General features: G+C 41.3%; 2 protein-coding genes across 2 annotated transcripts; both read left to right on the plus strand.

The window, feature by feature from the left end:
* The first annotated feature begins 30,696 nt into the window (after window positions 1-30,696).
* RRP15 (ribosomal RNA processing 15 homolog) lies at window positions 30,697-51,268 on the plus strand. The gene is made up of 5 exons (XM_079331944.1): window positions 30,697-30,823; window positions 34,036-34,310; window positions 36,130-36,227; window positions 37,069-37,270; window positions 50,595-51,268. Exons 1-5 carry the CDS (start codon window positions 30,757-30,759, stop codon window positions 50,745-50,747), a joined length of 795 nt encoding a protein of 264 aa, XP_079188070.1. The 5' UTR covers window positions 30,697-30,756; the 3' UTR covers window positions 50,748-51,268.
* A 12,258-nt stretch (window positions 51,269-63,526) lies between these two features.
* TGFB2 (transforming growth factor beta 2) lies at window positions 63,527-120,859 on the plus strand. The gene is made up of 7 exons (XM_079331929.1): window positions 63,527-64,540; window positions 99,296-99,459; window positions 114,656-114,788; window positions 114,907-115,017; window positions 116,738-116,912; window positions 117,486-117,639; window positions 119,451-120,859. Exons 1-7 carry the CDS (start codon window positions 64,198-64,200, stop codon window positions 119,607-119,609), a joined length of 1,239 nt encoding a protein of 412 aa, XP_079188055.1. The 5' UTR covers window positions 63,527-64,197; the 3' UTR covers window positions 119,610-120,859.
* Window positions 120,860-144,179: the final 23,320 nt, after the last annotated feature.

Raw genomic sequence — 144,179 nt, forward strand, 5'->3', positions numbered from 1 at the left:
GGAGAAATTGGATGAATAATTACATATGTATTTAGGGATTAGAATGGGGTGAGTTTTCCCATGTGGTCTGATCATTACACCTTTACTTGGCCTTTTTGCACCTCTTTGTAAAAGAAACCACAGGCATCCCCTCACTTTATGGTAGACCTTAGAATCTTGACTAGCCCTGAAGACATTTTTTGATCCTTACTCTTCCACTGATTCATGGTAGAGAATGCAGGAGTGAATCCCTGGATCTGACAAAGCTGTGAGCAAAACTCCAGCTGGCTTCAGATGGACTAAGGTCGAGCTGCTGGCAGTGCTGTGGGCACGTGCACAACAGACACATCAAAACTACTTGGCACCTTAACACTAACACTGAGCTACTGCTTCCAGCTCTTCCACAATCCAGATGTTTTTGCCTCAATCTGGCAAAAAATTTATCCAAGTCTGAGTAGCAGTGGTAATAGCTGCAGTTTTTAACTCACAAAGGGATGAATTCCACCTGTGTTTACATCCTGCAGGCTGGAGAAGCGGCTCTAGATGCCTGTAGGAAATAAGAATATAGTAAACATGTTTTCTAGCCCTTTTCTTAGACAATAAAATTACTCATTCCTGCCTAGTGCAAAGCTTAGATCCACGAGGTAACCTATGCAAGCAATGCAAATTATAGAAGTGGTAAACACATGCTTGGATTTGGACCACAAATCAAACTCTCCCAAACCTCACTGAGATCCCAAATGATTTCCCTGCTTCCAGGAGAGATCCTGCATTTCTTGGCTTTCAGCCTCCCAGCAGCTGCAGCACCATCCCAGCTGTGAAGGCAGCACACAGTGGCCAGCTGTGCTGGCAGGGCTGGGTTTCCCACAGAGCCATCCCTGTGAGCACAGCTCAGAGAGCTCTGGGACAAAGGAGATGAGCATCCCTGGCAGCCACGGCCTCTCCTGCCTGCCATCACTGAGAACACTCAAAAGTGGGGTTTTTTTTTCATTTCAGCTTCATTGAGATGGTCAAGTTCTAAAACCTGGTATGGAATTCCATTTCCTCTTCCACTGCATGAGTTATTTTGTTGGTAGGAGCTGTCACTCTGGAGCAGCCCTCGAGCACAGCAAAGCAGAGAAAACCCAGAACAGTGAAAACCAGATCTGGTCAAAAGCAGGGCAGGGTATCAGGGATGCTTCACAGGGCATGCAGCTGCATGAATCCCTTTGAACTTGAGTCAGGAATGGGTTATGAGACCTGAGGCACCTGCACAGACAGGGTGGGTATCCCTCAGAATTTGAGCCAAGATACCTCAAAGGATGCCATAAATCCAGGTTTGGGTTGCTGGATCAAGCTCCGAGAGCTTACAGTGAGCCCTGGACCATGGTACAGGAAAACATCCTTGTCTTGCCTTCTGCAAAAGGTTGTGCCAAGCCCAAGAGGATGGCTGACATGGTAACGTGAGTGCTGACACTGGAGACTTCAGCACTGCATCTCTCTTTCTACTTTTGTAGCCTGCCAAGAGCATGACTAAAACCTTTCCTCTATTATAATAGCAAAATCAGATCATCCTGACATTTACTGATGAGGAAGCATATGAGGCTACACACAATCAGCACCAGAATAAACAAAAAATAATTCTGCAGCCTTAATGACAGATTCACTTATTTTGGCACATCTTCTCAAATTTTGTCTGTAACCTAAAGACATGTTTAAAAATTCAAAACAAGAAGTGCTGGCTACCCTGGCACAATTCTGCTGATCTTTCAGCAGCATAATCAAGAGAAGAATGTACTCTATGAGGTATTCATATTTTTAGAATTAAATAGTTGTTGCCTTAAAATGCATATGATGCCATTTGATACAATTTATCCAGGGAGTAGAAATATAATAGTACTCCAAATCAAAACACAGGAGCTAAGAATAAAATTTTATAAAACACATTTAAAACATAATGTACTTAGTAAAAATAACAGCTAAATGTCAGCTTATCCTTCTGTATAGAAATATCTTTAACCTGCAAAACACTACAAAAATATTTTTTCTTTAGTAAAGGGAACTATATTAACTCTATTTTGTGAAAGGAGGGGAAAAAAAGATTTTTAATTAACAGCTGGAAATTGCTTATTAACCTCAAAATAAATTAATTTCTTTATCTGTCCCTAGCCCACATCACTGAGATGGCAATAGTAATTAAAAAGCAGATAAACTGTTAAAAAAGTCCATAACTTAATGCACACAGGCAACCTTAAGTGTGCAGCGATAGAGATATTAAAAACCATCACACTGGTAAGATTCTGCTTTAAAAATGAGACCTCATATGCCAACTTTCAACAGAGAGTGATTTCTTAAAGTCAAGCCATAAACCCTAAAACTGGGATTTCATGGCGACACTATAATTTATAATACTTCTGCAGTTTTCAATTATTCAGATGCTCATGGCCCAACAAATTGAATAATGAATGGAGTAATGAATTGAACCCTGACAAGATGATAACAGAAAATATTATGAGTAGTCAATACACAGTGGAAACCACTTACAGAAAGATCCCTCAAAGAAACAACTTGTTTGAAGGACACATTTTCTCTTGAAATCCAAAAGACTTGCTGGAAAATGTGTGCAGGAGTTGCCATTAACAAATAACCACTGAAGGCATAAACCTGCAGAACTGTAGTATATTTCTAGTGACCAAACTGTGAATCATAATCATAAATAGACCAGTTATATTTTCTGTGGATGTAGGTTATGCATTTCATTATTGCTTTTTTTTTTTTTTTTCCTCCCTCTAATGCCACAGAGAGAGAAAAAGAATGGCCATATAAATTCTTAAACACTTTAGCTGCAGGCTTAGCCTTGGAGGTGTGATGATATTCCACAGATGCTAAAGCACACAGGTCTTAACAGCATTTAATACATTTGCATCCACACTGCAAGCCAGAAACATAAATAATAAAAATGATAAATACACTGTTCAGAAATGGTGAAGGTAACGCACGTTTGTATCTCCCAGCTAGTATTTAAAGGAGAAGTGCAGGCAGCCAGCAAATGCCATGTTAAAAAAAAAAACAAAACAAAACTAGCTTTTAAAATATAAAATAAAATCAACACAACAAAAACCCCCAACCTAAAACCAGATTCAAACAAAGCACTATTTTGCATTAGCAGAGAGGTAGCTTATCCCATATATTGAAATTTTATGAGATATTGATGGTTTCAAATGAAGGCAAACAACACTGCCTTCCAAAAAGTGCCCTCAAACTTCATGCCAAAAAATCAAAATAAGCCTTTTATGGAAGACTGGAAAATACTGGGCTAACTATAAGAGAAAAAAATGCTGGCTCCTTTTAGAGTAGGTCTAAACACAAGGCCAGTTATTTGTGGCATGTTTTGCTTGAATCCACGCTTGGTCTTCAGTGCTGGGTCAACACTTTTACTGGGTTCACCCCAAAGACCCAAATAGCTGCAAACAGTGCAAAAGCTGGAAATAAACTTAACAGCTCTAGACCCTTTGTGACTGTGCTTGTGTACTACCTAAGTTGATTCAGCAAAGAAAATGAAGGTTTCAGAGCCCTCTGAGCTTGGCTGATATGGTTAAGGGCAAACAAAAAAAAAACCAAAAAACCCCAAGAAATTCAGAAGTCTGGCACAGCACACCTTTCAGTAACACCTCCAGGTGCTCTGCTCCTGTGTGCACACCTCTAATGTGCAGTGACAGCTCACCAAAAAGCTGCAGATCCATGTTTCAACCTCCAATATGGGCAGGGCTCCCAGCACATGCAGTTGCCAGCTCAAACCCTTTGAGAAGCTTGGCAGTGGGTTATGGCTGGGTTACAGTCTACACTCAGCCCAGACCTCACATGCAAACCCATCCCTGCTTAATGACTTAAAAGGAGGATTTGGTCAGCTCTCAGCACCTAGAAGATCCTGTTCTTAGGTCATGGAGAAATTCAGATCTCTGCTGTAATACTGTAAGATCATAATTAACTACACGGATGGAAGAAATAAGCACATATAAATATGTAAACTGTAGGTATATGATTTTTCTTTATTGTTTTCCTCTCATAATAGAGGAAAAATCCAGTTCTACCTGGAAGCTTGGACTAATGTGAACACTGAAAAGGCAAGCCTGTGTTAAGAATAAATGGGCTTTGAAAATGAGATGCTGTGACAAAATCACTGTAATTATACTTTAAAAATCACATTTTTATTTCAGCATTTTCAGCACCCTGCTGATACTAAGTGACCTCCAATCATATTATAAACATTAAATAGCACCCTTTGCCTTTCCATTTTTCTTCAAAAATTTGTTTTTAACAGGTCTGTCACCGGTCTATTTCCATGAGCATTTTTTTTTCTAGTATTTAACTCATCAGCTGTGGCAGCTTGCATTGCTTATCAAATCCAATATCCCATTATTGAAATCATTATCTAGCCATAAAAAACACATTGATTTGTGTTTACTGTTAATATTTTACAGCTTAAAGCCCATTTTTCTCACCAGAAGCATGATTTGGTGGTCAATTCTGTCATCCTAGCTCATCCTGAATGAAGGAAGCCAATGGAATAGCAAGACTTAGTGCAGCACAGGGGTGTGATTCTTAACCACAGACAGAAACTTTTAAAGAACTTTATTTGAATTATTGCTGTCATTCATAAGCTCAACTGAAGGCAGTGGGAGCTGCTCTAGAGAAAGCCTAGTAACTGGTTTTGTACAGGCTCAAATTGTGCTCAAATTCTTTCATTCCCCTTCCTCACAAAGCAGCTGTGGAGTGCTACAGGGAAAGGCATGCAGAGCTCTTGCAAAAGGTATGAGAAAGCTCTTTACAAAAGTCTGGAAATTGTCTCACTTGAAAATGAGCCTTCTGAACAGAGATTCAGCTGTTCTCAAAGGGATGCTTCAGTAAAGACATCTAAATTTCAGCCTAGTACCACCAGTGTGATTTTGGTTCAGTGGAGCCCTTCCCACACAAGGTGGGGGCTTTAAGGAAAGATTTAAAGTCAGGGACATAACATTTGGAAAATGTCAGCCAGCTACTAACAGAGAAAAATCACCTAAAATATGTATTTCTGAAGCAATTGCATTGCAAGAACTTTTTTACAGTGGCATTTTCTTCAGCTGGGACCTGTGGTATTCTTTAAAATCTTTGGCTTTTTTTTTTTTTTTAATAGATTGCTTTTCTCTCATAAGAAAAGCACCTCTGTATCTTCCTTACTGGTTTGTATTCATATTCCTTTGTCTGGTGTCTTTAAGAAATTAATTTCCTTCATGGAAAAAACATTAGTCCTATGTGGAGGGTGAAGAGCCCTGTTTTTATTTACTCTGAGACAATGCAGCTCATTCTGTGATTCTATTTGTATAGCCTGTGGTGCTTCCACTGAACAGTTTGGGTTAGAAAAGACCCAAAATTTTAATATAAAGGTAATTAGTTTCCATGTCTTAGACCACACATTAGCAGTAATATGAAAGACACTGTAACAGGGGTAATATTTAAATTCTGTTAAGATAAGGGATCCAATATTCCACAAACTTGTTGGGCTTTCCAGACAAGAGACCTCTTGTAATCATAAAATTTCTATTTTATTATAGTTCCAGTCCAATAAATCTGTACAACAAATCTTCATCAGAAAACCTCAGCTCCTCTAGGGTGGGCACAATTTGCTGGTGGTATTTCAGGACACACATCCTGGAGCAACACCAGAGTGGTTCAGTGGGTCTCACTTCTCTACACACCCCAGAGAAATATTCATGTTAGTAGTTTATGCAGATGTTAGTATATGGATTATCAGCATAAAACCACTGTTCAGTATGGGACAAACCTCTAATTCACCTACCAGGTTTCTAAAAGCTCAAAACTGAAATTATTCCTGATATTGCCACCCAATCCAGGAGCTCTGACTTCTCCAGACATAAAACATTAGATGAGCCTAATAAATCAGACAGGGGCAGCACTGCTGCCAAATTCAAGCTATGTGAATTCCATTTTTCCCACTTAAAAGCATTGTCTGAATGCCCAATCCAGCTGGTTTAGGCATACTCTGCACCTCTCTTCTCAGCTGGCCCCAGGATACTGCACCATGGAGCTGGGCAAGGCTGTGCTGACAAAACAAACTCCCTTTTCTTGTTGGATGGGGAAGTGCTGCAAAGCACATAGGTATGATCATGAAATGAAAAGGCTTGTTAAAATCAGATATTATTTAGCACTCCTCTGAACATGTTGATTTTTTAATTTCTGTGAGGAGAGGTAACAGCTGTGCTGACGAAGGAGGGTTTGCTGCAAGTTCTGGAGAAGGAAGGATATGTGTCCTTGCTCAGAGCCAAGCACTGAGGCAACACCCTGGTGACTCTAGAGATGTGCAGGGGGACTCCAAGGAGCTCCCTTTGGCTGAGCTCACCCTTGCTTTCATCACTGTTAAATCATCCATATTAAACATTTTTCTTTTGCTTCAAGAGCTCCTGAAGACAATCTATAGGGTAGATTGTCATGTTGTTACTCAGTGAACACACACACAGATACAAGAGAAACAACAAAATGAGCAACAGCAATGAACTTCTGGTCCAAAACAAATGGAAACACAGGGTGGCAATTTGACATGAGGTAAAGATTCACTCTTTCTTTTACACACCCACTCCCAATCCAAGTATGTTCTTTACCCTATGCCTCTCTCTTCCAATAGTCATCCACACTTACTGTTAATTACATTTCCTGTAGCCTTCAAAACAACAGTGCTTGTATAGCAAGCCAAATTCACTTATGTAAAAGCACTGGGATTTTGGGGGCTGTTTTGGTTTGATTTTGGTTTTGGGAGACAGATACAAAAAGACACATTCAGTAAATGCTGAAAGTGACTCTAAGTATATTGTTTTTAGCTGCCAACAGATATAATATGAACCAGCACATCAAGAGTTCACCTCTTGGCCAGACCAGACCTTGGGGTCCTTGCCCTGCAATATATGCCACTGTCCCAAAAACAGTCTACTCCCCTGGAACTTTCCTAAACTTCATTCAAGCTTAAATGTCCTGGTAATGGTATTTTGCACAACTGTTAATATCATCAGCTTCTAACAACCTGATGTATGTAATTCATCACAAATTTAAACATTTCTGTAGGAACTTCTCCTTTATAGTATTGACATGCTACTGGTAAAACTTGTTGCTTACATGGTAGGGAAAAAAATAAAACCTCCAGAAACAAAAAGGCAATCATTATTTAAAACTGAAAAAATATTATAAATATTGTATTAGTGCCTTTCTAATTGTTAAAGAAAAATGAAGTGCTAAACCATGTTCTATTAAACCATAGCTTCTGCAATATTTTCTTTTCCATAAGATTGTCTCATGTTTCTATTTACTAATTTTGAAAACACTGTTGGAGTTAACTGCAAAATAGGAAGTAATTTGGGTGTTTAAAATCATGCTTCACAGTTAAATTTACTAATCCAGTTAAAACTGTATCTCTTCAAAGTGTAATGTGTAAACCATTTTGTGTCACTCAAAAAATACTTTAAAAATGTCTACATATCAAGTATCTACAATCCTGCTGGACTCAGAGGGATTCAATGTATTCAAACCACTGCACCTGTGGAGCATTTTGCTGGATGAGAGCTGTACAAAAATATCAACACCTGGATTAAAGAATAAACATCCATAAATTTCATATCTAAATCAAAATTTTAGCATGGTTTTAACTGCTTTAAGCACTTAGATAACATCATGTACTTGGACAATCATGTGTGGGGAACACATGTCTGGCACGTAAATGTAAATGTGGTTGGAATTGCCTAACTGGGAGGGGGACATGGAAATGTGATGGATAGCAAACAGTGATAGTTTTGGAGACAGAGATCAAAAGGAAATGTGAGTGCCTTCACTGAGCACCACATGCAGGATCTGAACACCATCACAGAATTCTGTCTCTGCAAGCAGACCATCAAGACAAGGAAAATATCCCTCCTGCAGTCTTAAAAGTCACCTACAGCTGGAAGCTCTCTGTGTGGCAGAGCAAGTATCCTGCCTTTTGCCCTTTCCCTGCCATTTCACACACCTGTGCCCCTCCAAGCCTTCTTTGGACAAAGCCCAGAGAAAGCTGAAGATTCCAGCCTGGAGAGAGAAGACCATTGTGATTTCTGTGGGACTCAGTTCCTCCCTTGCTGCTCTCCAGCAGGTCAGCCTTCAGGAGATATCAACACAACACACAGAAGCATTTGCACATCTGAGAGGTATTTTATTTAATAGTAAAATAAACAAGGAAGGTGGGGGAAAGCAGGGGAAAAGCCTCCTCTCTGATCATTAGTGTAAACCTAGTTCTTGGCACACTATGGGAAATTAGTAGTTTTTAGGAAAGGGCTTTTAATTGCTTAATCTAAGTAATGTGGACAATGGCATACGTGTTTTATTTTAGGGTCTATCTAGCCCACTCAGAAAATGTAATGGACCTAATTTTCATTTAGTATAGGTCTGTGCAGTTCCTAAAACATCTAAATGGCTATTAATTTAATCAGGTAATTTAACTATAGCTCTAGAAAAGGCCACCAGCTAGTTGTCACGCAATGATTATGAGGATGACATTTCTATCCCATGATGCCAGAGGCAGACTTTGATACATCATTTTCTTTTTGAAGGTTAAACTCAGATAACCTGCCTTTGGCATTTAATTAGCTACATATTAAACACTCTTTTAATAATAAAATGATTAAAAATTTTATTGCTTCTCAAATGAGGCCCTTTTAGATAGATTTAATGACTTGGTTAGAGCACTGTAGTTTGTGAACCAAACCTTAGCTAGACCAGTATATAGTATAATGATATGCTTTACAGCTTGCAAAATCTGTATTTTATTCAAATGACAGCCATAATCATTTTGGGTAAAACTTATAATGCATTCTTCTGTATTTTTAAGTCTTACTGTTAAATGTCATTGAAAAGTAACTGAGAACCAACTGATTTCAGGATTTAAAGAAATGATCAAATTCAAGTAGTTACATCAGCTGCAACAGGATTAATGTACTGTATTTTATACAGAAATTGTTTAGCCTTTTAAAAATCTTTTTTTTCACAGTTCAGTATCTGTAGTAAACCCCTCATGTTCACCTAGCAATGATAAAAAGGCGTGAAGTGGCTGACAGTCTCCACTCTTTATTTGGTATAAAAATGTTAGCAATTTAATGAAAACTGACACAAAAAAAAGATAATATTTTTCCCATTCCTGCATGGTAATAACAGTGTCATGACTGCAAAATAGCTGTAAAGATAATAATTCCATGGGCTGTGCCCACAGAGCAAATAGTACTATAAGGTAAAAGCAAGTACATGGCATTTAAGAATATATATATATATGTTTTATGTCTGTGTGCATATAGATTTCTCTCTACACTTAAACCAAAGAAGCACCCTATCTACAGATTAAGGTAATTATTAAAGCTCAGATTTTTGTAGCCAGAAGTTTGGCCTGCCAAAATCTCATCACCTTCACAGCCAGAACTAGGTCATCTCCTCACAGGCAGTTAGTTACTGGCAGAGATGCATAATGTAGGAATCAACCTACCATCCAGTCCCCTTAAAAGTGGTCCCTCAGGGAAGCACTACATTGTCAGGACAGCTGGATAAAGAGGGAAGATCATCTCCAAGTCTGTCAACCTAGCACTTTTCACAGGCATAAAAATGAAGGAGAAAAAAACAACTGAAGAACTGAAAGTGATGTCTTTTAAGCTGTACTGTCTTCTTTCCAAGTATTTGAAAGATTTCTCATGGCTAAGACTGCTGGAAAAAACAGTCTGTCCTCAACATCTACTCAACCCAGTCGTGACAAAGCTGGAGCCTTTTTAAACCTGCCCTTTAGAAGCAGGAAGGACAGATTATTTCCTTCACCAAGATCTATTTGAGACAGGAAAAGTGGTAGGCCATCAAGATTGTGGTTCTGCCCTTTTAATTTTCAAACTGCCTTCGTCCCTGTGCAGATGTAAATTAGGACAATCTGCTTACAGACTCAGCTGAGATGCCACTGGGAGTAGAGATCTGTTTCTCCCTGCTCTTCCCATGTCTCCTGTGCCAGGGCAGCATCACCAGTGTCCTTCTCACCACTGACATCCACACAATTTTGTTTTGACACAAGAGACTGCAAATCTCTAGAGCAGGGCAGGTGTTTGTGCCAGAGCTGTGAGGATGTCCCCAGTGCCCTGGGCAGCCTCTCAAGTCCCTGCCTTTCTCCTTGCTGGCACACTGGCCTGGCATGTCCCTGGAATTTGTAACCACCTGGGCTGTTGGTTGGCCCCGGTTGTTGGACTCCATCTGCTCCTCTTGTTCAGGCACTGTGGGGCTGAGGAATTTCTGCCTCAGCTTTTCTCTCTCTATTACATTTCTCTGGTGTCATCAGCCATCTCCTGCTGCTTCCAGGCATGTTGCTGGTCAGTACAAAATGCTGGGCTTTGGTTTTGTGGTTTGTTGGGGTTTTTGGTAGGTTTTGGTGGTGGGTTTTGTTTTGATTTGTTTTCTTTACGCCTGGCCAGTCAGACTCCTGATGCCCAAGCATATGAAATCTGTAAAAGTGCAAGAGGTGCTCTGCACCTCACTTGATGCTTGCAACACCTAACCCATGAGATGAGATAAAACATTGGAAGTGTTGTCCTGATAAAAGCAGTACCATATAGTGCATTTACATTTTATAACCAAAGTGTTGCCACTAAGGGCCATCACAGAAATGTTTCTAGTAGAAATTGTAGCAGATTTAAAAAGAAACCAAGATCAATCATCTGCTCTTGGGCATCCTTAAAAGGCAAATGGAGAACATGTAGAATACCACCATTTCACTTCACCCACATGTTAGTAAAACACTGTTAAGCCACTGGGAAACAGAGCCATGTACCAAAAAGGTTTTGGAAGCTTCTCATACATAGCAGACATGTTGCATTAAGAGACAGTTTATAACTGAGGAACAACACTCACACTGTTGCCTTTGCACCACCCTTTTGTGAAGGTTGGGATAAAAAAATCTCTCAAAGTTTGTCTTCAAGCAGGTACAGATTCCCACTCCAGAAGAATGATGGTTGGGAAGAAGACAGGCCAAGGATTTTCTGAAATACTAGATCTAGCAGGACCAAAAAACAAAATCCATTTTAAGCATGCCTTCCAACACTGTTACTCTTTCTAAGACTTCAGTTTCCTTCAGTTTTTGTTGTGGAAGTTGAACCTTACTTTTCAAACAGCCTAACTCTGCAATATATAACCACAGCTTGAAAGCAGAGCAATAAAACAAGCAGCAGATCTGCCTCAAAATGCAAATTCCCTCTTCCAGTCATGCATGTGCCTGCTCTGGGATCATGCCCACCTTCTGCAAAAATTCCTAGGCATATCAGCTTCCATATTCTCATTTTTCTTTGTGAATAATGGCTATCCCTTTTCTTGTGTTACACTTCTGTGCTCAGCTATTCAGTTTCTGCTTTTTCACAGGGGAAAAAGATATGATCTTACCATCATGGGATGATAGGCTAGTGTATTATTTTCTATGCATCTATGCTGCAGGTAAAGTAGTGAGTGAAGAATATTCAGGCAACACTCTCTATTTTTACTTCTGTTTTGAAACTATACAGAATTTTTACTCTTGAAATTCTATAAAAGGACTTTCTAATGTGGTGGATTACATGGCCAATGACAAAATCTATGCTGAAACACAAATTTTTAGCCCTTCTGTGCCTCTTGCACTGCCCACCAGGACTAGTCAATGTGAATACAGGTCAGAAGCTGTTCCCCAGCAATGCCACCAAGCAGGTATTTGGGTAAAACCATGAGTGCAGGGAATTGCCCACTTTATTCAAACAAAGCTGTGACTGGGACCAGGATGGTCTCCAACAGCAGTGAGCATTTTGCTGTCATCAAATTTTGTCCTAAATAGGAAATGAAACATAAAGACACCTCTCCAGCACTCCTTCACTGGAAAGATAAAACACAGCTGTAATTTGCTGGCAAAAGGCAGTGATCCAACTTTGTAAAAATCACATAACAAGACTGTAAGCATTTCAGCAGCATCACATGATATCTGATGGCACAAAGAGATTTGGACCTGCACCTTACACTTTAACTCCAAGCTACTTGCAAAATAATAGCAAATACAAGGTGGATCTGAAAACAAAGTATACTGCACTCAGAAACTGCAAGAATTTCAAACATTCAAAATCACATTTCTAATTATTAAAACCACCCACAAAGACAAAATTCTGCATGTGAAGTTTTAAGCTCATCCCATGATTAAGAACTGGCAAACTAACTATTTGTAAGAGAAAGTAATAGCACTGTGCCAGCAATGATCAGAAGAACAATACTTAAGAAAAGGATGATGAGATGTTTCCATACAAAAACTTGATGCAAAATACCATGGGGCAAATTAATCTTTCTTTTGACTTTAATGGCCTTTTTGTGAGAAGTGAAGTGTCTGAATTTAGGAGATAGGATTTTTTGCCAAGATAATACGAAACAGAAAATAAAGCTATTAGGATTCCAAGTTTACTTCCAAAAACTACAGGATTTTTTTTTTAAAAAGTAAAATTTGAAATCCCAGGATTGGCATCCTATCATTTGCAGAAGAGTATCTTGTTTTCTATCTAATTTTCTATGGATAGAAATATACCCTTCCCACTCTTACAACACTTAGCAGATTTATATTTGCTTACTTTTTTTTTTAGGAAGTAGAAAGTATTGGAAGCCACTGTGAGCTTCATATACTTGCTTATGAAGGAGAAGTCTAGTGAAACTATACATATAGTTTTATTCTTCCTTTGGAACCTAAAAAAATACAAAACACATAACTATAAAGAAAATTAGACAATTAAGAAGACTTTTATATTCAGGAAGATGTATGGTTTGACCAATAAAAGTTTGGCATAATTGTTTCAAAAATATTTACTGTTTAAAAAGTTAAACTTATGCTATTAGTTTAGCACCACTTTTTGCAATATGAAATACCAAAGTTAAGAAAAGATAGTAAAAATAGGTAGCATTTTTACATTTCAGTATTCTTTAGCTCTGTAACTAACAGTGAAGTTTAGTGGTTTCCAATCTCTGGGCTTTTTTAGGTACATTTTGGCAAGCTGTTACACAATTTGTATTGCTTTGCTTTAGAGAATGGTTTTGTGGCCAGAGCTAGAAAGCAGCTGACTGAGTTCTGAGCTCAGAAGACAAATACAAATTCTCAGAATACAAAAATCAAATGTGGTTTGGAGTTCTACATGTTTATAGGATGTAATGCTTCTGGCAGAATTAAAACAAACCCAAGAAAGCATAAGGTTGTTAAGTTTTTGTCATGTTTTAACCCCAGCCAGCACTCAAATCCCACACAGCTGCTCACTCACTCCCACACCAGTGGGACCAGGGAGAAAATCAGAAGGGTAAAAGCTGGAAAATCCATGGCTTGAGATAAAGGCAGTTTAAGAGGGAAAGCACACAAGCCAAGAAAAAGCAAGGAATGAATTCACTGCTTCCCACAGGCAGGCAGGGGTTCAGCCACATCCAGGAAAGCAGGGCACACCCCCACCACACTCCAAAGTCACCTGAGAAACAGAGCACCCATTTTATATGAAGTTCTGGTTCAGCCCCTCATGGCCATAAGAGCTTCTATGAGTTAAAGGATCACCATGAAAACAGGAATCAGGATGTGCTTTCTTGGCATGACTCTATTTAACCCCAAAATTACTTTTTCTCTTCAAACTGGGTGGATAGATTCTACCTAATACTAGCTTGAAAACTAGTTTATCCATAAGGATTAATATTTAAATTAATATTATTTTTCCTACCTTTCTGTGTATGAACTCAGAATTATGTGTACAATTTGTTCCTGAACTCAAAGCCTCATGACCAGAGACAATGGAGCAATATACTCTTCCACCATATGCTTTGGCCTGTGCCAGGAAACACCTGATCCTTTTGTTTAATCCCTGGCTTAGTGTTCAATGCAGTAAAGAAATGATCACTTGTGTTTTATATTATTAGACATACCTGGATCAGATATTTGTCTCATACAGAGTGATTAAAGACCAAAGTTGACTGCCTTTGTGGCAATAATGACTCAGGAGCACCAAGGAAGTGATTCACTTTCTGCTGATAACCCCACTGACCAGTCTTGATCTCTCTTCACCTCCACTAGTAACTCCAAAGAGGAAAACTTTCCAGACAGGTTGCACATTCTCAGTAGGAGTCTACTGAGCCCAGCTGCTGCGCTCAGCCACGCACACAAGATGCAACACTGCACTTTCATCACTGAAAATTCTTTGCCTGTAGGAGTCCCTGTTGCAGAAGAAAAGTTTTATGTGCCCAGTGGAAGAGAGCATTTGCTCCACTGAGGAATAAATTGCTGGTGCAGAAGGCAAAAACAGAAATTGCTGCATTTTTATATGGATATATATGTAAACTTCCCACGGACATGCACAGCTCTTCCTGGAAGAATCAAGGATTCTCACTTTTACAAAACCAAATAAAATCCAGCTCTGCCTGACAACTACCTGCAAAGTTCAGGAGCTTTCCTTTCCTTATGTGAAGTACATGAAACTTTATTCCCTGCCCACACAACCCCAAAACCCAAAGCTGTTGTTTCTCTGCACACTTGCTGCCTTGCTGTCTCTCCTCAAGGGCAGAATCTTGGGGGTTTCATGTAATTTGTATGAAAAGGTAATGCTTTCCAGCTCTTTCATTTATGTTATGCAAAGTCAGTATTCTCCTCTCCAGAATTTAAAGCATACCCAGTGAAACTTGACAGGTAAGGGAGGGTAGGTGGAGGAAGGTCTTAGAGGTCTGAGAAAGTGAATATAATTTACAACGCCTAAACCCATAAAACCTCATTAAAAATGTAAAGGCAGGATACCTACCAGGAGAGGGAACTGGGTAGGGCTGGCCCCAAGCACAGAGGACACGCTCTGCAGAGACTCCCTGGTGACCTTCAGTGGGGAGAGCACTGTGTGAAAGCCAGGGAGCATTCCTGCACTGTGGCTCAAATCCTGGGGGATGCTCTCCAGCAAGGCAAGCTGTTGGAAACCTCTCCACTCACTCTCTCCCTGCCTCAGCAGTGTAGGAATGGGGGGTCTGTGTGAGTATCTGTCCACTGTGCCACTCCTCTGCTGGCAGGAACTGCTGGGGTGAATAAGAAATCATTACCCTGTTGCACTGCACTCAAAAAACATTTCTGTGAAACGTCCTTTCTTATTATTTTTTTCAGTTTCTGCTATAGATCTGATTATCTAGTGTTTTGACCATATAGGTAGGGTGTAGGAAATGTAGCTGTCCTGAGAACTTTGATCCACCACAGCCTAGGAAAGGCCACCATTGGGCAGAACTTTGTCTCTCATTAAATTCTTCCCCAAGTCTTCTCAAACCAATCATAAGAAGAGCATTATTAAAATTCTAAGTCTAGTAAATGCTCAATATTAACAATTAAATTTTTCAGACAAATGCTGGTTTGGGACTTTCCCAAGCATGTCACACTCAGTGTGCAGATGGGGCCCATTTCTATGGTCTCAGTAGGAACAGTGTCCTTAAAGACCCCACACAGAAAGGAATCAGATTCTATACTTCATGCATTAAATCATATGTGCATTGGTCAAAAAACAAGAACCATTTCCAAAGATTTTAAAATGCCCAGTGTTCTCCAAAAGGAGGACTCAACACATATCATTTACTATGACACCAACTGAAATTCATCCTTCTTCTTCTAGTTCCTTACCTTCTTCTTACCCCTCTTTCTCCTTTTTGTTCCAGTGGAAAAAAAATAAATATTCCACTTAAGCATGGCACTCAGCCTCTGAGTTTTACTCAGAGGCTCAAAAGAAATGCACCTGGCTCTATGCAGGTCTGTAAAACACAAGATGCAGTGAAAGAGCTGTCACAAATCTTACTGCAAGTATAAAAAAAAACTCTGAGGTTTTTCCTTTGCATGCTTCACATCTAATCAATTTACAGCCTGACAGTATTCCTAGAAAACCTTCTTTCTCACTGTATAAAGGCCTGGTATTCAAGCATTTTTGAGTGATAATTCAATAGGATTAAATTACACTCATGTGACAGCTCAACCTCACTAATGAGGTACATTTCAGTAAACTGTTGACAGAACTGTCTGGAAGGCTTCTTTAATTTACCAACATGTAACAACATGGGAAAAGCATTAGTCAACTAGATGAAGATGAATAAGCACTGGGGTCTGGGGGCATTTTGCATTAACACATGACAACCTAAAAGTGTTTTTGTCATTTGCTCTTTTTAGCCCAAGGCAGTCACTGAATAACTGGTACCTGTTAGTGTGATTGACTTACCAAAGCAACAGAAGGGATTATATTTACAAATGTCTGTATGGAAAACAAGCCAGAGAAATGTCTTTCTTTTTTCTTAAAAGATAACAGTTGTTCTGTGGGAAGATATCTTACAGCTGCAGCCAGGCTGAAAGAACATTTAAATCTCCTCAGCCTGCCAGCGAGCTGCATCCATTATTTCATTTCAGAGGTTCTTTTAAGAATAGAATTTTTTAAAGCTTATTTAAAATATATAATTCCATAGAGCTATTAACTAGCAATAATATATACAACTTTTACTAAGCACAGAATGTAAAAGGAAGAGTAAAGGATGCAGAGACAAACTATGGCTTCAAGTGACACAAAACTCTTGATGTGCATCACATATACTGCTATTGCAGGCTTAAATAATAGCTGGGGGGTACTTAAAGAACTGATGACATCATTAAACTAAGGAGACACTTAGGGACACTAAAATGCATATGAAGGCAAAGACAAAACAATGCCAGTAATTTGAAATGTGCAGCTTCCTGTAGGTGTAAATCAGGGAGGCAATTTTAAAGATGTGATGAAAAGTCTCTTGCCCGATGCATTTAACTAATGTATCAGCTGCATTTTTAAAACTAGGAAGGTTAAATACTTGCAAATAGCATAAGATTTAAACAGAACAGGTTGCACCATGACTCATGAAAAGTGGTCCACTGCAGGAAAAGTCTGCCTTTATATTTAATCAGGTTGCATATTCAGAGTGTGTGTGTGTGTGTGTGTGTGTGTGTGTGTGTGTGTGTGTGTGTGTGTGTATTTTATTCTATTATGTCTTGATATTACCTAGTGCAATGCTCACAGTTCTCTGAGTTTACCTCCTCAGCAGGGACAGTCTCTTTCAGAAGAATTAAAACTTTTCTTGATGGAGAGTGAAAAAAGGACCAGTTTTCCAGTGTACTGAAGACAAGATAAGCATCCTAAAATAGGACTGTGGTAGAGGACAGAGGGGCAGCAGAAGATTTTGTAGGTTTACCAAAAGAGAAAAATTCAAAGGCTGAATTCACTTGGATGGGAATCAGACCCCAAAACCACATAGCTGTCTGATTTTATTGAGTTTGAACAATATGAAAAGAAGAGAAACAAAAGAGGCATAAATTAATCTTGCCATGAGTAAAGTTGATGAGGTTAAGTAATAGATAACCACGGAGCCTTTTAAAAAATCCATCTTTTCCCATTTGGATTTGTGCTAGTCTGCAGCTGAAGACTACAACTGCCTTAATTTTTTCCATCTGTACTGGCTGTACTACCTGAAGTAATCACTTCTTTCATCTGCTTCTTATTAAAACTAGACTTTATCTCACCAAGGTAGCCTATTGTCTGTGACCACAAAATGAAAAATACCAAGTTTTAACACCAGTGGACAGTCCTCCCCAGTTTCTCAGAATTTCAAACTGATAAATATGACTGATAAAAACAAAAAGGGCTATGTAGGTAGCATGTGGGGAGTAGCACAGCTGCTGTGGTCTCATGCTGAGTGTCCCTCACACACCAACACCCCTGGCTCTATACTGCAAAAAACTCAGGCACAATATTAAGGACAAACTTAAAAGTGTACAGCAACCCACATTTTGTCTCCTTCACACAAAGTCACTTCCTACAAGAATAAAAATACTGAAGATCTGGTGCTGGCAGGTGCTTCTCTCCTCCTCTGCCAGCAATCCTCTGCATTCCTTCCCCTGTGCCCCCTCTCTTTCCACTCTGGTGCTGGTGTTTTGGATGGGCTATGCTCTTCTCCACAGCAAGTAGTGGGAGACAAGAGCTTTTGACTGCATTTGCAAAACTGTTTTGAAAATGTATATGTATGACAAATATCCAGAAGAAGGAAGAGCAGAGAGGAAAGGTGATTCTCGTACATATAAGAACTCTCTTAAAATTGTTTCTGAAGAACCTTGCTCCTTGCAATCCCAGTGATGGCTGACTGAAAGCACTGATGCCATAAAAGTAGAGTAGAAAAATAGATTTGTGCTGTGCCTATAATGTATCTTTTTTAACAGTCTGAGTCTCTGGGGCTAAAAAGGGCTGGTGCATGACTTTGTCTCTTCCTCAACTCAGATGCAAGTATATTTATTATGCAGTAAGCTGAAACCTTTTTGTCACAAAAAGTTAACTTTTTTTCCATTGGGTTTTACTATTTCTTGGAAAGGAGAAATGCTTCCACTGTTTTCATGACTGCTGTACCAGAGCAGCTCACAGTCCTGGTGCATTCATCATCACAGAATTACTTGAAGGACACAAGTACCTGCTCTTTGTGTATGGCAGAACTGGAGCTCAGAAACTGGTGCATTCAGACTCAGTGATTTGCTCAACATTACATAAACTCCTCTGCCACAACGAGGCCCTGAATTTGGGCCACCCAAGGATGTCTATATGGAAAAATCAGCAATTCAAAAAGTCTTTTCAGAAAAACCAGCTTCTGAAAATGCCTAATTCCCTTCTTAATTGCTTCTTAGGTCTACCAAATGTCTACAGGTACCACATGACACCTTGAATAAACCTCAGAATGATATGATCAGGCACATTAATAACTCTACTGATGGCTTTAAGTGTTTTTCCGGTTCTTCTATTTTATTATTAACCATTTTAAACTATGGTGTAATCAGTAAGTGAGACTGACAAGCCTGGTGTGTATTGGTGAGCCAGGGAAAGGCTAAGAGCCCTAGCATCCAAAATACCATGAGAAGTAATTGTCTAGCTTGTTGAAAACACAGGGATTCAGGTTTTTTTAAAAGCACAAAGATTTCCTAGCTAGTCACCAGTATCCTTAGGAATAATTTCAATTGGTTTCCAGGGGAAACAGGCAGAAATCTTGTAAATTTGTTCCTGCCCATGAATACCTGACCCTTTACAGAAACAGAACTACAATTACAAGAAGAGGTGCTCTTTCAGACACCAGAGGTCATAGGTTACCTCCCTTTTCCCTTCTAGCAAAACTACTTGGAATTAGTAGGACTTAAGAAACTAGTCTGATCCTCTGTAATGAAAAGCAGCTTTTTTCAAGTCCATCTCATGCATTGTCAAAAATTTGTAAAGAGAAGGGAAAGTTGAAACACTCACTGCAGTCTCATTTACTTTTGGATGACAAGAGGCAGTTTCAGAGCATACATGAACCTAAACCTCTTCTCTTCCTTGATCAGGCAGTATTTAGGGACATCCATGGATTATGAACTATGCTGTGTTCTCTCTAACACTCCCTTTCTCAGGCACAACAGATGTTGCTAGGGAAGTGATTATAGCTGAATGAGCACAAAGATCTAAATCCATGTAGGCTCTGTAATACAGAGAACCACAGAAAATTCTGAGCTGGAAGGGATCCACAAGAATCATTGAGTCCAACTCCTAAGTGAATGGCCTACACTGGGATCAAACAGCATTATTAAATAGCACTATTAGCTGGAAGCAACCACATCACAGATCCAGGAGAGAATTCACCAGTAGCTCAAACTGACACTCCTCTGGCTCAGAATGTTTGTACTTGATACAGGGGGAGAAACCAGTCAGTGCAGAACTTGAAACAGGACATTGGGGTGACAGAAAATCTGTTTTTGAGTGCTTCTTCCCCAGGAGCACCAACAGGGACACAGCTTGCTGGCACTGCTCAGCCTCTCCAGCACCCTCTGCAAACTCCACAGCACTCAGCAGCCTCCCTTGCTCCATTCCATAAGGGAAGGACAGCAAGGCCATCACATCATCCTGTCAGTTTTATTGTGCAGTTCCAGAGCAGGATCTTGGGTCTATTTTGTCTCTGTGTTGAAACATCCACAAGTTATTAATTTGCTGTATGTCCATCACTGTCTGGATTCTTTTCTTCAGCCAAGAGTGCCATAAGTCAGTGTCCTTTTTTCAGGACTGTAACACAAGCACTTTACCAGTGGCAATGCCTTTGGGCAGTGATATCTGCAAATCCTGCACTTTCCAGTCCACAGCAGTGCAGGTGGCAGTCAGAAATGGCAGTCAGCTCCATCCTGTCCTCCTTGGCTCCAGTTCCTGGAACACAAGTCCCATTCCTGCCTCTGCTGACCAAGGGTATCCTCTGGGGCAGAGGTGATGGGCTGGGCTGGAGATGCAGCAGCTGCACATCAGTCAGTGGCCCAGGGTGGCTCCTGCCTGAACAGCAGTGGAGCAATAACCACAGGTAACACCCCCCTGAAATGGAACACCCACCCATCTCACAGCCAACAAACAGCTGAGCAAACAGCCCAGGTCCCACCTTGTCCTTCAAACATGTCCTTATTCATGCCTGTGCAGCACCACCTAATACAAGACAGAGAAGAGGCACCATCCCAAAAAAAACTGTAATTGTTCCAACAAGTACAGCACGTGTCCCAAAAAATCCACATGGCCTGTTTGCAATCCCTGGCCTTGAGTTGCCCCAAGAAAATAGCTGGGTGATCAGAGCATGGATATCCTGCTCCATCTTTCAGCTCAGGAAGAACAGCACACCCTAAGCTGCTACTGCAGCTCAGAGCACTGACAATTCCAGGTCTGCTGCCCTTATCTGCTAGAAGATCTGCCAGCCAAAAGATGACACACACGTCTTGTTATGACAAATTGCTTAATTACAAGTTTGGCAATATGCAATACTTTGTATTTGCTGCTATCGTTAAAGCTGAAGAAAATGAAAAAAACATCCATTACCCTGAGAAAAAAAAGTCTACTCTTACCATAAATTTCTGATAAAGAAATGAAGTAGGTTCCAGTTTAATCACACCAGCAGTAAATCAAATATCAAATTTAAAACAACGAATTACAAAGAGCCTCCTCACAGTCACTTAGCATTGATAAATTAGTAATGTAATATTAAATTATTCATATCTTTTTTTTTTCCTTAGGACTATAATGATATACTGTACACAGCACTGATAATTTACTTAGGCTGAGTCCATTCATTTAATTATGCTGCTAAACTTGGTAGGCCAATTGGTCATCATGAGAGTTTCCAGGCAAGCTAATCACAAATATATAGAACATGTCCCTTATTGTCCCCAGCGGCTAAGTGCTAAAATGCTATTTAGTGCTCAGAAGGTTAATGTCCTGCTTATGTAAATTGTCCAATTTAACATTCAGCAGCAGTATCATAAATTCTGGCTCCAGGATTTCATTAAACGTATGTTCAAACTAGTTGACCTTAAAGGTTAACAAGCACAAGTTAAACAGGACAATTATTTAACTCGCTTCTTATCAAGAGACTGAAGTGCTCCAGCCATTTAATAGTTATGCATACTTCACAATTAGAATTCTTAAAAGGTCTCTGATAAAGCGGCAGGTCATGAATTTTCATAAGGATGTCAGATAATAACTATTTATCTGCACTTGTTTTTCTTTCTTATAAACTTAAACTTTGATCTTAACATTCAATTAGAAATGATTCCACAGAGAAAGACTAGGTGACTCAAGGAGCTTGTCTTCACATTAATTTGAATCTAAATTAAGCTTTAAAAACATTGCATCCATATTGTCTCCTACAGAAATTAATTCAGAAGTTAGCGACCTATTCTTCATGCAAAAACCATTTCAGCCTTTCAGCGTCAGGCGATCGAAAACCACTGAATGCCAAATTATTGCATCAGGTTAACAACTGCATTTTAATGCAAATCATAGGAAGAAAACTCTCCCTATACATCATGGAATAATTTGTATCATACACAATCAACTTGCCTCGTGCTATGCTAACCCAAGATGAAGACAGATTAGCCGAGATCATTCCTTTTTTACGCTGCCCTATTTCTCACACAGCCTCTGGTGAAATATGAACAGCAGCAGCTCCTGGAAGTGGCTGCCAAAGCCACTGCTACCTGTGGCAGTGGTGATGCATTGAGAGCAGCTCCTCTGCTGACATTTCAAATCCCAAACACAACTTCTGAATGCAACAGGATCAAGTCATAGCTTCGGGGATACATTAAAACAGTAAACATACACGAGAAATCTCTGGAGCTGACAGTACCTATATTCCAAGGAAGTCATAAGAAACCTTTTTTATTTTTTTCCAAGCTCAAAGGTACAAGGTTGATCTCACTTTCAGATAAAATAGCAACTACAGTTTTATATTTATAAATCATGCTATTGCCACAGTATTTTAGAAAGAAAGGAAATGCAAGAGAAATTGAATGGTTATTTGAGAGAGAAAAAAGTAATTTCCTTTTTCAATATGATTATACTTTCACCCAGCTCATGAGGCTTTTTTTAGAACAAAAGTTTGTTCCTGAGAGTGTTTGCTGAAAATAGGACCACAGGACATTTTAGAGCTAGGGCCTAATTTTTTCAGTAATACATATTAAAAAATTGCAGGTCAGTTGGAGTAAGTCCATGAAGATGGGAAGTTGGCTACCATTCTCCAGTATTCTATTTTAAAAGTTTTCTCTACTAAAAGAGATCAGAAAGCTACACACTTTTCCAGTCAGGACAAATAGTCAAGAATAAAGTTACGTCATCTAAGGCTTGAGGGGAAGGGACCAAGACTCTGAGAGAGCTGCAGTACCTGCAGTACATTTAAACAGCCCAAGGAAGTGTGATATATTCTAATTTTGTGAAATTAGTAGATTACTTTGGCTTGCTTCACCAGAGTTTTGTTTCCTAAAAGCACTGTAATTTAATGATGGCAAAGCAGTACATGATGAATACTCATTTGTCTTTCTAAAGGTTATTGAAAACCTTGCAGAAAGGAAAGAATTTTCTAGCATCCTGAAAGTGACAGCTTTTTATGACCTCATGTGTGGCTCCTTTTCCAAACTTCATCTTTTGAATTCTGGCTTCAAATTCTTCCTGAGAGAGGACATAAATAAAACTGAATGGCTAATGGACTAAAAACACTTATGATCGGGTTTTCATAACGAACATTATTAATGGCTTCCTTTGCACATGCACTGACATCTAGTGCAATACTCATTTCTAAAGTAAGATTTAGAGCCCTATTTGCAATAAAAAGCTAACAGATGCAAATAAAAAATGAGAGATTCCATTACATAGCTACACACAATGGATTTCTATTAAAGATAAACAGAAACATTTTCTTCTAAAGGCAGAAAGAGCTTCATTAGAAACTCACACATGTATGTAGGATTCACATTAGTCTTCTCAGACATGGGTATGTTTGTTTTATTGCTATCAACAGTACTAAAAACTTGGGTCTGGTTTGGAGTAGCAATGGATATACACATCCTATTTTGGCTCTTCCTACAATTGGGAATCTTCACACCTCAAAAAATCAGGTTGACAGAACCCAGATTATGTCCAAACAATGCAAAAACCTCCACCAAACAAAAAACCCTCAAACCAACCCTCCAAAAAACCTACAAAAACAACCCCAAATAAGTATATATCCTTCTGCTAGACTTCCAGCCTTTCTCCCACATCACAGCACCACCACCTTTTTCTCTTTAAAGGGCACTAACAAGACAGAAATGAAATCCAGAAAGGAAGACAGGCAACTTGAAGAATTACTGTTATATAAAAGTCTGTCCGATTATTGGTTAAGACCACCACAAATCCTCTGCTCACAAATCCAAGATTTAGGTAAAAATTTTTGTCCCTATTTAGAAAGGCAAGTAGTTTGTCCTGCTGCCACCATGGGGCCCCAGGCAGCCCCATTCCTGCAGAACAAATGAAGATCTTACCAGCATGAGGAGGTTCACTCAGGCAAGGATTCTGAACAGCTCCACAAGCCTGATTTACTCCACAGGACTGACTCTCACAACAAACCCATGAACATTTACAGAATTGCTTTTGAATTTAAAAGTAAAGCTTATTTCTCCAACTCCAAGTTCTTTCAATAATTTCCATAGATCCATTCCAAACATCCAACCCATTGCATCAAAAGAAATGCAGGGATTTCACTTGCATTAATTATTTCTGTTGGGACTGTGGTTAAAAAAAAATTCAAAAAAAGCAATTTGAGTTTAGTTAATGTCAGTATTTAGATGAAATCTGAAAGAGTACTTCTATAACAGGTATATTCATCAGCAATTCCATCATTAAGGTACATCACTAGAAGTGTTTAGGCAGGAAAATTAACTTAACAAACAATGACTAGTAATTATGGTTTTGCACAGGCAATAAAAGTATGGTATGTAATTCTATTTTGCCAGACCACAGTGAGGGATTTGCTACTGAATTTGGGGGAACCAGGAATTTATTCACTTGTCTTTTACTAAAGATGAAAGACTCCTAAAACACTTTGAAAAATAGTCCCAATGTCAATAGGGAAGGTGCCTGTTGTTAGAACACAGGAAAACTTGATGATGACAGATTGGATAATGAATCTCTCCAGCAAGTTTCTTAACAGAATGGGCTTCTGGCCTGACAGAGCCACCTCTTCCTTTAATTCAACATGTCTAAACACACATTCACTGAAGAGTTTATGTCCCTCTAAGTATGTCCCAGGCCTGGTAATACTCTTGATAGATCTCACCTCATTTAAATGAGTCTTAACTACTATTGTTGGCCAAGTTCTCTTCCAGCTGAAGGAGTATTAACTGAATTCACTGATTTGTAGATGATTTTCACTGTGAGCAGAAGGGAGAGGAGGAGGTGGGCGAAATTGATTTTTAGGAATAAATTACTTTGCAACAATACATCTGAATGCAAAGTTTAGTTTTGTATGTTTCAAGTATTCTTGTGACCTTACTTCTAGGAAAGTTCAGGCTCCTAAAAGCACACCATCACTTGAAAATCTAAGACTATGACAGGAGACCAGGTGTAAACCAATTCCCAGTATACTTCAGTTGTCAGGAGGAAAAAAAAAAAACAACTTAATAATTTTACAGAATATTTGCTGATATGAGAATTATGGCTTTTCATCAGCAATAGGGTGCAAGTAGCACACCCCAGTAACAGCTCTAGTGCCTACAACCTCATGTATTCATCAAGGTTTCATCAATGTAATTACACACAGGCTTAGCAAGCATGCTTTAGGAACTCATGGAGAGCTTTGATGTGCTGAGAAATCACAGGTATAGAAGTCTTGCTGAAGAGGGGGTTTGAAGCTTTTTGAAGCTGGATTTTATTCGGTTGTTTGGGGTTTTTTTACTAGGGTAGGATAGCTTATGTGTCAGGTGATACTGAAGGGAGGTGTATCAAAATCTGGTATTAAATGAAGTGCAAGAATTCATGCACTTGATGATCTTGTGCAAACAAGCTTGAAGTAAAGGTCAAGTTTAGCTAAAACCCAGAATTTTCTTGTCTTAGGGTTAAAAAAATATATCATGAAAATTTTAAGCTAGTGTAACATGATTTTTCTTTGGCTCTTGCACCATTGCACAAGGGTATTATCTCATCTTCCTCAATTATCCCAGTACAGATTTTGCTTTGTAGTCACAATACTGTTTTTGGCTAACTCTTCTGCATCTCTATTTTATAATGACTTTTATGGCCAATGTGAAATCACTGCAAGTGAGGCTTCAAGTGCTTTTGTGAAGACTGTTATAATAAGGAACAAAGTAGATCTGGAAAATGTTACTATTTGAGGTAATAATTAAGCATAATATAAAGATATTTAGGTGACAAATATATAAAGCTTTCAACTAAAAATACATATAAACTTCCCTGAGATTATTCTGTAGTAGGAAATGACTCATAATTAGTCTCTTGGGCATTAGGCATTTGGATTTCCTTGGATTTTCTTCTGCTACAGACAAGCCACAATCTCTGCGATTCCCAGGGAGCTGGAGACAACTTTCTGAGCTTACCTAAGCTTTTCTGATTTTTCATACATGCAAGTTTGCACTAATGATTACTGAGAAGTCTTGAAAATTATCAGCCATGATGAACATAGCTGACAATAATTTAAATGTAAAATACCCCATCCCTAAAACCTTAAAGATTTTAATAAAATATTCATTGACAATCTTGTTCTCCCACCTGCCCTCCTTGACAAGTCCTTAAACATTTAAAATTACTCAGAACATAAACCCACATTTTTGGGGACAAGTTCTTTTTCTCGGTCCCTCAGTGTAGCTCCAGCCAAATCCTGTGATGCAGGTATTGATAAAATGGAAAAATTCTGACATGAATTCCTACAATTCCAGTTGACTCGTGTTTTGAACTTGATTATGTCAAGCAATACATCACAACCATAATTCATTCCTGTGAAATAGAGGAATAAGAATGATTATGGAGTGTGAATAAATTAATTAATGAAGTTAGGGAAGAAGAAACACAGAAAAATTTTAGATTTCGGTACACATTAGGTTAATAAAGTTCTTTTATCTCTTTTTCATTTTCTCATATTGATGAGGGAGAAAATAATAATTGCTCCTCAACATGACACACCAACTTACATATCACTTAAACCAGGAAGCTGTTTTCCAAATGGCACTATATAAAAATCAACAACTGCATGCAAAATAAATTGTGTCAAATAATAGAGATAGTTTCAAATTCAAGTACTTGAAGTTCAGAAAACACAGATTTAAGATTATCCAGCATCAGTTCACGCACACACAGGGTGCAAATCTGTGGGCATTCAGTGGGCAAGATTTCACAATTTCTTTTCAGAATGATTTTGAGCTTGGGGGTTTTTTTAATGTACACAAGAGATCTTGTCTTTTCTATGTTTTTCATGGCTGAGGTAACTAACAGTTGCACTCAGCTAAGTCCACAAAAATATTTATATTTAAAACTACAGGCATAAAGGTTTGCAAATGTTGTATTTACCACTCTGTGTCTTCCTCCCAAAAACATTAAGATTTACTGCACTGGTGTTTGTGAGGCTCAGGGATCAAATGAATTCACATGGAATAAAGTTTCCACCTGACCTTGCTGGGAGCTGCACTAGAACTCTCATGAGGTAAAACATTTGCAGAGGACCAGGTAGTACTTTATTATGATTTATTAAATGTCAGTGTATATGAGTTTTATTGAATATGAGATTAGAGCAGTAGTTATTATATGACAGCACAATATTCTGTGATTTACTCATGAACTGCTCTTTTTTTCTTCATCTGCAAATACCCTGCAGAGCTGAGGGGGAAACATGGCATCAGCTAAACCAAAGAAATGGAAATGAGAATAAACATGTTTAAATCTTGGGGCACTGGAGAGCTTTATCATGCTCATCTGCTATCTGGTGTTATTGATCTCTCTTAGTGCAGGAATCAGGCTATGAATATGACCTACAAAAGTGGCAAAGATTTTAAACTTTATTATACTGGCTTGGAATTCAGTCTTCATGGGAACAGAAAGGACAATTATTCAGGGGATATGTGCAAGTCAAGGCAATGAGTTCAGAAAGGGAAGAGAGTGAGAGTAGCCATAGGAGAAAGCTGGAAAAGAAAAAGCAGCTGTAAAGATCCAAAACACTTAATTGTTCAGCTGGGATAATATGGGCTCAGATCTTGGGAAGCTGAGGATAATGGCACAAGAACACATCAGGGTTGCTAAATTCTCCATTTTCACAGATGCTAGTATGAATTTCCACACAGAACAAGGGTCTATATTTGTAATTATCATTATTATTTTTTCATTTCTATTCTATTGAAATTTAAGCAGGAAGAACTTGATCCAAAAGCTACTGGAGGCAGCAAGTATCTATATTTCCTCCCACATCCATCCAAGTAAGCCCAAACTGGATCTAAAAGGTTTTTGGTGGCCTGCACCCAGGGTATCAAGAGGCTCCACTCCAGGAGGAAGATCACAGCTGAGAACTACAGCATGACTCAACTTTTTTAGGAAGGGTAATCCTGCCTGCCTAGGCAAGAGTTCCTTTGCACAGAATGAGACAAGCCTGTGGAGACTTTCCCACAGGAAGATAGGGTAGTGCAGAACTTTTACTGCTTGCTTAAACACAAGGTATCTTACTCTGGCCTTGTTTTCCTTCATATAAACCCACTGCATATTTCCCTGTGAGTCTGTGCCTTTGTGTTGAAAAGCATCCTGCAAACTTCTGTCCTAGAGACAAGCTGCCAACAGACTTATGAAGACATTGGTCACTTTGTTGCTGGGATCTACAAATTCATATTAACTGGAGAATGCACCAGGACAGAGGAACTGTACAACTCCAAAGAGAAACCAAAGAAAATTTTGTCTTTATTTGTTCTCTCTTAAAAAGACAGACCAAGACACATCAAGGTTATTCAGTCTGGGAAAGAGAAGGCTCTGGGGAGATCTTATAGGACCTCTCATTACCTAAAACAGCTTAGAAGAATGCTGAGAGGGACTTTTCACAGGGGTATGTGGTGATAGGACAAGGAATAGTGGCTTCAAACTGACACAGGGCAGGTTTAGATGGGATATTAGGAAGACATTTTCTACTGTGAGGGTGGTGAGGCACTGGCACAGGTTGCCCATAGAATCTGTGGTTGCCCCATCCCTGGAAGTGTTCAAAGCCAAGCTGGATATTTAAACTAAAAACCAAAAAAACCTATATTTTAGAAAAAAAAAAAAAAAAACAGGATTGCAAATTTCTGTGCCATCTTTTTTACACTTTTGGGTTGTATTTTTTTCCCTGATGTTGGCCCTGGTGCACCTACAGATCAAAGTTTTGTGCACTGTTTAATTAGCCAAGGTTTAACTACAGACCCACATGCACAGAATGCCAGCTTGTGCCTCTGCTGCTTTCAGTCACAGCCACATAAAGTGATAAACTGGGATGTAACTGCTGCTTTGTCTGGCTTGGAATGATTCTGCAGTCTGGTTATATCTCCAGCATTCCTCAGACCACAATTCCAACACAGAAAACATTCAGACCAGAATGATGGGAGACAATGACAGTCATTTGAAATGAGGTTTGGCAAGAAATTTTCTGACAAATGCTCTGGGATAATGCTCTCAGAGAGAATTGTGCTCTCGGAGATGTGACTTGTTAATTCAGTCTGAGGGAAGAAGATTCAGAGCCGTCATTTATTGGAACCTATTACAGGACTTAATCTGAAGATTCTGACATACTTCCAAGACAAATAGGCTACCACAAGTGAGACATGTTCAATAAGGTGTGTATTGTAGGAAATGAGGGCTGTAATTGCCATGCTGAGAGAGCTTGTTGTCTGTGCAATTTAATGACCTTCTCCTCGCAGAGTCCCTTCTGCCACAATGTGATTCAGAGATGAATCATGCCAAGCACATGGAAAGGGTCTTTATCATCACACAGCAGACTTTACCAAATGCTCACTGCTTATTATTGGCAGGCACCGTAGGATTTGAGCCCCACAGAGTAAAACATCAGGAATTACATCTCCTGTAATGCTTGGGCCTCTTCATTAAACATCATGGGGGTGTTTATAGTTTCCTTGTTACTCTGCAAATCACCGCAGTGCCTTGAGTTTTTCAGCACAAATTTTCTCTTGTGACCCTGAGTTAGACTGAAATTTGTACCAGATAGTTCCACTCAGCAGCACAGACTATGACAGAAACAAGAAATCCAACCCTGTTTGTCCTCAGCACTTAACCAAGATATATTTACTCAGTCTTTTCAATCTTTCCTTGTGAAAGTTTCCCCAGTCATGTCAGAATACCTGTAATAATTTTCTGACCTCTCTCCAACTTCTAATTTTCCCACCTGATGCTAAGGCAGGAAAAGAAATTTGTTATCTTGGCTGCAATCCACACCATTGAGGAAAAAACATGGAATGACAAGTGCAAAGAGAGGTCGCTTATTGAGCAGGGTAGCAACAACAAAAGAAATACTTACAAAAATACAGGGTGTAGAAATTAAACAACCTTTTAAAGATTTTTAAACCTGAAAAATACTGAAGACTACACCACAGGTAACCATTTTCCCCTGCCCTACCTATATGAATATTGTACTTGGGAATGTCTGTGGTTATTTCTACTTTGGAATTTGGAATTCCAAGGAATCCTGGAGCTTCTGCCCCCACCAGCATGTTTTATTGCTACAAGAACAGCAGTTATTGGTAACTAATTTTGGTTCATTTAGTTTAGAGTGCTTTTATGTAAGAAGTTGCCTAAGATTTGCTTCTTTTGAAGCTGTGGTATTCTACATAGGTGGTGCTGTTCCCGGGATGCATCAAATTGAGTAAATGGATGAGTGGCAGGGTGACAATTGGCCTTAAAACCTGAGTGCCTGTTCAGTGGTTGTGAAGTGACAGAAAATTAGTGTTACTAAGATTTCTCTCACCACACATGGTGGATGGTCTGCTCTTCTTGACCAGCCAGCACTAACAACAAATACCACCAGCTAGAGAAAGTGATTTAGCAAGAGAAAGCGATTTCAGTACATCAGCTGGAATTTGACAGTATTTCCAGCCCATCCTTTTGAGCCTTCAAGCAATGTCTGAAAGCGTGGCTAAGTTTTCTCAGGGACACCAGCACCGCGGTGGAGTTTTCAAATTCCTCTTCGCACCCTATATATATCCAGCATTAATTTATTTTTATCGCTGCCATGTTTACCCACGGGCCTACGCCTGCCCGGCCGGACCCTTTATCCCGCCGCACCGCCCCGGAAGCGCCGCCCGCCTGCCCGGAACCTCTGTGAGCCGGAACGCGGGTTGGCGGCGCGGGGGCCAGGCCGGAGCGCCGCTCTGGGCGGACCCCGGGGAAGATGGCGGCGGCCGTGGCGGACCCACGTGGGCGCGGGGCCGCGGACACGGACACAGACACGGATAGCGGTAACGGGAGCGGGAAAGGGTGGGCCCCTCTCTTCTTCTGAAGCATCGCCGGCCGCTGCTGTGGGCCGTCTTTGATCTTGGAAACCTATCTTCTCTGTCCGGTGCGAGCCCGCCGGTGGGTCGGTGGCGGGCGTCGCTCGGCGCCAGGAACGGGAGCTCAGCCCCGGCCCGGGCACCTGCTGGGTGTTCCCAGCGGCGGGCCCGTGGGTGGCATTCCCGCAGTCCCTGGTGCTCTGGGTGCTCCCTTGGGCTTTTCTCTCTCAGCCGGGGGTACCGACAGCACCTCCCTAAATCCCTTCGGCCACCGAAAAGGCTCTCGCTGCCCTTTTTCTTGGGAGAGGGGGGAAGGACAGTGCAGAGCTGCACGAGTTCCGTGTCTGTGCGACACCGGGATCTGCTTCTGTCCGAAGGAAGCGCCCGGGACGCTCTGGTTCCAGATTTCCCCCTAATTCACGGCTCTGCCCTGCTCCTCCCCGCCGGGCGCGTTGTGAGCGTGCACCCAACTAGTTGTGATCGCTCCCTAATTCTGTCCTGTTACTGCATCTCTTTTCTTCTTTATTCTGGGAAGGGTCAGGCAGGTGGAGCTGTGGCTCGCATTGCTTTTCTTTGGGTTGAGCGTCAGAATTGAACCCCAGGGGAAGCGGTGTATGGGAGCTTCTTTCAGAGCTCGCTGCTGAGTGTTTGCTGCGTTTAGGTGTCTGCACCTTGATCATTGAGCGAGTGTTTTTAAAAGAGTGGAGTACAGAGATGAATGTGTGTATTTCACAACACACACACACAATTAGCACTTTTTATATTCAATCTGTGCCAGGCATCAGTCTTTTCAATTCAGAATGTGGCCCCAGGTCCTACTTCTGATCGAGTTAATCTGGTTTAAAGTTCTTTTTAAAATACCTCTTCTTTATGTCATGCTGTTGACTGATACTCTGATGTATTAAAAAATAAATTATGGCTGGTAGTGAAAAACCTTGTTAATTTTTCTGTAGTTGTTGAAAGCAAAGTGTTGTTGGTATTATTCTCCTATTTTATTGGTGGAAGATGTTATGTGAAGGAAATGATACATGCTTTTGCAAATTTCCTTTTTATAAGTCTGATCTGGTTTTTATTCAGGTTTGGACTTGTGTGTGTAAAAAAAGTCACAAGCAGGAGTTGATTCCTTGTTTAAAAGCTAAATAGCAACATCCTAGCATGGACAAGGCCCAGGGGTGAAAATTTGATGTTATTTTTTATTTTATGTGTAGGAATCAGGATGTGGTTCCTACATGTAAATTTTCATGTGGTGATGCAATTAGCTCTTTGCAGGCAATGGTGTGAATTTATTTTTTACTTGAAACTCAGAATATGGATGTGAATACCTAGAAGGATATTAAAGGATGGAAAGGATGCCTTTAAGTAGTTACTGAATTGAGAAAATTTGCCAGTTCTAAATTTCTAATTTATAGTAAAGACTCTTGGAAAACACCCCCATGATTTATTTTGAGTGTAGCATGACATACCACTCTTTGCCTTGGTGGTAATGAAAGTCACACTGATAATGACCAAGTATTCAGTAATTGTTTCTCTTCCATGTTTGTTTTGTAACCATAGACTCTTACTTATTTCCGTCAGGATAACTAAATGCTCCCCAGGCTTCCAAACATGCCTGGGCAGTAGAGGTTTTGTTTTAAATTGGTCTCTGCCACTGTTTTGCTGTTACATTGTTTTGTTAGTTTGTTTTTTGGTTGTTTTTTTTTTTTTTTTCTGATTTAAACAGGCACATGGAGAAGGCAGAATAATGAATTACTGTGGCAACAGAGTGTATGTTTATATTTGCTTAGTAATTAAATAGACAGTTGATTAATGAGGAATATCATTAATAGCTGCCTGCATGGTTTTATGGAAAATGGATCTTGTGAAGCACTCCTGGCTTAATTCTCCTAATGGTTTGGTTGATAAAGGTACTTCTTGGGATGTAGGAGTGCTTGAAAAGTAAAGCACTTGGCTCAGTAGTACTGTGATTTGAAATTTAAATTTTGTATTTCAAGGAGTTTGAGAGTGGTAGATGGATGAAAGTGAATCAGGTGAGGAATTGTTCCCTTGCTGGTGGGACTGGGTGGGATCAGAAACCAGCCTCCTTCTGTTCAACACTTGATTTTGTAGCCTTGAGAGTTGTATATAAGGTCATTAATTTAAAATTTAATCTGGCACAAATACTGGTGGAGTAGTAGTTAATGGTGGCAGAACCTTGTGTATGCTCTGCTCTTGATTACAAAGTGATGTGAAATAACTGAGCATATTTTAGCACACCCTAAACCTGCAGCCCATTTCATTCCAGTTCATCATTTCCACTGTAAAGGCTTCTGTTTTTGCAGTTTGACCCACTGAACAGAGTTATGAGGACTAATTCTTCATGTGTTTGTTGTGCCATCAATTGGGCTGTTTTCAGCCATCTTAATGTTGCTTAATTCCAAACTTTCGTGTTGTAACTTCTGTTCCTTCTTTTATTTTGAAGGGCTTATAGGGTAAGGAAATTTGACTTTGTTTTTTTTTTTATTTTATTTGTGTAACTTGAGCAGTTACTTATCCCAGAAAAGCTCAGTACTTCTGGTTTCTTTTGAGCTGCCTGACTGTCTTGATGCTGTATTTCACAAAGCAGTCTCCCCTGGGTTCATTGTGCTTAGGTAATTTCATTTTTGCTGGCAGTGTTCTCTGTGAGCAGGGTTTGCTGTCACATAAGAAATGCCCCCCAGCTTCACTTTAATTCCTGTGGTTGGTTGCACTCAAACACCAGATGTCACTGTTGCAGTTTCTCTGTGAGTGTGTACATATATCCACACATATTTGTGTGGATAGGCATTTGTAAGTTACACTTTTTGAACTGGAAAATAGGCAGGTTTTGCCCCCACAATTACCAGCCCTAAACATAAAAATATTCAATAATGCAATAATAAATATCCAAGGCTGCCTGTTCCTTTTTGCCTAGCCTCTTTCAATCACTTTAAATCATCACTGAGATAAGCAAGAACTTGCACTGCATTGTTTCTAATAAATTCAGTATAATGATGTGTGCCTGCTTGAGGAATTAATTGTAACAGCACATTTACAGTAATACCTTACTCTAAACTTGGATAACATTTAGGTGTGGAGCAAATGGCATGAGTGAATAATTCTTACTAGAAACAATTCCTGATACTCCTTTTTTTTTTTCTTTTTTTCTTTTTTTTTATCTCTAGGTTCTGAGTTAAGCTCAGAACTTCCAGAAGACAGTTACTCTTCGGGAGGTGAAGCCCTGGATGGTGATGATGAAGATGAAGCAGCAGCCCCTGGCAACGTGGCTGAAGAGGCAGGAAGCTCCAAAGATGGCCCAAGTTCAGGATGGGCAGATGCCATGGCAAAAGTGCTCAACAAAAAGATTCCACAGAATAAATCTACCATCTTGGCCAAGAATAAAAGCCTGGAGAAGGAGAGAGAGAGAAAAAAACAAGAGAAGCAAGAAAAGAAGATGAGGGTGAGAAAAAGATGCAGCATTCCGTGTGTAGTGACTGTCAGATGGGCTACATGCCATATAGTCTCAGAGCACTGTCCCAAAATATCTGCTGAGGCTCTCTCAGTTTTGAAGTCTCTCCTTCACAGTGATCTTGATTAGCTTAATTTTTTTTTACTTTCCAATCATGCTGTGTAAAGTTTTTTCCCATACTGCTTCTTCTGGGTCATCAGGCAGGCTGAACTTTGGCAGCAGGAGTGTTCCAGTCTGTCAGCTTAAGGTGTTTTATTTTTTGAGGGGTGAAAGCAGCTGCTTTAAACTTGGTTTTCTAATTGGTGTTGTTAATTTAGGGTGAAATTCACTTTGTTGGTATTACAAAATGAAATAGTTCTCTACCACAGAAAGTGAGAGGGAGAAAGAAAACTGCTTCCCTTTAAATTGTACTGTGACTTCCAAAATCAAGGAATCATCTCAGTCTAGGTTGAGGTTGCAGTAATGTTGATATGGTTGTGCATTTCTGTTTATTCCCTTCAACCATTTTCCTGATTGGAGTTTTCTATTACCATGTCAGTGCCCTAAATTGCTTCTGGTTCTGAAACTAGTATGAAGAAAACAAAACCATGTTGGCAAGTAAGTCATTTGTTTGTGCCTTCAGTGGAACTTTTAATTCCAGGCTCTGATTGATTTACCTTCAGGCTAGAAATACCTTAATAGTTCTAATGTCTCATCCTACCAGTTCTGTTTCAGTGGGATAACCAGGTTATTCACCTGACAGTTTGGGACATGCTGCAGTTGGGCCATGGCTTGCCTTTTAAATACAGAGAGCTTCAGTACAGCATCTGCACAGTTATGTTGTCCTAAATCCCTGTTCTCATCCAGTGAATATGGGGGAATACTGCAAAACAGAGATGGGCCATGTGTTCTCAAAGTGACTTATTTACTTTAGAAAAACTTGAAAGCAATTTGCCTTTCATTGATTTCTTGCTGATGGAAGGTAGGATAGGGCAGTTCTTTTGATCAAAGGCCAAAACATAGTCATAAACTCAGAAATTCATAGTAGTCTGCCTGGAATTATAAAGATAAGGACTCTGAAATTCCATTAGAGACTTCTTGCATAAAACAAATTTAATGGAACATCACCAGGCCTAAAACACTGTTAAATTGTTCAGAGGGGAAGAAAAAATGTCACTACCTTGCTCCTAAAGCAGAGGTCTCCTATTGCAGCAGAAACAAAGCTGGTGGTGTTGTGTCTGCTGGTAATGGAAAAGTGGATCAATTTGGTTTTGAAACAGAGCTTCCAAAAAAAGACAAAAACCAATATTGTACACATGACTTGTCATCTGGTGGACACTTTGAGTTCTTCCTGTGCCTGTTGCACTCTTTGCTGAGTGTCATTTTAGTCACAAAGCCATACCAGGACCAATTCTGTAGGGGGAAGTCAAGTTCCTAAGGCTCAAAATGTGACATGCCTATCTTTATGACTCAAGATTTTATTATGCATAAATTTTTCTGTGAAAAAGAAGAATCCCAGCTTGTGAAGTCTGGGATTTGAAGGCTATCTTTGGATGGTTTCCTTGCTCAGGGCAGTTGGTGTGAAAGCATCTTTCTCCTAGGCTTTTGTTACTGGAAGCAGATGACTCTCTGAGATGTGTGTGTGGCTCCTGTTGTGCCAATGCCAGAGACTTGCTCAGACCTGTTGTCCAGCTCTATATTGGAGCTCCTTTTGCTTTCAACCAAATTTACCTTTGCATATACCCTTTTTTCCTCCTGCTGCATACTCTGTCAGATCATGCTGCATTCCCAAATGTCCATGTTGTTTCACATAACAATATTTATAATGCAGCTCGATAAAAAGCGGGAATGGGAAATGATGTGCCGAGTGAAGCCAGATGTTGTCAAAGACCGAGAAAAGGAAAGAAATCTTCAGAGAATTGCCACAAGGTAAAAGTTTTTCTGAATGCTTTCCTTAAATATATGTGTATCAAAAAGAGGAGGAAGAGGCCTGTGCAGGTAATCTGTTTCCAATCAGACTGAACTCTTAAGAAGTGACTAGCAGGAGTTAGAGATTTATAGACAGGTCTGCATTGTACAGTATCAAGTTCAACAAAAGATTTCAGAAGCTTTATGAAAGAGTAAAAATTTAGATGGGAATCTAACGTTTGCTTAACAGAAGTGCTTTGTTGGATCCCCTAATTTTGTTAATTTAATGCCTTAAAAATGCAGAGCAGTTGTTTCTACTGTTCTGGTTTTTTGCTTCTCTACAGAGGATTCACCTGCTCTGTGGCTGTGAAGTTCATCTGCCTGTTCACATTGTGGTAGTTTGGTGTCACAGAACATTTTGTGTGTTCAACATAGTTGAACATTTTAATGTGCTGCCTGTTTATGTCTCCTTACTCATTCTTCTGCCTTATCCACGAGCTTCAGCTGCCATTAAGAAACTTGCCTGAGTAATTTAATAGCTGATTTTAGGACAAATAACATGCTCCCAAGGATGGAACTGATCTCAGTACCATGTTACCAGGCTTACTTCAGAGTCTGAATAGTTATTTGTAGATTTGTTTGTTACTGATTCCTAGCAATAAGTATGAAGGAGAAGTAAAAATTGAAAGTCTTTTATGTTGTAATGAATATTACTTCTTAATGGAATTGAGGTTCCAGGTAGCCGTTTTGGGGAGCTAGAAGCCACCCAGCATCTACACTGATCAGCTTTAGTGGCTGGTTCATTTCTGTAAAAGGAACTTGAGTTTAAAAATTGGCTTTGTTGTCTTTCCCCCTGTTCCAGAGGTGTTGTACAATTATTCAATGCTGTCAGGATGCACCAGAAGACAATGGAAGAGGAGATGAAGAAAGTTGGGGGCTCTGAGAGGAAGCGTGCTAAACTGATGTCTTCTGTTTCAAAAAGAGATTTCATTGATGTTTTAAGGAGCGTGGATGGGGCTAAAGGGGGCAAGAATCTTGCTGAGAAGGCCACAAAAAGTAAACAGGTAAGCTTCATCTGTGAGGAAAATTGCTTACAAGGTACCTACTCAATATAATGACTCTCTTTTAATGTGTCTGCTCTTCATAAACATGGGATGGCTGGGATGTTTTGATACTTGCAGCTCTGGAAGCTCTTCTGTTAAGACATTGAGCCTTCTATGCAAATAACTTGGTTTAGTTGTGTGTTTAAAAAAATATTATGAAACACTGGATTTTATCCTGGATTTTGTACCGGGTGTGGAACAAACTGCTAGATTATGGTGGGTTGTGACATTTGGAATTTGGCCAATAATAGCTAGCTCCTTGAAATTGTTAAAGACCAGGAGGCTGCTCATCTTACAGGGTGTATTAGACTGTACTACTTGTGTGTCCCCACAGTTTGGTCATGTCAAACTCACTTCCTTTGGGTGATTGTGGCATCTGAAACTGAAGGATTTGCCACACAAATTGAATACCACAACAGAAAGAAACAGAGATGCATTAAACCTTATATGTAGGCTTTTGTTTCTCTGATTCTCTGTGCATTGGGCTGGTGTGGCTTCCTTGCTCTTGTGATGTTTTGGAAAGAAATACATTCCACTTTTTCCAAATATATTTGAGACACAGTGTAGTTGGATTTGTCCAGCTTCATCAGTTCTTTCAGCTCACCAAGTAGCTCAGGGTTGAAAACAAGTTGCTCAGACACTCTTTCTCATATTTCAGGAGCTGCACGTTTTTGAAGCATATTGTGTTCAGGTTTGAACTCTGTGCTTGATGGTGGGTGGAATACTGCAGTTGGCACAGACACACTGCAGTTAACTAAGTGCTTTTCCATGCCAGGAAGAAATACTTTAATCAGTTGGGAGACAACAGTTTGTCATATGTTTTTTGTTTGTGTGCACTTGGGGAACATGCTGAAACACTGCCTGGCATGGGCTGCTCATACAATTTTCATGCAAGTGCAATATTAAAGTATTTTTTAAATTCTTTGGATAATGAGAACAATTTAGCTTGGTGCTGACACTTTATTTCTCCTTAAATAATTCCAGCTTGCTTGTTCGGGTGGGGGAGCATGTGTATGTGTGTGGTTCTCTTTTTTTGGTTTGTTTGTTTGTTTTTCCTCCCTTGGAATAGCAGAATATTGGAACAATGGCACTGCCAACTACTATTGTAGTCAGCTTTGAATCAATAGCTGAGCAAGAACTAGGACCTTTGTTTTGTATCACATTGTAGCAGGGTAATATTTTAATTACTGGGTCAGAAAACACAGATTGCAAATGTTTCTATACTAAAAAAAGTTTTGTTTTGGCAGCATCAGTAACAGCATATTTCCATTCAAGACCTCTGGAGATGCTTTAGATGTTGGCTGGTCAGTGTTGGATTTGATTATTAATGTAGGTGCTGCTTTCACATTGCTTGTGCACAAAAGCTGGGGTGGGATTTGGGTTTTTGATTAGGTTTCTTAATTGCATGTCAACCTAGACAGGCCACCCCCTTCCTCTCTCCCTTGTTGCCTTTGCTTCAGTGACTCTCCATTCAATTTAATACTGAACCAAACTCTTCAATAACTCCTTTTCAAGCTGTTCCTAATCTGCCTTTTTTTCTCTTGAGAACGTATCTTACTCATTTAGCAAGCTCCCTTCCTGGTAGTTGTTGAGGCTTGAGGTTGAGGCCAAAATCTGCTCTTCATTCTCCTTCTCAGAATTACACAAATATTTAGCCACTGAACAGTTCTGCTGGCCTCCACTGCTGTATCTCTGCTTCTTGGTCTTTGAGGGTGTTTCAGAGGGTAGGAAGCCTGAATGAGGCTTTTTGGTAATAAATTCCTTGCAGCAGGATTTCAGCAGATTGTTTGTGCCATCTGAAAGCTTTTGTTTGTTTGTTTTGTGGGCTTGTTTTTAGCAGTCAAGGGTATAGAGTGTATTCATTTTTAAAAAAGGGGGGGGGGGGAGATACATTTATTTATCTCAGCAAAAACAATGGAAGAGATGCCAATCCCAAAATCCAGGCACTCTGCCATCAATTAAAAGGCAGTCCAGAACAATAAAAACACTACCCCACCCACATAAAACAAGCAGTCAGCAGGAAAAATAGCAGAAAAAAGTTTTACCAGTGAAAGCAAACCTTTTTTTGACTCAAACCTCGTGCTATGCCATGAGACTTGACTGTATTTTGAAAATGGGCAAAAGCATTTTCTTGCTCTGCAGGAGTTTTTGAATGCAATATTTGGTTCATATTTTTGAAAGTTTGGCAATTTCCAATTTCTTTCAAGTGTCAAGGCTTGCTGAAGAAACTCCTTATAAAACTCTGTTGATTGACTATTTAGCCAAGTATATTTATGTGTGAAAAAAATAAATGCTCTGTAAGGGCCCATCTGCAGCAGTGTGATTTCCAAGTAGCACGATCACTTTTAAAATTCTGTTCTCTATTTGGGAATGACAGGTAATCTGTGCCCCACCTAAAACATTGTTCACTTTTAAAACATTGTTTACTTTTAGCCACTGGCTTAGATGTTACTTGGCATATACCTACCAAAATAACTATGAAAGAAAAACTGTAAGGCTGTGTAAGTTTTCCTGTGCCCTTCTTGTGAAACTGAAGCCCTTCTTGGAGTTCTGTGTGCCCAGCTGGGAGTAATTACTTTTCTGAGCTGGAGCCAAAAGCTTTGCCTTTCATATCATTTGCTGTTTATCAAGGTATTTCTTAATCCTTGCTGAGCCAGCTGACTTGTGTAATATTTTTTCCTGTTTTTTGCCAAGTTACTGTGCATGATGCTTGCCTCTGGATAAGGTCATGTAATTTCTCTCCCCTCACCACCTTGTCTGAAGCCTTGAGATGTGGGAGAAAAATTTAGTAATTAAAAAAAATTAAAATCCCACTAATTTTTGTTCAGATGGGCTGGTGGTTTTTTTTTTTTAATTTTTGGGTTGGGTTTTTCTAGGAATCTTTTAGTGGCAGATATGAGAGTATTCAGTTTTGTTCAACACAATCCTTACACACCAGCTTTTCATTTCAGGATGTGTTGGTCATATCTTCCAGTAAGACACTACAAGTACATTATTAAACTATAGATTTAGAAAGGGTCTGTATCAGAAATGCTGTTCTTTCAGGCCTGGAGGCTGAAACCATTTCTATGTCTATAGAATTAATACAAAAGTAGGTAGTGGCAGTAAAGGATTCCTTGTAGGAGCATTTTGTTTTCTTTAGGTCCTTAATAAATTTCAGGGTGTTCTGAGGAAGTACCTTTGCTTCCAGGGTTGAGTGAAGTTTCTGTTCTCTGAGTTGCACAGATATGTTGGCTGATGTAGTGAACTACTTGAGGTCTTGAAATCTTAATTGTAAGAAAACAAGGAAATGTCACTCCTCACTTGCTGTGTTAGTGACAATTTAATTTTGACTTTTCTCTTGTCATTTGTGCTGCCCCCTGTAAACTATTTTACTGTGGTAAAACATTTTTTAGTGACAAGTAAACAACTGGCTTGACAATGGAAGTTACAGATACTCTTTATGCCAAGCACTCATGAACCTTTCATTTTTAATTAGGACTTTGTAGCATGATTTTGCCTCAACTTGTAAGCTTTCTTACAGATCTGTTGCAGAGCATTTCAGTGGTGACAGTAAGAGCAGGATTTCCTGATTACTTCAGTAACCATGATCCAAATTCTGCAAGGTAATCCTTCTGTGAGCTAGGGTGACTACATGACCCACAGGTACAATTTGCTTCCTGTGTTGTGATGGCATCTGGAAAAAATTGGTGTGTGGGTCTCAAAATAATACCTCTTCCAAAATAATTTATTGATGGAAAGGAAGATGAGTGGAGAAGAATACAAGTGCTATTTCATATCAGATATTGCTCATATGGGAATTAAAATGCTTTTCCAGAAAAGTTCCTCCTACTTCAAGCATATTTTATAAATGCTCCAGATATCTGGTAAGTAATTTGTAAGGATAGTGATTAGAGTCAGGCTTACTATAGATTTTTCTTCTGTTTATAAGACTTCATTTTAAGCAGTAGTTTGAAGATTGTTCAAGGGCAGGAGGAATACTTTCAAAGTGCTTCCAACTTTGCTGTTCTTGCTGGGATACAAGGATTGGCATGGGGACTTTCATTTTTTAAGCTAAATGGGGGTTTAAATCTGGTTTCCAGCTTTAAAAGTCACATCAGTTTAAAAACTGAGAGTGACTTCCTCCTTTTCCCTGCAGCTTGTTGAGTACTGGCCATCAGCATGGTCTGTTTCTTTCCACTGCTTCCACAGTGTAGAAATGGGGAGGGTGAGAAATTGTTTTCATTCATATACTTCTTTGGAGTGACAATAGTCTGAACAGTTGCTTCAGCCTGCATTAGGAAATTGTTCCTGAAGTGTGGATGAAGGCAGAGATGACTTCTGGAAATTTGGTAAGCTGTATCAACACCTCTTTTAATCTTATCAGGAAACTTCCTTAGGTGATAATGGCATTGCAGAGTAGCAGAAGTTTATTACTACAGCTGTTGTGTGCTGGTTTTACAGACCTAATTGAAGGAGTAACCAGACATGCATGTACTCTAGCAGATTTGAGGGGGCAGCCAAGTATTAATTTAGTTCAGCTGTAACCAGAGTAGATGTATTCTCCTAGTTTTAATAAATGTCTTCCCATCACATACACAAAAACTTTACATTTCAACTCCTTTGGATACTGCATTTGTATCTGTTTTCCCAATTCTTTTGAAGGTCACCCCATATATGTATGGAACTGATGCTTTTAATGAAGTTTTTTGGTTTTGTACCAGAAAGTTGCTGACAACTAATTGTATGCTGTATTCTTAGGAATATCCTTAGGGATAAATGCAGTGCAGCTTGTCACCAGTTTGCTATATCCTATATTCCTTATGTTCTTTAAGATAAAGGGTTGTTGTGTGCATTAGAGGTTGTTTGATGGTAACATTCTTACTTTAAATCTGTTTAGAAGTTGATTTCACTTAGAGAGTTTGGGTCATCAACAGGATTAGGTTTTTAAAAAGTGCAAGCCCAGTTCCCTGATTATTGTCATAGCAGGTAATGCACATCTATGTTAACATGGGTATCTAGGGCTTTGTCATTGAAATTTGCCAACATTTCAGTATTTAAATTTGATTCATTAGATGTCAAGAACTTGACACTGTAAATTCAACTCCACATAAGACAATTAAGGGTCATGTAAAGGGCAGTATTTTACTAGGTTTACTCTTTTTCCTGTGGTTTTATACTCAGATATCCCTTTCTATCCTCTTTTTCAGATATTTGATCAGAAATCAGGAAGGGAAAATCATATGTCATCATGAGTCACTCACAGTGCAGCTGAATGCTGCCTGCTAAGATGCAGATAGTGTGTGATCAGTGAGGACAGCTATCTTAAGAGAATTTGGATGCTAAATGCCTATTGGATCTACTGAGGTGGTGACCTGTGGTTTGGGGAGGGCAGTCTTCCAGATGTTTATAACTTGTCCAAATCCAGGCAAATGTTCATGGAGATAGCAAAGATATGTAGCCAGCTCCAAAACATATCCTTAACTGATTTTTAAGTTTAAAAAGAATGAATGATGCAAGGTTTTAATGGGTTCCTGTAGAAAATGTCTCTTTTCTTCCTTAGAGCTGAAGACAAAATATCTTGAGTTTGTCTTTCTGTGAAAAGGAATGAAGTGGTTATATTTGAGGCATTGCAAAATCCTTCAGCATGAAGCAGTTGAAGTTTGGCAAATTTTTTAGTGAATATAAACAGGGACTTGTGATTGAAATGTCAGGCAATGCTGAGACAGCTCCATCTGTCAGATTTGAGAGTAACTTGCCTTGCTATTTGTTTATTAGTGCACAGGATACTATGATGGTGTTCTGTTTTCCCAGAAGATGTTGTAAGGCTTTTTTTTTTCAGTAAAACTTTGTCTAAAACAACCACATTTTAAAAAACTTGTGGCATACATCTTCTTTTGATCTTCCTGTGAGTATACAAAGCACAAAGAGTCAAATCCTATTAGACTTTTATCTGGTAAATCAAGTTGGAAGCCTTATAAAAGCAGCTCTCCACTTTTGGCTTTGTTCATAACTCTTATAGGCAGGGCAGTGTACTTAGAGAAAAATACATCTAAACATTTTATAAAAGTTTTATAGAAAAATGTTCTCTGGAAGTAAGGAGGTTTGGGTGGAGCTTGTCTATCTGAGTAAGTTTGTTTCCCCCCCATCTGAGCATTTGCTATTGGAGATTATCATGAAAAGTGATTTCTTTACTTTGAAGTTTTATTAAGGTATAAAATGTTGTGATTTCCAGAGTGTGTGTGTTACAAATGACCTCTGTGGGTACCTACTCATCTGTTTTTCTTGGTAGATAGACTTCAGGAGTGGTGGGTCAAACTGCTTCCAGCTTGCAATGGTTAGAGGGTTGCTGAGTTCAGTTTCAGTACTATGGGAAATCCCAGCCAGTTTTTGATGAGTGTTTCTGAAATTTACTGAAAGATTAGAAAATGTACTTTTTAAAACCTGGTAGTATTTCAAATTATACTAAAACTGCCTCTTGGAAAGGTCTGACCTCTTTTTGGTTTGCTGCTGAACTTTGGACTGTGTTCTGCAGGTGGTCTGTGTCATTTCTTCTCCACCTGCAGCTGTTGGGAAAACCAATACAGAAACATAGAGGGAGATGGAACTGTCAGAAATGCAGAGAAAGGGTAGCCAGATCTTTAAGGTAAGGGATTGGCATCCTAGGCAGTTTACATCTTCCTTCAGCAGATTTAAACTGCTTTTAGAAAGCAGCCTGGGAGTGTTGAGGGGCATGATCTGTTCCTTAATGAGCTTGCCACTCACACGTGGCAGCATGAGGGAAATTACAGGGATATAAAATCAGAGAAATTTGAATTTGGAGACCTCTAGGGTATGTTGCAAAACCATTGAAGTAAAACCAAAGGCAATGACTGTAGGTAGGTGAAATCAGACAAGCTGCTTGGCAAACATGAAAATGTCATTGTTTCATATTTAGTAATAAAATTGCACAAAGGTTAGTTTCTTGTAGGCTCTGTTTTGGGTTGTTTTTTTTCATCCTCCTACCTCAAAGTTTTTTGGATCCTTATACTTCTTCTGGAACTCAGAAGTGGAAATCCTGAGTTGGGAAGAGAAGGTTTTTTACTTGCCCCACTTCTTTCTCATCAGCTGTTCAGTGAGATGATTTCTGAAGTGCTGGAAGAGATGGGCATGGTCTTTACTGTAGCCTTTATTGTTTGAAACAACCTTTTGGGACTCACTCCATTATGCCTCTTGCTGAATCATAATGAAAAACAGTGGATGATTTTAGCATAATTTGTTGGAAATAATTTGAGTGATATTCATATTATCCAAAAATTTGCAAGCTGATAATTTATTGTTAAAAAGAGAGTCTATGAACTTTCTGCACTGATGTGTTGCATGAGAATCTCATACAGGAAATGTATGAATCTATTCCTATCTTTCCAGATAACTTTTCTGTAATAACTTGCAATCTACTCTGAACTAATCTTTGCTTGGTGTACCTACTTATTGGTGGACCTTTTCTTTCTTTATGTTAGTGGAGTGTTTCCTCCTGGCAGTTCTCATTACTTTATATTTGCAACATTGTCGTTTTGCCTTGTATTTTAAAAGAAGGGGAGTTACAAATTACAGTGTATTCCACAAGGAGAACTGCCTATATGGGTAAAGGTAACAATTCATGCCTGTGTTGTAACTTAACTACTGGATTGTTTTGTCGGGTGAGTTGTTTTCAGGTGTTTTTATTGTTGTGAGCACTCCTGGTGTAGCATGCCCATGCTATACATCATGCTCATTAAAACATGGGAAGGGAGTCTTGATGCCAGTATGGCCAAACACGTCTTGCAGCAACAAGTGGTGGAATTCCCTGTGCAGCACAGGGGTTTCTGAGATGGCTGAGGAGTTCCAGAATGTCCTGTGTGCAGAAGGGCCCTCTGGTAAGCTTGAATTCTTAAAATATTTTTGCTTTTTCTGAGAGAAATAATAACTTATGAGGTTTCTGGTGAACCAAGTCTGAGGAAATCTGTTCTCTCATGAGAATTTTTTTAAGATTCTTCTTTGCAACTGAGCATTTAATAGCGATGCTTATGAATTTTCTTCTTTGCTTAGGCCCAGATCAGTGCTTGTGTTTAGAAATTCTGTAATTGAGTTCTGACCCCTCTAAAGTTGGGCCATGTTTAAGCCTCTGCATGCCAACCCAAAGCATTCCTTCTCATTCACACATCCCCAGTTATAGTAAACCCTAGAGGAGGATGTGAGGATGGGGAGATTCCTCGTGCAGGTCGTTAAGCTCTGGGTGGTCTTCTGGCTGTGCTCAAAAGGAAAATCACTGTTTGTTGTGCTTGTAGTAATAATTCTAGTGTGTTACTTTCAGAGAAGCTTGGAACAGGAACAGCAGGTCTCAAAACATGCTGTAAAAAAGTTTCATTCTTAGATTTATTTACTACAACTGCCAGAGCAGATTCTGTTGTGTATGAGAGAGCTGTTGATACCCACAGTGTGGTGTCACTTCAAGTAAACCAGGGCAGTTTAGTTCAGTTGCTCTAATTTCTCATTCAGAGAGAGAATGCAAATGGGTATTGATTAACTCTCACCCTAAGGAATTTGTGCAGAATTATACTGCAGCAGAATAGATTCCTGTTGTGCAGCTCACATGTTCTGCAAGCTTGAAAATGCTTCCCAGAGTGAGTTGCTGTGAGAATTCACAGAAGTTCAAGATAATGGTGGTGCAGGTTGTATTCTCAGTTTGCAGATTTGTGGGGTTTTGGCTGTTTGGGATCAGGCTTATGTAGGAGCCTTTCTTAGAGTCAAGGTCTTGCTGCAGTTCAAATCAGATAAAGTTGCAGGCAGCACTAATGATTAAACCCAAGTTTGATCATTACATTTTGTTTTCTGCTTATATTTCTGCTTTAGATATTTTGGCTGCAGTTTTTTTCATTTCTTCTCAGCCTGAAGCAAATTTATTTTCTTAGCCTGTGAGCTTGCACATTGCTGAAAATGAACTCAGGAGAAATTATTATGCTGGTGTTCTTTGTTTTTCATTCCCTCCCCCTCTTCTGCCAAGTGGAGGTATTATTATTATTATTAAGATTTAACAGAACTCAGTGTATGCCTGTGCTGTTTGTTTGGAGTTTTTGGAGCTCAGTTTACCTGGACTTGCTCAGAGATGAGAGCCAGAATAGAAGCAGTCATTCAGAGCAAGATGCAGGCTGACAGGGAAGGTAATTGTCAGATGTATGTGAGAATGTGTTCTGGCAGTCACACTTTTTAACTTCTTCGTCATGACAAAAGCTTTGCTGTGTCTCAAGGTCTTAAATGTTTGTATTGGGCAAAACAGAGGAACCTGGGGAGACAGTTCAGATTAATTAGACACGTTAGAATTGTTTTCTCAGTGCTTAAAGTTGTTGCTTGAGAGATATTTATGTTAGAAATTCCTCCCCTGACAGGTACAAATAAACATTTATTGTATGTGATGGTAAAGAGAGATGCCCCTGCAAGCTCTGGCATTTCATCTTATACACAGAGCAAAGGCAGGGGGATCCAGTGTGCTGATTGCAGTCCCTAGGTCTGAAGAATGTTCCTTTGTTCAAACCCTGGAGTTCCTGTCTTCTGGACACAGCTCTTGGGGAATCTCCATGGTGCTCTAGGTGTGTTTGCTGCTTTGCAGATGCACAAGTTGGAGTGTACTCAGGCTGGTGGACATGGAGTGAAATGCTGTCTGTTGTCTGATTTCAAGGCATGTCTTTTAATGCCATTACTTACCAGTAAGCACTGTGGACTTAGGTCTGCTTGAGCATAAGGTTCTGAAAAGTCCTGCTTCAGAGAGGATTGATCCCACACCTGGGTGTCAGTGCTGCCTGCCACAGCTCCAGTGCTGAGTTTGGCAGGTCTCGGTTGAAGATACTGTCTTGCATTTACCAGGAGAAAATTTTGTAGCCCTTCTGTTGTAAAGAAATGAACAAAACAGGGAGATTTCTAACTTGATCATATAGCTGCTGCTACCATGAGTCTTTCATAGCCCAATTCCTTTAAAAGCATCCAGGAGGCAGTTCCAGCCTGGATCCTGCAAGGGTCAGCTGCTTGTTCTATGTGACAGAACTAAGCTTTGTTGGAGCTTAGTTTGGAGCTTTGTTTGGTGGTTTTATTAGGACTTGGCCAAGAATGTCAGTTCATCTTGTCCTGGTGCAGATTTTAGAGTATGTCTTCAAAGCAGGATTAGCTCAGGAACTATGTCCCCACTACAGAGCCCTACTTGTGTGAATCTTCAGCTAATGCTGTGATAGCCCAGCAAGTAGGCAAAGTTTTCTGGGTTTTTTTTATTTATATGAACTCTTTTCAACTGGACTATGAATCCATCAGAGCAGGTATCAGCACTAGAGTAACCACAGTTTGTGCTTTGGTCTGCCTTATTTCAGCTCATGATAACAAGTTCGTCACCAGCAATTAGTAAAACACCAGTGACTCTTGAGGTATTTTAGTAATTGCTGCCTCTCAGACCTTTAGAAATAGGTTGTCACACTCTTCTGGCAAAGAAAACCCAATTCCAACATATTAAAGAGAAGAGGAAAATAAGCAACATGAGAATTTTTCACTCCCTGCCTTATTGAAGAATTCACATTATATAGCATTATACTCTTTTGTTTATATAGCCTGCTTTGTTTTCATTTGGGGATGTTCAAAGGGGACTTCAGGGTTGTAGTGGGATGTGCATGAACAGCTGACTGGGAGTTCAAAAGCATTTGTGTAGATTGAAAGCTGGTTTATTTTCCACGTGCCAAGAATCAGTTTTGTTTTATTTAGATGAAACTAGATTATGGCATTGAAAATCCAACTGTATTAACATTCTTACATAAAGCAAGTTGGGAAGTGATGTTACAGTTCAACTAATTGTTAATTATACAAATACTCTTGCTGCATATTTTCTTAAGACTTTGGGAATGTTTTGTGATGCAGTAGATTTGGAGAGTTTTATTCTGAGGGGAAAATAGAATAGTAAATGAGTTAGGAATGAAGATACTAAACAAGACATTTTCTTCACTTGGAAGCATGCTTAAAATTGATTAAATATTTGCTTTCAAGCATTTAATCTTCATCTTTGAGGCATGAACATGCTACCTCTGTCTTTCTCCTTTAGGCTTGTTGTAAAACTCTATTCAGGCCTTTGTGGTGCTTTACATAATGGGTAATGCTATGGAGGATCAGCATCCCTCTTTTGTTAGAGTCCTTCTTTTGTCCTGTTGTTCACTTGACATAGCCAGAAAGAAGGGCTAATGGTTGCTGAATAGTAGCTTGTGATGAATTTGAGGATTGAGCTTTTCAAACCCTGAGCTTGCAACTGTCATTGCTGATAATAATCTATTCCTTCTATGCTGTTTAAAAAGCAAAACAAAATAACCCCCCCTAAAACAATTCTGCACATCTGGGAAAAAAAGGAATTCTGTTGAATTTATTGTTGAAATAAAAAAATGTTGATTGCTTTGTAAAATAGATGGGATTTAAGTATTTAAGATTTATTTCCATTTAAGTATTTCAGATTCAACTCTCTTAAATTTCACTGTTCAAATAGTGATTTATCAAAGATCTGAGATTAAAAAAAACCAACTTGGAGATCTTTGTGCATTTTTTTAAACTATTCTCTACTTTGCAAAGGCAAAGATATCAACTGCAATACAGTTAAAAAGGAGAAAACAATAGTTACCCTCTCCTTGCATCCCAGAACAGACTATCTGTGTTTGCACTATTGTAATAATACAGATGATTCCCAGGTGAATATTTTAAGGTCTGCCTAGGCACCTGCCTTGTCTGTAGCTCTTTAATTCCAGGTGATCAATTGCCCTTCCTGAGATGATTTTTAGGTTTACTGGTTGTAGCACTTGGGGCAAATTGTTGCAAGAATGGAAGGTGGTTATGAAGCACAATCCTTGGGAAGAGGGGAATTGTTGGATGGGAGCATCTGTGAAGACACAAAAGCAAACCCTAAACCAAAATCCAGTGCAAACAACTTAAGGATCAGCTGTGGAGTTTCTCTTTTTTTGAGCTGGGCCCTGGGAAATTCCTTTTGGGAGAGAAAGTGTTAAGTGTTGTTATCCTGTTTTTTTGAGGGCAGTGTTTCATAAGGAACTGCAGAGGACACATGTAGCATTTCTGCTTTGATTACCTATTAAAAACACATACCTTGTTTGGCAGACGTTTTGCACTCAGCTAACTCCTGATGGTGTGATTTATTTACAGTAATGTGTTTTATTTACAGTAATGGACCCACATTCTTCATTTCTCTCCTCTCCTTCAGTCACATTCTCTATGCTGCTCTGTCCCAAAGATTGATTCCCACAGGCTTCAGCTTCAATAAGCAGTGGCATCACATTCCCAAGTGCATAACAGGGAAGAGACATAGATAGATGTCTGTGGTGATTAACATTAACTGAAGGTTTTGCATCCAGTGGGCAGATCTTGTCTGCCAGGGAGTGTTTTCAGTGCCCCTAATTCCAAGTTTTTTGCTTGCCTGCTGGGCACTGAGTGACGTTGTTCCTCACAAGTGTTTGCTGCTGAGGCATGAGCACTGAAATGAATCCTTCCTCAGTCCTTGGAGCACATTTTCCTGCGGCAGGGATGCAGGCAGAGCTTGCAGCTGCCGTTTGGAAGTGTAGCCACAGGATGGGGCTGTTGCCCTGCCCACGGGATCAGTCACCTGGGATCTGTGAGTGAGCTCTGCTCAGAGCTCCTGCCCTTTGCTCTGCTGTTCACACCGTGCCTCCAGCTTACCCACTGCCAGCAGCTGGGAAATGTGCAGTAAGGGCTTGTTGGCTTGCTAAGAGCAGATCAACTTTGTTTCTTTTAGAGGCAGCTTTGGACCATATGACAAGCACAGGTAGTGAGGTAATAATTCACATAAAGGTGATTTGGTTCACGTATCACTGAATATGTTAAATATTAAATTGGAAGGGGGGGGTTAAGCCTTTATTAAATCCATATTTGTGTTTTAGAAATGTGCCAAGAAGTGTTCTAATGAAGCAACACCTGGGGGTTAATAAATGATATCATGAATCCATTCTGATTGCCAAGAAAGATTTTAATAAAGGAACCTATGCCCAGGGTTGACTGTTTCATCCATGAGCAGTAATTGTTTTGTTTCTATACTTCTTTTATTGGTTGGTTAAAACAAGTTTGCATTTTAGCATCAAGTCATTTTTGGTTGTTCTGGGTGTTTCTGTACCATTTGCACAAAGAGCTGGCCCTCAGTCTCCTGATTTTAGGAGGTGTTATTTTGATTGCATGGAGACCTTGCATCTTTCACTGCCTTTCACATTTATCTCTTTCCTCTATTCTTCTCTTCCCCTCAAACATTCAGGGTGAAGTGAAGTCTGAAGAGGGTCCAGAATGGAATATACTGCGTGATGACTTCATGATGGGAGCATCTATGAAGGACTGGGACAAGGAGAGTGATGGAGAGGGCAACAGTGAAGAAGGAGGTGCTCTGAAACAAGAAGATGACAGTGACTAAATGAAACTGAAAACTATTCAAGATAATGTTTTATCTTCTTAAGTTTCCTTGGATAAAAAGTCAGCATTCTGTGAATGTACAACACTTGGAGGATAACTCTTTTAAAGGAAAAAAAAAAGACTTACACAACCTTGGAGTGTTTTCTCCTCCATGTCAAACTTTTATTTAATATAGCTCCATTTGCTATACTGAAATCCTGAAATATTTTCCAAAACAAGTATAATTTTCAACATATTTCCAAAACATTTTGTACAGTCAAAATAGTGGCACTTGCCCAATGAAAGATAGATTTTGCCAAGGTCATTAAAAGTTTATACATTAGTCATGGCAATTGATGTATTAGTGTGCCTGCATTTCCAAATCACTGCTGCACTTTGAAAAGTTGTTGCAATTTGCAATAGAAATGAGCTTACAATAAACACAGAAATCACCTTGTAAAGTTATCAGGCTCCTATAGAGTCTTTACTACTTTGGCCAGAAAAGGTTCTGTAGATAATAAAGGAAAGTAACCATTAATGTGATAGTTCTGGTCTTGGAGCATTAGTTTGATTGGAGACAACTCTGGAAACAGAATTGTAAAGAGAGAGACTTGACCCTACTGATACAGTTTAGTATTTATATATGTGTGTGTATAATATGTTTTTTCCATGGCAAGTCTGAGATTGCATAAGCTAAGACTCTGGTAGGAGAGGAAAGGACAGTCATTGCCATTGGTTTTATTGGGGAGGGAGAGCTTTTGTAGCAATACCACAGAAAGTTGTGCTCAGTGTTGCTTCATTTGCAGTTGTGGTGTTCTGGCCTTTTTCAGTGAGGAGCCAGAGCCCCAAGATTCATCCTGTGGGTTTAGTCAGCTCTAATGCTAATTCCTCTGCAAAGGGTCAAACCAGAGCCCTTCCTCTTAGGTGTGGGCCATGACAATAACAAATTTGGAAGTCATCTCTCAGGGTAACACAATTGCCTTTGTTTAAGCTACAGCAATTTCTCAATAGTTGCTGGTTGCAGAGGTGCAGAGGCTAACACACATAATATATTTTATACAGAAGGAATTGTGTGATGATAATTGAAAATGAGAGGCTGGGGTTGAATTTTGCTGCTTTTACTGTTACTGACTGACTGATGCTGTGTCATTTGTTTAACTTTGCTATCCCATTTCCCCATTTGCTATGTGAAGAAAAAGCCTTGGGGCCTATTAATTGATAGTTAAAATGCATTGTACTGTTCTGTCTATTTCTACAGGTGCCTTACAGACAAACCTTTCTTTGTACCTGCTTACAGGCAAGATATGATTAGGAGCAACTTTGAAATTTTCAGTCTTCAGCATGGAAATGTACAGTAGGATTTAGATTTTCCTAACAAAGGCATTGTTTGAACTTTGTGTATGCTGCAAGATTAAAAATCTGGGTACAAAATGGCAGAGAAGCCCATCCCAACAACTGGCAATCATTGTCTCATCCCTAGCCTATTCATCTGGTATATATTGTAGCATAATTTTTCCAGGAGAACTCAAAGCTAACAGCAGAAATGTTTAGATTTTCAAGCTGTTTTGAGTGTTAAACATATTAGATATCCGAGGAGACATTAGTCTGTGGCCTGATATTTATTATCACAAATGAAGGCATACACCCAAAATACCAAGTGGCAAAACCACAGAAGTTTGACATATGGTTATCCTGGCTTGAGAAGGCTCAGCATCTGTACAGCTGTGCAGTGAGAGTCACCATCTCATCAGTGCAGTGCAAGAACATTCTGCAGTGGGGTTTGAAGCATGCAGGAGCTTCTTGAAGCAGCATAACATTCTAACCTGACACTGCTTTCCACAGAGCTCAGCTGCTTTCTGTGGAAAAATTACATCAGCACCCTTAAATCTACAGTTGTTCTCTAGTTTCATATCAGCAGGTTTCTTTCCATAATCAAACTTCTGGAAAATAATCTAAGTTTTCCTTAGGAACTGTGACATCCTGAGGGGATTATTAAAAACTTCAGAATGCTTTCCAAATGCTTTTAGAATACTTGATTGTTTATTTGTACATTTTTGGAGTAATGTTTTGAGTAAAGCACTGAAGTGTCTCTTGTGTTTTTAAGAAAAATGTAGAATCTATCAATATTGCTAAAGGTGTTTTGAGGTTCTATTCCATTTAGTGTGCATAGCCTATATGTGGAGAGCATTTCTTGCCTTTCCAGAAGCATAGTTCGTATATTTTTATGTATATTGACTAGTTACTTAAATGTTATACTGCATCTTGTCTTTGCCTTGTCCATTTTTGTGCCATATTCCGAGAAGCCCCAAGAATTGCTAAAATTGCTAATTACATGTTTTGATTTTGGGCTGCTTTATTTCACAAGTTTTGTTTTTGTTGACTAGCAGTTCAAAAGATCTTGTTTGGCCCAGGCACCTTCCAGTCTCTTCTCTGGGCTGCCCTACCCCCTCTTTCAGTAATGTTCTTCCTCTTCAACAGCTACCAAGAACAACCTTCAGCAGCTTTTCCCAGCAGAGTGCTTGCTCTGTTTTTCCTGCTCCCATGAATATCTCTGCTCAAGCAAAGCTGTGCTGCTGCCCTTCATTCCAGAGAGCATGAATCATCTCAACTTTGTATATTTCTGTACCTATCTATATAAAGCGAATAAGGATGGGGTGGTTCCAGTTTTGTTAGGCTTCAAGCCAATTCCAGAGTATGTAAAGTTTAATATACTATGGATTGCACGCAAAGCAGGGGTTTTGTTTAACAAGAGAAGGCACAGGGTCAGTTCTTCCCCATGTCTCTTGTCCCCTGGCCTAATTTCTCTTCACATTGATTGTGCTTTTTTTCAGCAAGGAAAGCATGAGTTGGCCTATGGAAAAAAATAACTGTCTTGTCCCTTTCTTTCTTCAGCCTCCTGGTAGGGAACCACTTTGGGAGTGGTGGTGAAATATCCTTGTTATGCCTGATGCCACTGTACCACAGCATCTTCTGTGCCAAAACCTGGAGGGAAGAGCTCCCACTGCTGCAGCTGTGAGGCAAGTTCTCCTGGGTTCACAAGCTGAGCAGGACAAACGAGCTGGAAGCTGCTTCCTAGTAAAGATAGGGCTTTTTGGTCTGATTTGTTTTAAAGAGAGAAATTAATTGTTTGGAGGCCATAGAAGTTTTTTGACTGCCTGATGCTTCCAGAAGAAGGTGGTCTGTGGAGCTGCATCTGTTCAGAGCTGGCTCAGTAGCGGTCTCTGGGGAGGAAGGCAGAAGTCATCTGGCACAAAACACTCTGCACAACTGAAAATGACAAGCTTCTCATTCTTATGAAATGAGTCCTGGCACTGTTAATATACACACAGAGCAGTCATCAGTGTTGTTCACTTCCAATCCCTGCAAATTGCTCAATGATTTCTTCAAGACTTGCTGAGGTAAGGAGTGAGAGGGCCAGGAGAAAGCTTGAGGTAGTGGAGACTCAGGATCATGTTACACAGATTGGGTCCTTGTGCTAAATAAGATGTTAAACTCGGGAGTCTAAGACCTCAGACACTGGAGACTGAACAAGTTCTTGATTAACAGATGGTGGAAGACTGTACATTTCATTTACTGCTGTTCTAAGGCAGTGGCTTCTAACCTCTTGGAGCATGTAAACCTCCAGTGTTTCACCTCTGTAAGTGATCTAGCAGATAAGAGCTTTTTCATAGTCATTCTTCAGACTTTTAGCAATGGCTGATACTTCTTAGACAAACCACTGTTTTCAAATGCATCTTTTCAACTGCTCTGCTGTCTTAAGGGACATGTTAAAAATGAAACTCCAGTCAAATTGAATACCCTCAACACGAAAGATCCTTGTGTTTGTGTAATGCTCCATCCCTCGAAACTACTTACTTTTGTTTAAATCCATGTGTTAAACCTGTTGGATACAAAATTGTTAAATGAATTAGGGTACTTACATCAAGCTTTTGGATGTGAACTCACGAGCACAAGCAGTTTCCAAGAGGTACTTTGGAAGGTTATTTTAGAAATACTCATAAAAAGCATTTCTTCACAGTGCCACAGTTGGTTCAATAGCCCATTCTCTCATGCCAGTGCATGAACTTTTGGAGCATCAGTTTACAACATTTTCTTAGTGTTTCTTCACTGTTTTCAGTAAATGTGGTGGTGCTAATTGTGAATTGGTAACCAGGATCAGACTTGCATTGAGGTTTTTCATACCACTAGGATTTCTTACAGACATAGTGTTCTCAGAAGTAGCTGAATAATTAATAGAAAGTGTTCACTTACAGGATAAACTGGTTACACTTCTTATCAGGAACTTCATGCCATAATTAAGAAATGGTTAAATATAAAACCTGCTGATGTTAGGTTAATAGTTCTTTAAGTCACGTATTGTTGGCATGTGTCATCATAAGTAGAAGTTAATGGGTTTTTTGCCATAGTTTTAAAATCTGTAGTGCTTAAGATTCCACTAGCCATTTATGAGCCCTTTATAAAGTGCATTAGGAATATAATCATGGAGATTGAATAGCCATGGGCCTTAAGTCACAATCACTCTCCTGCTTTGAACTTTGCTCTTCTATCCACATTCTCATCTTGTTCAGAACAGAAAAGCTTAAAAATACTGCTTGATTCAGGCAACAAGATAGTGAAAAGCTTTCCTGATTATGTGATTTTTTGCACTGACTTTCAGCTTGAGTACAGTTTATCACAAAGATGATTTTCTTTGGTTTTTAAGTGATCCATAAATTGCAACTTTTGTGGGCAGTGAAGCAGCCTTTACTTAGGGTGCCCTGTGTCCAGGGACAAGAACTGTCCTGTGTCCCTTTCAGGAAGGGTGCCTGAGGTCAGGCAGCTGAATGAAAACTGTCACTGCAGAGCTGAGTCCCTGAGCTGCTGGTAACTGAGCCTTTGACACACCTGCCCATAGCACCCTCCCAGTCACACCTCAGGGCTGCTGGGAGGTGAAGGACAGCCAACACACACTGTCACTCTTTCCACCACAGGGTACTCTGCATCCTCACTTACTACCCCAACGAGTTTCAAAAGAGCTTCACGTTGCACTGTAGTGCAATATTGCTGCAATAGTGTAGTTTTGTACAAAAGGTAACAACATTGTGGTTTTCTATATGGTGGTTCTTTTTAGAGCTAAGTATTTGACAGTACCTGCTAAAGTTTGATACATCCTTATGAAAGAAATACTCATTAATTAAGAAACGGCTTAATAAAATTCTGAAGTGTCTCTTCATGATTAAAAGAAAAAGACTGAAGTTTTTTCAGAACCTTCAGGATGCATTTCTCAGTCAAAGCAATGTATTAGACCCAAGTATAAATATACTTCCACTATGAACACTGATCAAATTGAGAGGATGATATATTTATATTCTTTCTTGTGGATTGTGTTAGGCTCTGGTCAGGCCTTGCAAGATGCTGAACATCTTTCTGATGTTTTGGCACTGCAACCAGCAGGTCAGGCCAGGATTGCCAGTGCCACTGCTGTTCTCTCCATCTGCTATGTTTTGCTGGGTTTTTTGTTTTTAAAGTGCTGGAGTGGTTTTTTTATTTTAATTTTTTGTGACATTGCTTAGAATTAAAGAAGTGGTATACATTTCATGTGAAGAAGATAGTTCAAGTAAGAAGGGAAATGTGTGTCTTTCTGTCAATACTGTGCCTCCCAGACATAGACCATTGTCTTTGATTCTCATTCACTTCAGTTGCTGGTGAAGCACATTGCTGGACTGTCTGTCTCATGATTAATTAATTTTTTATTTTCATAGGACTGCAGTGATGAGCGTTGTGAATTCAGGTCCTTTAGGTGACACACTACTAGGTCTGATGCACATTTGCAGCCAATTTGTAGGCACTTTTACACTCTGATTAAATTGTTGATAAACTGGATGTTCAAATGGCACTGGAAATTGCAAGAGGAGATATTTCAGCTGTCAGTCTGTATCCATGATGGAGAAGTTTAGACACTGGTCCATAGAGCCCAGCTAAAACCAGGGGAGTAGGTTACTTTAATTGCAATCCTATCTAAAAGATCATTGACTTAGGAGAAGCAAACATTGAACATCTTTCCAACTCTGCAGAGGTGGCCTGTTCAAGATCCAACTTTAAAATAATCTGGATATGGATCAAAATTACTAATACAGAAATGGATGTTTCTGTTCTAGTTCTAGATGAAGTCCCCAAGCTCAGACTGTCTGCATGGGAGGATGTAGTTTGATCAGCCATTCAGGAATACTTGATTCATTCAGGAATATTGATTTCAGTAGCCAGGCATAGAAAATGAGTTTTAAAATGTGTAATGCTGATCTGTTAATCTGGTGAGTCTAGCACAAAAACTTGGTACTGCATGAGGTCTGGTTTGCTTCTGGGTTTGGTTTTGTTTCATGAGGTAATATGAAACAATTCATTGCTTTCTAGGATGTTCTTGAACACATGTCACTTAGAAACCATTAGGAAAAAAATATTTCTGAAGCTATGTTAGCTTATTAGAGCTTTTCATCCATGCAGACTGCATAGGCAACTTGTGAAGAAGTCAGGATACCAGACCTAGAGTTATTTGGTTTTCGTAGCTGCAGAATATGATTTAAATACGGCATTACTGGCTTGCCCATTTTTGAAGTTGCTGCCAATTAATCTTGCTATACACGTAATTTTCTTAAAACTTCAACAGTGCAGTCTGGGTGCACATTCTAACTTGAATTGCATGGTTTTAATTTGTTGGATAAACTCCAGTGGATGCTCTGTTAGGAATCCAATATTTACAGATATCATTTGTGTGTTACTTAATGAGGTATAACCCAAATCATCACCATGCAGTTCAGAAATAGAAGGCAACAGCTGTAATACTGAGAAGGAGATGCAGGTCACGAGTTCAAACCTTGAGATTAAAGGGGTGACTTTTACCCTACTGTCTTTACTTTGTCATGCTTGCTATATGTAGATGTCAAGGCCCTCTGGTTTATAAAACCCCTGAGCTTATATTTCTCTGTCTTATTTTAATTATTTTTATTTTTAGTTAGTGAATCTGATCATTTTCCTCTGCTGATATTTAAGTCTTACTGACTTAAGTGGAAACAGGATTTCCTGTGGTGATTAAAACCACAGGTGCTAGGATTAAGGAAGGCCTTTTTTTTCAGTGGCATATAGACTAAAACTGGAATGATACATGGAAGATTAGTGTGGCATCCTCAAGGCTGACAAACAGATTTGGGAAAGCACATGAGGGGATCAAACTCCAGGAGATGTAACCATGGGGAAACTTCTCTGGCAAAGTTTTATGAAGACTTGAATCTTAATTGATTCAAAGCTGGAAATCAGCTGTTGGAAGCAGAAACCTCTTTGGATGCAGCACTGATGTGTGCAGCCTTTATGGGAAATGTGTATGTTTTTAGGATATAGGGTTTAGGCTATTGATGCTTCCCTAGACCCCTAATGTGTGGCTGTACTCTGTGGACACAGAAGCTATTTTAGGAGTTGTAAAATCCAGCCATGTAAAATGTGAAGAATAATGTAGCATTGAAATACAGACTAATGGTGATGTTCCTTTTTTGTTCCCTTTTTCCTCTTATCCATAAGAATTTTTTCCCCTTCAGATTTTAGTCATTCTGGTTTGAGGTGTCTTGTCTGAAGTTCCAGTGGTGGTGTTTTGGGTTTTTTTGGTGGTCTTTGGTAACAGTTATTTTGGGATTAATTGCATTCTAGATGCCTTTTATTAAGCTGCAGTTTTAAACACAGACTGTACACTGCTGTGTGAGCATTATAGCTTTGTGTTCTTAATTGATGGTATGAGATTATGCCATTCTGTAAGTTCTCAGAGATGACATCTGAATGTCTTTTTGGATCAGATCCTGTTGACTGTTCCTCTTGTGACTGTTTCCACTGAAATTAATAAATCTATTTGTAGGAATGAGAACTTTTTTATTTATATAGATATGTATGTATGAATACATGTATTTTTAAATACACAAAAATGTCTGTGTGTCTAAATATATATAAAAACAAAAGTCCTTATTCTTATTATATATTTTATATTTGTTCTATATATATTTAAAAGAAGTTCTGGTTCACACAAATAAATTATCTCTTTGTATAAATATCGGAAATATACCTTTGATTTGCAGGTTGACAAGTAGTTCCATATGTATATATGGGTAGCAGTCTTGCGTGTCAAACAGCATGTTCTATAAAATAGCCTTTATCTTCTGGAACATGAGTGCTGCAGGAACGGGCTGGGGTTGTGTGAAATGCAATCCTGGGGCAGTGGGGCTGCTTGTGTTAGTAAGGTCAGCAGGGTTTGCTCTCACATTCATCCAGGCGTTGCAGCACACACTAATGAAATGTGCAGCACAGAGGTATGGGCTTCTACTTCACTAAGGATAATAAACAGTAAAATCTAAGGTTTTATTATAGTATATATTACAATTTTCCATTATTTGTCATCTCCTCTTTGCCTCACCTTTATTAGGTGCCACCTTGGCTCTCCGAGTTGAACCTTTATGCGTGTATTTTTATAAAAAGGAGAATTCAAAAGTTTTTTTTTCCTTAGCACCCTGCATCAGAATGGCTGAGATTCTACACGACCACAGTTACGGCTGCAGAGTTCTGTGCGTGCCACAAAGAATTAATTGTGCAATCATCCTACGCTCGTCATCAGTGTGAGAATTTACAAAAGTCACCTCTTAACTTTTAAAAGTTATTCCTCTTCCAACAATGTTCTTTAGTTTATGAAATGTGACCAGCCACCTTACTTAATGACCTGGTCGTCAGCAGTTTTAGAAAGATTATTGCCTTTGTATTTTGCACAGCGCATTTGCGTATAACCAAAACAATCTAAAAAGAAACCACAAATTGTAAAATCCTGACCACGTAATTTTTAACTTAATAGGAAACATGAAACCTTTACATTCAGTGAAGTAACTTTCCAGGTGTCCCTGTTTTTCTAATAAACAGTTAGTGTTTATTAAAAAAAAAAAAAAAAGAATATGTAAAAAAGACAGTATTGTATTGAATTAAAAGTGCCAAAACAGATAAGTTCTGTTCTTTCCCCATATGCATGCTAAGGGCACATTCCCACTTTTTGACTTACAAAGCCTCCACTGACAGCAGCCCCACAGGACAAGGCCATTTCACAGAGGCACAGGGAAGAGATAAATGTAAACTGAGTTAACCTTCAGTCTCTGATAATCCAGAGCAGCTTTTGAAACTGACAGGTAGTCATCAATAAAAGCTGTTGTGGAATGAATAAAAACTAAAAAGCTTTGCAAGATAAAATACAAAGCCATAATTGTGATAATAGTCAGGAAAGTTAACAGTAGAATGTAGAAGCAGAATTACCTCAATAAAAGGCCATGTTGCAGTTGAAATCTGTGATATAAAACATTATCCATCTTTGCCGAGTGCCTGCAGTTTGGTTTTGCCATTTCTGACAATTTTTGTTTGCCTTTTCCCCTGTGTACCTCACCTTAGCAAGGTAAAAATGACACCTGTTTGAGTTTAGTTTGCAGGACTTCTGTGGCAAGAAAAAAAAAAAAAAAAGCTTCCTTAAATGTGCAAGGGGGAGATTTTGTAACTAAGACCACAGCTCCATCATGATGTATATGTTCCAGGTATTTTCCATCTAGATTACATAATGGAAAGTCAATGTTTACAGATGTGGATGTGTATTTGAATGATTTTTTGGCTGGCAGGTAGGTATCCCTTCCACACAGGCATGTGTGGTGGGCTTCTGCAGCTGCTGAGGATTTAGCCCAAGTGGCCAGGGCTTTTGGAGTGGAGTATGCATGCCTGGCAAGTTCTGCATGGCAAAAACAGTCATAAGGCAAAATGGAGACATGCACCTGGGTAAGCCTATGTTACACTAAAAGGTCAGAAGAGAAGCAAAGGGTTTTTCTCAGATGAGAACAAACTCAAGATTTATCTGAGTTATTTTCTTTTTTTTTTTTTTTTTTTTTTTTTTCCCCTAGGTGGTCTAAATGACACTGAGGAATCATTGCCAAATCAAAAAGAATCTCAGCAACTTCCAAAATCTAGTTGGACTGGTTTGCTGTCAGCCTGGCTGGATTTCTGGCAGTTTACATGGAGGGCTCCTCTGGAGTTTGGACCTCCTTGGGCAGCGTGGCCAGCTGGGCACTGAACACAGGGGGGCTGATGGAGCATCCCTAAGGCTTCAGGGCTTGGGAAAGGCACTGCAAAGCTTGGGTTGGTTGGGATTTTGGTTTTCCCCCCACCGATAATAAACTTCCAAGGATTAAAACACACTGTAATCTGGTGGGTTGTGTGATCTGTGATCTGCAGAGGGATCCTGAGAGATGGGGTAAGTTCCCTGCCTGAGGAGGGTGTCCAGCACTGTCCCAATCACTGCTCTGAAGCCTTTGGAGTGAGTAGCACACAGAGCCAAGTGTTATAGGGCCGTTGTTGCTGCATAAGGAATTCTTCATGGTTTCAGCTGTAGCTTTTGGAGGAAACAATGTAATAACTTTTCTTTAGAAGTATTTGCAGTTGAGGTACCCCATGTAACAGAGCTGATTCCTCAGCTGGCTAGCAGTGGAGCTGTGAGATGTAACAGCTCGAGGAACTGTCCCCTTGGTTTTGTACAGGTGTGCAGCAGAAGTGAAACCAGCTGAGTCTACATGTTGAGCTTGCTTGTTTATTTGAGTAATTTTGGAAACGTTGCCATTCCTGACACTGCAGCTGTGTTTTTGAGGTCAGTGGGAGCAGGACATTGACATGTACAGCAGTAAAAGAGTGATGTTGTGGCAGAGAGGTTTAATCTGGCCTTGCAGGAATTCATGGATTTACGTGGAAAGCACTGTTAACTCTTGCACCGTGAGGATGCAATCCTGGTTGTGTGTAGGGCTGTACATATGCACATGCTGGTAAAGAATGAAATTTACCTTTAGAGTCTGTGTGTGTTCACATACCTGTCAAAAACATATTTTTATAGCTCCTCCATCTCTCAGAGAACGTCATGATTGCTGGTACCCACAGCAGTTCGAGTTAGCTGGCCAGGCTGGCACAAGATTCCCCTGCAGCAGAGCTGTGCCAAGGCAAACAGTGTGTGGCAGCTCCGTGCTGCTGGGTGCCTCCATCACCCCAGCACACAGCCACAGCTGCTCAGAGGAAGCAGTTTTCCTCACTGGGAAGGGAAAACTCGCATTTAATTTGGGGACTGACATTCTCCAGCTTTGGGAAACATTTAGAAATTTTGCAGAAAGATAGTTCCTGAGGTGTGGTCAGCTGGAGGAAGCCTTCAGTGGTGTTTGGCTGGTTTGTGTCTTAGATGATTCTCAGTGTGCTTCCAGGTCCCAGTCCTGCTACCTCCTTTCTCCTTGTGTGTGTTTACCTGTAATACCACTGGCAATGGCTGAGCTGTTCTTGGGAACCCCTATGGCCCTTCGAGTACCTCTTCTACATCTTTCTTCATCTCTGAAAATAGAGGTTCTTCAAAAACAGCCTTACCTCACTTAGGAAGATGTTGTTGGAAAGTTCTGGCCAGTAAAACCTGTGATAACTTAATTCAGAAGGGAATGTGAAGCTAAAATGGGTGAGAGTAAAGAAAAAGGCTTCTGGACTACTTTTTAAAGTTAATGTACACTGGTGATAAATGAACTGTAAAGTAAAAGCTTTATGGCATTAAGTTGAAGGATGCCTAGCAGACTGTGGAGTGATTTCCCTGGGGCAGAGTAGGGTATGGATGGAGCCCGCGATGTTTGCTGTGGCCAAAAGAGGCAGCGGAAAAATTGAATTACAGGCACAGCCAGAGCATTTGGGGCTTGAGAGTTTCTGTCAAGTGCAGATGAGGATGTATTTGCACGCTTCTGACAGGAGAGGAGACCTCGGCGAAGGAGCAAATCCTCCTCATCTGTCGTCTCTCCCTCTTTGGCCGGTAGTACCGATTACCAAGGTACCCGGGGAAGAGCGAGCTTTGCCCAAAACACACTGGACGCGAAAGTGAGGGGCAGTGCCGGGCTGTGTGACACAGGAGCGGGCAGAGCTGCCCCGCAGCCTGGAACAGGAACGCGTCTGAGCGGTGTCCAAGAGGCGTGTTATTCTTCCTCCAACGCCAGAGCGCTATTTGGCCCGATTACTTTAATAATAGGTGCAAGAAGCACTAAGGTCTTTATTAAAAAAAAAAAAACAAAAAACAAAACCCAACAAAAAAAAAAAAAAACTAAAATAAAAGTCTGGCAGGAGTTGCTTTTTCTCCCCGGCTGCGGGCTGCCTCCTCTCTCCCGGCCCCGGGGCGAGGCACCTCGGCAGCGGCCGGGCAGCGGCGAGTCCCAGGCCGGCGGCGCGGAGGGGAATAAATAGCCGGGCGGCGGCGCGGAGCCCTCCGCTCCCGCAGCCCCTCCACGTCACTTCGCAGCGAGCCGAGCACGTGGGGCGGGGAGATCGTATAAATCTCCCTCTCCCTGCGCGGCCGTGATGTTATCTGCTGGCACCCGTCCCCTCCGCGCAGGGAGAGCCGCGGGGCCGGGGGCGGCAGGCGGGGGGCGCCGGGCGGAGCGCTAGCGCGGCCGGGGCCGGGGCCAGCGCCGCGGGGGAGGCGGCGGGCGGGGAGAGCGGCGCTGCGCTGCGGCCAGCCCCGGGCGGCCGGCTCCGCGCCTGCGACCCGCGGGAGGCTGCTGCCTGCCTGACTGCGGCGCGGGGTTGGCGCTCCGGCAGGAGGAGGAAGAGGAGGGAGCTGGGAAGAGCTGCGCGGCGCGCAGCGGCCCGGGCGGGGGGGGCCCGGTGCATGCGGCGCGGGGCGCACGCAGCCGCCTGCGGGACGCGGCCGCTCGGGCGATCGCCGCTCGCCGCGGGCGCCGGGCGCCGCCGCGGGGCCGGGCCGGGCGCGGGGGCCGGGGCTCGGCGCCGCCGGGCGCACACGTGCGCGGCTCTCGGTGCCCGGGCTGAGCGCGGCCGGGCGCGGGGCGGTGCCGCTGCCGCTGCCCGCCCGGAGCCGTCGGGCGCACGGCGGGGCTCAGCGCCGCGCCGGCACCTTCTCTCCGCCGGCGGCGGCAGCACCCCGTGATACCCGGCGCTGCGCCTTCTCGCCCTCCTTTTTTTTTTTTTTGGCTTTTTCCTTCCCCCTTTTCCCCACCCTCCCCCCTTCGGATTTTTGTTTTACAGCGCGCTGAGAGCAGCCTCTCTGCCTTTTACTTGATTTGCAGGTTTGTTGTATCTATTTGGGGGCTTTTTTCCTCATCCTTTTTTGCTGTCCGGCTCACTCCACCCCCGACTTTTATCCAGTTGTAGCAACTTGCTTTTTCTTTTATTTTTTTTTTCTTATTATTATTACTGGTATTTTTTTCACTGGCGCCTCCCGTGCGTTTCCCTATTGCGAGCCTCCCTCGCCGCCCGTTTTTTAAGAACATTTTTTTCTGCAGAACTCCCCTTTGTTTGCACAGATCCCCTTTTCATTTTTCTCGATTTTTTTTTTCTTGTTGTTCGCCGTTAAAGTCACTTTTTTTTTTTTTTTTCTTTTGGTGGTGGGGGGGCGCTGTATTTAAACCCTTAAAATGCACTGCTATCTGCTGAGCGTGCTCCTCACCGTGGATCTGGCCACCGTGGCTCTCAGCCTGTCTACCTGCAGCACCCTCGACATGGATCAGTTTATGCGCAAGAGGATCGAGGCGATCCGGGGGCAGATCCTGAGCAAGCTGAAGCTCACCAGCCCCCCGGACGAGTACCCCGAGCCCGAGGAGGTGCCCCCGGAGGTCATCTCCATCTACAACAGCACCAGGGACCTGCTGCAGGAAAAAGCCAACCACAGAGCCGCCACTTGCGAGAGGGAGAGGAGCGACGAGGAGTATTACGCCAAAGAAGTCTACAAAATAGACATGCAGCCGTTCTACCCCGAAAGTAAGTCCCCTGTGTTCGTGCATGTGTGCGTTGTTTCGCCCCGGGGCTTAGCGGTGCTCGCAGCACGTTTGAGTGGTACCCCCAGCATCGCAACCTCCCTTCTCTGCCCGGCTCCTTGTCATCCTCGGCATCGCCTCGGTGGAGGCTCCTGGGGTTTAATTCAGGTGACCGGGTGGGTCTGTAGGGGGGTCACCTGTTGCCCCGGACTCCCGAGGTTTCCAGACCCCAGGAATCCCTCCGGGTACCTGGGCAGAGCTCCCCCCTCCCGGGATCCCTCTGCCTCCCCGGCAGCCCCGGGTACAGCCTCCAATATCTTTCCGCTGCTCTTGTTTCCCTTGGAGTGTCTGGGACGGGCAGGTTTCCATCTCTCCATAACTGAAAAGGAGGTCTTAAAAAAAAAAAAAAAAAAAAAGTCGCCGGCTCGTCCTGTGTGTGTCCCTCTAGGACATAGTCCCGCAGAGTGCTGTTCCCATCAGTGCTCAGAGAGGACAGAGACGTCCTCCCTCCTCTTCCCACTTTAACTCGCCTCCCCTTTCGGTTAGTGGGCACTTTTCATTTCAGGTACAGAAAAAACTTTTCCCTTCTGAGTAGCCTCGGTTCTTGGAACCTGTCTCAGCCCGTCTGCCTTTTGCTGTTTTTAACGACCTTCTGCTGATCCATGCCACGTTTTGCACAAAAAAAAGAGGAAAAAAAAACCCGGGTGCGAATGCTGTGTGCTGATCAAATCTGCTTAGAGTGATTAATAATCATTACGACGTGCCTTTTTGTTTTGGTAGTGAAGCTTAAGTGCATAGACTAAAAAAAAAAAAAGAAAGAAAAAACACCACACTGCCTTAAAAGAATCTAGATCATCATCATACCGAGGAAAGTGAAATACCAGAAGCAGAAAATAACTTCACCGTTCACATAACCAAGCCCTAGTCCCTAGTCATTTCATTTAGCTTGCTTCCCTCCCCCACCACTTGATGCCCTATATACTTGCTGTCTGTTTCTCAAAAGCACATAGCTCCTGCTTAAATAGATAATTCAGCCATCTTGGTAACTTTATCCTAGAGTTTCTAATTGCATTTTCCCCTTATTTATTTTTAGTTTAGCAAGTTGTAGCTTTGGGGCTTGCTCCGTCTTGCATGGGATAGTCCTAGGATGCCAGCCAAGGTATCTGAACCCCACGCTCTGTGCAGCTGCCTCCTTTTCTTCTTTCAGTCTTAAATGACAACATCAGGTACAGGACATCCTGGCAGTCAGAGCCATTTTATTATTGTAATTATGGCACCATCCTTAATAGCCATGATAAATACACTCCACCCTTGTTACCCTTGGGGAAGAAATACTTTCTTTTCTAAAAAAAAAAACAAAAACCAAAAAACCACATGTTTGGAGCCAAGTGGGTATGAGCAGAGCGATTCAGTGTAATTCATAGCCACAGCAGGAACACAGAAGTCATGCTTGCTTTCCACGTTGATGTACTGTATTATTTTGCTGGTGGTTTTGGTAGAAGTCAGCACTTCCTTTTGAGACCTGTTAGATCATACCCAGGGCAGAGCAGCACCTATGGGCAAAGGTTGGGAAGAGGTGCAGCAGTGCCTTGGCTTGGGGAGTTGACCCTGTAGCAGAGTCACTGAGAATTTAAAATGCATCTGTCCTGATCACATCTGTCCTCTCTTCTTGCTTCAGCAAACTGTAAAGTACCTATATCCAAAATGCAGCTGCATACTTCCCAGAAAAATTAAAATATCTGTGGTGTGTCACTTGGATGGTATTGACAAAAGATCTATTTTTAAGACATTGTCAGGGGCCAGATTTGGTCTGAAGTATCGATAGAGGCTGTGGAAGAGCAGAGGAGATTGCAGGTATCTACCAACAGAGTGCATCAGACGTTTGGGATCCGAGGGCAGCCAGCAGCAAAGGCAGCACTACTGTGCGAGGGCTGTCGCTAACATCACAGTAAGTAGGTTAACTGTTTTTCCACTGCTCTCTAGTTATGCTGGATGGAGCAAACCTTTCCAAAAAAGACAGTAAGGAAGAAATCACTCCACCATATTTTAAAGGGAGAAATTGAAAGCGCAGCTCTGGCGGCCACAGGCGCTTTCTCCTCGGCATTTCACAGTGGATTTTTTTAACTCTGCAGTGTCTGCTGTGCTGGAGAGAGGCAGGAGGGAGAAAGGGATCAGTGTGAATGCACTGGAGGTCAAAAGCTGCTGGAAGGCAGGCATGGGAAAGATCAGTGGTTCAGTTTTTACCACAAGTTGTTAGCGTTCAGTAACTGACTACTACCCAAGTATTACAAATATGCTCTAATTATACTCATAGTCAGCAATATATCACTACAGATCGCTGATAGGTCTTCGTGGGGCATTTTATAAAGTTCAGACTAAATATTTTTAGCAATGAGGAGATTTAAAAGGAAAACTATAAGAGATATTGTATATACCCTAAGGCATATTTTGTCTTAAATATTATCCTTGGCCAACTGTACTGTATAAATACAGTAAATATGAATAGAACTGGCAAGATGCCAATCTCCTGGGATGAATTTTAGTCAAGAAGGTATTTATGGGATATAAATAATACTGTGTCAACATTTAAAGAAGGGATCTGATTAGTTTTGAAATTATTCATATTAATCTTTTCACATGCTGTTAATTTAAGGCTCAAACTAAAGTTGTGCTAAGGTTTACTGATAGTTTGCACTGAGGAAGGAAGGGGGCATCTGGCTTGAGAGTCCACTCGAGGTTAAGGACACATCAGGATATAGGTGGAAATTCAGAGTCAGGGACTGCCTGACCCAAAAGCAACAGATGCAAAAGAAGTGTCAGAAAAATATGCTATAAAGACATTTGGAAAAAACAGAAAGCTTTAGTTTGTCAAGGATGCCTTGTGCTCAGGACAGTATCTCTCCTAAGTGGCAGCCAGAATTTGAGGTTTTTCAGGGCAGTTTAAAGAGGAAGGTTGGATGTGGTGTTCTCTGAGCATGACACCAGAGAGTGCTTGGGAATTTTGTGCCTAGGCAAAGTTATCTGAGTAAATGCTTAAAACTGGTTCCTGTGAATGCTGGATCACTTTAGAAGCTTATTACTTACCAGTTCTTCATTGAATATCTAGGGCCTGATACTTAAGCTAGGTGATGATTGCCATTGCACTGAGAGCAAACAGAAATTTAATGCTAACACAATTAAAGATTGTGAATTGTAATGGTAGTGAATAATGAGCATCTTAAAGATAGGTCTATAAGTACTCATTAGCCTAAGAAAGAACAGTTCTTCTGGGTTTGGGCCTCATTTTTCATGAGTTTTAAGCTACTTTAGTGTGAAGGAGCCTCCATGGGTTCCATCCTGCACTGATGGTTAGGATTACCCTTCTCAGGAGCTCTGTCCCATGAATACTGCTGTACATGGGCCATGATTCTGAATACTTGCCCCATGAAAGACAACATTATGAGCTGGCAGGGCACAATGGCATGCTTCTATTTTATCAACAAGGACTCAATTTACCAGCAATTACACGTATGTGGGTTCCTTGTCTTCAGAACTGCTCTGCAGACGACTCCCAGCACTGGCTGCATCATTACCACAAAGTTAACAGCTCACCTGTGTTTGCATTTAGCACAACACAGACTCTAATCTGTCAGGTTTTCTGTGTTATTAATGATATGGAAACAGGCTGGGAGGAACAACTTATTTTAAAACTTTCTAGCTATGCTGGCCCTGTGGTTGTGCTCTGGAGCATGTCTTGGAGGAGGAGGTGTTTGTCAGGCATGCTCTGCATTACAGAGCACCTGAAGCAAGGTGAAGGCTTTCCCAAGGATAGACATGGGGCACAGTTCCTTATTCCTGAAGGAATGTCACTTAATGCAGTCTTCGCAGGTGGAAAACCCCAGGAAATTCCGTATGGCTTTGGAAAGGCACAGGATAATTTTGTAGACAGTAGTCCTCTACATACTGAGAGGGATAATAAAATAACATGCTCTGGTGCACTAATGAAGGGCAGCACCACATGTGCTTCCTGCCTGGCTTCTGAATCACCAGCCACTTTTACTGTAAGCAGGGTGCCAAGCTGGGAAGCAGGGGGGAAAGTCCAAGAGCCAGTCTGGAATGATGCATGGTCCTTGAGTTTCTTCCAGAGGATGAAGCCTGCAGAAATGCTAAATACCCATGATCCCACTCTTTAACATTACATGGTCAGATGAGCTACAATACAGGGCTGTATTTCCAAGTCCTTTCCATAACCCTCCTGGAATTTCTCTCTTTGGTGCTCTGCATGAGAGCTGTAGTGGCCATCAGGGTGGCTGTGTTACTGCAAAGTTACTGCTTCCTTTATTTTCCTGTCAGCTTGAGATTCCTGTCTGCACCAGAGCTGAGCAAAAGGATGGATGGGAGAACTGTCATTCTCAGTGAGCTTCTTCAACACAGCCCTGAAACACACACAGAGCCTCACACACATGAACAGACTCATTAGCATTAAGGCTATGTGTATGCCTAATTAGCTTCCTGAGTTGGGGCCCGGTTTATGGCACATTTGCAGGGATGAACAAAGCCAGACAGTTCAAATCCCTCTCACTGTGTGGAAATCTGTCATTTGGGCATGGGAGCCCAGTGAGAAGGAAATGCTTTACAGCATGCTTTAGAGAGGAAAGAAGAAACTCTTCAGTGATCCTGAAGAAGGCTGACCCTGTTGGGCAGCTGCCTTCCTTTGCCTTTGCACTGATGTGCCAGACTGCTCCTGTATTACAGATAAAGAGAGGAGCCCCAGGGTATGGTGACAAAACAAGTCATGAGTGAGGACACATGAACATTTTTGTTCCTGTTGTGAAGCCACATGCAGCATGTTTTCAAGCAGGCAGTTCTTAGCTTGAGGAGGATACGCTCCCCAGGTATTATTTAATGTAATAATGTGTTACGGATGTTTCTGCTGGTTTGTTTAGATTAAAGGATTGGTTTGGTCGTTTGTTTAGGGAAAGCTTGCACCCTGCCTTCCAGCACAGGCTGTTGCTTGCTTTCCCTTCAGTCTGTGCTGGGGATAGTCAGTGCCTGGCTCCAGCATCACTGTCAGTTGGCTTCCTGCAGTAGTCAATCTGAAGCAGCAGTGTTTCTTCTTCAAACATCTCCCCCATGCTTGTCCTTGCTGTCTGTGCTGTGCTAAGTGATTGCAGCTGGGCACCCGACTGTACAAGACATACAACTGCAAGGTATAGGGGAGGAACTCAAAGATTTGTCTGTTAAAAGACAAGAAGAAAAACACCCTTAGCATCAAGGGTTGTGTTTTGTCTCCTTCCAATGTGACCAGTTGTGTCTGGATTTATGAATCACTCATGAGGCTGTTCACTGCTGTGATTCTCTCAGCTTGAATGGCACAGGACTGGCTTTGTAGAAACAAAGTGCTAGACCTGGCTTTGTTAGACCTGTCTGGTTTTATAGTTTTTTACATGTGTTTGGTGCTCTGCAGGTTGATCCACAGTAGGGAGGTTGCTTCTTTGGATAAAATAGCATTCTTTAAAACAAAGGTTTTCTAAAGGGAGCATGGCAGTTCATGTCACTAGAAGAGCTTCTGGCTCCTTGTGTTGGAGGCTTTGTTGGATGAGTTAAGGCAGCTGTGAGTGAGACCTCTCTCTCATTGTGAAGAGACAGGCTCTGCTGAAATGCATCTTGTGTTGTTGTTTGGGGGTCTCTGGCATCCATGTTTGGTTTCCAGGAGATGCTGGACCTCACAGGCACCCCTGCAGCAGATTTGTGCCAGAGGATCTTCAGAGCATCTCTCCCTTGTTCAGGTTTTAATTTGGACAGTGACTGAGGAGTGCTTCTCATTTCAGATGTGATGCTCATTGGCATATTCAGACTCTTCATTGTAGAGCTGAGCTTTTCCCCTCTGAATCCCCCTTAGGGAGGGAACCTCTTTTTGTTGTTATATAGTATTTAGTACAGTGTGGTGCTGACTTCAGGTTATTAAAAATAACTGTATAAATTATAAAACATAGGTTGACCTCATAGCTGACCCTGCTTTGAGCTGGAGGTTAGACTTCCAACCTGTAATCCTTGTAATACTACATTTTAATACAAGGAAAACAATGCATTGTATTTCAGCTTCTGCAGGGTGGTCTTGATTCAAGTATCACTGTTTCTAAAGGTGTTCTGTTTTCTGCCAGTCTTGGATTTGTCCCTCTTCTGTAGCTTTCTTGCACCAAAATGTTCCTGTTCTTCCCTCCCTCTGCACACGGTTTTATTTTGCTTTTCTTGCTTCAATGTTGCTTTTCAAATAGGCATGGTAAATTGCATGAAAATAGACTACTGTGTTGGACTTCAGCAAGAGCCGTGGCATAGTTTTAGGCAAACTGAGGAGGGGCGGGGAAGGAAAATGTTGTGATACTGACCTTTCACTTTGCTTGTTTGGCTCCTTCCCATCATATCTAACCCACACTGCCCTGACAAATACCGCATCTGTCTTGACAGGCAAGTTCACAAATAACCATTCATTCATAACTTGGAGCTGCTGTAAGGCTCCTTATGGATTGCTTAATCTGACAGTTGTGCATTTGAGCAGAGGCTTTGAAGCAAGGGCTTGGTGGAAGGGCCGTAGGTTCAGTGTGGCTCTGAGCTGGGAGGGAGGTCTGGTGTGAAGGAGGATTCTGTACCGGGGCGTGTTGCGTGTGTGCATGCGTGCTGCAGGATTGAAACATCTGCTCCTGCCAAAGCCCAAGTTGGAATGTTCTGGGAGAGATAATTTAATTTTTAGCTTCTGGATTCATTTCAGTGATGGTAATTTCAACACTTCCTGGGGAGAGTCTATCGGTGGTTATGTGCATCAAATGCAGCAGTAAATCTGTCATTCTTTCCATTTCAGTTTTTTAGGCTTACAACTTCGTTATTTTTCCCTGTTTGGCTGGTGTTAGTATCCAATGTTTTCCCTGGCTTCATCTCTTTTAAACCCCTGCCTTGAATTTTAAAAGGCAAGCTAAGCCTGTTGAAGTTCCTTCTCTTACTTGTTTTTGTTTACTTACAGCATTTGCAATTCAGCAGCTAGCTCAGCTGAAATAGTGATGGTAATATATCTTTACTGTAGTGATGATTGAAAGATAGTAATCAGAACATGTTGGTTTTCATTCCTTGGGGTGGAAAAAAGTCCCAGTCTACAAAATCCCCCAGCCCTGTGGGTGAACTTTGTAATCACAAGGCTGAAAAACTAGTAGGTGTTAGCAGCACTGACTCTTTTGAAGTGGTCAGGGAGCACCTCGCAATCACATATTTGATGAAGGTTTCTGCACAATAACACTTACTAATCCTGAGCCCACAGTTGTGTTTACAGCTGATCCTCCAGTACCACAAATTGAGAGAGCTGTCCTTGTTGATTTGAGTGGGCATTGTCCAGTATCTATAAAAGTACATCTCTTAGGCTTTGGGCAAAAGGTCATAAAGATCTCTAGGACTGCCAAGATGTACACTTGGAAGAGCATCTGCCAAACTTTACATCTTCCAAACATTGTGTAAAAAGCAGTGCTGCAAATTCAGCCTCTCATAGTGCAGCAGTGGGATGGAACAATGGCACAAGTGGGGATCAGGGGCTGATGTTCTCCAGAGCCTGGCACAGGCTGCTGCTCCTTGTCCCATGGGTGGCCCAGAATTGCAAACCTGAGAAACATCTGTGCTCCCCCTGAGCATGGAGGGTCAGCTCTGCCCTGTGCATCACAGCTCCTGGCCTTTGTGCTTTGGGGCTGGGGTGCAGGAATGGATCCAGCTGACTGGAGAATAGTTAAACAGAGCACTTCATGGATGCCTAGTAAGCAAGATTTATGGATGCCAAGGTTCAGGTCTACTGGCAGTTCATTTCTGCTTTCAAATGCCTGCAGGGGGATATAAGGGATATTTGCCTTCTGGGAAGGATAAATGATGTACTGTATTTGCCAACATGATGGGACATTGTGAACAGCCTGGAGATGTGTTGGATCTATGCAGATCATTGATGTTCTCATTCTCGCCCAGTCTCCAAGAGATCCAACCCAGTTTTCTTGGCTGTTGCAGTTGGCTCTGGTCCTCCCTGGCAGAGCAAGGGCTTGTATGTCTTCTGCTAATCACTGTTTTATGCTCATATTTTTCTTGATGCACGCTTTGGAAGTGAGGTAGCCACATTTCAACACTGAGGTTTGCTGAAAGATGTCTGCAGGTTTCTCTCTGTGCTCGTTGCGTGTTTACCCAGCCTGCCATAGCAGGCTATTGCAGACACACATCTCCAGGTCTGGGAGTGGGGACAAGTTCCAGCTCTCTGGAAAATCAGTCTGCTGCTCTGATCTGGTGCTGTGATAGGAACTGAGAGGCTCCCTGCCAGGATATACATTTGCAAGGCAGGGGAGCTAAGTGAGCAGCTTTTGGCCCAGTTTGGATGGACTCGGAACAGATTTTTGGGGGCCTGACCTTTCTCTTCTCTTTGAATCTGGATTCCCCTGGTCCAGCTTGCATTTCACCCTGATGCTAGCAGCCAGTTATCTGGAAGTTTCACATTCCCCTTGCTAATCGGGGAAGAAAAGAGGCCCTAAAAGAACCTAGAAAAAGAGATCTTTATGAAGGTGGCCATAGTCTGAGTTACAGTATCATGTGTCTGAAGGAACTTGCCTCCTTCCAAGATGTAGTCCCATTATTTACCACACTCTGTTGGGAAACATGATTTTCTCTGGCTGGAAGTGTATTTGTTGAGGTGGAGTCTGGAAAGGAATCTGCCTCATGCACACTTGCCACCACTGGGCCAGCTATACATGTGATATAGTCAAACCTTTCAATTTCTCTGCCTTTTGAAAGTATGTTCCCCAGATTAAGGGCCCTGGTCCAAAGCCTGCTGAAAATGCTGGAAGTCTTTCCACTGGCTGCAGAAGTCTTTGGTCAGGTCAGCTTTATTGATGGACTCATTTGTTGGCAGATGTCATCTGGGATCAGCATATGGTGGCAATATGGCAAGAAGTGCAGAATGCAGAGAAGGAGGAATGAGTTAAAGTCCTGTACTTCTTAGGTATTCCACATCTTCTCCAGTCTAAAATAAATGACCATCTGACTGCAAAGGTCCTGGCAAATAAACATGCCATAATACACCTTTATCATCCTCCCTACAGCAAGTTTTTGTCTAGAAGTTCATCACGCCACATCCAGAGGCTTCTTAGAAACACGTGCAAAATCAGACCTCAGCGCCAGGAGCAGGGAAGAATCCCAAGGCTTTGACTAAGAATGTGGCAAATCTCTGTGCAGTGGACTGTAAAGAAGGGTCAGGGATAAGCCAACAAGGTGTTTTTATGTTATTAATAAAATCTCAAAATCAGTTCTGCATAGAGCTGGAGCCAGGAGGGCCATTTCTGAAAGCCAGTTTGCTACATGATATATGCTGAGTTTACAAGCTGGAAAGCCAAGAAGTTTGGGAACAGGAGCTGTGCTTATAGCATGAAGGTGCATGTGGTTTTACATAAAGCTTCTCTGACTTGATGTGTCTCTAAGCTCACAAAATAATGAGTTAACTTTTTGAGATACATTTTTAAAATTTTTTTTTATTTGCATGGATGAAGAGCTGGAGCAATTTAATTTAAGTTAGTAAAGTCACTCCAGATTTTTTCCTGTGATGTTGAAACAGGATTCTGTGCAGTGATTGTTTAGGCAAGCAGAACAGTCACTGTGGCCAGGGCTTTAAGCAGCACCTAAAGGAGTGGTTTCTTTGTAGCCTTAGAGAATCCTAGCCTTTTGTTCAGATGGAGACTGAGGCATTTAAATCTGCTTTTCTGTTAAGAAATGTCCTGAACACTGTTTTGTGTCATATTTGTAATACTGCTGTGTACTTCTCAAAGCCTCAAAGGATGCAACATCCACTACAGTTGTTGTGTGTTTGCTTCATTTTCAAAAAAAAGCAAAGGAAAAATCTTGGTTTGTATTCTTTCTGTGTGGTACTTCCTGTCCTGGCGGGATGAGATTTCATTTGATTTAGGGTTTGGTTTGGTTCTTGTTTAATATAAGGCAATATTTTAATATCATAGGATGTAAAGTGCCTTAATGTAAGGGCAGCCAGACCTGCAGGCAGCTTTCTGATTGAGCCTGTATGTTGTTTGGCTGAAGGAGATGCTCATCTCAGCGAGGATGAGATGTTCTTCTCAGGGTCTAACATTTCCAGGTCTGTTCACACTCATAGCTAATTAGCAGTTGGTAATCATACTTCAGAAAGGATGAGACTGGTACTGCTCTAGGAAGCTTTGAGTTGTGATAGAATGGACTGGTTAAAAAAGCTGGAAGCTGTCATTATGGTCTTCCAGTCTTTCTACCTGCATATTTCAGGCCATTGAGGTTTGAATTTTTTCCTTTTTGAAAGGGAGCTCACAGCACACTTGGTAAATTATTCCAGTGATTAATTACAGGGACTAAAAATGGGTATCTTTGTGGTTTAAGTTGTTTAGCTTCAATTTGTAGCATTTGAATCTGGTTTAAACCTTCACTTGCTGTTTTGAAGACCCATTGTCAGATCTGTGGGCTTTCTGTAGGTACCCACAGAAACTGAAGTTTTGGAGAGGGGAACAGAACTGGCTAAGAGTAAACTGGTGTGGCTGCTGGCAGACCCTGCCATCAGCAGCCAGGAGCTTGGCACAGGCTGCTTTATCCAGTTTCAAGTGTCTTTGACATCTGTGGACTGTGATCAAGCCACATCTCTTTAAAGTTAAGGGTGCTGTAGTCCATGAGGTACTTCCTGACCTTTTCAGTTATTCTCATGGTTCCTCTCTGAAACTCCTCTGTTTTGTTCATACTCTGCTGAGACTGTGGACAACAGTATTGGACACAGTATTTCAAGAGTGGCTGTGCCATTATTAAGGACTTGCAGACTCCTTTAGTTCAGTTGTACATAGTTAATGCAGCTATCTTTGGCAGTAGCTTTGCCAGGAGCTCTATTAGGAGAAGTTAAAATTCATGTTTGGTTAATTACCCACTGGGGTCTCTCCCAAGTTTTTTTCAGAGGTGCTTACTATCAGATGGAGTCTCCTACTTTGTAAATATGGTCCAGTTTATCTGTCCTACAGATGTATTTCCATACTGAAAAACATGTACATCTTGATAACTCAAGGTTCAAGTGACTCTATTTTTGGTGCATCTTGTTCATTATTTAACACACCCATATCATTATTGAATCTTCAGTTGATTAGTAATGATTTGGTTTCTTTCCAGATGATGTTAAAAAATATTAGATAGTAGAGTACAGTAAAATGGGACCTTTGTAGATGCTTTCCTCTCAATAATGGTTTGCTGTCTACCATTGTATTTTAAATCTTATGAAAATACAAGGTTTTGATTCATTTACTCCCTGGTCCTGTTTGTTCCCTGTTTCCTAATGAAGTCATTATGTAGCACCAGTTTAAATGTCTTGCAGCTACCCAAGTACATTATATTAAAATAGTTGTCCTGTCTCCCCATAGGTAGTCACTCTCTAAGGTGCAGACCAGTGGGATCTCTTTTCCTGGAGCTGCTGTGGATTACACTCACTTAGTTCCTCTGAGCTCATTCCCACACTTCACATATTTTTACTGGGGTTAGTATAAGGCTGGCTGTGTGTGATATCACAGATTGCCTGTTTAGGATTCTGTATGAACAATGATGTTCTGCCTCAAATCTTTAATATATTTTTCAGTATTTAGGATTTATTGAAAGCTAGTTTTAGTAGTTTACATTCTTCCCTAGACAGCTCTTTAAAAAGTCCTTATGTAAGTTATCCAATCTTATTGTTTTATAATGTTGTTTTAAGACCTTCTGAGTTGCTGCTGAAATAAAAAAAGTCTGTTCATCTTATACGTGCCTGGCTTTTTTATCTAAAGAAGAGTATTTCATATTTGTGTAGTTCTACTTCAACAGTTTTTATGCAATGAAAATATCACTGTTAAGCTTCCTTGGTACTTAAATAAATCTCATCTCTAAGTTTCTTGGCCATGGAGCTGGTCTGCCCGTTTGGTTTTTCTCATCTGTTATCTGCAGTTCTTATTTTCTGATGTTACAGTAGTTCTCAGCAGCTATTAGCTTTAGTTTTAGTTTTTTGGTTTTTTTTTTTTTTTGTTAATATATAGTTGCATTTTTTAACTTTATCTTCTTAGGGTGGCATTCTTATGGTTTCATTATGGTTCCCAGGCAGTTTCTTAACCTGTGTGGTCTTATTTATCAATTGTGTATCATTTCTACTTGTCCACCAAGCTGGGTGTCAGTGCATTATCCTGTCCAGTTTTCTCTATAAGCACTTCTGTCCAGTTGGTTCAGTTCATCATTGGCAGCTCTTCCCTCAGAGAGGCAAGGGGCAGATTCACACTTCTGCTGTGAGGTTAGTTCTCCTCAGAAACCATAATTTTGGAAGGCAAGTAATATTTTTGAGCTTCTTTTCCATGTTCAATAGCACAAGCCATGCGAGACCTCCAAGCTGCTGACTCAGTTGGTGGCTCCATGTGCAGAGTAGTTTGTGGATGTGTTCTTCTACCCCACCCAGAGGTCTTAACCTATCAAGAAATGTCACTTGTGCTAAAAATAATAATGGATGGTAAGTCATCCTAGTAATTGTGACTCAGTGAAAGGACCTTGGCATGAGGGTTATCTGTATTTAATAGGAGTTGATACACTCATTAGCACTAAATTGGAGCTAACTCTAGCAAGTATCTTCATGGAGCAGTCTGGATTTTTTTTTTTTTAGCAAGTTGCTCTGTCAAAGAGAGTGACTGGTTACTCTGCATTTATCCTGTGTTAGCCATGATTCCATGGTAGCAGGATCTGAGGCTAGCTGGACATGAAGCGCTGCAGATGAGTTTCTCCAGGTTTTGTTGTACTGTTCCGTCCTGTCTGCTGCAGCTTCTGGTCCTTCCATGTGCATCCCTGTAGCTGTTTCTGGGCTCAGTGAGCAGACACATTTCCCATGCAGTACCTGAAGCATTTTAGGGGTCTTCAGATCCCAGGGAGCTTCCTGGGCCAGCTGCAGTGAAGAAGCAGAGGAAGGAGTTGAAAGCTGAGCACTTTTGCATGGGCAGACAGGTGTGTGTTCCCTGCATGCAGGCACTTCAGTGGCTGCAGAGATTTCCTGGGAGAGGCTTAAAATCTCTGTGCTTTTCTGTTCCTGATTTGCACTGCACCAGGGTGTAAATCATTTTAATTGTAATTGCTATTACAAAGCAGGAAAGATTGAACAATTTTAATGTGGTTTAAAACTTTCACTTCCCCCTGTCTCTAGCATTCATCTGTTGTCTGCTGTATTTGTCTTAATCATTTAAAGATGTGTTGCCTGTACTTTGAGTCTGTGAAACTTGACTTCTCTTCAATAAAAGAAAAACCCAATGTAGTTTTCTTTTGCTTTTCCTTCGTTACACTTTTTCTTGCATAATTCCTTTTTCTTTTTTTTTTTTTTTTTTTTTTTTTTCCTCCTCAGAGCGAAAGGGCTGGACAATCCAATGTGCTTTTCTTGAAAATAGCTTGCTTTCATTTGCTGCTGCAGCCAGGGAGTAGTTTGGAAAGGCTGTTCCTGGACCCTTGGCTGAGCAGGAGGAGGCAGCTATGCTGCTTGCCAGGGGAACAGGAGCTCTTCCTGGCAGAGGTGGGGCTGGAGGAATGGAGCCTGTGCCCTGGGACCTGCTTCCATCTCCACTCTCTGCAAGGCACTCCTGAAACTTCCTGGCCACTGTTAGATCTTCCAGTTAGAGCAGCTGGCTGGTGAGGCCCACTTGTATGGAGAAAAAGTCATAAAGGAAGAAAGTGCAGCTCGCTCTTATAAACAGCAATAGATTAAAAATACTAGTAAGGGAGGATGGGTGCTCCCACGTGTCTGATCACCATCACCATTCACCTGGTATAAGTGACCTTTTTGTATAATCATCCACATAAATTTCTTCTGTTAAAAATAACTCTGTGGTTTATCCTATTCCATTTTGTTTAGCATATTTAGATGTGGATGTGCTGGAATGTTCTGATTCCCCCCCCTTATTTTTTTCTCTTTTTTTTTTTCCTTTTCCAAAATTTCTTGTTATGTTTGGATTTTTGTATTTGCTTTTGGGAACTCTGAGTGTTGCATTGCATTCTGTCTTAGGACTCCTGCAGACAAGTTGCTGTCAGCAACACTGCCAATGCTTTACTTCTTGGGGTATTCTATTAAATGAAATGTTGCAGGTTTTATTCTAAAATCTAATTAAACTTAATTCCTTGGTCTTTATTGCTGGGGTCTTTATCAGAAATACACAAGTAAGAAGGCTTCTCTTTTAAGCCTCTGGGAAGAAGTTTGGAAGTATCTATCCCCTTTTATGATTTCATCACAGACATGTTTCAGAAGAGGTCCCAGTGTGAAAGTGACTCCCATGGAGAAGCCTTTCTTTTGTTTGCCTCCAAGTCTGACTCGCCTAAATCTGTAACTGTTTCCTTGCCTTCTTCCTAAGGCACTTCAGTGGTACCTGCAGATGCCATGGATTCTCTTGCCACCTTTTTGAGTGACACATCCCTCTGTATCTCTGCTGGTTCAGCCTTTCCCATGAACCTAAAGAGAAGTCAGCAGATGGTGAGAGGTTCATGGCTTGGCTGGAAGTCACAGCTGACCTACCACTGGTGACAAAGGGGCAACTTTGCCCATGCTCCCATGTGCTTTCAGAGGTGGAAGAAACAGTTTGTTTGAGGCTATGTTTCATCCACTTTTGTGCAAGTCTGGTTATGGTGAGGTGAGCTTTACAAACTTCCAGTTTGGATTGTTGCAGTTCATGATGCTGCAGTTGGATGCAGAAACTACTGATGGCTGACTTGACAAAAAGCAGCCACTGCCATCAAGTGCAAATACATCTTGTGTTCTGTGCAAATGCTCTTTGCTCCACCAAAATATTTCTGGTCAAATTTTGTGTCCCTGACTGGAATTTGGAAACCTCCTGCGAGCCTGGGAGCCTCCTGGCTTGGAGATTCTGTTTACCTCAAGTAAATACAAAAATATCCATCTTACTTTTAGCATTGTGAAGCAGTGGGTAGTGTTTTTGGGTACTGACAGCTAAGCAGGTGGGCATGAGCATTCTTAGTTCAAGGGCAATGGCATTCTGTGTTGTTTGTAACCTTTTAACAAGGAGCCTTAAACTTTTATTGATGCCACCAAAGGAAAAAAATCTACATGAAAGCAGTCTTGTTCTTCTATGCCGGAAAAAGTGAAAAATAGAGAAAGAAGTTCACTATGGATATTACTTTTTTTTTTCCCCTTTGGTGTTATTGAGAGGTGCTAAGTAAAACATCTATGGGTAGGAACAGTCCAGCTGGGGAGGCTGTGACTGCCCATGTTTAGTGAGTCAGGGCTCTCCACAGCTCCTGTAACAGAGATCCTTTTCTTTGCTCCCATTCTGGTCCTTCTAGTGCATCAGCCAACTTTCACCCCATATTGCAGCTGCTGACAGAGAGGTTTTCTGATGTGTGGAGCCAAGGGCCAACCACAATTTGTCCATGTATTTACAGGGATCATTTCACTCCTCTGGAAGCGCAGCCAAGTATTTCTTGATAGAAACATGCTGCATCCATCTAACAACACTATCCAATTGAGGCAGAGTGGAGAATGCTGTAATACTTGTATTACAGTAGTTGCTGGAGTCCCAGTGAGAGATCAGGGCCCTGTTGTGTGAGGCACTGTTGATCTCAGTACTTTCCCCAGCCCTACAGACCTTCCCATTTAAGCTGACGAGTCAGATAATGATGCTCTGTGGTATTATCAGTTACACTGCAAAAGGCACGTGTGCTTGAAACCAGAGATTTTCATGTGATCTTAAATATGTCTTCATGTGAGAGTACTCATCATCTCATCCAAATTCTTATCTAGGAAGTGATCACACATGAGAAATGGGGAAATTTCATGTGTTCATTCACTGCTACTGGTCTTATTTTTTTGTTTTGGTTTGGAGTTGCTTTTTTTTTTTTTTTTAGTGCTAGACATTAATCTTGACCTAACAGCTCCAATAACTATTATTTCTCATCAGCAGCATGGTGAGTCTGAAAAGAGAAATTAGAGTCAAGAGGATATTTTCCCAGAAGATTACAGCAGCTATAATGGAGGTCAAACTTTTGGCTTCAACTACTGGACTGTTTCACTTTAAACTTGAAGTGCACATCAATGAAAGGAGCAAGTTCAAAGTTTAGCATGAAATAATGCCAAAGACTAAAGGGAAAAAAAAAGCATATCATTGTAATTTTACAAAATTTCGCCATCACTCTTCACACTGAATATAACTTCTCAAGCAATATAACAAGCAGTCCCAAGATAATGAATCACCAGTGGAGGAAAGTGTCATGCAAGATAGTGTCCTAGTTTGGGGAATTCACAATCAGGGAATAGGGTATCAGTTATAATTATTTACTGTGTTGCTTTAAGCGCAAACTTGGTTTTAATACCATGGAGAATTTACTCATTATACTTGCATTATTATACATGTCAAGTATCCTGGTATAAATTCCTTTAACATGAGGCTTATCTCTTAAATTTAAGGAGCTGTTGTGATTTATTAGTTAGTTTCAGGATAGTTGCAGCAGACTTCCAAGTGCATTACCCAGGAAGCAGAATGCTTCGAAGAGACACTGTTCAATTTTTATGTTAGCTGGTCTCTATGTGTGTAATTGGTAAAAATCATTCCCACAGGAAGGGTTTTAGTAGCCTGCCACTCACTCTGAATGCAGTGGGAGCTTTCTGTGCACAGCCCTTGTTGTCTAAAGGTTTTTGTGATGCCTAGAACAAGCCTTAGCTCAGAGCTACTCAGGCTTTATCCCTCAGGAACGTGGAAAATTGATCACTGCCCTGCTGCCTGTGGCAGCTGTTGGATAGCTGGGGGCTGTTTTTATGTAACACCCTCAGCATCTCTTTTTGGCTGAGCACCCTGACTCATTAGTCCGTGTTTGATAGCTCACTAATCTCATTCCTCTGCAGCACCTTGGTGGGTAGAGCTTCTGTTTTAACTAGGAGCCACTGATAGCTGCTGGCTCAGGGCAGTTTTCCAGCCCTGCAGCCTGCCTACCTACCTGTCTGTTTTTGTCTAGACCCCATTTCCCTCATTTGCCAACAGGCTTGACATACAGAAGTCAAGATAAGTGTCATCTGTGGTTTCTCCTCTATTTGTAAAGTTATCCAGTCCTGAAGGCACTTCAGGCTATTTGGACACTAATTGCTTCTGACAAGGCCATGTGAGCAGTTACTCAACTCCTTGTTGTCTTCCAGGTGGTAACAAATTGCTTGTTTGAATATTTTTCCACTCTTGTTCTGTCTTTTAATTTCTCGCTATTCCTTATTTCCATCACCTCCCCTTTTATTTTATTTTTTAAATAGATACCATGGATTGCTCATTTCCAATCTTCTGGTGCTTGACACTGTATTTAAAATTACCTTTTCTTAATTGTAAGAGCAGTGCTAGTATTAATTTGAGTAGTGTTAATTTGTGGCAGGTATTTTCAGAAGGTTAGGTAATTGTAGAAAAATGTGCAGGTGTCCACAGTCCCTTGCACGCAAGGCTGTGCACTAGAGCTGCATTGCTTGCATAAGAAAGGTAGAAAAAAAGAGAGATTGAATGTGTAAGTCAGAGAAACTGTGCTTGGATCTCTGCTTCTGATCATGGCCTGTGTCTGTCATTTTTCACACTGTGCTATGGCCCTGGTTCATCAGCTGGTCTTTTAATGGGTTTGTGGCTTGCTATGTACTTGGGGAAGCAAAACAAAGTTGGTTGAAATATTTTGTGAACAGCCAAGTGAGTTGCTGGTTGTATGTTAAAGTCACTTGTTAAATTTGAACAGTGATCATACCTTTTTTGTTTTCAAAATCAACCTGAGGAATGGTGAGTAATACCTGTAGTATGTACAGTACATTCCCTGTATTCTGTACTATTCTGCAGTATCTTTTACTCAAGTGCCTACAGGAGGCCATCAGCTGAGAAGAATAGAGCTCTGCTGTGACTCTCCCCATTTCACATTATTTTGATTCCTTTTTTTTCAGATGGAATTAGGATTTGATGCCCTTTCAAAAAAATGGAAGCTATGAAAAGAATGGAGAAAACAACTTCCAAGCATTTTCTCTCAGGCCTTTCTTTTGAAATAACTGAATGAATTAAAAAGTAACTTTCCCATACTCTTTTCAAGAAATCAAAATAAGGCTGGATCATCTTTCTGACTCAGTCTACAATGTTGGCTAGGTTTGCTATCCCAGAGCATACAACTGATATTTACAAGAAACAATTTTCTACATTCCTTGGACTTTTGTTCTTTGAATAGGGACTACTCAAGTTTCGTGCTAGCACAGTACTCTGCCCTGGTCTCCAGGACAGTGGTATTTCATCTTTTCTGATTAATAGAGATTTTCAAGCATTATTTTTTCCAGTGGCCTGTATTTGATGCCATGGATTATGTTACTTTGCACGTGAGCCGATCCATTTTTACATTTCCCCTCTTGTTTTTTGCTTCAAGTCTCAGTGGCTCCCTTGCTGTATCCAGGTGCCCTTCCCTCCACCCTTGGGGTAGCTGGCAAGGAAGAAAGAGGCATTATGTATTTGCAGTGCTTTAGGCAAGTGGTGTCACAGATTAGCTGGAGGTGTGCTTTATCATACATAGGTGCTATTCACCTAATCCTTAGATTAGCACTTCCATAACATTTCCAAAATGAACTATTTGGTCTTTGTTTTGTTTCATGACACTCTGGAGCCATTGGATCTCCTTGCTTAGCCCTGACTTCTCTCCATTTTGACACTATCCTATTGAAAAGAGATAGAAAGGAAATATTTTGTATGTGTGTGTGATCCCAGTTAATTTCTGCAGTAAATTACTTCAGTTTTTCTTGCAGTCTGACAGCACATTACTTTTGCTGCAGTGATGCACTGAGAACTTGTTTATCTGCAGTACACCATTAACCCTTGCAGTTGAATAATTTTTTAAAACTTTTTTTCACAGTGATTTAAATTTTTATTATTATTTTGTGCATTCTAGTAATACTTTTGTGTATGTAAAATATCTTATTGTTCTGTAAATTTTAAAATGGCAAGAAATTGTTCTTTGTTGCTTGGTGTGACTGTAGGGTGGTTAGCTGGTGTCCCACATGCTTCTGATTTGTATCTGTGATCCTGAGGTGCTGGTGGTACCTGTGCATCAAGAATATAGAGCCAGGACAAAGGTGTCACCTAATTCTTGTGCATTTTGAAGACAAATTCCTTCTGAAGGAAGGAATTAATCTCTGAAATGTGGAACTTTTCCTTTTGATGGAGGATCAGCCTTGGGTTGAGGAGAGCTAGAATAGTCCTAGCATTTTATATTTTTATAAGCAGGTGTGATATTTCATTGTCACCTGTTCCTTTGTATCAATGTTGAGGAGGACTCTGCCTCCAGGGTATGCAACCAGTACTTCAGACAAAACACCCAACTGGACACCAAACTCCTGGGACAGTTCCCTGTTTTCACAGCCACTTTCCAGTGCTTGTTCCCTCTCAATATGATCCTTAAACTTACCATGTGTAATTTGTGTCAGTGTCATATGACTGGAGCAGTAAAGGCTTATTTCTGGAGCCCTGCTTCTGCAGAGCCCCACCAGTAGGAAGTATGACTAATAATGCATGTAGAGCAGAAAATTTAAAACTTGCTGTGAAGAGCCACCATAGTTTTCATGCTCCTTTGAACTAATGTGTTTTCAAATCATTCTTCAGCTTATTCCAAGAAGCTGCTGAAGCATTCTTAGTCTGTTTTGAACCTTAAGAAATGCAGACATTGACCCTGTAGTTGCTATCCATATTCATTATCACAGTCATGGTGTTGTATGATGCAATTTGTGGAGCTCTTTCACTGAATGTGATCTCTGTCTGGAGTCTGCGTTAGTTTTGGATTCTTCTGAATCATAAATGGTCAGAACATCTTTTTCTAATATTTAGTTGGATGTAATTTTGTTAGTCTGAAACATATTCTTTTATATTTTTTGTTTCTTCATGTGCATTTAAGTGTGTCTGTTTGCATGCACGCCTTTTTCTCTAGAAAATTTTGTCTCAAACATTTATGCACACCCAAAAAAAGCAGAAAGTAAAGTTGCTTGCCAACATGAAGCAAATTTTTGGGGGTATTACTATAAAGATTTAAAAGAAAATAGATGAAACTTCAAGTGGAGGCAAAGAGTTGAAACTGATTGAGCAAAACCTGTCATTGAAACAGGAGACAGTAAGCAATCTGTTGTTGAGCTGGGGTGTAGCTCCATGGTCCTGGTCCCTGTCCCTGTCACTCAGGGACCTCTGGGGCACAGCTGTCCTGCTCCACAGTTCTGTTACCATTCCTTTTCCCTCCCCAAGGAGTCAGGAGCTCATTGTGGTGGTGCCTGTCCCAAAGCCAGCTCTCTGCAGATGGCTCTGGGGCAGACGGCGGCTCGGGCTGCTTGGTATTTGTAGTGTTTCGGGGAAAGACGTTATCTTGTGCCTTGGAAAATCCAACTGGATCAATCTGGCTGTTTTATTTGGACACAGGAAAGCCAGTCTAGCCTTGTAAACCTGAACACTCGGCTATGAATAGCACAGACAAGAACTGAGTGCCCACTATGATCCGAATTTCTGGATTTCCTCGTGTGTTAACCTGTCACGAGGAGGGCTGTGCTGTAAAATGACATTTTCCTGGCTGTGATGCCCTGAGTTACCTTGTGCAGTGCATAAAGAGAGTCCATACCTGCAGTGAACCATACCTTTCCCCATTCTCCTTATTCCCAGCTCTCCCAATTCTCTTCCATCTCAGACACTAGAAGGTTAAAATACAAAAACTCCACATATTGTAACAAAAAAAAAAAAACCTTAATCCTCTTTCAATCTGTATATGATTTTACTCCAGACAAGGCAACTTTCCAGATTTACATAAACCAACATTTGAAATGGGATGGTTTTAAGACTCAGAAAACTGTCTAGGACATCTTACTATGTTAACTTGAAATTATTCAGAAAAACAGTCTCTTTTTTTTAAACTTATTTTCTTCCCTCCTTACTTTTCCTTCTTTTTTGTTTCTTTATTTTTTTCCCTTGCTTTTCTGGCAATAAGTTTTAAAATTTTTTTAGATTTTTTTTAAACTGTATTCTTGTTCAGGAGGAATCTGGTGGGGGGGGCTTTCACTTGCTCAGAAAGACCATTATTTACTCACTTTTACTGTGCTTGGACCAGCAGAGACTGAAGACCACAGTTTAGATCAAACTGGAAAGAGGTGGGTTTGTGTAAAAAGCAGACTGTTGAAATAAAACATTTTTAGGCATAAGTATCTAGAACATTTCCAGCATTGAAATAAAAGAAAAGCTCAGGTTGGAACAAGAGGGTCTGAGAAGATGTGGTCTTCCCACACCTTGCTACTAGTCAGAGGTTCTTGCATAAATGTCTGTGATGAATACTGGTGTCTTTTCAGATTCAAAGGCATTTTGTTTGTTTCTACTTCAAATTTCGGGAGGCATTTTGGTCCAAGGCTTCTGAGGATTAGGTTAACAAGGCATAACCTTCTGCCTCAAGGTCAAGCAGACCTGTAGCCAAATTAAAGTTATACCATTCAGTGCTAGTACCTGTTGGGATGGCCAGCCATTGCATTCCCATGGGAGAGAAGCTGGGAGTGCTGTCTCTTTCTAACTTGTGCTGACACAAAGCATCTAATCCATAAGTTAATTAGTACAAGAAAATGTTAAATTCAGAAGAGCTCTTCCAGCCTTAGGGGGTCTTGCAGTTCTGAACAGAGAACACTTAGAAGTTAGCATTAGTCAAGACTGAGCCTGTATGGACACAGCCCTGGGTTAGAAGGTGAGAAATCCTGGGAGTTCATCCTTGCCAAGCTATGCTACATGGTGCCAATCAATGAGGCTTGATTATAAAGAATTTGAACTTAATTGTTGCTTTGTGACTGTTCTTACTCTTCAATATCAGCTGGCTCTCAGTGTTATGGAATGACAGAAGTTTGCCCATGTTGGTCCTTGCTGTTGTGCAGTTCATAGTGTGACAGGCAAGGATCCTGGAGGACAGAGCATGACAAACCAGCCATTATCTTCTTTCTCTTGTCTTTAATTTGTGAAGGATGATAACAAAAATATAAGTGTATATTCTAGATGGAAGGGTCTATTTGAGATGCTACTCTTTTCAGGGACTCTAAGAAGGCAGGTAGCACTCTTACCTTCTCTTAGAGGCATTTCTTAGAGGACATTTCTCTTAACTATGGTTTTGATTTTTAAGAGGTTTGCACAGTTGTGGGATTCAGTATCTTAATTTAAATGGAATTAAGCCAGTCAAATGCTGTTTGGCACTGGGCAACAAGGTACATATGGGATGCCAAGAAGAGACTCTGCTGAACTCTAGATGCTTCACATTCCAGACCTGTTCCCTTGCAAGTGTAATATTTACTGAATTTCATTTCAGCTGGAGATGAGGAGCAAGCCTGTGAAGGAGAAGGGAGTTAGGGGGATTTTAAGCTTGTGGAAGAAATGCTTGACTGAACTGATAGGGCATGCTAAATTCTCCCTGGGTAACTGACTGACTGACATGAAAATGTGTGAAGAGCAGCCACTCATGGGCAGTTTGTTCATGCTAAAATCAACGTGCACTGCAGTAAGAAGAAAACAGGGAAAAGAGGGAAGGAAAAAGAAAGGCTTACTCTAGCTCTGAATGAAAGGCACCAAGCTTTTGTGTTTGCAAACATGAATGGATTCTTGAAAGGGCGCAAGAGCAGTTCTGACACTTCTGCTGTTCTGCATGCTTTGCTTGATTCCTAGATGGTTTTATCAACTTAGAGGGCTTTTGTAGAGGGGATCATGGTCCATGGTTCAACTGATGCTTGAAGTCTTGTTTAAAAACAGTTAGTAAATGAACAAAGCTGGAAAACTGGAAGTCATAGACATTTTTAATAGGTGCAAATCATAAAATCCAGAGCCTGAGTATAAGTGAGGAAGCTTTGCAAAATCACCCTGATATTGCATGTTTCAGTCTCACAGGAGTGCTACTGAAGAATTAGTTCAGATTTTTGTCTACCAAGCTAAGTATCAAGGAGAAATTGGATCTAATTCAGTTGGACTTCATTGAGTTAGGCCTTCATGGTATTGTAGCTAAAAAAAAAAGGCTGTGATTCCAAATATGATGTGTAACAATTGTGCAAATTCCTTAATCCTGTTTTCCATTCATTTATGTAGTAATTAAAACCATAGACCTGGAAACTATTTTCGCAGGCAACTTTCATTTGCAGAGACCTATTTAATTTCCTATGGTTTATGGCTGTATATTCAATTTTACTTTCTTCCTCTTCCAGAAGAGGGTGAAACCTGATGGTGTTACCTTCATTATCAGTCTGTGCCTTGGCTTGGTTTCTTGCAAGTTGTTCAGAACATGACAGTGTAATTTTGGGAGGAAAGAGGTTTATTTCATTTTGTTCTCCTTAGAGAGCACCACAGAATGCACTAATGAAAGAATAGGCTTAAAGAGGAAGGAAAGTTTTAAGGGACTAATTGAAGAGGGAAAATGCCTGAGTGGTTTAAAGGAATGAAATGGTGGGAGAGCTCCAAGTGAGATGAGGCAGCAAAAGTAAAAGAGCTACCACCAAATGTGATGAATGACAGATGTGCACCTAAAAACTGTGTTTTTTTTACACAGATAGAAGACTACTCTCTCTAGGGCCATCTTAAAAGGAAAAGTAACTTAGGACATCTTGGTTTATGTGTACTCTTACTCAGTAGTCATCCATGACTGAGTAAAGGCTGCTGCCCTGCTGGGTTCTGCAGGATGCTCTGTTTAATTTAATCTCTGTGCAAGGTTAACCAGCTGCCTTGACCAACTTCTGCCAGTTGAAACTCTGCTCTCTTCCCATACTAAAACAAAAAAAAACAGGGGAGGCTGGATGATGTCTAGCCTGGGATGTAATCCAGGCTGGGGGGGCCTGGAGAGTGTTAGTAGGAGGTGGCTGTCCACAGGCCAATTTGAGAAGAGTGGAATGAGCAATCTCTGCAGAACCTGATGCTCATTTTCATCTCTCTACCAGGAGTGTGAGCTGCAAGGCCACCAACAGCACAGTCAGGAAAGCTATTATTACCTGCTCCTGCTCACAGGAGTCCTTTCCAAAACACAGGTTGGGTGGGTTGGGAAGGCAGTAACAAAAATCCCATTCCCAGTGTGAGCTGCATGGAGGGCTTGGTCCTGTAGGCTCTCCTCAGTCTGGGGAGCATCACGGGGGCTGGGTTCAACCTGTGCTCCCTCAGTGCTACAGACCCTGAGGCAGGAAATCCTTGGTGCATAAAAAGCTCACAGGATGACTTGGAGAGGACTCCTCAGTGCCTATGCTCTTCCTCTGAAGCAGAGTGATAGGCTTCTTGCCCTGTTCCTGTGCTAAATATTCAGACTGGTTTTACCACTTTTATCCTATACATGGAATTCCAGCTGATTGAATCGCCCTGCGGATGTGTAAGAGGAGAAATAAAACACTGGACTTGAGAACAAGAGAAGTGATATTTGGATTATTCTGTGCTAAGGTAGAGAGGCACACAAACACAGCAGCTTAAAGTGAATTGTGAAATAGCCTGAGAATGTCTTTTTTGCTGCCATTTCTTTGATTTCAACACCACTGTGTTTGTCATGTATGACGGCTTTGTGGTTGTTGTGACACTGTTGGAGAAAATTGGATTTGGGGAAAGTTTTCTTAGTTCTTTAAATAATTCGGAATGTTTTCCAGTTCTGTTTCTTTCTTACCAGTTCAGCTTTGTTCTGCAGCAGTACATTTTTTCTAAAATAGATTTTTGTACAGTTGCATTGCCCTGGTATAATATAATCCTTAGGACATACCCAAGAGATTTCCTGCCATCCTGGTGGATTTCGTAACAAAGCTTGTGATTAGGAGCCCTTCTGTGCAGAAGATGAAAGTGGAGATGGCATTCCCAGGCTTGAAAGGCAGCTGCAGTCACCCAGCACTAAAGGCACAGGTTGGAGCCTGTGAGGAGCGTGTTTGCTGTCAGGGTGCAGCAGCCTGGCTTTACAGACAGACACGATGGGTGAGCACAGCTCACCCTAAAGGAAGGCTGAGTCCATCTCCTTGGGGAGGGCAGCCTGGTTTCTAGCAGTGAGAGGATATGCCTGTGCTTCTCTCCAAGGATCAGGCTCAGACACAATCCTCACTGGAGCTGCTTCCCTCAGCTCTGGGGACACCTGGCTGGGCTGGCCCTGTAGGACATCCCCAACACCCCGTGGCTCTTGTGAACATCCTGACCCTGTGGGCTGGTTGACTTCTGTGCCTTGGGCAGTGCTGAGGGAGGGCAGCTTTCTTAGCTTTCCCTGGATGGCAGGTCCCCCAGGGCAGCAGGATGCTGCTGCCTTGGCCTCGTGCCTGTGGAAATCCCGGAGCTGAGAGGAGGATGCAGAGCTGTGTGCAGGCATGCCAAGCTCCTCACTGACAGGGAAGATAGATTTATAACACAAGTAATTTTTTTGTGTGTGTGAATCTGAGGGATTCAGTAGAAGTATGTCTGAATAAAGAATGTTTTTAAAATATAGTTCATTAGTAAAATGGCACTGTGGTAACATGGTGAAACCAGTCTGGATCCTGCTGTTAGGACTGTGAGTGCAAGTGAGATTCATCAGAAAGGTGTCAGGAAGAGGAAGGATTTAAAAAATAAACACACATAGATTTTCTCAAATACACACACATAAATCAAACCTTACACCTAATCTGCCGTTGAGAAAGTAAAATGTTTTTGTTAGATAAAATCTGTTTAAGATGACTTGAGTTTGGGGAGAAGTTTGGAGTATTGATGGCTGCTTAGGGGGTTTAGGCACTGCAGTCAGCATCCCAATGCCAGTGTAAAGCAGTGGGATGCTCAGCAGTGAGCTGGGTTGTGATCTTGCCTGCCTCCTCTCCTGCCAGCAGAGAGGTCCCTCGTTAATGAAGGTATCACTGCAGTAGCATGCAAGCAGAAGGAGATCTGGAAATGGAAGAGAAAAAAGATCTTTGTTACAGGGAAGACTGTTGGTCAGTCCTGTGAGCAGGGGAAGGTTGGTTTGCTCTGTTTTCACTCACTGAGGTCATTGCAGCCATATAACCTCAGCTGAACTGTGCCAGCAAGTCAAGTCTCACTCTGCCTGTGAGAAAGGTTTGTGTTCCCTGGTGAGCTTTTTCTTTTTGCCCCACCTTTCTTTCCTCTTTTTTTTTTTTTTTTAAGATGAGATAGGCAATTGTACTTGCAATTCTTCCTTATGATTCCTAGCTGAAAGAGGAGCAGCCTTTCATGGAGAGAGATGAAAGACACTAGGAGTATTTTTCTTGCATTCCAGTGTAAGTAGAATAGTGAAGTACATACCTGAGACGTTTCCAAACACAACACACATCTATTACATATTTGATTTCAGTGGTGATACATGATAACCTGGGATTTCATTCAAAGGATCCTGATGTGGATTTGAAAGGAGTTCTTCTTCCCTGAATGTTCACAAAATAACTGCTAAAAGCTGAAGGGCCTTTTGTTGGCAGATGAGTTCACAGAGAGGCTGGAGACAGTTTCCTTGTACTGCAAATCTTCTCTGTGCTTGCAGTTGTGGAGATAAATTCCTGGCCCTTTTGAAAATGTTGGGAATGTTTGGTCAATGACTTCAGTGGGACCAGAACTTTACTCAGGTTTTGGAGAGGCTTTGGTGTCTTTTATAACTTGTTCTGATGCCTGTTGACAGACACAGCAGCTTTCCTGTTAGCTTATTGTGAACCTTCCCTGGAGAAAAGGATCAGCCTCTCTTGGGAATGCATGGTCATGTCCTTGCTGTGCTGGCATCCAGTGCAGGACACATCTGAAGATGTGTTTTTCCTTCTCACTATTAAAATTGCAGTTGTGCATTCACAGCAGTGAGATTAGAGGGGGTATGTGTGTGAGAGAGTGAGTGGTTGTGCTGTACCTTTACTCTGTATGTTTTAACCTGCTACAAGATTAAGACTCCTTTGTTGAGAAACAAAGATAGTAGTAGGGTTTGTGTTTACATTCTCTCTGGCTGCTTCACATGGCAGGTGATGTGTAAAGAGGACTTTGAGGAGAATTTAGGTCAGACCTTTCAGACTTCCTAAAATGCCTGGAGATTTATGTCTGTGAAAGATGGTCTGGAATGGAAAACTCGGCATTTGCTGCTCTCCAAAATAATCCCAAGTAATTAAGTTACCCCAATTAAGCATAGCTCAAAATTCAGAACAGCTGAGAACAGCTCTCTTGTGATTTTTCAGTATTGTTTGCATTACCCAGCCCCTGTGTTTCAGGTTGGATGTGGAAAAACAAGCCAGCAGCCTGGAAAGCCTTGAAGGTAGGCAGAGAGAGGAGGGTCTGGTGAGTTCACATGGTGGAATTTCTCTTCAGGAAATTCACATTCAAGCCGTCATAAAGGCAGGGGCAGAAATTGTTGAGCACCATGCAGGTGTTATGAAGGGCTGGTTTACTCCCTTCCATCTACTCCAGATAGGGAAAAGAAATATCAGGCATGGGGCAGTACTGTGTGTGCTAGAGGGTAGGAATTCCATGCTCTTTTTTTAAGAAATAGGGGTATTTGGGAGTGGTCTCACCAAATGTGCCTGGGTTGGAGTTCTGGTTTTGTGTTCCTGAAAGGAACTGGACAGTTTCCCCTTTCATCTTAGCCAGAGGCTTCAGTGATTTCAACAAGCTTTTGATTCTCCTCCAGCTTCAGAAGTTTGGATCCAGTTGATTTGAGAGGCTGTGTTTATTCAGATTCTTCTAGAAGTTAATACTCAGAGAGCTTTGCTTTATAGCAGAAATGGTCTTGTGGGTAGCCTTTGCTTTCTTCAGAGTTGCAGAAGAAAAGTGCACTTTCCATAAGGAATTCACTCAACAGAACATGTTCTCAGAAAAGGAGACTTTGTTAAGGGCCAGGATTGTGTCTTGTAGTTGCCTCAGGACTGCCCTGTGGTGGTGGTGAAGTAGTTACAAGTTTTTGCAGTCTCTGGTTTTCCTTACCATACATCTGAAGATGTAAACTCATACATGCAGTCTGTAGTCCTTAGTTGCAGGTGTCTTCCTGTGTGTTCCACAGGTGTTATCTTTTTGCTCCAGACATGATTTCCTACCAAGTGAATTGTGTAGCTTGTCTGGAAGAACTATGTATGTTTTCCTTAAGTATTTTTCTCCCATTGTTGAAACACATCCACATTTTCCAATCTTCCCTGTAATGAGCAGTGATGGGGGCAGGTTTGTTTCTGTGGCAGGCTGCACCCACCTCAAGCCCCCTTTCCCTTGCAGCAGGATTGTGTGAGGCAGCAGTGCCTGCCTGTCATTCACAGGATCCTGGAGACTTTGTCTCATGCTTTTGGCCATCTCAGGTAAAGCAGAATGCTCTTGCAGCTTTTCTCTTTGATATTAAATTTGATTCTCCTTTGCCTTTTGGGTGGAGGAATAGCTGGGAACCTTTTTCAAAAGGGGTCCATTTAGGGCATCATCTGTAGCCTGGTGTTGCATTCCATAGGAGGTGAACAAACATATGTGATGTTGGTCTAGTTTTTTATTTTTCTATGGAACCCATAAGAGAGGGAGGAGAGAAGAAGCTGTCACTGATTAATCAGGATAGATATTTTCCTTCTTTCTGCCTGATGTGATTAATATGAATTTTTTTATGCTAAATGCTGTTTTGGACTGAGTGTACAAAGATTAGTAACTTGAAAATAATTGTGAAAGGGTGGCAGAGAGAACAGGTCCAGTGGAAAAAAGGATCTAAATGAGGGCTTTCTGTCTGATAAGATTCAGTTAAATCAGACAATTCAGTGATATAGCAGAATTACAGCTCTTCTTACAATGGTCTGCATACCAAATTAACACCCAAAGCAGTCAGTTTCAGCTGCAGCATTTAAACACAGTTTAGTTTAAACTTGCAACATGATTTGACCCAATCCAGGGAAAGCAACTACCAAAACAAAAGAACAAAACAAAAACAAAAACAAACAAGATTCAAATGTGTTGACCTGTTACAGCCTTAAAACAGCAATGGTAGCTTTCCAAGGCAAGGTTTGTTGCCCACTTTAACTCACATCCAGCTCCAATGTCCCAATAGGGATGAAGTGACAGAAATTAAGGGAGCATGTAATAAGATGCCTTTCTGTTTGCATCTTTATGGTGACCCACAAAGCCAGGACTTAAACCTGTTTTGTAAAAGAATCCTTTGCAGCAGCTTTGCTACACCACTAACAATTACTTCAGTTTATTTTGCTACTTGTCTTTGTGAGAACTTTAAACCTAAACTTAAACTTAATCCTATGATTCTCCAGAGGATAATTACAGTGTCTCAGAATCCTTAATATGCCAGTTGCATTTTGACCTAAAGATGACTGCAGGATGTTTTTCACCACTACAGAGTTTGAAAGTACAAAAGACAATTATGTAAAAGTGATGTTAGAGTCCATCAAACTCCAGAGCAATGAGGAATACCTTGAGGGAATGAATTATTTGGGTAACTGGAAACCTGACTACCAGATCTGTTTGCTGTTGAGATCATTGCTTTGGCTAGTCATATTTTGATTCAGGCTTGGTGAAGCAATGAGGAAGTAGGAGTAGAACCTTGTCAGATTTTAAGTAAGGAACACATGATTTCATAAACATGTCCCCCGAAAATTCCCTCTTTGCCTCATTGTGCCTGTTTTTTAAACTGGAATATCCTGGAGTTGTTTACTTTTCATATATTGTCATAGATCTTAAATGTGTTTCAGAAGAGGAATAGCAAGTAGTTCAACAGCGAAAAATATGTCACAAAATCTGGTAATTGGGTATTTATTCTTTTTCAACCTACTGTGTTCCCAGTGGGTTTTTTCTGACTTCCAGTGCACAGTCCATTCTCAGTAGCAAGTGCTAGGTGACAGATAGAGGTAATACCTCAGAGGTAACTTTGCAGATAAAAACTGGAATATTGGAGTGAGTCTCTCATGCTGCTTTTATACTGTCTGACTTTAAAACCTTGCTGCAAGCAGCCTGGAAGCTGTGCCTGAAGAGGAATGGCACAGGTGTCCAGTCCAAGAGCACCGATCAGCTGATGGATGTGCTCACAGCTTAATGTCATAGGGAATTACCCCTGGGGGCCAGTCCCAATTCTTGGATGTGACCTATGGCTTCCATTGATTACAGAGAGGCAGTTTCCAGCAGGATTTTGCAGTCACATCAGGGTCAGGAGGGGCAAGCAGAGTGATTATTATGGGCTTTGGGGAGTCCAGATGCATTAAACAAGCCTCTAACTTCTTGGAGAGACTTTCCCTGGAAAAGAGGAGAGGATTTGTGACCCGAGTGTGCCTGACAGGAAGGATGGGATCCTGCTGGAAAGATGTGCTGTCACAGCTGACAAGATGCTCATCCTTCCAGCACATGCTGCTTCACTTACCGTGTCTTTGGAGGCAGCCTGACCCAGCTCCTGGCAGGGACCCCAAAGCTGAGCAGGGAGAGAAATTCACACACAGGGAAAACGATATCACGTTATGCTGCTTGTTAAGGAAAAAAAAAAAAAAAAAACCATAGAATTTGCTATCAGTGAGCTGAAATCTAAACAGCCTAAATGGTCCTAATAGTTAGAGAGGTTAGGGAAGCTTGCCAGAGCGTGGAAAGCATAACAACTGCATTTAATAACAATCAAGCTACTCTTATAAATATTTGCATGTGCTGCTTCAAAGCCTACTACACGGTCATTCATGTACTGCAGTTAGAAGGATGAGGAGGGGAAAAAAAAAAAGAGCGAGAAGAAAAGGGCACTCCGTGTTTTGTAGCTGCCATAATAAAGAATGGGCAAAGCACCAGAAAGAAAAGAAAAAGGAAAAGAAACCCTCCAAAGTTTAATAAACACAAAAGGGAATAAAAATAAATCTTTGGAGCATTTATTACAAGCCCTTGATGGAAGGATTAGATTGAAGCTCTCAGCCTTTCCAGTGTGGGTGTATGTGTGAAGGCGGCCTGTCTGGCCTCTTCCAACGAAAAAAGAAAAGTTGTTTACATTTCCTAACTTGGGCTGTGCATGTAATTGATTTCTTTTTGTTTCAATAGCAGAAATGAAAATTCAGAGGGAAAAAAAAGCCTCATTTGGATACAATTGAATTTAGGTCTTTTTCCTCGCCAGAAGGAAAGCTCAGCTCTCAGAAGAGCTGTGTCAAACAGAGTGTTTTGTTTCTCCTGAAATGTCAGTACATGCAGTACTTGTGAGGAAAGCTGTGGAAATGCAGCTCATCAGACAGAACTGTGCAAGGCAGAAGTGTCATCCTTTTATGCAGGTTATTCCTGATTTGGGGAGTAATCTTCAGCATGAAACAAACTTCCAGGTGCCCCTGGGGGCCTGTGTGCTGTTTCGGATGGCTGGTCAGAGAAATGTGTTCAGTCTCTCTCATTGACAGAGTTCCAACCTGGAGCTATACTGAAGATTATGTTGGGATGGGTCTCTCACCCCTCCCATTGGTGCTTTTCTGCTTTGTCAGAGCAGAGCTGCTCTCTGTCCAGGTTGCTGGCACAGAAGCCTGGAGGATGCTGGACATTGAACAAAGTCAGTAAGAGGCAGAAGAAACCACAGTGTGCTTATGCACTTAATCACTCACATAGCAGAGTACCTTTTAACCTGGCAGTTTGGACCGCCCCGTGTAAAGCAGCTGATGATGTTCAAGACAGAAAGAAAAAAAAACCAAAAAAACCCCAAAAGAGTAAACTTGTGATGCTCAGTGTTCAGCAGCCTGAAGGGAGGAGGAGGAGGATGGATGCTGCCTTCACCTTCTCCAGCTGTGTTGTGCAACTCAGCTGTGATGGTTGTGATTGTGATTATTGCAGCTGGAAGTCTTCAGGTTTTTTTGAGGGTCGATTTAATGAGTAATTTAGAAATGATAAAAATGGAACCTTTCATTGCATTTACTATTCTCTCTCCCACCAACACAAAAGAAATCTGTGTTTTCCTAGCTACAGGAAACATGCTGATTTAATTCCACTCATTAATGATAATAGTTCAAAGAATACTTCAGAGGTCTAGTCTGCAGCAGGGTAACTGTGTTTGCAGACTGGTTTGGTCAGAGTCATCCTGGTGTCTGCTGGAGTCATGGAGGCAGCCAAAACCAGAGGGGAGTGCAGAGGTATCCAACTGAATCTGAATTGATGCAACTGTCAGGTTAAGGTGGAGTCACAAAGAGAGATAAATTGCAGCATCTGAGATCACTTAAAGGCTAATCCAAAACCTTGTAGACTCCGTAGGGTTCTTACAGTCCCTTTAAAGAGAGTTGCAAGTCTCATTTCTCAGACTTCATGTTGATTAATTTTCACATAAACCCCAATTGTGCAGTCAGCCCTTCCTTCTTTTTTTATCAGTCCATGAATAATGCCTTTTCCTCAGTTGACTTCCTGTGGATTCTGTCATGAATGATAGAGTAAAGAAATCAAATTTCTTATGTGAGATTATGCACATAAAGATGTAAAACTGTCTTACAAGAGGGATGAAACTTCTGTGAGACAAGAATTCCTGCTTACTCACAGAGTTTTCTCATGCCTGCCTTCCAGTGGAAGGTAAATACTTGTTTGCAGTGTAGACAAATGCATATATGTGAACACAAAAACAGGCACACTGAAAAAGTATTAATTCTCTGTCTTCCTTATATATAAGAGAGAGAAAAAATGTAAATGCAGGGATGGCTCAGGAGTATCCACTCAGATACATACTCAGAGATTTGTAATATACACTACCTAAAACAAAGAAACTGGAAAGAAGGCCTACAAATATAGCCCAAGAAAGTTCTAGGAATATGGAGCTAAATATAAACCAAACTGACAGTTAAATAGAGCTTTTCAATCTAAAATAAAGTCAAGATGAGCAGGACTTGTCTGTGCCAGGGCCAGTGAATGGCTGCTACTTTGGCTTGTCCACAGTGAACAAAATGGTAGGTTGATGCCTCAAACAAATGACAGGGAAGGACAACTTACAACTCATCCTGGAAGCATCAATCTTATATATACATATTATTATGCCAAATTATATTCCTAGTAGGATTAGGTTTGGCTGAAGAACAAGTAGTAGCCTCGGAGTTTCCTACAGCAAGAAAAATAAACTGGAGATATTGTTTCTCTCTTAAAGGAGGATGTAATCTCCAAACCAAGTAGCTTTTATAAGAATTTGCAAAATGTGTCAGCATTGTAGTTGCACACATTTAAGCCTTTCTCAGCAGCCCTTCCTTTGGTATTTTGGGAGACTCCAGCACTGATGTGTTGCTGGTGGGAGAGAGGAGTGGCTTTGGTGTAGGAGTAATTTGCATCCGTTTGCCTTTGAGTTCTCACTGTGAGATTGTAGCAGTTTCCTGTCAATAAGCATGGTAGCCAAGAACAGTGATTATGGTGCCTGGAGGGTTATTTTCAAGCACTGCAGATGTGAAAATCTGAGAACTTTTTTTTTTTTTTTTTTTTTTTTTTTTTTAATTAAATGGAATTATAAGGAAGTCTGGGGCTTCCTGTACATAGTTGTACCTGTTTGATCATACTGAGGGTCTGCTTTGGGGAGTACTCTTTCAGAGGATTGTTTTGAAATATTTTGAGAACTTGTCATCTCTCACTTACAATGCATCTACAGTTGAGGCTGAGATTATTTCTTTATCATCAAAGATTTTCTCATAGCTGCATTTATTAAGTAGTCAGTTTGAACTTATCCGAAGAGCTAGAACAAGTATTAAATGTGTAACTGTGAGAACACCTGTGCTTCCTCAGCTGAAAATACCTCCCCAGCCCCCAAATACAATTTTCCTTTTTTTTTTTAATTTATCCACTTCAGTTTTCACAGTAAGAGAAGAAGAAACCATTCCCTTGATTTGAACAGGGATTTTTATCAGGCATTTCATCTCCTCTCTGAGGAGTATGATCTTGTGTCCTTCCACTCTCTTCCCCTCTCTCCTCTCTGGTGAGTTTGGGTGTCTGGCAGGAGTGCTGCAGGCAGATTTCTCCTGGTACTGCTGCTTTGGACAATGTGGAAAGGCCTCAGATAATAACTGAACCCCTTAGGGTTACCTGGTTTGTGCAAAACTGCCTTGCTGCTTACCCTTAGTCAGGGTTTACCACTGGGAAAAGGAGAAACATTGTTTTGAAACAAAAACTGAGATCTCTAATGCTGCTGTTGAAGACTCGAGGCCATTTTTCTGGAGCTTTTTTTCTGCTTTTCCCCAGTATATATTAAAGGGTGGTTATGTTTATGGCTTTTAATTGCTTCCAAGTGGTCAAAATTCATGTAATCCTTTTTGCAGTGTCTACTGTCCTCTTGCTTTTTCCCTTTGTTTTTTCTTCCTTTTCACTTCTAGCCCTCATCACTATAATCAGAATGACTATTTTGTTCCAAAAATATCCTTTAATAACTAGCTATGGAATAAAATCTGAAGCTGGCTAATTGATGGTCCATATTCTGAGGGAAAGTGGGTTTCAGAGAACACATAGATCAGATGAGCTGCTGTTATTTGATGTTTTAGCAGATCCCTGTGAACACTCTGTAAGCCTGAAGGCATTTACCATGTACCAACTGCTGTGTTTTTTTCTCAATTCATCAGTATTCAGGATTTTCCCCCAGTAGGTTGAAAGAGGGCAGGTTTAAATGCATGACCTGAAATAGAGTTGAAAATAGTTGTTAATCTCTGTTAATATGAAAATCTTACAAAAAACACATCAGGTAGATTATCTTAATTTTTATTAAATTGTTAATAGTACTAAACTGACCATTGGAAACTGAACCACGCTTCAGATATTTGCCTGAGGCTGTCTTATATTAAAATGTTTGAAGGAACAGCGTGTTGTATCATCAGGAAGAGTAATGAGCTGCCCCTGCTTTCTTGCAGATGCCATCCCGCCCAACTATTACAGCCTGTACTTCCGAATCGTCAGGTTCGACGTCTCGGCCATGGAGAAGAACGCCTCCAACCTGGTGAAGGCTGAGTTCAGGGTCTTCCGCCTGCAGAACACCAAGGCCCGCGTCTCAGAGCAGAGGATAGAGCTCTACCAGGTACAGGGGCACCTCACACACCCAGCTGTCCACTGTGCACTGCAGACCCACCTCACAGGCAGAGCAAACCCTGGGGAGAAGCCTTTGGGTCTTCTTGCCTTGGTTTGAAAAGCAGGTGTCTGCTAAGAAAGACAGGAGCATCTCTTGAAATGGAGAATGTAAACCCCTTCCCTCCAAAGTATTATAGTTTTGAAATTAAGGGGCTCTCAGGCAAAGATGTGGGAATAGGAATAGTTCTTTACTAGGAAAATTAAAATAGAAATACAGTATTGCAAAGAACAATCCCAAAACACTGACAGAGTCAGAATACAGCCTGACACCCTGTCAGTCAGTCAGGGTGTTGGTAGCAGTCCCATTAAATGGTGGCTACAGTCCGTCTGCAGTGGCAGATGTGGTTCAGCTGAATCAGTGCTCCTGTAGAAGGTGCGGTTTCCCTCTGAAGGTCCAGAGATTATGTAGAAGGGTCTAGTTTTCCTCTGGAATCCAGTGGAAAAAGGCCACTCTGATGTCCCAAAACTCAATTTTTATCTAGACAGGAAAGGCTTGGCTCCTCCCCCTGGCTGGAGCATCTCCCAGTGGGATGATGTAATTTTATCAGTCACACAGTGGCACTCAATGGCCCATTAACAGCAGATATCTTCCTGGAGGAAGGATGGGTTGTGGAAAACAGAAATAGCACTGCTCCACCTGTTTTTAAGGATGGCCTATTAACAGAAGATACTTCCCACCTAGATAAGGATTAATCACTCACCTGGTTTCCACAGATGGGGATAGAACACATACTTTTGGTCACATCCTGCATTGCAACCTAAGACATCTCTCCAAAGCTGCCTCTTATTTCAGTGCCTTCCCTAGAAAGGACTTCACTCTAAATCATACAAAGCTGAAATGTGCAAACTTTTTCTAGCAGTTAATCCTCAGGACTCCAGAGTTTTGAGCCAGCACTTTGCCCAGGTGGCCCAGAGGACCAGTGGCATCCTGGATTGTATTAGCAATAGTGTGGCCAGCAGGATCAGGACAGTGATTTTCCCTCCCTATTCAGCTCTGGTGAGGTCTTGTCTCAAATCCTGTGTCCAGTTTTGGGCCCCTCACTGCAAGATATCAAGGTGCTCAAATATGTCAAGAAGGACAGCAAAGCTGGGCAAGGGTTTAGAGAGGGAGTCCTGTGAGGAGTGTCTGAGGGATCTGGGGGTGTTTAGTCTGGATAAAAGGAGGCTGGAGGCGACCTTATCACTACAGCTCCCTGAAAGGAGGGTGTGTCCAGGTGGGAATTGGCTTCTCCTGTGCAACCAGCAGCAGGACAAGAGGAAATGGTCTCGAGCTTCAGCATGGTAGGCTCAGGTTGGACATCAGGAAGAACTCCTTCATTGAAAGGGTTGTCAGCTATTGGAACAGGCTGCCCAGGGAGGTGGCAGAGTCACCATCCCTGGAAAATTTCAAGAAATGACTGCACATGTCCCTTAGTCCCATGGTCCAGTTGACATGGTGGTGTTTGGTCAAAGGTTGGACTCTGTGGTCTTGGAAGTCTTTCCTAACCTTAGTGACTCTGTGATTCTGTGTTTCAAAGGTTATTAAAAAAAAGTGAGAGAATAGGACATCAAAAAAGCTATTCCCAGGATCTCTATCTCCCAATACCTGACCTGAACTGTAGTTAACATAGAGAAAAAAATCCTCTCTCTGGCCCATGTTCAGGAGAAGGTTTTTTAAGTCTTCCTTGTAGGAATGGAATTAAAACTGAACTTGCAAAGCTTAGGAATTTCAAACCTGGCTTCTGTATAGTAGTCCAGGGGTTGAGGCAAGGGAGTGGACAATTCAGGGGTTGTGCAGTGAGTAAAAAAATGCCCCATGACTCTTTCACTCTGGGAGTGTTAACAAGATTTATGTCTTTTAATCTTTAAGGACTTCAGAGCCTTTAACGTCGTGTAATGTAGAGTCTGTGAATTTGTGCAAATACTGTCTAGAGCATATTTCGTCTAAGGCATAGTTCTCCTCACTGAGAAACACAGCAGCTGAAAGGGGCCTAGCTCCCAGAAGTTTTATACTGAGTAAAACTCATGGATGTTCCAGCAGCCTGTGACATGTTCTGCTGAAAACCCTGATGGATAGGATACCATCTTATAAAAGCATATGGAGACCTTCTTTAGCTCTTTCTTGCTGCCTACATGCCTACACAGCCAGTGCTGTGCTTGGGTGTTGTCCTGGGCTGGCAGCACTGTAGAGTCCAACTTGGATCTAGTGGGTGCAAATTTGAGTCTTCTCCCTCACTTTGAGTGCCTCCCACCTTTTCCTGCCTGGTCTGGCTAAGTGGAAGCCAAACTTGAAGCAGAGGGAGGGGCTGTTTGGTTTCATGGGCTTGCTGAAGTGGCAGCAAAAGCCAGTCTGACATCAGGAGAAGTGTGGTGGTCTGTTTAGATGTTATTTAAATGTAGGAAAAGCTTAATTCCATTTGAATGTGGTTCAGGTCCACAGGTGATCACTGGGGGCTGCAACCTGACTGCCATTCTTTCCAAGAACAGAATGGCAGAAAAGTTGAGCAAATAATGTGTTAATTTTTAAAAGGGATAACTAAGAACCTCTATGGAGAATCACTGGTGTTGCCTGTGTAGAACAGCCATCCCAGAGAAATACACTGTGAGTCCCAGTGATGCTGCCACAGCAGCCTGCTGAAACAATTGTATATTCTGGCTTGACCTCACTGCTCAGACATCCCAAAAGGAGTTGATGGCATCTCTGGGCTTTCTGTTGTTCTACTTTTGAGAGCTGTTAGTCAGACACCTGAAAAGAATACAGCTGTGGTTGCCTGAGCTCAGTTCATTGCCTTTCTGTGTTTGAGGAGCATGGGACACAAAGAGTTCAGCAGAGGTATGGAAGAAAGGGCCTTTGCTTGGCTGGGATTTTGCCTTGTGATGAGAAACAGCTGGGGCTTACTTGAAAGAGCCTGACTCCAGCAAGCCTGTGCCCATGGAAATGACTACGCCTGCATCCAGGGCAGGTACTTGGGTCCCTGGATAAATATATGGCTGGTGAGTAAGGCAGTTTCTTTTTTAGGCTGGGTGGAGCAAACTAAGTGAAGTGTTAGGTGAGTAATGAGTGCAGGTTATTGTAGGATTAGATCTTTTCTCCACCAAGTAACAGGCAAGCCAAAGGCAGCGTGCCGTGTGTTTGTGCCAGGCGTATTTTAGGCATGTTACTTTGTTCCTTGCTTGTAGAGAGGCAAGCTGTCTCTGGATCATTTCCCTTTGGTCATGTTTATTTCTTGCAATCTTGTATGCAGCTCTTCCTAAAACCTTGTACAGGGGTATTACTGCTTTGGTGGGCAGTCTGAGCTGCATGGGATCCTTGGCTGGAGCTCTTCTGCCAGGAGCAGGAGAGCTCCTCAGTGTTGCTGCAGCTGATCTCCATCAAACACATGAGGTTAGGATGTAGTGCTTAAGAGGAAAAGCAAAAGCAGGGAGAAATTGGAGACAAGGGACCCAAGATGCTTTTGGGTCCCTTCCAACTTGAGGTATTCTATGGTGTATTGTAGAACAGTGCTATAGAAAGCATTCTGAAATTTACTATGTTAATTCTAGAGATTAGAAAGAAGAAAACCTATGCAGATGAAGAAGGATGGATAAGGAGGCATTGCTGCCCCAGTGTGCTGGAGCTTCGGGGCTGTGTATTGATGTATTGAGAATGCAGATAGAGTTATCCAGTGGTGAACATGGTACACACATGGGAGGTAAAAGGAGAGAGTGAGGAAGGTCCTCTTTCCAGTGGGACAGACAGCTGTCTTCTGTAGGGGCTGAAAACTTAGCCAGGTATCTGACTCCAGCATGAGAAGCCGTGCATGGAGGGTGAGCCTTGCAGAGGAGGCTGCTGGTGGAGTTGGCACAAGCAGCTGCTGCTCCTCCTCTGTGCCTGAGCTTTGCTTCCTGTCTTGTGACACACGTGCTGGGCTTGCCAGGGCTGTTGTGCCCAGAAGGAATAGTGTGGTTTTTCATCTTGCATAAGCAACATTTAATTATTAGGGGTTTTTTTCTCCTCCAACCAAGTTTCAGGTTGCCTAGTGTTTTGCTTTGTTGTGGGGTTCTTCTTGATGAGGGTTTTTGAAATTCCTCTCATACCTGCAGTTTCAAGGAATGGTTGTTTCTTTGTCCCCTTGTCTTTCTCAGTCAAGCAGGAGGAGATGGGCAGAAGCCTTCTGGGGAGAATCAGAGCTCTCTTGTGGTTCACTGAGACAGTCCTTGAACATGTGCACATCTTCTATAAGCCCTCCAAGAGCTTTCTGATTAAGTTCAGTGGCAGTGTAGTAGTGGCATATACCACTGATGCAGAAGGGCCAACATTATTCTAAAGCACTATTTAAGGAACAGCTAGAGACAGATGTGCAGGGTAAATTGGAAAAATAAGCAAGCAGAATATAAATATTTTGTTTCTCTGCCTGATTCTTTCTTTGTGTGGTCCTCTGACCTTACAGATCTACCCCTTAAAATGAAAGAAGAAATGCAAAACTGCACCTTTTCAGCTAAGCTTTCCTCAGGCTGTACTTGGCTCCCTTTTCCAAACCACATCAGAAAGGGACTTTGTGTTTTCCTACAGCCCTTGTTTGCACTGACTCCGGGAAGGCAGTCTGGGGCTGCTTGGCATGGTGAGCCAGGGCTGTGGCCCCTTGTTCCTGGCCCCTGGCACAGCAGCAGCAGCAGCAGGACCCTGTTCCCACCTCAGAGGCTGAGCTGCAGCACAGGGAGTGAGTGGTTATGGATCTACTCGCCAGGTTTTCTGCATTCTGGATTTCTCCAGGCAGTGAATCCTAGAGATTAATTCTCATGCAGGTGCCCTGGAAGCATCCACAAACCAGTGGGCAAGTAGTAATCCCCGTGTGCAGAAAATGTCTGTTTTCACCCAGAATACTTCTCTTGGTATTTAAGGATTAGTCAGTCACATCTGTGTGTTCCTGCACAGATGGGAAGTGCATTGCACATACTAAGTAGTCTTAGGCTGGAAAATAATAAAACTCAGAGAAGTAGGAATTAAGTTACTTTTATAAGGCTGGTATGAAAGCTTCTGTCTCTTCTTGGCTCTGGTTAAGTGAAGCCGCAGACAATTAAATTCTTTAAAGGCACTGCCTCTTCTGTTGTTCCTCCTGCCCCAGAGGAAGGCTTAGCCTAATGGTTGTGCTGCTGATCACCAGCAGGTTGGAAGGCAGAGGGAAGGAAGGAAGGAAGGGCTGTGACCTCGGACACGGCGCTTCTCCCGTCCTTGCACCGCGCCACGCTCAGCGTGCACCGAGACCTCAGAGAATACTGAGAGGATAAAGTGCTCTGGGGGAAGGGAGGAGGAGTAATATTAAATAAACAAGATTTAGCATCCTCCAGTGGCCCTTGCTATGTTTTTAAAGATTTATGCCAAATGCAGGCTTTATTGGAATTTGATCAGATAAAGCTCAGTTGTTATGGGAATGTCTTTGTTCATCAGTTTTCTTGCCTGCTTTGAAGACTTCATCACATCTTTCTTTTATTAAGGTGCTTCTGTATTTATGAATAAAGTTCCTGCACCCTTCAAAAGAAAGCCTTGTCTTTTATGAATAAGCATTCCAAAAAACAAATAGGCACCATTGCAAAGCAGAATTTGTGGAAATCCTTACAGGGTGAAAAGACATCCTTCAGAGAGTACTGTGGTATTGGGTTTAAGGTATTTTTATTATGTACAGGCAGTCAAACAATAACAAGTAATAATTACTTCCTGTGGAAGCAGTGCCATGTTTTGTTAACACATCATAAAGCATCACAAGAAGTGCAGCTGAAGCACTGTGTTTTATTGTTATCATTATCCGAGGCTGATGTGGGTGGGATTATCTGAGAGGCTGTGGATGGGAGGGATGCATCCACAGGATATGTCAGAGCAAGGGCTGGGGCAAATGAGCAGTGCTGGGGGTGACACATCAGATTGCAGTGAAGAATTTGAAGCAAACAGGAGCAGACCTTTGGGCTTTCCATGCTGGGGAGGCCCCAGTCCATGTCAGGAGCTCCTGTGGAGCTTGCCTGGGGTCTAGGAAAAACTAACTGTCCTCTATACAGTGGCAAACCCCACTTCTTCCAGGGCCTCTCTCCCTGCTTGGAGGTATGAGGAGGAAGATGCTGTGGAACATATTATCCCATTATGAGTCAGATTTAAATATAAACCACAGTCACTTGTTCAAATACTTCCAATTCAGACAGTGTTTTGTCTTGTTTTTCAGTTGGGGAATACATTTAGAGCGAGCTACTATAGATTTGGGCCAAATCTCCACGGTGCAAATCTGAGGCAATTTACACTGACTGCAGCAGAGATCCTTCAGGCTGATCTCCATGTAATCAGGAGCAGAGGGGCCTTGCTCTCTTTTCTTGCCAGAAAGTGCTGTCTCTAATGCCACAGAAGAAAGCACCACAAAGCAGGATTTGTGGCTGTGAGCTGGCACAGGATGTCTGTATTACAGATATCACCTGGGGCACTTGGTTATAATTGACTGCCATCCCTGTGGCCCACATCTAAAGTAGTGCCTTTGGATCTCACAATTTCTGTGTTGCTATCCTGGAACCAGACTCTTGCATTTTGAAAGGTTACAAGGTTATGTTGAATGGCAAATGTGCAGTGTTCTTTGAAGTGCCAAACCCAGTATAAAGCATGGATGTAATAACTTTCTACTCTACCAAACTCCTTCCCCCAGCAACAGCTCAGGACCAGAGGAAATTAATTTGCAATATATTTCAGTTGAATTGCTGTTTTCTCCTTGTTCCAGAATTCCCTTTTTCTGGTTCCAAATACTATATGCCCTACAAAAAGTTGTCAGTATGTTGGAGGCCGTGTCTAGAGTATCTTAGCAAATACTCTGTAAGCATGAGGGGAAGCATTTATGGCTGCATCATCTTCACTGTAATTTGAGAGCATATCTCCTGGCAGCCACCTCTTGCCAGGAATAGAGCACTTACTGAAGACAGCTTGAAGAAATATATAATATTTCCATCAGCTCCTGGCAAGGGCCAGTATATGCTTCCCAGCTGGACACTGCCATGTGCAGAATTGCAGACCATGGATGGCTGTATTGTGGTGCTGTACATTATTGGAGCTATGGGAATACCAGCCATGGGTCTGAAAACAGCAGCTAGGTTTGGGTTCCTGCTCTTTGGGATAGGGTTTGTTGGGGTAGCCAAGCCTAAATGACCCTGGGACACGAGCAAGTTTGACCCAGCAGCTCAGTGTGGTAGTCACTGGGCTAAGGAGCATCATGGCTTGGTGGCCATGTGCTTGAGAGGGTGATGGAGAGGGAAATATGTGCTCCTCTTCTGGATGGGTGTAGGAAACAATGTGAAGCTTTGTTGGAGAGAAGCCTGCGTGAGGAATAGATGATGGGAGAAAATGGAGGAGGATGGGAGTTCTCTCCAAGAGGAGAACTGTGAGTTCTAGGGAACAAGGCAGGCAAGAGGAAGGGAAGAAAAGGGACTTGTGGAAGAAGACAACATCTTGGAGGAAGTACTTTGTCCAAATACTCATTTAGCCAAGAAAGCTGAGTGCCAGAATGTGGTAGTAAAATGCACATGAAGATGAGATATGGCTGTCAGGGACAGGACCAAGGAAGAGAAAAAGGCTTAGGAGACTTGTGCATAAAGGGGAGATGAACACAGGAGTACCCTGCAGGATCTGGGAGATTTGGCTGGAAGACAGGAGAACCCACTCTGTTTCTGTTGACTTTGGCTCCTCTTTGTTGATATTTTAATAAAACATAATGTGCCTTTGGCAAGTTAAAGCTAAAGGCTAGATAAGTTTACAGGATTTTTTTGTTTTGCTTCATTTTATATAAAATCTTTCTTTGGAGCTATCTTGAAATCTCCCAAATGGCAGGAAATTGCCCTCAATATTTCAGAATCTTCCAGGAGAAGGACCCCAGACCCTCCGTTCTTGTTTATTGCTTAAACAATTCAGAGTCTTCCTGTCTGCTTAAACATAAATCAGGCTGGACAGCCTCGGGGCCCTGTCCCCAACTTACACTGCACATGTATCTTCAGTGTCAGGAGGAGGGCCCTGCTTGGGGAGCAAATGGAGAGGAAATCCCTTCCCAGCATCTCTTCTCTTCCCAGATCTCCTCTCCTCACTGCAGGGTGATGCAGTCAGTCAGTCACAGTGATTCCATGACACCCGTGACTTCCCCTCCCTTTCTGACCTGCTTCAGTGCTCATCTCTTCACCCACCTCACACTTCACCTTCTTTTACCTTTAAGTGAGCATCAGCCAGCACTGTAAGAGAATCCTTCTGCAGCTGTGGCCCATCCAGATATAAAAGAGGTTGGGTTATGTGTGCAATATGTTCTTTTTATTTGCAAGTTTGCATGAAGAACGTGTCTGGCAAGTTCTGAGCAGATGGATCAGAGAGCTAGGGGTTTTTTACAAACTTTGGCAAGTACTCCATACCTTTCTTTGTATTTTGGCAGGAACTCTGCATCTCATATACTAGTCTCTAAAGATTCTGCCCTCAGTTTGAGCCTGATTCGGAGACCACTGCAAGTAAAGGAAAGACTTCATTGATAAGCAGGGGGACTCTAAAGCCCTTTTAACTCCACAGCACTGTAGGCAGAGTCTGAATTACTCCATTGCAAGAGTGGCTACAAGAAGAGTTTGAAAACTCACACTGACAATTTAAAAAAAAACCACACAGCCTGTCTCTTGTGCTTAGAATCAACTAGGATATTGATAGCCAGTAGATTCCTGATTATCTGGCAAAAGGTACTATGTGGAAGCTTTGCACTTTACACCATATGTTTTCATATATAATGAGTAAGAAACTGGAGAGTTTGCAGCAGAATCAAGGATCTGCCTTTCCTTGTGTCCAAGATAGGATCAAAGACCTCAGATTTAACCAGGGAATGAGAAAGGATTAATAGTTAGCATGGCCATTTTTTACCTGCAAGTTCCAGAAAGAGCTGGCCACAGTCCCTGAGAGCTGTCCGAGGAGACATTTGAACTATGGAACCAGGCAGTGAGTGAACCTTTCAGCAGGGTGAATACTGGAAGGTATTGGAATTTGGAAACTCCAAGCAGCTGCTTATGCAAACCTTGGGAATCTGGTCATTCCAGTGTAGAGAGTTGGAGTTCCTTGCAGTTTCTTCTGGTTCAGAAAAGGTCACCCTAAATGGCAGTTCTTAGCCATGCTGTGCATAGCTGAACTTACCTCTGCTCTCATGTTAACCAGCATAAGCACTGGATCATTTGCCACTGGATCTCATTGTTTGGGCTTATTTACTTTAAGCTTACAAGTCCATGTCAAGTTATTTCCATTATTTTTAAAAGGGCCATGAAGTTACAATGGAAATCCTGGATAATGACTGATAAGTAAGAGAAAGAGTAGTGAGCCTGCCAAGATGTTGTAATACACAAGAACATCACAGGAGTCTGAAATGACAGAGGAGGGAAGGGAAGGAAGGAAGTTATCAGGGGGCCAACAGCATCTGGAGGGAGGAGATCAGACAGTCCAGAGTGCATGGAGAGGAAGGACAGATTGATAGCAGGTTTTCACAAGATAATGCCATATTTACTGCTGTTCACTGACTGTAGAGCCCACACTGGCTGATAGCAGTTGCCATTTCAAGTTCCAAGGCAATGCAGGAAACATGATAGATATTTTTAAGTGGCCATACGATCTTATTACTATGTTTGGAAAGTTCATCAGCTTGTTTTAAGAAACTGTAAGTCACCAAAAATATTTCCAGTGAGCTGGTGACCATAATTCTCAAACCCAGCTGTAAAACACTCTTGGTTTTCTTGGCTGCAGCAAAGGTATGTCATTGTCACTGATGCATCAGCCTGTGTATCATCACTGCTGAACCATATTCCGTTTTTTTTGTTTGTTTGCTTGCTGAGGAGGTGGTGAATTTATTAGCCAAAACTATTCCACTGAAAATTATACTTAATTGTAATTTTCCTATTCTTCTGCATCTGACTGTGGTGACAGTAGAAGACTGGAAGTAGTTATTGGCCAGAATACCAAGTATGAAATGAACTAAACAAGTTGCTGTTCTGGAGCTCTGGTTATTTGAAGGAACCAGTGTATCTTTGTGTCAAATTTTTTCCTTTCAGCTGTGTAATGAGTCACAAAGACAGGCTGTTCTGGTGTCTGCTGTCAGTGGTTATTGTCTAGAATGCATACACTAATGGTGTTGATTCAGTTATCCCCTGCTTTAGCTGCCTAAATATATGAGTGGAAGAGTAGAAGAAGGAAATTTTGAGCAAAATAATTATGTTTCTTTTAACAGTCTTGGGCTTAGTAGTTTTTTTCTAGTTTGTTTTTAGATCAGTTTAATTACACTGACACTGAGTGCTGCTGCTCTACACGTGTTAACTTCTGATATGCCCCATTATTTAAAGAAGTCATGTTTCTGCTAATTTTGCAAGCATTCAGCTTTGTTTGTTATCATGAATTATGTAGTGTTCTGAGTGTACTTTACAGTTTATAAAATACAGACTAAGATAATCCTTGTCCTTACTTTTATAGTCAGAACTGTGTGATAGCTGCTTGAGGGTATAAACATGTGTGCCTATAAATAAACAGTTTCATCCTTCAGTATTTTAATGAAGATTTCAGCTACTTGATACTTAAATTTTTAAAAAATGTATCTGTTAATACTTTCCTGTTAGTCTGAAAAATAAGCATAGCAAGTGACAAAAGTAATTTATAAATCAGTGTGTTTTGGAAACTCGTTGTTCTTCTGCAACTAGTTTGTACAAAGCTAAAATTTTTCACTGCCCTGGTCATGGTGATTTGGGATACTCTTGCAAGATAACATCTTGGGTCATCCCCTGCCAGTTGAGCAGAGGTTCTCCCCCAGAAGACTGAGCAGAATGAAGAGTTGATTTCAACAGGATTTGTAAAATACCAGAAATCTGGCAGGCCTGATGAGGGTGGCATGTGAGTGCTGTCATCACCAAGATCCTCAGCTGGGCTTCCTAAACATATGGAGCTGTGCAAACAAGAGCAATGCTTCATTTGCATGTGGCTTCTTCATGAGCCATTTCTTGCAATTAACTGCATTATTCATTTATTTGTGTGCTTGTTTCACCTTGATCTGCTGGCAGTAGCTGCATGTGATATCTAGAGATATCTTCATACCCACTCTTCATGGGTATTTGTAAGATCATATTTTCACCAGGTGTTTTCAAGAAGCCTCAGAATTGAAAAAAAGTGTGTGAGAGGTAGGTTAGGAGTGGGCATGGAAAAAGATAGGTAGAAGGCAGTGGTCAAGACACTGGTCAAGAGGAGATCAAGAAGTTTTTTAGTTGGTGGTTTTTCTATGAAAGGGAGGAATCACATACAGAAATGGGATAGAAAAAAAACCTGAAGTTGTTCTTAGAATTTAGAGCATTGCTGCTGAATGAAAATTACTCTGTATACTGCTCTGGAAGTCTGGTGGATCACCTTTTGGGGACATTTCTTTTAATCCAGCTCATCCCCACAGCATGTGATTATGAGCACATGTTCCCTGTGTAATCATTTATTACAACAGGCAGTGCCACACTGTCACTCTGCTGGAAGCAGGACATCCCTGGACAGCCATCCCCATGTCCAGAGCCTGGGTGTGCTGTCCTGGAGCCTTCTGTGAGGGTCTGAGGGTGTGCCTGCTCACACCTGTACCTGCACAGCTGTTGGCACATCTGGCTGCTGGGACGTGTCCCTCCTCAGCCAGGGAGCTGGGGCTGCCTGTGTGGAAACTCTGTCTCCTGCTCATGCAAATCTCATGCAAATGATGGGATCTGTGTCTCTGCATGCAGTGGGTGATGCCCAGGATTCCCCCACCGGAAAACCTGAGCCTTCCACGTCATGGCCTGCAGTCACACCAAACTTTTCCCACTTCTCTAGGAGGGTGTGTTTGGGTAAGGTGCCAGAAGGAAGTAAGAAAGGATTAAAGGGGAAGTTTAACTCTGTTGACTCTATCTTCTGTGGATTTTCTTTTTTTCCCCTTGCCTTCTGTTAATGTTTTTAGTGCACAAAGACTTTCATTTAGCTCCTGCAGGTACAAGCTGTGCAGCAGCAGCTCTGATAATGGTGTTTGATGTGGTTGTGATGGGCTGGGCATGAAGGTGAGGTGCTGTTTATAGGTAAGGCAAGGCAATGTTTATAGGTGAAGGTAATATCTCTTCTAAGACCAGTCAAGTGTGGTTGGAAGAAGTAGACAAGCTTTCAAGCACAAAAGCTGCAAGGCACAGAAAATGCTTTTATTCTTTTTTGAAACTAAATTAGTTTATCTAGTAGGAAGAAACGATTGGAAACAATGAAAGATAAGTGTTTCATTAAGGATATAGGCTTGAGGGTGTATTGGAAGAAAGGGTGTGTTGCTAATGGGGAAGGTTAAAACCAGAAATGTAGGGCAAAGTAAAAAGAAGCAAACCAAAGCAGGGAAGTGGCAGAGAGAACCTAAAATGCTTATTTCATGTAGTAATTTCTGGAAGACTCATTTGAAGAATATATATTGTAGCTGTAAAAATTTCTGAGAGTTTCCTACAAAAAGGCTCCTTTGTTTACCACCATATAGAGTGCAATTGCTTCAGTGTGGATGGAAATAGAAGGCAGTGTAGGAAAAGAAACTTAATCAGATTACATTGTGGGAGAAAATGGGCTCTGAGGATCCAGCCTAGGATTTTATCTTCCACTAGCTTCACACACTTGCAACGATGTAAGAGAAAAAGAAGGCAAAATGGAAATGGTGAGGCTAAAATATCATTCTTGCTCACAAGTACTCAGTAAAGATCATGCATCACCCTAACAGTATAAAGATACTTATCCCAAGAGAAGGCAATTGAAGTTAATTTCACTCACTAAGTGGTAACACTCTTTTCACTTAACAGCTTTTGCTTAAGAACTGCCAGTGCCTGTTTAACCCATGGTGTCAGTTGTGGAAATTGTACTTAATTTGTAGCTTTTTACCTCATTCTTTATAATTTTCTTCTTGAACATGCTGAGTAAACAACATGGAGAGAAACTTTACTTTCAGATAATGTTGGTACCATAGGATGGGTAATACCCAGCTCTTTTAATCCACAGTATCCATCCTGTCCCACAGTGCCATACAGTTCAGAAACCTGCCAATACTTCCTTTGTCATTCAGCTCAACAGTGGGGATGGATTTTCCTTGTACCATTGGATACATGCAGTGCTGATTTCTTGTACTTTTACAAATGCCTTTTATTCCAGGTATACACTGACAGTACTTGACTCTGTGTTTTGGTAGCAAGTGGGATAAAGACTGGGATAAATAAATTTATTTTTGATACCAAGGCACAGCTCTGTCTTCAGAATATGTTTAAGACCAATTATAGTTAACATCAGGAGATTGCTTTTGGCATGTTACTTACTTTTAGTCCTTACATCACTGCCAAAACTGAGGTATGCAGTTTCTGGAGCCTTTGGAAAGATATGACTGTGCAGAAAGGAAGAGAAGTGAGCCAAGTTCTTGTGTCCCATTTGTCTCACCCCCCCAGCCCCAACACATCCTTGCATAGTGACAGCTGCATTACATCCTCAGAAACACTTGACCTGATAAAGACCAAAGAGAAGGCAGAGTTATATTTGTACTTCTCTGGGACTTTCCCAGCATTGATTACTGATTCTCTCATCCCTCTGGCACTTCTGAGCAATGGTAGTCCCCTTGCTGCTGCCAGACTCTCTGTAAACAGTTGTTCAGACACTTTGTTTGAAGGTTACCTCATAAAAAGGAGTCCCAATGTTCACTGTTTGAGTGCCCTTAGTTTCTACTGGGGAACTCAGCATCACCTACCAGAGGCCCTTAGTAATCTTCTGGACTTGAACCAACCTCTTCTCATGACTTTTTGCTAGATGTGTTGATCAGAAAGAAGATAAAGAGCTTGTCGTGTTGCTATTCTTTTCATAAGACAAATGTTGTTGTAGGAGCCACACTGTTGGCCTACAAGAGAGGGATCCAGAACTGCCTTGCTGGATAATAAATAAGGAGACTCTACATGCTGCCTGCACAAGCTGGACAGAATCTGAGCTTTTCAAGCCTGTTTAATTACAAAAAGCCTGATTTTATCACCATGACATAGTTTCACACCTCTTTTGAAATATTTTTCTTTACGTGTATAATGTGGTTTCACCATGATTTTATTACAGCAATGCTTGCTAGATGTCAGGTTGTTCTGGGCTGAGAAAATAGGAGGAAACAATGAGATGTCGTCAGTTACTCAGTTGGAGATGGATTTGGGTGCTTAAAGGATGGAAAAACCAGAAACAATATATGAAGTCGAACAGCCGGCATGCCAAAATTTACAAAGTGATGTTTTCATGTGGTATCTTGCATGGAGCTGACTTAATGTTGCATGGCATTCCAGCTCCCTGCATCACAAAACTATCAACAGAGCAATAACCAGAAAACCAGAAACCTGTCAACAGCCAGAAGTCCAATTGTTTTTGTCCTAGAGTTGGGGTAAATAATAGCAGGCTATGCTTGTATATGGGAGGGCACTCACTGAATTGTTTGCCTAGGATAAGGAGGGGTCTGGGCACTTGAAATTCTGGTCATGCAGGGCCTGGGTTTCTTTTGTTCAGGTATTTTTTATTGCTTGGTCAGTGGAAGCTTTGCTGAAACATTTGACACAAATACACATACATCCCATCAGAGTTGGGATGGAAGCAGCCTCACCTGTTGCACAAATCCATGCATGGCCATCTGTTTAATGTATGATTAGTACCTGAAATCACAGGGAGGGCTAAAAACATGAATAAGGCAATACCATAAGTTATTTTAGGGGAGTTCTTCAGTGTTCAGACTACATTGTATAGCCTGGACTTTGGCATCTTGTGCTCTAGCCAGTGTAAGTATTACTGAAGAAGGTAAAATAACTTATTTTGATGGTTACTGTGATCTCATCAGCACTTGTATTGCAGGATAAGTTTTCAGGGCAGTTCTTTCTGTGTGATTTCTCTCACAAAGGAATATGTGATGGTGTGTTTTGCTTGGGAGCCTGAGCTGATTTCATTGGGGTGTTTTTATATTGTTCTTCTCCTTACACACCCTCAGAAGATCCTTTCTGAAAATGTGCCTGAATGTTCATCAGCTGCAGAGAGGCTTCAGCTGTAATAGTTTCTTGTGCTGTTTTCTAATGTTGGTGGTCCACTTTAAAAGCAGCCAGGTAAATGTTAACCTGTAGGCAATCTTATTTGTTGTTTCTTGCAGGTTTTAAAATCTAAGGAATTATCATCACCAGGACAGCGCTATATTGACAGCAAAGTAGTTAAAACAAGAGCTGAAGGAGAATGGTTGTCTTTTGATGTCACTGAGACTGTACATGAGTGGCTCCATCACAGAGGTGACAAAAAGTGCTCCTTGCCTTCATTCCTGCCCCAGCTGCTCCTCCATTAACTCAGGAGTATTCCAGAGTCATTCCACGGGTAAAAACCAACTCCACTCACTTTTATGTTTTGCAGACAGGAATCTTGGATTTAAGATAAGCTTACATTGTCCATGCTGTACCTTCGTGCCTTCCAATAATTACATCATCCCAAATAAAAGTGAGGAGCTTGAAGCAAGATTTGCAGGTAATGAAAGAAAAAAAACTCCAACTTTTTAAAATCTTATGATATGTACTAATGGAAGAGGGAAACAAAATAGCTGTTTTTACATTCTAAATGGCATTAATCTGATTGAAAACTTGCTCATTTGACAATCATGATTCTCAGCTGGTAGGAAATTATACTTAAATAACAAGGGTAAAACTGTATCACCTGAACAATTCTAAAATCAGATGGCATGAAAAACCTGTCTCATTCTATGCATGCAGCTTTGATGTTCTTAAGAGTGCTACAGTTAGCAGCATGCTCACAGGAAATACTTACAATTTTGCATTTAGTCAAGACTGTTGCACAGTTTACCATCCACTATTGGATAGTAAGGAGAAAATAGCTCAATATTTTCAAAGTAAACCTTTTGTTCTCCATCCTAGTACTGTAATCAGTCAGACTTAGTTGAAAATATTGGAATGAGTGGGCATTAAAAAATAAAAAAACTGTGTCGTGAGGGTTATGAATATATGTGCTCTTTATAGACAGCAGGCAAGGTGATATGGAGTAAATACACCAAGGTCATATAAACTCTCTTGTGTTTTTAAGCCATTAAACTTTCAATTTCACAAAGAGAAATTATATTTTATTGACTGTACTCCAGTTACCATCCACCAGCACATATGAATTTATAGCTATATTATAAGCAATTTTAACCTAAATTATGTTCATGAAGTTCTCATTTATTGAAGTGTATCATGATCTGGTTCAATTGTGGTCCAAGTATTTGGCTATATTCCTTGTCAAGTATTGAGCTTTTCTAATCGTTGTTTCATTGGAATTTTTTCCTGTAAATAAATACATGTGCTGTACATATAATTAAAGCCATTGTGTGCATTAAAAGAATTGTTAGTAGGATGTTTGGTCATGGTAATTGCATATGTTAAGAAGAGAGTAGTGTATCTTTTTCTGTTGAGATGGTAGTATCTGGTTGGGGAGGTTAATTTTCTAAAGGATCTTATCAAATGGCATAACTTGAGTCCCAAGAAAGGCCAATACCTTAAATCTCTTGTCTCTGCTATTGCCATGGTAAGAAGCTAGTAAGGCAGTGTTAAAAGAGAGCACAGAATGTGAGGCCATGGATTGCCATTTCAAGAAGGAATAGTTTGATCAGTGTCTCTGCCATGCCCATATAAAGGGGGAAACTAGAACAACTGACTTTCTGGGGAAAATTAGCAGATTCAAATAAACTGGCAATGAAAGACAGGGAATTTAGGGAATTTGCAAGTACCAGAAAGGAGTGAATGTGATGGAGCAAACTAATGGGATAGAAGTGGGAAATGAAGTATCCAGAGCAGCTAAGTGTGTTAAAAGGTTTTAAAACCTGTTGAAAGTTGGGAGTACTGCTCTGACTGAAGCAATGAAAGAATCACTGCTTGAGGCATTTGAAGCTAAGACATACAGATGCAGTGACCGAAATTGCCTTCTCTGTTGCTCATTTAAGTGTTTCTGGTAAATGTACTAAAATGCAATTAAACAAATGTGAATGTGGGAGGGTTGATACAATAGCTAACATGAGAACTGTGAATATCTTAGGCATCCTGGGTTGAAATTTGCCCCCACTTCCCCAGTAAACATGCCCAGCTGACACCATCATGGCCCAGTTTCTGAGAGATTTTTTTTTTTTTAAGAGATGGTTTATTTAATTTGTGAAGAAAAACGCAACACAATGTTTATCACCAAAATGTATTTTTTGAAGGTATTGATGACTACACATATTCCAGTGGTGATGTGAAAGCTTTAAAGTCCAATAGGAAAAAATACAGTGGGAAGACCCCACATCTTCTGCTAATGTTGTTACCCTCCTACAGACTTGAGTCGCAACAGCCCAGTCGGCGGAAGAAGCGTGCTCTAGATGCTGCCTATTGTTTTAGGTAACTATGCCTGCCATACATCCAGTGTTCTTACACAGCCCTGCCAGCCTGGGAGGTGTCCTGCAGTTGTTTATCATGTTTCTTTACAGTTGGCATTTATGCAGAATGCAGACCCACATGCTCAGACCCAGGGTCTGTGTGCAGCAGGTCTCTGCCCTGCGGTCTCCAGTCCCACAGAGATGGGCACATTGTGGTGACCTTAGACAGCAGAAGCTCAGTTCCATCTGAGATGATTCCCAGATGTATCAGCCCCATAGTTAGAGCCAAATTGTCACCTTCACTTTGTTCACCTACCCAGAGTCTCCCTTGTGGGACCTGGAGAAGAACACTTGGGTATCCTCCAGGGAAGCCATGAGCTTTGTCTGTGTGAGCAAGTCCTGCCATGTCTGAGCATCCTAGAAGAGCTGTAATTTCAGTTACAGCATAAGCTACTATTGATTTGATTTAGTTGAGAATTTTTGTGACTCAGACTTGCGTGCCTGTAAAGAATCATTCAGGGAGCAAGCTACTGGATTATTTTTATTCCTGGTGTTGTCTTTGTTATGACCAATGTGTTTGTATTTTATTTCCCAGGAATGTGCAGGATAATTGCTGTCTGCGTCCACTTTATATTGACTTCAAGAGGGATCTTGGCTGGAAATGGATTCATGAACCTAAAGGATACCATGCTAATTTCTGTGCAGGAGCCTGCCCCTATCTATGGAGCTCAGATACTCAGCACAGCAGAGTAAGTGATGGATTTGCTGATTTTCAGCTTCTTGTTTTATAACTGCAGATTGAGCTATGTTTCTGGGACTGACATCAGCACCAGTGTCCAGAGTTAGTCTCAGTAACTAAGGATGATGAAATAATGTGGCCCTATAGAGGAACTCACACATAGCCTTAAGCTAGTATTGAAGCAGGAGAAACATATTAGCCCAGAGATTTACCTTTTTTTTATGTTCATGGATATGAACACATGGTTGGATTGAATACTTTTTGTGAGTATGTAGCCTTTGGAGGTGGCTCAGAAAAGGCCTTTTATTATAGAAGTGAGTGGAAGGTGGCACAATGAGTTTGGTCAGCAAAGACACAGAGGGAGGCACTTCCAGAGTAACAAAAGGGCTGAGTTATCCCACCAGGTCACCACATACTTTTATGACCTGCCATTTCAAGGTTAGCACCTACCATGCTGAATTTCATGGGGGTCTATGATAGCTGTCTGTCTTTTACTTCAAAGGACATGCTCTTTTTTACACTTCAAAAATTTGTGTGGGAAGGAGGGACTTTGTGTAAGGGATGTTGAAGAGGCGAATTGTAGTTGTCTGAGATGGGACGTTTTATTTTAGGGATTAGATGTGGTATTTTAGCCAACTGCCTTAGGATGAGTAGTATTCTTCTGTGAAGTGCTAATTTATTCTCAGCTGTCACTGAGGATGTCTAGACAGTAAATGCAAGAGACAGACATTTGCATCATAGTTGTCATAAAGTAAGAATTTCACCCTCGGGTCCATACTAAGAATGATGTCTCCCCTTTTTCAAGCCTCCCTTAAAATGACAGATCAGTGTCAGCCAGCAGGGACAACTCACCATGTCCAAGGGACAGCTTGAGTTCCTTTTGGTTGGTAAAACCATGATACCATGTTCTTTATAGCAGTCACTGTCTGTGACACTGTACTGTTAGCTGTGTCAGCAGGCAGAGGTATAAATAAGGTGAGTATGTTTCCATGCTGGTGTGGAGTAATGGTGTACACATTCTGGAACTGCACTTGTTTTTAAAGGAAAGAGGAAGAGTAACTGTCATGGTCACAAATATGTGGTTTGGATAATTGCCCAAGGAGCCAGAAGTTGCCTAATAAAGTAGTTAGTGTTGCTCTCCTGAACAGATCTTCTGTCTCTCTAAGCGGCAAATGGCGTGTGGAAGTTCTAGGAAAAGGTCACTTGGTGTTTGGCTGAGGCATTAATGGCATCCTCAGGAGGACCTATGCATCATCAGTGGCTAGCCCTACATACTTCCCTTGCAGAGAACCATGCATAGGCATCCAGGGTGGCAGAGGTGATAACTCCATGCACCTGGCTCTCAGCAGGAGTAACTGCACCTCCAGTCCTGGTGCATTACAGGGTGGCATTAATAGACTTGATTAACATAGCCAGAGGGTAAAAGGAGTGTACGTGCTCTGGAGGTGTCTCTTCTCTTTGGCCCAGTCCCAAAATGGTGTAAATAGAAAATGGCAACCTGAAGAAACATAAAAACCTTTCCATTGCCTCTGTACAAATGTAGTGTGCCTTTTGATTCAAAGGGCCACACTCCAGAGGCAGACTCCCAAGTATGCACCTGCTTTGAGGCTTAACTGCATGTACAAAACCTTAGGAAATTCAGGCATATTGTGAACACCAGATTGAAGTGGAAAAGCATAAAAAACTCCCTAAAATCCAGGAATCTTCATACTGCTTTCTGTGGGCATTCTCTCAGGTGCTGTGGGAGGAGCTGATGCAGAAAACAGTTTGCTCATTAGAGGTAGCTGCCTTAATCTGTCTTTTTTTGGTTTCTCCTTCTAGGTACTCAGCTTGTATAACACCATAAATCCAGAAGCTTCAGCCTCTCCATGCTGTGTATCCCAGGATTTGGAACCTCTCACCATCCTCTACTACATTGGAAAAACACCCAAAATCGAACAGCTGTCCAACATGATTGTAAAGTCTTGCAAGTGCAGCTAAAGGATATCTCTGAAACAGCATGACATGTGTTTATAAAAAATTAAAAAAAGATAACCAAGGAAAAAAAAGAGAGAGTGAGAAGGAAAGGAAGAAAAATAAAAAATCCCGGGTTCATTTTTTTAAAAGAAAAGAAGAAGAAAAAAAAAAAAGCGGTACTTGTCTGAACTGTTTGAAAGTTTGTTTTGTTTTTTTTTTAAACTGGCATCTGAAGCAAAACATTGAAGGCTTTTTCCTACATTTCACCTACACATAGTGTGAGATAGACAAGAAGCAAAGTTAAAGAAAAAAGAAACCTTTTAAAAAATAAACACTGGAAGAAATTTGTTAGTGTTACTATGTGAAAGGAAAAAAACAGGAAAATCCCATGAAGTGGAGTTGCTGTATCTGTCCCATGCCTTACTTGATCTCTCTGTATTGTTAAGCAATAGGCATCCTACCCATTCCTCTTAGCTATAGAGTTAACAGTGCATTATTTATTTGTGTGTAAAAACTATCAAATGAACATTTCTGTATCACTATTGGAAAAACGGAAACCAGCCAATGTGGACAAAGGAGACCAAATAAGCTGCCAGAAATACATATAAAGCCTAAAGGAACACAAGCTCAAAAGAATCAGAAAAGTAATGGTTAGTTTAGTTCAATTAAAATAGAAATCAGTTTTTACATTACTGACAACCTCTGCCTTTAAAATACCTTATTTTTCATGCCATCTGCCTAGAGAGGCTTCTTGTAAGGTCTCAAACCCTTGTTTTAAATACTGAATAATTTACTAATAAAGGACACTCTGTTTCAGTCTCAAAGACAAGTCTATAAGATTTTTTTTTTTACTGTAAATGATTTTAAATGTCAGTTTAGTAAACCAGTGAAATATTTAACATGTACTGGTCTAATCTTCAGACCTTAATATGTTGCTGTATAGCTATGCTATGGGATTTTTTTTTGTTCTTTTGGTATATGTAACCATACCTAGAGTATTACAATAGGAGGGTAGTAAAAGCCAGCTTAATTGGAAACATATCTGTAGATCTCTATTTGTAAACTATTAAAAAATTACGTACTTTATGTGTAATGTGTAAATTTTCACCATATTTTTGTACTCTGTAATACTGTCAGCTCTCATGACTTTGAATTTGAATTTGGGGCTCTTTTTGATCACTCAGAATCATGTGTTTCCCTCTAGCTGGCCAGTATGAGTAGAGTCCCTATATTTTGACTTGCACTACAAATATATGTTTTATAATAATTGCTATCCATGTGCTTTGTATATTGTTCATCATTATGACATAAGCTACCTGACTCCATTTGTTTTTCTGTTCCATAAAAAAGGATGGATTAAACCAGTCTCCCCCCTGCTCCTCCCCTCCTCCCCCAGTTGTCCCTGCTCACGAGGCTTGGACCACGCTCGGTTCGGATTTCCTTCCCGTTTTCCTTCGCTGTAGGCGCTCCAACAGGTGGGCAGGGAGCAAAGAGATGTGCCAGCCTGGCTGAGGCAAGGCACACCCCTGCAGAGAATGGCATCCAGCACTGTGCAGGAGGCTGTAGGCAGCAGCTAGATATATATATATGTGTGTGTGTATATATATTTATGTGTCACCTGGCTGCAGGCGGTGATCCCGGGGCGGGAGTGGAGCGCACTGGGATGCACCAGCCTGGCACATCAGCCCTGCAGCTCCTCTCTGCTCCTGCTGCAGCTTTGCCTTTGTCTTCTGGCACAGCAGGGCCCTTCAGGCTGTTGGGGTTTGTGTGCGGATTGGCAGGATCAGACCCTTGGTTTTTGCAAGTTCGTGTTAGAGCTTCCTTTAAAAAATCGAGAGGAACGTGGGGATTCCTGGGGTTTTGTCGTTGTTACACATGTTCATATTGTAGAGGGAGTAAAAAAAAAAGATCACATCGCATACTGCATTGTTAAAAAGCCCCAACCTAAATAAGAATAAAAGGAATTCTGAAGAAGGCACAAATGTTTCATTTCACATGATGAATGCTTCTGCAGAGCAAAGCTGGAAACCTGCAATGCAAGGTTTGGTTGGATGAGAGGGACATTTTCTGCCATTGTCCTGAGCAGTGTTGGGAGGATACTCCTGAGCTTGGTGTTGTCAGCTCCACTTGTAAAAGTGCAGTTTCTTTGGCTTTAGCAGAACACTGGTGCACTGAGGTGCCGTGGTTGCTTGCACAGGCAGCTGCCCAGCACTTCTGTGGAGCCTGTGCTCATTGCCTGGATGGGAACATTGCCCCAGAGATGATCCAATCCCACCCACTGGCTCAGGAGGAGAAGGTATGCTAGACTTCTGATTTACTTAGTGAGCTGAGGTGAACAGGTGAAGAATCTGTCCTGCTAACACTTGCTTGAGCCAGACTAACTCCAGTTAGAAAAGATGCACTGAACTCAGTGAAACTCCTCAGGGTAATACATACTCTGGATTTTGCTGTACAACAACAGCAAAAATAGTTTTATCAGGTTCAGTATGAGAACTGTATTTTTGTTGGACAGGAGAGAAGACAAGGGTGAGCACATTTTACGAAACTTAAAAATATTTTTGCAGTTCTCTGATACAGGAATGCAGCTCAAAACCAGTTTTGAAAAAGTGGAATGGGAGATAGTTGTCCAGCTCTATTCACTGTGTGCTGGATGAAGCTGAAAATTTGGACTTGGATTTGGAGTTCTTCTCTAAGCAAAAAACACTATTTCTATAAGTCATTGCCCCAAGATCTATTTTTAAAAATTTTAGTGTTCTTCAAAATGCACTGATATTATTTGAAATTCTCTATTTTAAAGCTCCTACAATGTTGCTTTTTTTTTCTTGTTCATTAGGCATGTATTTCCTTTTAATTACCAAACGTGTTAGGCCTGATCCTACAATATGCAGAACTCATGGTTGAAAAATCCCACTGCAGAGTGGGGTAATGTGAGTCCTTAGCACCTCTCAGGTTGTAAATTCCCCTGGAATGATCTTTAGATGGGTCTGCAACAGCTCAAGGGCTTTGTGCAACGGGGGCCTTATTTTGGTGAGGTGATTGCCACTGTGTGAGCAAAATCCCTGAGAAGGGATAGGAAATGTTGATGGGAAATCTTGAGAGGTCAGACCCAAGGGGCTGAAGGGCTGAGGGGGAATCATAGCACTTAGCTGGGTGGGGTAGGACAGCACTTCCAACGTGTTGAGCATCAATAAAACTGTGTGGTTGGCATGGTTTAAAGGAGAAAAAAGAAAGGAACTTAAAGGACAGCTGTGTTGTACTTTGGTGATTGATTACTCTGTATTTTAACACATTGTATGTCTGTTTTTGTGGTGCTCTAGTGGTAAATAAATTATTTCAATTATGTGCTGGTGTTGCTTTCCTATGGCGCTGTTCTTCTGGCACAGGTAATTCCTCAGCTCTGGAATGTTAAATCCCTGCAAAGCTGATTTGGTGTGGGATTTTGCCACGTGTGACCTTGGTGTGGTCTGCCACAGGCTGAGGTGAAGAACATCCATCCAGGGTGAGGGTGGATCAATCTGTTGTGGGGGTTGCTCTCCCCTCAGCCCCTTTTTTTGGATGTCTTGCTCTGCACACAACTGCTGTGGCTAGATCAGTCTGCCAGAGCAGCCATGTGGCACATGGAAGTATTTTTGGACACAAAATAGGATTCCCTAGTTTGTTGTCTTCAGTGCACTCTGCAATATGCAATTGCATTATCTAAGCAAGGAAGAATTAAGGAGCCTGGAATTGCAGCTTTTCTTTATCAGGCCCTAGTCAAATAAATAAAACTGATGGCAGGAAAGACTTCAGGACTGAATTATTGCTTTTAAAGTTGATAAAATTATATATGAAAATTTTTCCAGACCAGAGACTGCTCTTCCTGGTGTCTTCCCTGGCACTTAAGGAGTGGATAGCATTTCTTGGCTTGAATGAAAGAGCATGTTTATGCCAGACTGTTTAGGGTTATTGTGATAAATTATAACAAATTCACTCTGTGGTCTGTCAATATGTTTAAGAATGTAACTTGGGATGAGCACTGAAAACAACCTTGGGGGCAATTCCACCACAGTTATGCTCCAGCCTTAATTGATTTCAATGAGTTTATACAGGCATGAAACTACAGTCCTTCAAAAATTTCCAGATGCCAATTTTTATTCTGTTTTTAGCTACCCAGCTTTGACATGAAGGTAATCTGCCAGTCTCATTCCAATTTGAAGAAGCCCCCACAGTGCCTTGAGGTGAGAATACTTTGCAGCCTGTCTGCTGTATTCCTGAAGTCAGTGAAGAATAGAAGGGTTTGAGGAGGAATGCTGATTGGAAATTGTAGGTGAGCAAGTAGTATGGTGCCTGTAACTAAACAGGAGTAAAGTGGAGGGTGTGTGCTAAAAGAGATTTTATAGCAAGGGGCTGCAAAGATGGAAGATCTCTCATGGTAATGAGATTTATGCAGAGTATTTTAATGCTGGGTTTGCCTTCCTTTTGTTAGCACAGCCTCTCCAGACTGTATCAGTGAAGCCCTTATTGTGCTTGAATCAAATTGTGGTTAATAAATGAGGAATATTCAATATAGGAAAAAACCCAAACCATGTAAATGTCTTGAAAAACGTTTTTTTAGGCCAAAATCTGCCTCTTAGTTCAGACAGAGCAGATTCTATGAGGAGCCATGAGTTCTGGAAGAAAATAAACCAAGAGGTTATGTAATTATATGTGGTTATAAAGTAGATGTGAAGTAATGTAGTTGGCTTGTCAGTGGGTATGGGTGTAACAGTAATTTCTTCATCTGTATAAAAATAAAATTAAATGGAACAGAAAGCTGATGAGAACTTCCAATCAAATTTGATATGCTCATTTAATGAAGTAACCTGCTGGAATCTAATACAGAACCCCGGGGGTATAAACCTTTCTTCAACCATATGGTGGTTCAAGAAACAAATATTTCCTATAAATGGAGTGTTTTGGTGCCAAACTAAGATGATGGCAGGAGGAAGGGTCAGTGATCACTGATCTTTGGGTCTCAGCACTGTTTGCACATACTACAGGCAGGTCCTGATTTAATGATCCACAAACTCATTCCAAAAATACTTGCTACAAGAAAGGGAACAAGGAAGATAAAAATGGCAAAGGGGACCAGAGTCTCTTGTTCAGTGAAGTACACCATGAGCTCTCTCATACTGTTTGATCCAGCTAACCAGAGATGGATGCAGCCAAAATGTTGACATGTGCACATTTGATCAAAAATCAGGAGGCTGGGGTTCTGAAGTGGTGTTCAAACCTGAATCACTTTTATGAAATTCTGGTCCAATCTCTGCAACTGGTTGTAAGCAAACCTTAACCACCAAAGTTGTTGCTGGGGTGTGCAAGGCTTTGAGCTCAATATGTCAGTATATCAGAGCTGCTCTGAGTGTGCCAGTGCAAGTCTCACAGCCCAGTCTTCTATTTTTTTCTCCCAAGAACAAAGGCACATAAATATAATTGCCACTCAAAGGAATGACAGGTGGAAACAGTCAAAATGTCCCTATGCATCAAGGTGTTGCCCAGAGGGCTGGGGGAGTTACAGGTCACCTCATTCTTCAGTGATTTAAAGACCAGCATCATGGGACTATGTGATGGGTTTTTGCCATCTGATGGAACCCCCATGAAACGAATTGATGGATTCATTCCAGTTCCTAGTGTAAACTTATTGGCAGTCTCCAAGGATATGCAGACTAATTTCATCAATCAAAAGCAGAAAATATCTTTATCTGGAAAAAAAGTTTTTGTTTTTTTTTTTCACTTTGGAAAAATGTAAACACAAGACAAAATATGCAGCAGTTCATGGGCAAGTTATGCATTCCTCTGCAGTGTGTAACCTGTTCTCAAAGAGGTGGTCTGGATCAATTTGTGAGCAGTTGGGAGGGAAAGCTGCATTTGGAGATAGTCTGAAATATAGTTTCCTCTGCTTCTTCCATGAAACCCTCAGTTACCATAAGGGAAAAAAAAAAAAAAAAAACAAAAAAACAAAAAAACCAAAAAAGCCAGAAGACTGTAAATAAGCAAATGAACTGACATTTTTCACCTTGATACTCAGCCCTGACACATAACACAGAAGATGAATCACTGCAGATCCTGAGTGCCAGGTACAGCCAAGTGATGTGCATGAGCTTGGGTCACAGGGAGCAGAGCAGGAAAGATGAACACAACAGTAGGTTTTTGTCAGCATTAAGTATAGGCACTACAGGAAAACTGGACAAGTTTGTGTTGTACTTTTTGCCTTGGACTGCTTCCATAGCACAATGAGCCATTGCCATTTCTCATGCTTTAAGAGAAGAAGGATATTCAGGGAGGTAGGAATTTATCTAGGAATAACTGAAAGTCACTGATACATTTTGAGATCATTAGCAGTCAGGAGACATAATTTAAATGAGCTCTTAGCAGAACCTTAATTAACTTTTCCTGTAGCTAAGCACCCCTTGCTGTTCTCCTGGCCTCTATCTCGTTTTAGCATTAAAAGTTCCTCGGCTGCTTTGCGGTAACAGATGGTGTCTATCAAATAGTCAAAATCTCAGCAAGTATCCCAGGGACTGAGGAGGAGATCTCAAGCATTAAACCCCCAGGTTTCTCTGGTTCTTGGTCCCTTAAAGCAGTGCAGTAACACACCAGGTGATCTGCAGGCAGTGCACAAAGCAGGACCTCAAGTGCACTCTCTACAGTGGGATATCCATGTAAATGCAAAAATAATCTGTTTTGGTCTGCACAAGGTGCTCATGGACTCATTCAAACAACTCTCTCTCTGATCAGACCTCCTCCCCACTGTAGCAGTGTAGGAGGAGTCCCTGACTCTCATCCATGTGAGGGGAAATTTATCCTCAGAAGCCAATAAATATGTATATGTAAAAAATATGTGTCATGGGCTGCAGAGAGGAATCCCCCATTTTTCTGGCTTTTAGTTCAAGTAAATTTCTTCTCTGTAGTTGTTAAAGTGCTGTGTTTTGGGTTCAGAATGAGAATGGTGTTGATAATTCACTGATGCTTTGGGCTTTTTGCTAAAAAATGTGTATAGTTTAGTCCTAGGGCAAGGACTACTTTCCCCCCTTTTGTCTCATGCTCTGACAGTGAAGAGGTGAGCAAAAGAAACTAGGAGGGAGCACAGCTGGGACAGGTGACCTGAACTGACCAAAGGTACATTCCACATCACAGACCATCATTCCCAGTATATAAACTGGGGGGAATTACCTGGGAGGGTTCAGGAAGGGGGTCTGGCATCAGTCAGCAGGTGGTGAACAATTGTATTGTGCATGATTTGTTGTTTTTGCTTTTATTGCCAATATTATTATTTGCCATTATTATTGTATTTTACTTTATTTTCAGTCATTAAACTGTTCTTATCTCAACATACAAGTGCCACTTGGATTCTCCTCCCCATTCCACTGGGGTGACTGAGCAGTTGTGTGGTGCCTCATCTCCAGCTGGGTTTAAACCTCTGGCACACTTGCAAGCAAGAATGTACATAGTGAAAAAGGAAAGAATCAAGATTAAAGTGGTACATATAAATGTAAAGACCTCTTTAAAATTTACATTGGGCTGCAATGTTTATGTGGGGGTTTTTTTCTGTATTCACAAGCCACTCCCTCTACTTGCTAAGTAACTTTGCACTTTCTAGACAGTTTCACTACATGTATTCTTAGTAGTCTTGCTGTATAGCCCCAGGGAGGAAAAAGGGAAATTTCAGAGACCCATTCCCTTCTGGGTTAGTCCATGATAGCAGTTGGGGTTTGTAACTGGCATTGCTGGATGCAGGAAATTGCTTTTGGAGGCAACAGAGTTGAACTGACTGGTCTTATTCCCAGCTCTCTTACCTCAGCTTTACTACAGCACAACTATTTCAACAGGGGACAAACCAGGCTTTAAAGTCATTTGTCTAAGAATAGTCAGGCTCAGTTTGCTATTTTACTAGAGCCTTCACACAAGGCATATGTGTTTGTGAAGCCTTTGAACACTGATTGCCACAGAAGGCTGCAAGAAGGCATTTCTATTGCACATTTGAGCTTATATTTGAAATCTAGAGAGATGATGAACATGGCAGTATTCTGGAGAAGGAAATTGATCTTATTATCATTTAAACTGGTGTATTTTGCAAGGTGTTGCTGCCATTTTTATCTTATCCAGCAACATTGAAAATAATATTCTCTAATGCTGGAATCAATTCTCATGCTGTATTTATTGCATGGGTGTAATATGTAACTATAGCCTGGGGAAAACTATCCTTTTCAATTGCTTATAGTGTTCTCAAATAGTTTTCAGTCTGACCTTTTGATATTGGAATCCAGCCCAGAGATAAATTTGTCTGCACAGTTTTATCAGGCTTTGCTGAGATATCTTTGACTTCTGAGAGTAACAGGTAAGTATATTTGTCTTACACTTTTCAATCACTCACAGGTCAGCTTGAGAGCAGAATTCAGTCATTTGCACTCTAGTTTGTTGTGGTCATAGTCAGATGAGTATCTCAGCCTTCATTTCAAACATGAAAGCAGATTTCCAGTGCTCCTGACTGTAAAGAAATACATGAAACCATGAGCTGTGCTGAATAAACACAGCAACATCTACTTGAGTCTGCAGAAGTACTGAAGCATACCATGGAGTGAAGTTTTCTTCTTTGTAGCTTTTCCATGGAGAATATGCTTTTTTTTTTCAGAGAAAAGGCCTTTCCCCCATGCCTCTGGCATACAGCAACAACATATCACAAGTGAAACAACTGTCATGTTTTTTTTTTTGGAATTTAAGAAACAAAATGTCAGGGTTTCAGGTTCCTGTTGAGGAAAAAAAAAAAAAAAAAAAAAAAAAAAAAAGGAAAAATAAATAGTCATTTAAACAAAAAAAAGCCCCAAAAAAATGCAGCATGAACTGGTCCACTTGTGTTGTGTCCTAGTGACAAGCCTCTCCAGAAAGAGCCCTGCCCCTTCCTATCTGTATTAGGAGGGCAAACACCTCAGTGCCAATACTCCAGCTAATGGAAAGGGATGACAGACTCCTCTTAAAACTGCTTTTAGCTGCACTTCTCTCTTGCAGCTGGGCCTTTATTCACTGAGCAGTGCCACTGAGCAGTGGCAACTTGACAAGGGAATAAAGCTGCAATGGCCCTTTGAAACAAGGTAGATGCAGAAGACAAACTGTGTTCAGACACGTCTTGATGTTCAACCACTGTCTGACCCAAGAGAATGTGTCAGTGTGAAGGAATCTCATTCAGCAAAAAATGACCACAATCAACAGGAATTGTACCCTGCATCTCCAGAGACAGAAGGAGAAGGTTTTTTACCAAAGACCTGCTTAGGAAGTGTAGGAGCAGTGACTCTCTCTGAAGGCTCTACAGAAAATGATGACACATCCCTAGGCTGGCCAGGCACTGCGTGGGAGCAGCTTCATCACAGTCTAGTTTCAGCTCCCTCATGCACTTGGGCTGTTTGGTGGTATGTGTCTGTCTCTGAATCCTGATTTATTCCTTTGAAATCTTTTCAAGGGTAATCTGCCACAGAATGTGTTTGTGTAAAGGGATGAAAGTAGCAAATGTCCACATGAAAAATAAAGGTCAATCAGACACTTTTTATGTGAATCATCATTACACCCATACTTCCTGCTGGAATAATTAGGAGATTTGTTTAGAACACTGTGCTTCTTTTCATTTATTCCAAATCTGTTATAAATTACTGACTAGAGATTACATGCTGAGCAACTTTGTACTAAAATAATTCTTAATCCATACCAAAAATTTTCAATTTGCTGTAAGGGAACTGCTTCCAGAGGCTAAAGGACAAATCTGTTTCTTTTATCTCTTCATTCTGCAGCCTGTCTCCTGAAGTTTCTCTGTATCAATGCCATGAGTTCCTGGTGTTAATTTTCTTGTGTCTGATGTTGACATCTCTTGAAAAAGTGTATGGCATTGAAGTTTGTCCATCAGTTTGTCACACAGACCATTGATAGCTAGCAGACACGTGACTCTAAGTAAAATGGGTTGGCTTGAAGCTGTGTTCCTAAAAGTGACAGAAACCTCCCAAATTCCTAATCTTGGAGCCTGTACTTCAAAGTGTTTTTTTGGGTTCCCAGTCACAGAAATTAAACAGAAGATACCTTTCATGGTGGAAACAGAACAGGAAGGCCAGAAAGCTCTTTAGATCTGTTTATAGGCTTGGAAACCTAAATATATTCCTAGCTAAAGAATACTTATGTGAATACAACTAACCATGTGCAATGATCAAGCACAGCCAAATTCTCCTTGTCTTAAAAAAAGCAAAGGAGACCTCTCTGCAGAACCCATAGTGAAAAGGGATGGTTAAATTTGGGATGTCCCTAGAGGTGTTCAAGGCCAGGCTGGATGGGTCCAGGGCAGCCTGATCTAGTGGGTGGCATCCCTGCCCATGGTGGGGAGGTTGGAACTCCAAAATCTCTAATGTTCCTGCCAAGCCAAACCATTTTGTGATTCATGATTAGCTCCAAGTAAATCATGAAGTTAACACTGCTGAATAGCCACTGGATTTCCAGCATTCAATTAACATTTTATTTGTTTGATTTGTGTATTTTTGGGGGAGGTTTAAGATAAAATTTGGTGCATTCAGCCAGCCTTTAAATCCAGCATTATTTAGCTGCTTAAATGAGAAATATTGAGTTTTTGTGCTACTAGTTTAATGCAGCAAGCAAACAGAGATAAAAGTATTTTGAGAACTACATTTAATTATAATCACCACCACAAATGCCAGAGCAAGATGTGGCTCTGTCATAAAAGAAAACACAGTAAAACAATATTATGCAGTTTACAAATTCCATCAAACCACTGCACAAATAAACAATGCTACTGAATCACACAACAAATCATCTTACAATTAGGCCACACAAGACCATCTGGTTTGCAAACCAGCCTACAAGCCAAAGAGGAAAACTTTGAAGATAAATATTGCCATATGTGGAAGCCCAGGAAAAATATTGCTTACTAGCACGGAGCATCATTTTGAAATGTAATTCTCCGTGGGAATTGAAGATTTCTTACTGAGGCTAATATGTTTTGCAAGAAACCTCACAAAATGGAAGCATAAGGTATTACAGATAGGCCCAGAGACTGTAAAAGAATGAAAAACCTTTTAAAGCAGCTGGATTTAGCCTGTCTGCTGCTTGAGTACCTAAGTTAAATTGGAAGTTGTAACATTTTGTCTGTCCAGGACATTTGTCTAGTTGCATAAGGAAAACATCCTGTTCTTTTTCAGTCAAAGTGTACTGATAATGGGAAAAAATGTAGAATTTGGTCTCCATGAGCTTTAAATGGCTAAAGTAGCATTATTTTACCACTCCTTATTAAACTGATAATCAGAGATTCTTAGCATTCTGATGGAACAGTTTTGCAGAACTCAAGGTCTAAGGATCAAGATTTACAAAAGCAAACAGATATTTGGAAAGTCTGTCTTCAAGTCACATAATGGTTGTGCAGTTCAAGAGACCGGAATTCAGCATTCTTTAAAAACCAAGGCACTGTAAGACACCTAAAAACAGATACCAACAATCAGTAAAAATATCTAAAATCTTCTCTCAAAGATGTTGGCAAAGGAACATGTTTTTTCTAAAGTTCCTTCTTAATATTGGTGATTCAGGGTCGAGTCCTGAAGCATAATGATCAGTAAAGGAGAATATAAAAAATATTAAAAAAAAGAAAATCAAAAAAACCACAAAATCAACATCAGCCACTTATCCATGAAGAAATTTTGATTTAAATAAAAAATGCAGAAGTGTTTCATTTGTTTGAAATTTACAATCTCTGTGCTGTTCTGCTGGTTTGTTCCCAATTTCTTTTGCCTTATACCATGAAAGACCATGAACATTTGAAAAGGGTTTATCTTTCAAGCTTTGAAACAAATAAATGAAAAAAAAGTTGAAATATTAAAAGGGATAGTTCAGGACATTTATAGAAGGATAAATTACACTTTAAATTGTGTTGTTTAATATTAATTATATAGGGTATAAAATTGCTTGAGAGCTTATAATTGACATCTCTGGCTCATTAAATGTTTTCTTTGTGTCACAGGTATTTCTCATAAAGTTGATCAAAGGTTTGGATTCTCCAGAAAGTGGCTCATATGTTAAGAATAACTCAGAAGTGCTGAAGTCACATTTTTATTCTTGCAGGGTTACTAATGAAATCTGTACTCCTGGGTCTGAGGTTTTCTAGAGATGGGTTTAAGCAAAGTTTTTACAAACTAAGAAAATACCTTTAAAAAGGCAGCACCCACTCCCAGTTTTTAACCTCACAGCAAATGTAACATCCCTACAGTTGTCCTGATTTCAAATTTTTCCCATCTGTGGTATCCAGTGCATCATCCTTTGAAGAGATGCTATAAAATTAATTTGGATTGTAGAGCTTTTTTTTTCACTAAGGTGTGAATTTACACAGAACTATGTCACATCTCAAACTGTCCTGCTGCACACTGAGCAGGGTCTCAATTTGCTGCATTGCTCCAGTCCAACCATCATTTTTGGGGAGGTCTCATTTATGTCAGCACATGCCTTGATAAAACAGAAAGAAAAGCAAAAGTGCTGTTGGCCTGACTTTGGGTGATTGTAGGTTTGTGACACCAGAGTATTTTATCATATATTCAATGGTTGCTGCATGTCACACTACTGTGCTTTATGTATTTTACCAGCTCTCTGAAGTTTCTCCTTAGATCACAGGGTGGAAAAAACATGGACTGTTCAATCCAGCAGTAACAATTGAGTCTTTTCTCAGGTTTGCTGGCTGATGTCTTGCATGGCTTGAGGTGCAGTCCCTGCATTTTCAGGCTGTTTGGGCTACATGGCCAATGCAGAATGGAAGATCTCTCCTTTTGGCACCACTGGGCAGCAGTTTTCATGGAGATTCAGAAGGTGATATTCAAAGTTCTGCCAGTTTGCATCATATATAGGTCCCAATTTTGTCAGAGTTGTGCTGGTGATTAAAATGGTGAGCAAGCACTACTCCAGAGATGGCTCAATCCATGTGTGAGTCACAAAGGAGAGTTTTGGATGGCGAATTTGGAAAGGATGTGCTGGGGTAGGGCAGGGAAGGGCAAGGAGGGTGCCCATGGCTGGGAAAAAAAGGCATTTATGGTCACTTATTCATTTCTATGGAACACTTCATGGTGTTTCTTGCTCTGCTGTCTGCCTGTCTCCTGGTATTTCCACCACAGCACAGGCTGCAACCCTTAGTGCAAACAAACAGAAAGAAAGACGCCTCCTCCCAAGTGCCTGGATTTTGTCTGAAATGTGAGCAGAGATGCAGGAGATGAAATCTCCCTCATCCTTGCTGAGGCCTGTCTATGCAGCTGATTTTGAACAGCACTGAGTCATGGCAAAAGGCATCATGAGCTCCCTGAAGCCAAAGAAACCCTTGCCAGCATCCCAAAGGGGATTCCCAGCCACCTCACTCATGTGCAGTGCCTCTGGCATCCAGTGGCTTGCCCAGATTCATTTATTTATTTGTTTTATTCACCTCTGTTTTGTCTGGAAAAGACTTATCTGTTTCTCCTCCTGTGGCTCAGGCCTTTCTTTCAGCTCCTGCCAAGTCCAAGGGCCACTAGTTTTGCCAGCCTCTTTGGAGGAGGAGCCATCCCTTGTCCCTTGTCAGGCTGGCCAGCAGCCAGCTCCTGGGAGGTGACCAGGACCTGTGAGGAGAGGGATGTGGTGCCACAGCTGGAGGGAGGGAGGTCAGGTAGGGGATGTGGTGCTTGGCACTCTGCAGGGGCTGTGGGGCTGAAGCATCACCCTGGGATGTGGCTTTAGCCCTGTGCTGAGCTTCCAGCAGGGACACAGCCCCCTCTCACACAGGGGAGATGGGAAAGGCAAACTGGATGGAGAGAGGAGGAAAAGCGATGCTCAGTGGCACTGGGCAGCTTTGAATGCCATGCCCTTGACTCTGCCACAGAAAGCCTCTTTCCTCCTTGCCAGTGGCTGCCATTCTGGCTGGGACAGGACTCCCAGCTGCTGCCAGAGCCAGGCCAGTGCTTTCCATGGAAGCACACCAGTTTGGCTCACCTTTGGATTTCCACCCGTGCCTTGCTCGGGGAGCTGCCCAGCTAGCATCTCCAAGGAGAGATGGGTGGCACACCCCTGGCAGTCAGACTGCACCAGGGGAAAGGAGGGGACCCTTCCTCATCTTTTGGGGTGTGCCAGGTTGGCACAGGCCTGGCTGTGCTCCCAGCATGGGCTCAGCCCCAGAGCTGGTCAGCAGCGCTGAGATCCAACGCCCTGCACTGCGCTGCACACACAGCACTGTCCTGACATTAAATAAACAGGGAAAAGAGAGGGATGGAGAGAGAGAGTGAAACCTACACCCTCCATCTCACAGTGTCCAAAAAGCCTGGCTGTCAGCATCCCGCTGGACTCCCTCCAGACAGGTATTCATTACATAGATTTGACTTTTTAAATACGATAGAAATGAGAACTGCAAACTTAATATGTTTTTCTTCTTGGGAGATGAGGGGGCAGGAGGGAGGGGAATAGCATTTACCTCATAATTTCCCTTTCTCTTCCCCCCTCTGTGTAAGCCACATTATTCTTTCTGCAAAGGTACTTGGGGAAACTTGCTAAAATTTTCCCTCATGCTTGAAATTTACTTACCCTGGGTAACAGGAAATGTGGTGTCTTGTGATGTAGATTGTTATACCAGATGGTAATCTTAGCACATGCTATTTGTGTAGATCTGTGGTGCAAGTGAGTCATCATTCGTAGCTGACCTTCACTGCTGTGAAAATACTTCTCTCAATAACAACAACAACAATGACAATAACAATAACAAACAACCTTTCGACAGGGCTTGCCTCTGCCTGCCTTAGGACAAGGGCCTGCTGTGCAGCTGAAGGTGGGTCCTGGGCTCTGGGCACAGCGTGGTTACAATCCCTCTGCAGCAGGATCCAGGGCTCCTTACGAGTCTTTCCATTGGCTCTGCTGAGCTCTGGATCAAGCCCAGCTCGAGTTGCATCACATTTCTTTACAGCCTCCTTACGTTCCCTCTCTGCACTCCTCTGCTGACAGAAAGCACTTGCCCTTTTTCTGCCCTATAGGAAGATGCTCAGCCCCATAATCAGACCTAAATAAAGGGACCAGCTTGCTGCTCTTTCCAAAGTCTCTGCAGCGTGCTGAATTTAGCAGAAAGAATCTGAAATGCATCACCCCAAATTGAAATTATGCTTGCAAGTTCCTCACCTTAAAAAGGAGTGTTTTCACCTGAGACAGGTAACAAAACCCATTGATATTTCTTCAACGGTTTTGCTGAAGCCTTGCACAACACCTGTGGCAGCTCAGCCTTTCTTATCCCTTTTTGTTGCCTGCACAGATAATTCACAAGTTCCTGCTTCAGCAAATCTGCAGATCTAAGCCCAGACCCTGCATGGACTCTATTGGTGCAGGATTGAGCTCATAAATGGAAATTACAGTTGTTATTAGTAGTGCCACTGCAGCCCTGTAGAAATCCAGACATAGTATTTGACTCCAGTGTTTCCTGCAGCAATGAATTCCACTCTGGGAAGAAGCATTTCCTTTCATTTTCCTGAAGTTGTCCTTCTTCTGTGGGATTTAAGACAAAGATTCATTTTTCTTTCCATTAAAATTAAAATACTGGATGCTAGCAGAGAGTGGTTTCTGGCTCTTTGTGAATATCAAAACCTCAGACCTTACTAGCTGTGATAGCTTTCCAGAGCTATTCTTCCAGGCATTTCAGCATCTACTTCACTGTGTCCTAGGAAAGAGGGTGAGAGTTTCAGACCAGGGTACATATTCTGCTTAGAAAGTTGTTTGATAAAACAAATAAAGCATTTAAGTAAGGAGAACCCAGAAGCCTATCATATGTCAAACTTTTCAAAACCAATTACAACTCATATCTGATAGAGTGAAAATCACACTGGCAATTAGATCAAGAATGGCTGATTAAATTCCTCAGGCTCCCCAAATCACAACGCCAGTATTTGTTTCAAAGACCTTATAATTACTGTATTTAAAAGGCTGTTATTCAATACTCTCCTCTAACTCTAAATTGCTCCTGATGTCAGCTCGAGGTACATGAAATCCTGCCTAGGCATGGGCTGTGGCTGATCAGTGCACATGACCCTCATGGCAGCCTGCATATCTTTTGCTGTGTACTAATCTTCTCCAAGATCAGAGGAGATGGATACTGTAGAAGAGGCAGTAGGTCTGACTAAAAGCCTATTAAATCAGTGGAAAAACTGGATGTCCATGGGCTTCAGATCAGGCCCTTTGTAACTGATTTTGCTGGATCACTGTTGCAATAAAAATGCTTCTTTTCTCATTCTGAACTGTACTTATGTCCCAGCCAGGGGAGTACAAGTGACACATACATTCATCTTAACCTACTCCACATTTTTCAGCTGCTTTTATGAGTGGATTGACCAAGCAGGAACTACTTGCAACACACACACAAAAAGAAAATATTTTGGAGTGCTGTGAAACCATGTATTTCTTCCACAACCTGTCTTGTTCAGGAGAATGTCATGTTTGTTCCACTGTCCTGCTGGTAGCATTGATAAAGTGTTTTAAAATTGAAGCCCATTTTCTTGCTCTCATATCCAGTATATGCAGCCCTTGTAAAAGACAGAAAAATTCCTGATGTTTGAAAAAGTTGCTTCTGGTGCCAAAGCAGACAGAAAAAGTCTATGCTCCTGTAGAAATGCAAGGGGAATAAAGCTGTTTCTAAGGGGATAAATGTCTCTCCTATTTCCTATTCCCTGTTACTTTGGTTACTGTTACTTTTAAACATTCCTAGCATTTTGCACATAATAAAAAAATGGCAAAATCCCTGTTCATTTCTAGACACTATTTTCAAACCAAAGTGGCTTGTGTCAAAGAAAAGTGTAAAGACTACACTCCATCCCACTCCAGTATAGCAACCCATGGTAGGTGAAGCTCTTGCTGCTCTGCTTTTTGAAGGAAGGAGATAAAAAAAAAAAAAACAAAAAAAAAAACAACAACAAAAAAAAACAAAACCCAAAAAAACCCAAGAATAAAAATTGCACAAGAAGGAGGACTTGAAAAACATCATCATGAGAGCCAGTGATCTGTCCATTATCTTTGGTCTTATGATCACCATCAACTGCATTTCCTCCTGTGGTTTGGTCCAGGATGCAGGTCCTATACTGTGACACAGAATAGAGTGCTCAGCTGTGGATAAATGTGACTGTCATAGCAGCTATTCCTTGCAGCCAGCCATCATCACCTCCTCCCCTCTACTGCCACTATTTCCCCCAAAACTGCTCTTCAGGGGGAACAAACCAGCAGGCAGCCCCTGTCCCCATTCCAAAGCAGTGTGTCCCCATCAGGACAAAGAGCTCACCACTAGGAACATTTCCTGCTGCAAGCTTTCATAGCTGTCCTGCAGCTTGTGTTTCTTTATTTAGGGATCTATTTTCAGCTTGGTATCTATTCATGCTCTACCTAGGGCAGAACAAGAATTTACTGGACATCTGAAATATATTTTTTCCATAAGCATTGCCCATCAGTGCCCCTAGGTTCATGTTTTGCAGGATGGACTGCATGGGATTTAATTTGTACTTTAATAACCTATGAAAATGACTGAGAGATGCCACTATAGGTTTGTTCCTCCTGAAAGCATTTCAGCTTTCATTAAACAGTAGCATCTGTATTTGCACTGTGGATTTTTTATTGTATTATTTTTAATTCTTAAAAGTGTAAAAAACCTCATTATTTTTTTCCCTCCAAATGTTACATAAAAAACACCCCTGGCTGAAGTATCTACAAATATGGCATTCTCTGATATTCCTCATTTGTCTGTCATTAGTAATACCCTGTAGTAACCTCTGGCTAAGGCATTTTTCAGATATGCAGTTCTTCTGGTAACTTATTTACTCAGGACAGTTTAATTCAGAGGCAACATCTGGATTTCCATGGAAGCCAGTCTTACAGCTTAGCTGACTGAGGTACCACAGAGGTCAAGAGAACTGCCTGTGGTGATACTTTAGCTGCCACTGAACTTAGGACCTTCCTGCCTCCAAAACACTGTGTTGTAACTGTCAGACTCTCCTCTCTCATCAAAAATCATATTCCTGGGGATGATCTTCTTTCCTTGGGCCCTGATTACATCCTTCCTTTTTTATGGTCATTTTTAGGCCAATTTTTTTCTATTCACTATATCAGCCCTGCAGTACTGTCTTAAGAAATACTGCTTTGCTCTGCATTTGCTTCCAAATCACATTTCAGTATTTTTTTCAGATGACAGACAAGGTTTGAAAGTGTCCTTTTGACCCTGAATAGAAAAATAATTTTCTATTCCTTGCAAATTTCTGGGATGCACAGGTATTTCTTCATCTGTGATCATCTTGTGAAATCATGTCTTGTTCAAAGTGCTTTGAAGCCATAAAAATCCATACAAAAGAAAACTGTATTGTCTTCAGCTATTGTTTGTGTGCTAATTCAACATCTCTTTGAACAAACGGTGTGAACTCTAATAAACTTGTAATGAAAGAAATATTCAAAGCCTCAGTGATTAATGAGCAGATGTTAACAGGCAGTGCAAGCTTATGGGGACCCATTTCTAATAGTGATGTCAACAGAGAACAATCCACAGACATAATTACTAAAAAATTATCAGAGACTTCCTTGTCAAGTATTTTGTATGTTTATAAAGCTGTTGATGACTCATTTTAAGCAGTCTGGGAGACTTATTTGATTTGGAATCGGGGTTTTATTATAGCTTAGCTGTTATGTAATAGTTTACTCAGACAGAATGGTCAGCTATTCTTCCATCTCAGCACAGTCCTTATGTGTGCACTGAGATTCCTTGTAATTCTTTCAGCAAATCATATCTAAATGCTTTTCCATGCTTTGGAAATAAGGTTCTTGTTAAAGCTGAGTAGTGGAACAGCCCTTTGCTTAATTACCCATTAGATTGTCTGCCATCCACTATAAAGTTCAAATGCTGCAGCATTAACCACCCTGTGCTGTTCAATTCCCTGTTCCATGTGCAGCAGCTCTCTCTGACATGCAAGCAGCCTCAGTAAATTTTGTCTGTGTTTGTTTTAGAGGCAATTTCATAGCAGGCAGAGTGGTGCCATTTATGAAAGGCAGGTGCAATCACTAATTTCTTAGGTTACAGCACAAACTGCAATTAATGTTGCCTGTCTCTCCAGTGTCATTAATGTTGAAGCAAAGTAATCTGGATGTAATTTTTCCACTGGCTCTAAAATGACATTTCAGTGAATCCACTAGTTTTTTTGGTTTTTTTTTTTTTTTTCCAGGACATTCAAGTACAATCAGCTCAAGAATTACCTATTCTTTTCTTTGATTGCTTACTGTCATTCCTTCAGATGAACTCCAAAACCCAGACTTGGAATGTTAAAAAAGGCAAGCATGGCTGTCTTCTACTCCTGACTCTTCTCTGGGAGACACTGAGGATTTTACACAGCTGAGATGAAGTTGGTATTCGTAGAAAGCACTGAGATTTTTGGATGTTAATACTGAGTTGTTTTGATTTCTGTGTATCATGGTAGTGACAAGCTGTGGCAGATGAATAATGCTGATCAATATCATATTTAGACTTGCACTACCAAACCATGCTTGGTGCTGCCAACAAACCAAGATAGTTTTGGGCCACTGCTCTGTGAACTCTCTGTAGCAGACTGTTGGTATCTCTTTGCATACTTGAATGTTTTCTGACCTGCAAATATTATTTAAATGAAATTAAAATAGTCAGCTGCAGTCCAACCTGAAGGATTATTTTGCTGCACAAACACAGAAGCTTATCAGTACAAACAGGTTTTTAAGCAACCCAGACCATAACCATTTTGGGGCAGAAATAGTCTATATTTTTAATATGTATAGCCAGCCAGATGCTTCTGGTTCAGATGAGGCCCTAGTGCACATTCTCAGCCTGCAGGGAACTTCAGAAAGATTTGTCAGAAAAGACACCTTCCTAGAGATGGCACTGGTGGTTTGGCACTCCAGATGTCAGAGTGCTCAGCAGCACCCAGGAAGGGACTATTGCAACAGGGAGCAGAGATGTCAGAGTTTGACCCACTCCTGCTCAACACAGAAACTCTTCTGTGTCTTGAGAAGAAATGCTCAGGGAGTTTGGTTTCCAAGAGTCCCGAGAAGCCAGTAGGAGCTGGGTGCCTAAAACTCACTTCACAAATGCTCTGGGAGCAAAAATGAGCAAAGCACTTTTGTGGCTGGAATTTTTAAGGGAACTGCAGCTTTCTAGGAGATGCTGGAAGTATTTTTAATCAGGAAGCCAGTGGGTGAAATGTTGTTCTCAGATTTATTGGTAGATCTGAAATAACTCCTCTGATATTGAGACACCTGATCTTGTACATTTCTCTTGCTCTTTCTACCTTCTACTACAGCCTATATGGCTCTGGTCCTGGGAAGATCCCCTCTCCTGGAGGAATTTTTTGACAGCAGATGACAAAAATAGAGGATTTCTAATCACCTTGGTGACTTCTCACTGCTGCAGCACTTACTCTGACTAAGTTTTATGAGGGGTGGTTTGAAAACTGAGAACTGCAAAGAGCCATTTACATCCCTCTCTTTCAAATTCTTCAGTCAGAACTGACAATGTGACACCTTGGACCACCTCATCCCCAAGTTTCCCTGGCTCTGGACTACACACAGGTCCCTTGTGCCAAGGAGAGGGTTTCTGCCAAAGCAATGCCATGCAGGTGCTGGCTCCCTTTTGCCTGCAGATAGTTAATTCCAACCTGGTAACACACCTACAGCACTTTGGGCTTGTATCTGACACCATGCTTTTGCAAATATATCACTGTCAAATAGAGACAGGACAGCAGAGACATCCTGCAGCTTTTTCTCTTTGCTGCTGTTTCTGTAGCATTACTGGGGAGATGTTTATCTGAACATCTATCCTGGAAAACAGGATAGTGCCAGGATATTGACCTGGGAAAAACAATTCAGTACAGAGAAACAGCAATCCTTTTTCAGGATTCCCATCAGCATGGGAGACTTGTGAGGCCTTAAGGAGGCATCCAGAAGTGTTACCTAAAAAAGTACCTTCAAAATTTGGATAGATTAAGCAAATATAAGACTTATAAGGCTGGGAGACCTCCTGCCTTTGCTGCAGTGTTCAGCTGTGGAGCTCCCATTCCCAGACTTCAGGACACAGGGCATGGCCATACAGCCTTTGCAGCCGCCATGGCAAAACAGAATCACTTGTTGGGTCAAACCATCTTTGCAGAGATCCCTCCTCACCAGCCCTGGAACCTCCCAGAGCACAGGTGAGTGGAAATTCAGCGATGTGAAAATCTCACTCATCAAGAGCGAGTCCTGGCCGTGGTGGGAAGGGGCACATTGGCCAGACTGGGGTGAGTTACTGCAGGAGCTGAGGTGACCCAGCTGGGCAGCCACAGGGACAGAACGTTCTCAGCTCTGTGTCCTTCAATGGCAATACCATCTGAGATGGAAAATTTGAAAATGGACAAGAACATTTAAAGGGTAAAACGTTATTTTAAGCACACAGTGTTTTCTAAACTATTCATGTATCTAAGCTATACTCATTTATGGCATGATCAAGCAAGGTACCAAAGCCTAAATTTAAGCATGCAAGAACTCTAATCAACTCCCTGTTACATGGTCAGCATTGAGTCTCATCATAAATTGCATTCCTCATTCATGCTCATCTCTACACTGCTGAATTTCATGAGTCTTTCAATACAGCCCGAGCCTCAAGCCAGCAAGCTTAAGTCTGTAATATTCATATGAATAGCAATTAGCATATTTTGATAGATCTTTCAATTAAAAAAAATATTCTGCTTTTTTATGGAAAGGTGTAAACATGCAGTTTGGTGAATGGTAACAGCAGAAATATTTAGGGGTATGGAAGAGGTGGAGGGAATGACTCATGTATGTATAGCTCTGAACACCATAATTTTTGAAGTGACTTCTGGATAGGAAAGTTAAAATTGTTACCAAAACAATAAAATTCAGGGCTGGTTTTATTTTGAAAACCTTTGAAGTAACTCCCTTTTATATATTTTAATGTTTTTAAATCCTCAACAAGACTTTTTGTGAAGTTATTTTCAATTGTTTTTTGTCAGAAAAATTGTGGTGAGCTATAAGCATGTGTATGTAAAATGAGCAGTAATAAAATAACATTGTAAAATGCAAAACAACCTGAACAGCAGGTACTTTCCAGAAGTGTTTTTGTTACTTTTTGTAAGATATGCTTGGAGGAAAAATGAGTGTTGCAGTGTCCAAATGGCTAAAAAAGCAGACCCAGTAAATAAACCCTGTTTTGGACTGTTTGTATCTAGCTGGAGACTACAGAGCAGAGCAGGGAGGTGCTCTGCACAGGGACTGCTTGAACTTTGTAAAAGGGGAAAGAAGCTTTGGGGGTATCCTGTGCCACAGAAAGAAGTGTGTGTCAGAGCTGTATGTGTCTGTATATTTATGTGGTGTGTGTGGGTGAGAGAGAGGGTCCTGGAAGCAGAAACTAAATGAGGGATGTGGTCCTGGAAAGAGAAAACTAGGGAAAGGCCAAAGAGCATTGCTGAGCTGGATCCAGCCCTGGGACATCACTCCAGCCAAGGAAGCTGTGAGTTAGATTTTTTTTTTTTTTACATGTACATTTTTTATTACATTCTGAGTAATTTCCCACAACATTCCACATTTTTAAGCCTTTTCAGAAGGGGAAAGGGAGGGAGGCTGCTTGAGAAACATCAGAACTTTTTTTTTTTTTTTTTTTTTTTTTTTGAGAAATTCCAGATCTCTTGAGAGCACAAAGCATTTTTAAGGTTCCTTATTTAAAAAGGGATTTGAAAAGCTAATGATGACATAACCGAATAGACTATGAAGGAGCAGCAGCTGCTCGGTGAGAAGAAAACCGTAGGGGGCAGATGCTCCGCTGGCAATCGCGGGTGGAATGATGAAATTAGAGGCAGCCTGACAGATGTCAGAACGTTCCCAGTATCAATAAAGGATGTGAGCAGCTGGATGTTCCCAGGATCGATGAAGGAATTTTGCGGCGGGCGCTCGGTGCGGAGCGGGCGGATGGGGGGAGCGGGGACCCCGGGATGGCACGGGCAGGGTGTGCTGCAGGCAGGGATCAAACACATCCTCCCTCCGAGCACACCCAACCTCCCTCCGAGCACATCCTCCCTCCGAGCACATCCTTCCCAGCTCATCCCCGCCGCATCCCTGCAACCCGCCCTGCCCCGCGCCCCAGCACGCAAAAAGCGATCCCATCGCTATTGCTGCCTACGATTATTGTTTCTGTCCTTCGTCCCTGTTACGGTTTCTTAAAGTTTATTTCGCTTTTCAGAAGAGCTGGGAAATGGTTGCAGCCTTGGGGGTGATGATGGTAAAGCTCGCTACATAATTTCTGAGTGCTGCGGGAGATACATCCTCCCACCATAACATTTTTATGGCAGGTTTAATGCTCGGCTCATCTGGAATAAGCTGTGAGAGCCACACTACAGGAAGCTGTCAGGGTTACTGCCGATTTTTTATTCTCTTTGGAGAAGAAGAAAACACAGGCTTCTGTCCTCAGTGGATTCTGTGATTTGTGAAGCACTGAGAGAGATCAGATTTCCGCAGAAAAAGAATATCCAATGGGTTATTATTTGTGCCAATTCCAGTCCAAACATAAGCCTTTCTTATACAAATAGTTCATGGCAGTGCAAGAGGTATTAAGAGGGTTGTGAGCTGTAACCAGAGTGGAGGGAATGCTAATACTTTGTCCGGACTGGGGTTTGGGAGGTGGGTTTATTGCTGTTTAGAATAAGAATCGAGAAATCCTGGAACAGTGCTGTGCTTTATTTTTGTTCTGTTGTGAAATTCTATCCTTACAGACCTGTCTTTCTGTCCACACAGGAAACCCATTTCTCTTCCAAATGGGCAAGACCCTGCATTTTACATGCTACCCCACATCGTGGGCACTGCAAAATGGTACCAACCCTTCACAAGCAAAACACCAGCAGGGGAAAAAGGTGGGGAGGAATTTATTGCTGCTCTTTGAGGGCTGCAGTCACTCACTCTCTTCTGCCACATGGAGCACAGGAGGGGGCAGAGACACACTTCTGAGCCCCCCCTTTGTCCTCCCCCTTCCCCGCCCCCTCTCTAAAGAGTTGCTCCTGTGTTCCCTGGAGCAGAGAGGCTGTGATTCTTGGCAGGCTTCATGTCAGCTACTCAGGTCAGGGGGAAGTCATTACTTCCTCCTCCCACACTGCTCAGTCGTGTTAGGTTAGGACAAGACTTTGCAAGACGTTGCCCAATGTTTGCAATGTGTCTTTCCCATAAAGGAAGAAGCTGAAATGTGTCATAAACCTTAAAATTCCAGAAAATGGAGCTGCTGCATTGGTAGGTAAAAACGTACCAAGATATAATAAATAAGGAATTTGAATGTAGTTGTGGTTACAGCTCTCATCTGAGAATGGGGAGAACTTGAATTCTCTTCTTGACCACACCTCAGACTTACTCGGATTTTTTGATTAGGCTGAGACACTGTCTGTCTTTGTTGTTGTTGTTATTGCCCTTATATTTCAATAATTTTGAGGTAGTTTGCTCTCTTTGTTGTTAGATTAAAAAACTTTTGATGATAGAAGAGCCTTTATTTTCCCAGCTGAAAAGAGATTATCCACCTGGGAAGGAGAA

Source organism: Erithacus rubecula (assembly GCF_903797595.1).
Source record: "Erithacus rubecula genome assembly, chromosome: 2".
Taxonomy (NCBI): Eukaryota; Metazoa; Chordata; class Aves; order Passeriformes; family Muscicapidae; genus Erithacus; species Erithacus rubecula.

Coding starts and splice junctions, on each gene's coding strand:
- RRP15 (XM_079331944.1), top strand. CDS start 30,757: ATGGCGGCGGCCGTGGCGGACCCACGTGGGCGCGGGGCCGCGGACACG. Junction 36,228..37,068: donor CTTCAGAGAATTGCCACAAG/GTAAAAGTTTTT, acceptor CCCCTGTTCCAG/AGGTGTTGTACAATTATTCA. Junction 37,271..50,594: donor AGGCCACAAAAAGTAAACAG/GTAAGCTTCATC, acceptor TCAAACATTCAG/GGTGAAGTGAAGTCTGAAGA.
- TGFB2 (XM_079331929.1), top strand. CDS start 64,198: ATGCACTGCTATCTGCTGAGCGTGCTCCTCACCGTGGATCTGGCCACC. Junction 114,789..114,906: donor TGAGTGGCTCCATCACAGAG/GTGACAAAAAGT, acceptor TATGTTTTGCAG/ACAGGAATCTTGGATTTAAG. Junction 116,913..117,485: donor GATGCTGCCTATTGTTTTAG/GTAACTATGCCT, acceptor TTTATTTCCCAG/GAATGTGCAGGATAATTGCT.